General features: G+C 35.5%; 2 protein-coding genes across 2 annotated transcripts; both read left to right on the top strand.

Moving 5' to 3' along the window:
* The first annotated feature begins 59966 nt into the window (after window positions 1-59966).
* Window positions 59967-60821, top strand: LOC132544127 (splicing regulatory glutamine/lysine-rich protein 1-like). The gene has a single exon (XM_060207700.1). The coding sequence runs from the start codon at window positions 59967-59969 to the stop codon at window positions 60819-60821; it is 855 nt and encodes a 284-aa protein (XP_060063683.1).
* Window positions 60822-76047: 15226 nt separating this feature from the next.
* On the top strand, window positions 76048-131637 carry LOC132543969 (uncharacterized). Its single transcript, XM_060207529.1, has 16 exons — window positions 76048-76543; window positions 90251-90366; window positions 105274-105433; window positions 109138-109171; window positions 114975-115119; window positions 117422-118198; window positions 122699-122863; window positions 123028-123113; window positions 123286-123386; window positions 124659-124729; window positions 125262-125369; window positions 125982-126052; window positions 126262-126382; window positions 126875-127039; window positions 127236-127323; window positions 127607-131637. The coding sequence occupies exons 1-16, from the start codon at window positions 76060-76062 to the stop codon at window positions 131635-131637; spliced, it is 6723 nt and encodes a 2240-aa protein (XP_060063512.1). The 5' UTR covers window positions 76048-76059.
* The last annotated feature ends 12542 nt before the right edge of the window (window positions 131638-144179 follow it).

Genomic DNA, 144179 nt, shown 5'->3' with positions numbered 1-144179 from the left:
ACAAGAGGTCACTCAACACTTGCACCTCGCTTGGTGACACCTTGCTATTGGTTTTAAGAGTTGAGCGTTTGTCCCGTTCAGAAAAGTTTATGATTCTCTTTGAAACTGCTACATGTCGATCTCAGCTCAACGTTCATCTTTAAAAGAGCCGCTGTAAGGTGTAACTGCGTGGGGTGTATTGCTACAATGTTCAGGCCATAACAATTTGAATTATTTAATTTACCTGTCAACAAATGATACACAACTTCTATTGTGTCTGATCTTAGAAAGAACAAGGTATGAATTTTAATTTTGTGGAGTTTACTACCAGGAGGGAAAAATTAAGTTGTCGTGGTTTTGAAATTGAGAAATAGTCTTTTTAAAGTCATTACAGTACACGGTGTACAATAGGGTGTACTTATTAGCTTAACAAAAGTCTAGAGCATAAAAAACCCTATATCAATTAAAGATAAAACAAGACTGTGTTAACCTTCAGATCTCTATAGTAATTGGATAGAATTGACAAGCTTCTCTTGAATCTCGGCTTACGTTACGACAGGGTGATAAATGTGATGTTACGACGATGTTTACAATATGTTGTCATCCTTTCACCAGGATTGTCATCAGCCTGTTATTTAAACACCTGAAAAGTAATCGGTTTTGACAGATATAGGCAGATTACCGAAAAACTAGAAGATAATCTGTTTAAATACTGTATAGATGAAAATTTTACACCTATTTATCTCCCCTGAATCGACCACCCTTTGGATTTAATGTTATTAGACTAGTATGTAGTAACTTTTCTCAATAAATAATGAAAATTAAATCTTTATTCGTTCTAACTTGTAAGTCACACCTCAAATATACAGATAAACAGAAGTATTTTGATTTATTATTAATATTTATGTATCGGAATGTTTGCTGGTAGAACCCAGTGAGTGTTTGTGTTCAGTCAAATGTAACGAGATCGCACAAGGTGTTCTTCTGTTTCTGACGCGAGTTGCACCCCAATATCACACACCGGATCTTAGCTAAGCACTAATGGTGTCAAACCAGGACCTTTTCTCCCACTCAAACAAAATCACTTAAGAGGATGGGTCAGGTTTTCTGCAATAACATAACATGATTCTGATGCACCGAATAGCACATATAATGTTTCACAAACTCTGGGTAATGTCAGCCCGACAAAACGCCTGTTCACAGTGTCTTGTTACGTGTCAGGTTCTATATACACTTTTCAACATATTATTTGTATTAACAGATGTGTCGTTTTATTTGAAAACAATATATAAATGACAATTTTGGTACAAAATTGGGATTTTGACCTTGAATAAATGTGTGCGTTGAAAGATGGGGGGAGGGGGGTTGCATATTCAAACTGATCTGTACACGCCAATTCTTCCCATTGTAAAATTGATATATTGCTCATATAAAAGTATCATCTAGTACAGTTTTTACATCCAGAAGCACCTGTAACCCATACAGTATATTAACACAGAAACAGTTAACTGAAATATTTACATATTTACCGGCGGACATATTCTAAACACATCAATGAATGTGAAGCACTGTGTCGGTCATGAATGGCATTTCAAGATGAACGATACTTGAGATCATAGCTATTGTGAAGATTTGACCAATGTGTAAGTAGGTCAGTGTGTCTGTAATGTGGTGAAGGTAGATAATGACGGAGGTCACTGTGTCTGTAATGTAACGAAGGTAAGCAGACGTGTAGCTTTCTCTTACTGATAGGAGTGAGTGATGTAGTGACGGGTAGGAGTAGGTGGGCGGAGTCCAGCAACTTTACAGAAACGCATGTCTAGGTAGATAGGCGGAAGTCCGTCTAGAGTTGTGTGGATTAGCCTGGGAGAACGATGTTTAAAGCCAACTTCTGACTTCTTGTTTGATTTGTGTAGTGGTTTCTTAGTATTGTTACAGCATCTTCGGACATTGAAAAACTGCTTTTTGTTACGATTGTTGGTTACTAGTTCTGGATAACAACACAAGTGAACATCATATTGTAATACAAGTTGGTGCAGTATGACCAAATGAGAAATCAAACTGCATCAGTCAAACCGTGTCGTCATTCTAGAATTCATCAGTAATGCATTGAGTCTAGGAGGCGACTGAAGAAAGTCAACTTTGATCTAAAGAAATACCAAAATCTAGAGGGGAAAGTACACTAGCTCTGTGATTCAATATAGGTCTCACTAAGTTGTGTGATAAGTGTAAATTGTAAAAATTTCCATCATCTCTAAACAGCTTTTCGCCTTAAGGTATATGTATGTGACGGTGGCTTTGATTCTCATTGGGTTGCGTTCATAACATCCACGACTTCGTTTCTAGAAAACGACATATAAATTTATAACACAGTTTTATGAGATATGTCTTTCTCAGATTTTCTGTTCAGAAGAAGATGAAGAAGCAATAGAAATTGTTGACAGTTTGGTACACAACATATATTCGCTGAAAATAAAAGAAAATATTTATTAACTACTAATTCAAACAAACCAGAAAATAGCAGACAAGACGTATTGTGTAAAATGAATATTTTATTTAAAAAGAAGCTTGATCTGAGGAAACATATGCTATTCCTGAATTTTCCAATTGTTTGGCATTTTGAAATCCGTGCATACCATGGGTGCGTCTCTATCACTTCTTGTTGAAATCAAGACGTGTGGTTTGGCATTTTCATCCACCAGGATCGGTCGACCTACCAACGCTAAAGGACCTTCTGCCCGTTTAAATCAACGCCAACACCTTAGAGAACAGCATCCCAAAACAGTATTATCGCAACCAACAAAAACAGTGATTCTGCTGGTATGCCATATTTCTTGGTCAGTGACGCTACCGTCTATTGGACTAAGTCATGAACGGCGTTCATCAGACACGCGGACTCTTCGCCGAGACCTACTATTCCCTGTCTTGCTTGTATAATCCTCAAGTCAACAGAACACGTCTTACTGCCGGAGGGCAAAGATGCTTATTGTTAAAATGTCGGTTGACGGTACGCCGGCTTTCGTGAACACTGACGTTCCACTGTCCTTTGAGATGTTAGCAGTGATGAATGGGGCTTCAATTCAGATGCTGCATTAACCACGAAATAATAGAATGGCTGACATTTAAACGTGCAACCACTTGCCTGCATGTCGTTCCCTTGAAATTTTCAAGAAGATTGCCATCTTCCAGCATTTGTCAATTTTCGACGTGCCATTTTAAGGACATTATGAGAACGTGCATGATTTACCAGTAATACACGTGCAAACGTTGTTTTAGTTGGAAAAGAAACTTCAGGTTTGTTAGAGTACGGGGTATCCAAGTGAGGAGTATCGCTTGGTGACATATGACACCAAACACAAAATGAAACACTGCAAGATATATTTTTTACAAAAGAAAGTATCAGTTTTGATAAAAATGTTCACGCTGAGACTGATGGTCCCTAACTAATTGCAAGGTATATATACGACAAACTTTTGCAGGCTAGCATACCTAGTGCATTGGTATGTGATATGATGTTTGCTCGCATAATTTGATAACGATCATAAGTGATATAACAAGTTCATTCATTGGTAAAAATAAAGCAACAATTCAGTTTCTTTGATCATCTAGAAAGAGGTCCTTTAAAGGATTTTGCAAATTGAATTTTTACAAAGCAGTTCTTTAATAGTCTTAGTCTTGCGGTAAAATGATGTCAGAACTGTTGGAAAAAAATTACACGTTGGACATGACCAATACTTTCGTCCTGAGATCATTCTCCCGTTTTTTACAGACCTAGACGATTTGTTTGTTAGATACCATTTGAAATAAGAAATGAGCGCTGTTACTACTGACAATACACACTATGATTAACTGATACTTGATAGCAACCGGAACGTGGCTATCTGATCAGACTAATTAGTGGCTGTGATAATTAAAATGATTCATTAATGAGACAGATTTTTGTTAATGTTTGAGGTTATTGAATGGCAGATGCGTCAGCGAAACGATATTTTTAAATCCAATTAGTATTTCAAAATATGTACATACGAACGTTCTCCTAAAAAATAGCTTCCGGTATAACGGAAAGTGTCTTTGATGATTTGGTTTTTGAAGACTGTTTTAATTATGGTTTTCTTATGTTATTTGACGATTGCTTCAATAAACTCATATTGCTATTTAGCGATTAAATTGAAATTTGAAATTATTTACTTAGTTTTGTCAAGATGATATCTGTTGCAATAATGTTATCACCAATTCATGATTTGAGCGATATTTTAAGATGCAAGTGTTGGGTAGGTTATATATGAATAGTGTTTGTCTATCGATAACATCAAATTACTCAAGACAAGAAAAGGATTTACATTAAAAACATGGCAATAAGTCCATTTATTTAACTCGTTTTGTTAGTAAAGAATATTTTCATCTTTATCAAGAAGGAATTGCTTATTTGTTTAATATCCTAAATTAGAATATATTAGTTCACATATTAAATATATGTGACACTTTTTATATTTGTTACTATGTCATTAAATACACGAAACATCACAAACACATATAAAGTACAATAAGTCCATCCAAGGTCTGGATATGTACAAGGTCATGAGTTGTAATTAATGTGACACACCTTACCTATGAATGTAAAAACTATATATATATGAATATATTTTCCGTGTATATCTTTTTAACATAGAACTGATAGAAGTAGTATCATGTTACACGTTTGCGTCAATGAATACATTTGCGGTTGTCAGATGTACAATCCAAAATCATATCCTTTACAAAACTGGCCAGTTAGTGTGATTTAAAAATGTAACCCTCAATGATAATTATGATATATGCATAATATTTTCCTTCTCCTGATAGGTTTTGTCAAAACAATTATGTTTGGTTTATTTCGCGGTGACTTGTACTTGTCTTGTCCTAGGTGACCCCTGGTCTAGTATTACTCATGGTCTCTTTTTTGTTGTTTATTCTTTCTAACCTTAATAAGTATTTGAGTACTGGATACATCGGTTTTTGTTGTTGTGGTGTGACGAAAACAGACGCAATTTATCATTGAAATACATATTAATTTTGTGATTAATTACAATACTATTACGGAATCTCCCGTATGACGGGTTATTATAGAACTGACCCCCTGACCACACAGGACAGATAATTTTACTTTCATGAATTAATATTAATATTTTGATAGAATGTGCGCATGCGTTTTTAAGAACGTATTGAAATCAACTGCTAAGGTATGTTGTATTTCTATGATATTGCGTTGATTTCCAGGGCATTATTAACATATATATCAGTGAGTGATTTGTTTCTTTGGGGATAAAAAGAGTTGTAAGAACTTGTTTGCATCTTGTTATCTTCCGGTTTGTACAAAAGACACATTGGTTAACAGAACAGTTCAATGCAAACCAAAAGCTTGATACAGTAGAGCCAAACAATGACGTAATCTGAATTATACAGCTGTTTTGTATTTCTAAGAATCGTCAGTGATGTTAAGAGCCTAAATTGTGGCAGCTTACGAGGCGACCGAATATTCTCCTTCTTTAGCTTAGGATATTTAGTTACATGTCCCTAATTACATTATTACTTATAAACTCCAGTTAATCTGTGAATATCCATACAATCTGACAACACATATTCCATTATATCTATTTTCCGAACACTACAGTTTATAATAATATTCAGGATTTTGTTGATAAATGCATGATGTCGACCCATTATTTATCTATTTAGAATTCAGGCTATGTGATGAGGTATTTTATATACTCTAGAGAAAGGGATATTATGTCCCTTTGACTCGTTGCTTTCGTTATCAGAAATAGAGTATGATGTACGATATTTGAGTGTGTTTAATATCTTTTGTGACTGAAGAAAGTATTTTAGATGTATTGGAAGAAATGGTCCCATCTGATGACATAGCTTCTTGGCTGTGCCTCTGTTGAATGTGGCGCATAATAATTGTTTCCTCTATTCTATTGTGATGTGTCTCCAGACATCAAGTTCTAAATAGGAAAGACCACTGTGACACGAATTTGTGACATCAAACGTATGGAAACATGCATTATCCCCAATGTACGGCTTAATGTTATCACGTAAACATGATGCAACCGACTGCATGGATCCTGGCCCTGGACAGGTTATTAGAACGGTTGTTCAAATTAATTCATGATGTTTCATGTTGTATTCAACATTTCATATTAAACTCTTGATGCGGGAGATTTCTTCACCAAGAATGGTGAACGAACTGTGGTACAAATGTGTGGTTGTGAACTATACAGAAGCCTATTTCGTGAAAATAAGTCCAACTTAAATAAGAAATATGGGGTTAAATAATGCCCCTCTCTATGGCTTAATGTCTCTATGTCGCTGTTGATTCGATGTCCGAGGGTTTGCACTCAGTATCCCGTCGGTTTTTCATTGTTGTTGTTAGAATAAATGTTGTTTGTTGTTGTAGACATATTCAAGATGTGTTTGTAAATATTGATATCGAATAAAAAAACTTCGGTGTAAAGCGAATTTGATAAACGATAGCAAACCCGCAGGAATTTCTCGAATAACAGCAAGAATCAGAAAATCGACAGTGAATGCAGAGACCTACTGCACATTACCTAGACTTTTCAGAAGGGAAAATCCCTCTATGACTCCTTTTAACTTTCCGTAGGACATACAGGTTCCGCTCATATATTTAACTGTATCGTTGCTTCCTGACATGATGATATGTTATTGCGTTAAACACGGTTGAGAAAGCAATGTTAAATGCACTAAATACTAATTATTTCTATATGAGCTTTGCATCCCCTTACTTATCTTGTTTATGTTGGTGAACTTTTTGAAATTTGTAACTCATCTAACATAATCTGTTAGGTTGGGTTTTTCAACTTTGTCTGTAGTTAGATCCGCTATTTGGATATTGCTCATCAATCTTTCCATTTTTTGTGTTTTGTTGTTTAGTCTGCCTAGCTTCGTTTTTTCAACAAAGAATGATAATTAGGACTAGTGTTTTTTTATGGAAAGGGCACTCACGTATGTATCTAGTCTTAATCATTGGTAATTTAAACCATTGCTGGAGATTGCTTAGCCCTGATATACACCATAAATTACCGGATATTTCTGCTGTTCCAATTACCGGGTGGTTCCGCTGTTCCTGTTAAAGGCAAATACAGACTATCTTGCTATGAAAAAAATAATAAAAACTTACTTCATGCAGTTATTTTTTTTTAAATACACAAAAAAAGTATTTAGCATGTTTTTGTCATTTTTGCATTATATATTTCCATGTGTGGTAAATTGTAGATCATTTCCGGTTTACTGATAAGACAATTTATGATTTTGAAAGTGGTGTCCATTACTTAAAGAGCCATTATAAATCAATCTGGCCGTGAACTTCATCACGGTATCAACAGAACAGAGCATAGAGGGTTCGCAATGCATTCTCGGCAATTAGGTAATGTTACGGCAATTTTCTGATTGATAAATCATGGGCGAAGAATACCCTTTAAACTCAACATTCATAATCCGAATTGTATTGTCCGAAAATATAGCAATTACTATCTCCCTGAGCTAGGAACCAGGGATCCTTAACTGATCCCCGTTTAAAACAAGTAGTACCGTTCTAATTGAGCACAATTCTCGCAATGTCTCGGGCATAATTATTTTTCACCGATTTCCTTTCATGTTTATATATGTTCTTTCCTTTTCACCGATTTCGCCGATATGATTGACAGTTGATCTTGACCTTTCACTGCTAGTTCATTTGTATCTGTATTGTACGAAAGTACAACCGAACCCTGTTAAGTGGAGGTCACTGTTCACTTTGCGTGGTGCATATTCTCCTGGATCTCAAAGTAAGTAAGTGACAGTAATATAAATCATTCTTCAATGGCGCAAGTGTGATTTAACATACAGAACTATTACATTATGTATCGCATCGTTCCTTTTCATCTGTATAGAATGGACAATGATTTTCTTATATTCTATATGTTCAAATTATGCCGCCATACTATTGTCTATTGACGTAATTTCTCGAGAACATCTAAATGTAATTAAGAATGAATTTTAGAAAAAAAATGAAGTTTTTGTAGATTTCAAGGCCTTATCTGTTCTTGGTAAAAAAGAGTGAATTCACGATTTTTCCGGAAATTCGGATGTCCAGAAAAATCTGATCTCTTGATAATATGTTGTGCCTTTCCACATAATCGATAAAGAGATAAAAAATAACCAAAAAGATAAAAGTAATACAGGTAGCTTGGTAGACCAATAGCCCAATTATTTACATCGTACCTACACCAATATAAGGACCTTCATTGGTAAATATGGAACACAAATAAGGACCAAGCTGTTCGACATACAAATTAAGTAATTTGCTTAAATAGTGCTTAGTAATAAGTCTTGACAGGCGGCATACAATCAATTTTAGGGGCATTGGCGTCTTTTACGTTTGTTAAACCGTTCACAGTACTATCTCTATATATTTGATACTGTTTCACCTTGTTAGGGTCTGGCTGTATCATGTGAAAACTTTCAGATTGAATATATAATCTTTCCATTAACAAACTTCTTATAGATGATAAGACGTTTAATGTTAAGTTTTCCTGTATTCCACATGTCAGAAACATGAAACACTAAATCGACAAGAGATTGAACATTAACGTTAAAATGAGACGAAACACAGAAGTTTACATATAATTCATCAAACCCGTGGATCCCACAGTTATCACTCTATTAAGAGCGCAATAACTGTAAACACAGGGCAATTGCTATGACACTCCTTTGCAATAAATCAGGAGTTCCTTTTGGATATTGAAGTCCGTCAGAACATGATTAAATTGTTTTACTCTGTGAATTACGACCAGTATACATTAGATGTCAATAAATTTTAAATTATCATGTGGTGAGTTGTATCCCATACGTCAAATACCTTAGATTGATAATGACATATGCCTATCGTTCTAAACTTAATGATATCCTTACTCATTCAAAAAATGTAGCATTAACCTTTCCTAGTTTAGTAAGCGGCGATTTACGCATGAAAGTCCCAAAATATCTAAAAATCTGGTCAATTATTTGGAACGAGAATTTCAGTATGCATTCTAAAAGCTGTCTTGTCCTTCCAGGACTTTTCATTGATGCTACGGGCCTAACTTTTGAAGTGTAGGAGGCGACTGAGAAATATAAAAACATTATCGAAAGAAATGTCAAAATCCAGAGAGAGACGTTCATTAGTCTTAATAATAGTTTCCGCAATTTTTATTATTCTGAAGAATTTCAAGCACATGTGTATACTCTGAACCGTGCCGGATTCGAATGAATTTAACATGGCATTCTGGTTACGAAAACCTCGATGGAGCAGAAGACACTTTTTGAACACCTGGTGTTACTTTCCTTTTTTTGAAAGTCTGTGTGCATATATCTCTTTCGGTCGTAATTTGCCCCAGATTCACCTGATTTACGTTTGGAATTAAGATCCTGTTTTCATGTCGCCATTTCCTAAATCATTTTTATATTGATTATCGCTGACCATGAATTTGAAATGTTCATTTACAAGACATATTTTGACAAACGCACACAAACACACTTAAAGAAAACTGTTTCTTTATGCCATCTATCTACCAAAAGCATTTAGCAGTTCTCGCCAAACTAAAACCTCTGAGTTTCAGTTTCTAAATTTCCAATCCAAATTTCGTCAGTTGGTTGTTGATTCTTAATGTTATACCATGAATTTAGAACTTGGTCGAGATCAGGTATCAATTTCAGTAATTAAATTACAGAAGAAGAATAAATATAACAGCGATTGAAACCAACGATATACAACAGACAATTAAAAAATGCTCTTGAATATTCATCATACGATAATCCTCGTTTTTAAATATTTAATAGTTTCGATCTGGTTATTGTTTATCTATCTATTTAAATGATATAATTTACAGCATACATGTACTCAGGTTTTATTTAAACAAACGTGGGAACATTTTTTCCTATACTTTAATTAAACCCATACATGTATCACTTTTGTGTACGTGCTGCACGTGATAAGTACGTCGTACTCTAACAGCGTTCACAAGCACTATATAAACACGTCACTGAAGTAAAGGAGTCGTTGGAATTAAAATTCCAATACAAATGTCAACTTCAAAATTTCGAAATTAGGACCAAATTACCATGATTCGCTCTGACATTAAATTCCGTGATGTTTTATTGTTGTCGGCGATGGAAAAGCAATCTATTTCAAGAACTGTCGGCTCCATGTGCTTTAAAGGTAATCTGAGGTGATCTAAACATTATCGGGATCCTGTCCTGTTCCGTTATCGCGATTAGTTTCCAACATTATTGTGTGTCCCTGTAGTAAACAGGCTTTATTGGGCTTTTTGTAGTGAAGAGTTCTTAATCCTGTCGTCATTTTTGTCAAAAATCACGTTTTCGTCGTTGCGGAGAATTTAGACATTTACTTCAGTCAAAACCCTGTAACAAGTGGGGTATTGATAGGCTTTGATATGTCTGTAGCGGGATATCACTGTATTATTGAATAATTCTATGATTCTAGCATTGTAAAAACGAAATACTCAATTCCTACGTTTAAAACTTAATATGACAGCAATGCAGAAAAAACATTTCGGTTGTGTTTTGATTGTTTAGTAGAAAAAGTGATTTGAAATTGAGATAGCACGTTGGTCTTGATAAATCTATAACGGGTATGTGTATTTGTCAGTGATTAATTCATTGGTCACAGGATGATTATAGACACCCAAGGACACTAAGTGAGATGGATATACGAAAAAGGTCTTTTACAACGTTTGTTTCCATGACATTTAAGTGATAACCTTTGCATATAAGAAGATTAAACAAATCAGTCCTTGCCATCACTTCTGACATTGCTTGAAACCCTTTTGTGGACACAGTTCTTCATTCAAAGATGGATCTATTATCCCGCACGTACGTAATTCGACATTTGTGACAGTATGTTAATGACCGATTGACCTGGTCACTTTTTCATTTCTTCTCAATCATTCCTAGGATATGACATGGTCCTATTTGAAATTTTCTATCGCTAAATGAAACAAAAATAAATTCAGCCATGATCAAAATCTTGTTCACACAATCAACACAATCCGTTCAATGCTTAGGTAAAGTTTGTGTCATCACCCTTGATGTCCGGAGAGTTCAGGACCACAATGACCGATCAATATCGCTTTGTACCCTTTAGCGTATTTGCGTTAAACGTATAGCAAGTAACTTACACTGAACAATATATTTAAACATCTGCATGTCCATTGTTGGGTCTATTTAACAAACTTACGTCGTATTCAGTGTTGTACATAGAAGTCGGTCTAGTTAATCTGTCAGCTATTGGTCAATTTAATTTTTTCAGTGAATTATGACATCGTCGCTGAAATTCGATTGAAGGTATGTATATTAATACATTTGCAATTGTCCAGTTTGTTTAAGTTCCAGACCTTCGTTTTCGATGTGGCCGCAGGGAGATTTTTCATTTAAAGTGACCTTTTCAGAATGACTACTGGCTAGTAAAGGTATTCATATTTGTAAATATTTTGATAACAAATTATGCGATTTGTATTGTATATGTACAATTATAATTCGTCACTGAAGGGTTTTAGCTTGTGTGCCGACACTTGTGAATTCGTTTACGTGTTGCGTATAATACAGAAAAGCGCTCGCCGTCATTTGTAAGGTGACAGGCGCCAATCCGCAGAGACTTATTTCAGCACTTTCGCGTTTCCACAGAGTTGTGCTTTAAGAACTCTTATCACCAAATACACTTTTATGGATTTTAAACTATCACGTTGGTAACCATGGCATCGTGATAATCTGGGAAAACTCCGTTCGAAGTAATGACTGACGTTAAACGTGCAGGAGCAATATGAGTCGTTGACGTGAATTATCGTTAAAAAAATCGGTATGGATTTAGATGTGTTTGAACCAGTTATATCGGAGCTCTTGTCTCTCAAACTGTTTGATAAGGAGAGGAAAGTTGGAGGTAAGTTTATCACTACAATTGTGATCGCTGATCTCACATGTATGAGCTGCTTGATGAGGAATGTATTATACGTATTCTGTTTTGCTATATTATATATATATATATATATAGAACATCACACTTAAGATCATTTAAAACAATCAATCTCATCTCAAATGGAGAATGCAGTCACATGGTGCAGTAGGCTTTTCTGCATTGATGTGCTATTCCAATATTTGATTGAATGTAGTTTTGGCAATTCGCTCGCCGACATTCGTTGAAATCAACACGTAGTTTACGGGTATTAATTAAAATCGTGAAATTTCAAAAATCAGGAAATCATTAATATTGATAAGCATCAACTTAGAAATATGTTTTTATGTTGCATTTATCACGGAGAACATTTCCTAGCGTATTCCTACAATGAAATACGTCATTATGATGACTTAGTTGGCACTCTGTTTGTTCATGTACATACATATGCTGCTGGTATCATGTGATAAATTGAGATATACCACAATTCGGATACCATATCCTGATCCTTCACTTACACGTGTTACCAACACAAAGTAATCGATAACAAGATATCCTAATTCTCCTCATTTGAGTAATCTTATCGCAATATAAAATAAAATTTCTTACTATTTTTACGGTGTGTGTCTTGGCCTGACGTGTGTGTTTTATGGACTCCAGTTATAAATTACTACCTGTGACGTCAGTTCTTTAAGTAGACCTGTCGGTCTCTTTGGATGTAAATCAAGGTTTAAGGCATATCACCTTCTACTACCTTGATTACATAGAACTCTCATTGAGAAGTGAGTAATTTTAAGAAGATAATATTGTGATAAACTAACTTTGTCACCAGCCATTCATACTGAGGTAAACCCCGTACAATCCACTCTATGTATAGCTGACAGAAGAAACCTTTCACCGTTAGTTCTGATTGAGTCGCTTAATTCTATTACGTAATATTGACTGTATGTTACTTTCCTTAATAGTGCTAATCTGTTAATTCACAATGGTAATTCTTTAATCAGTCTTCATTATAAACGTATGTTGTAGTATTGCATCGAAACTTATCACAGACTCTTACTGGATTGTAACCGGTTCAATACGGTTTTAAATGTTTTCTTTGTGATGTTAAATTAAAATGCATGGTATTTGCATTCTTTATTCGTGCGGTATTATATATATATATATATTCTGAAGTAGCTACTTTGATGTTGAAGGTATATCTTTTACTGATCAATCATAGAAAAGAATTGCAACATCCTAGATTGTTTACTATCTTTACTACGAAAGCCTAGAAAGGTCAAATTTCGAATGGAAAAAAAAATAAAATCGCGTTATTACGCGAATAAAAGCGTAATAACATCTTTCAAATGTCGTAATAACGCGAAAAATGTCGTAATAACGCGGGAAATGTCGTAATAACGCGAAAAATGTCATAATAACGCGGGAAATGTCGTAATAACGCGGAAAATGTCGTAATAACGCGGAAAATGTCGTAATAACGCGACTTTATTCGCATAATTACGACTTTAAATTAAATTAGTGTTTGGTCGCTCCCTTTTTATTTCAATTTTTTTTTTGACGTTTATAAAATGCTTATGCAAACTTTAAAATAGTATGATTAACAGGAATTGCACAATTTTAAACAAATATTTAAATATCATAATGCTTTTTATCAGTTATGAAATGAACATCTAACCATTTCGTCCGTTTACTATCAACTTCTGACCAATAGTCATGAAATTTAACTACTTACTTTTTCCTCGTGTTGGTGATTGATACGAACTGTCCTTCAATCTCGAAAGAGGATACAAGTATATGTGTCAGAAAGGGAGCGGAAATCTTGACTTGTCTCGCGTTATCACATATAATATCTCGAAGTTAGTAAGTGGGGTTTTGAGAACAGTATACAGAAGTACTTAACATACAAGATGGTTTGAAGGGTTGATAAGAAGATCACCTTTACACAGGTAAAGTGTTTGTCGCAGTACTGTTTGGCGTGTTAAACGTGGTCAATCCGGCTTACATTGTATTTCAACGAGATCTTTGGCACACAATTTCGAATATTCACATAGATCAGTAATCTATCGAAGAAGCCCTGAAATGCTTATGTCCCTTTCCCTACTTGAAAATGACAAAAGTGCAAGAATCAGATGTTAAAAGTGTACTATCAAAATTCTAAAATGTTACCATGAGAGTGTGCATTGTAAGGTATACGTTACTGAAGCTGTGCGATCACGTAGACCAGTACCTATAAAAGAATTATATCATGCATGTGATTTTTCATGTTCATTATGCCAGAGATCCGAAGCTTTCTTAAAGGATTCGCAACGTCATGCGCATGTAGATTAACTTGATTTGGAATGAAAATATTATCACGTGATCATAGTATAATAATGTTCTAATATCAGTGCAAAATCTAAATACACAGGAAAATTATTTAATCTAAAAAAATAGATAAGAATGTTTTACAAAGAACTCTGTTGATGGGACAATCTCGAACAAGATTTTATATTTCATCCAAGATCTGCAGGAAGCAAAGTTGAAGTCACATTCAACAGCTTATCAATTTATGTACGTCTATTTAAAACTGGTGTCAGCTTATACGTAATACCGTTGATCGTGTTGCAATGAATGATATATGACCTCTTGTGATTGTACATGCACTTATTACAAAAATTCATATCGTTGAAAAAGTTGATCCACCGTGATCCATCAGTCAGTCATTTATTTTTGTAGATTATTTAAACCTGGATCTACTTTAGATTAGAACGCTGTGTGACAGTTTGTCTCTACATCTTGATTTTCTCGATTTACACTCACAAGAATATCTACGGGGATACCTTACATCTAAGCGGTATGATGAACATGACGACTTCACCTTACAGTGGTCATCGGAATAATAGACATAAAGTTGATATTACGATGAAGGGAAGGGGCGAAATTTTGTACAGAAATGACGGATTAAATATCTGCTGTTTGGTGGTCACGTTGTCTGCCTCTTAAATAATTTACAACCAACCTGAATTGATAGATATTGCTGTAAAAGCCAACCATGACTGCGATGGTTTCTAAAGACAAAAGTAGATGTATCATAAGCTTTAACTGCTGTTAATATCTCGTGCCTCACATCACGGGAATATACATCTATGTCACACACTTTGGTGTGAAATATACTAGAATATATCAATATATTCAATAGCCTAGTTCATCTAAATACTTACTTCACAATAAAGCAGTTTGTTCAAATAGTCGAGACAGAAGACGACAACATCATTAGAGTGCTCTTTAAACACAAAACATGATAGAACGGCTTCTTTTCAAAAGCAATATATAGTAAAGGTTTCACATAAAAAAGTGAAAATGTTTCTTATTATTTTGCTTTATCATCTCAAGTGAGTTTTCAGATCTATTTAACAGCCTGAGTATACCCCCCGTTTCGTTAAAGTTTGTGGGATTACCATGATTTCTATTAAGATTGTTTGCATAGGATTCTAATTAGACTGGCTACTACGAGCTTCATATAACAGCTGTGTTAGCCTCTTCAATCAGATACCAATCTTAAGTACTGATCTTTACCTAATGAACCGTTTGTATAATGTAGATTTCAATATTTGATATGTCGGATTTTCTTTCGTTTTGTCTGTTGTAACGCAAATAGAAAACAGTATTATAACGTAACGTGATAATTGAATATTTGCTTTCACCATTTAAGTTTCAAACTAGGCTTTAAAGGTTGGACTTGAATCTTGTCTCAATGTCGTAAGGTTTCGCCTGCAGGGTACTTGTGATAGACAGAAACGAACTTGGGTAACTTATACCCGGTAACTGGGTATAAGGAATAAGAAAGATTCATGTTCTTTAGTGCGACAAAGAGATTAACAATATTTATTTACTAATTATTCAAGATAAATAACATAGAGCCAGCCTATCGTTGTCGAGATTAGTTTTGATGCGATAAAAGGCAGGGTATACCAGTTTTCTATAGTATTTCGTCTGCAGTCACCATAACTCTTCACGTTCCTTATCTCCTCTTGCTCTCCGTGGAGATTGTGGCTCGCCATAGGTGTTCTCTTATACAATTTATCATCGAATTCTGTCTTCTTGTTCTCAAGAGTTTGACGCAAACTTGCTCTTAACTGCCCGGATGTTGGGACCTATTTGGCACCAGTTGAACAATATGTAAAGGGGTCACAACCTCCTTTTGGGAACAGTTCCATGTCCATGATGTGTGTGTTTATTTTTGGAGAACAACTATTGTGATATCCGCGTTGGTGAGTAGGACATTTATACATACATTTTGTGTACAGGTGATATATTTGACAGTCCCCTGTACGACACAGGTATCACAAACATCACACCATGATTAAACACTGTATACGGCGAGAATCAGTGAAAGATCTCGAGGTTCTTTTGTCATTAAGGAAGACTCCAGTCCTGTATTATTTCCAATGAAATCGAAAATGTGTGTTTTCTCTTTCAGTTCATATACTCTGTATCAATTCCATTTATTTGGCGTAACTTTGCTTAATTTTTGGTCCACTTATATTGTAAATAAATTTTAAAAAACATACAATATATTTATTCCTACGAAGTGTTTATATCATAGAAGTCCCTCATGACACTACCAGTCATCTTTGTAATTTTGAAATAGATATTAACGAATGAGTAAACATTAAACCAGACCAAAAAGAAGAATGGAGTTTTTCATTGACTTCGGTTGGAATATTGCTTTCTCTCACACCACGAGTAGTCCAGTGGTTATGTGTTCGGACTGAAGACTTGGACAATTTGTTTATGATTGCTCATTAAAAGGTTTCTACAACATACCAGAAATATCGTGTTAAATTATACCGAACAAAAAATAATGCTGTCTTTGTCTGAATTCCTGCTTTCAGTACATATTTCTTTACTTTGTGGAAAACGTTGTTTGTTTTCTATTACAGTAGGTGAGTGTTATTCAACTTCTAAAATCAATTTATCATTTCAGCTGTTTTATTATTATAAAAGATATACCACAAATGGTATAACATTTCCGCATGTTGTGATTGGCTGACAGAATTGACTTAGACCGAGAGGTCGCTTCACGCATTCACGGAAATCAAAACGCGCAAAAAGTAGGTCTCAACAATTTGGAATTTTTGATAGTTTGATTTTTATTTGGATTCATCCTCTTTTTTACTTTGAAGGTAACTAACCAATTTAACTCTAGTTATGATATGTGATTTTCTGAAATTGTCAGAAATGCATATTGATTAGCAGTGTTTGAATGAAGGTCCTATCATTAAGCCCTAACTCTTGACGTTAACAAAACACACACGAATAAAGAACAGATCATTCAAATTCGAAATAGTTTTTATAGTATTAGAAACAAGCCACTCAAATGGTTGTGATATATATTTAGTTTGTTATTTCTCAAAAGATACGAAAGTGTTTGGGTACCTTTTGAAAGTGCAAGAAGTGCAACATACAACAACCACTCTTTGTGTAATCGCTTTATCAGCAACAGATCGAATTCTAGGCGTCACAGTGACAGAAACATACCTGTGGATTACCGGAGGTTACTGCCTAATATTTTAACGCCAGTATCAGTCATACTAACCAAACTTGTACACACATTGTCTTCACACACAAGGATTATTTAAGTAAATATATCATAACCACATTAGGATATGAAATAGATACAGGTGTTTTCACTGACTTGGAGATGAAACGCTTTGGTTACGCAATACGACTTTGTGAGATTAACATTGCTTTGGAGATAGATTGCGTCTAATCCCTGTCTCGGGTTTATGTACATCCACATCGTTCTCTGTCGGTGCTGTAGTATTATGGCAGATATCACATGCACGTCTCCGAACTGAGTATCTGTCTGTTATTTTGGTGTGTAGGCATACTTTAGCAAAAACATAAATTATGCTAAATATGTAATATTACGGACATATTTAACGCAGATGGATTTCAATATTCTCAAAATAGTGTTGGTCCTGCGGTGCAGTTCATTTTCCATTGTAACCCTGAGATCTATATCGTTTATAGATATTTTGATCATTCATTGGGGGGTTGTGTGGTGATCTTTCTATATCTATCATATGTTTGTATGTATCAAGTGGATATTATTTCAACTTTATCATGATAATTTAACAGTTTCCTGTTGTTTAATGTCTTGACAGTACTAATATGAGACCAGGCTTGTAAATAGATAACTCACAACTTATATATGTATGTAACTAATAAAATAGCTGTAGCACATAGAGAATATATTTATAAATGGTGTTAAGATTTACACTGTGGTCCAGAGAAAAAAGCTAAAACATCCGGAAATACACTAACCTCGTCCCATCCATAATTATCTTTTTATGCGATTTCGGTTTCAACTTTTATGTTACGTGTTTTCCCAAATGATATGTTTCCTGTTTCCCTATCCTGACCCCGGATGAAACAAAAACTAATATGGAAATCAGAAAAATCTTCACTTGTGTTACCTGCTTCCGACTTGTGCGAAAAGTACATAGCCCTTTTCAATTAAATCTAACGATTGCCGCATGCCTTCGGTAAATACCGATGACAAAAGGTCACGTGCATTCCGTTGTACATATATTTATTATTTACACACATAAACGTGTTTAAACTACTCCTGCACGAGTCATGATGACAACCCGTCTCCAACCAGGAAAATAAATAATAATACCATTTGACGATAATTGGGTCTATTTTTAACATCAGATAAAAAATAAATAAATTTAATCAAATTGATTTGGTCATTTATCCAACGAGCAAATATAAATATGATTACATTTGATATAATTGGATCGATCATTGTCAGTAGATTACTTATAGATTTTAATGCTAGACCAATTACCGTAATTGGTGTCGAGGTATTTTTGTTTTTATGTGGGGCGGTCCCTCCCGTAGTGTACGGTGTTAGGAGTAGAGACTATAATATCTACAAATTCAGTACCTTGGACCGCCTTTCTGAATGTCACAACGATCAATTAACAATCATATACAATAAAAATCAAACAGCCGGGTTCATTGAAAGATTTCTGAATGAAGGGATGACAAATAAAAATCTCGATAATATCACACACTTGTATTCAGTTCCATAAACGTCATGAATATCAAATTTGTCAGGTTTTGTAATGTTTATTGGAGTCGGTCGATGATTTGGGGTGATATGAAACACTGCCTTTACAAACAGTTAACACTATCAATGAAATATATACGCAAACGTTTAACCCAGGCCTGATATTGAGTAAGATAGTTCGAGAAAGAAACATATATGTCTAGATCCATATCTCTCAAGCCCTAGCATTGGCTCACCGGGGGCTGCGTCGGTTACTAATTATAATTCCAAGCATTGATCACTTCTTCTTACAAATCTTAAAATGATGAAATGGATTACTGTTTTCTAAAGGGTTGCTTTGTTACATTTCTGACGAATATACTTTTTGAATATCCTCAAATCGTTTGACATATCATGATTTTCTGTTTTAAGCAAATTACACTAATATTTGTTAACGTTTATTATTTTATCAAGTTGACTGGGCTAAGGTGTAGGGTTTGGTGCAAAGGTGAAACACTTTGAAATAAAGACTATAACAATCGGGTCTGTGACGGTCGCAGGTTCTCTCTCGAAATACTACTATCCCATGGCTATCGGCAGAGATACAATAGTTCTAGGGGAGGTCCTCATACCTCAAACAATCGGAGGTAGAACCAGAGGACCTGGGGTATAGATCTCATGTTGGTTCTTTTTTTTTTTTTGCACATTTGCGCCATTCTCCATTTATGACCTCCCTTGCGAATTCCTTGGTACTATAACTTCTACCAGTCTAAGATTTCACGGCCGGTGAATCTCACACTTGACATGAGATAAAGCTACATTATGTATTTGATTTACTTCTAAAGTAGCATAGCACCAATTACGTGAAACAGTTAATATAAAGCATAATAAAAAATTATGTTTCCGGAATTACCCAGTTACTTATTTACATTCTCAAAATCGCTGCATTTCAATAACACAAACTTCAGTCGTCACTGACTAGTCCTTGTACAAAAAAGCTGCATAATTTGTTATCTAATTCATTTGTGCGTCTTTTTACCATCCTTCAAGTGAATGCATTCGTTTGATGCTAGTGCCCCGCTTAGTGCTCTACTCGATATAATTGATATTTGGTTTAAATTGTTATTTGTTAGACATGTTTCAACACATTTTTTTCAATCGCAATAAACACTCGATATCGCAGTTAAATCAAAATAATAAAACGCTGTTAAAGATTTATAAACCCAACCTAGCACATTATTTAGTCTAATGATTGCTTTGTCACCAAACCAGGGGGTACCGACATGACAAGTATATCAAACACAGCTTATTTATTAATTACACCGACAAACATGTTGACAATCGACACTTGTGATAAACCTCAAGTCTTACGATGGTACGCGTGTAAAGATGTGTTATCTTTAGCTTTGTCGTCCACTTAAATGGATCAGCGACTTCCATTGGCGGTCAGTAATCCCACATCCGGATGTTTCTATATTTAGATAGTATTTTGAACCCTGAGGATCCCTGTTATGTAGGGTATAGAATGAATACAGGTTTGTGACGTCAAATGGTTATAAGACCAAAGTGTTTATGTTATATAATGTATGGTCGGAGTACAGATGACGTAGATTTATGGGTTAAACTGTAGTGTTTAGTGTTGATATTTTTCTCACGGTCAAATGACAAAAAAGTGAGTAAAGAAATAGCTTACTAACATATATCAAACATGTACTTATGTACTTAAAGTATAAACAAGACAAACTTTTGTTTAGGCTGCAGCAGAAAGGTATATTAAATGAAGTAGAGGATGGAAATCGAGAAATAAGTGAAGAGAAATATAGATGTATGCAAATGCATTGAAATGGCAATGTTGATAAGCTATATATTTAGTATGTATCGACCTTGACATTTACAGGCGAGTAAAATGATATTAATTATGATCAATAATTTGGAATGGAGGTGAGCTAATTTTCGCATCAGTATTTGATTAAACATCTCATAAAACCATGATGGGCCGAGATCCAACAGTGAGACACATTTGATTAAGAAATAGGGTACTATACTTCTTAAACTCAGTCATCAGACATTGCTTACATTCTCTCCAATAGCAATAGCAAACTTGAATTGTATTACTAATCACTGACGTTGTTTTCCAAGTCTTCGTCATCTTATGTCAGACTGCTTACCACCATCTTGCATGACAATGTCCTTAATTAGCAAAACAGTCGTCATGCTCACTTCCATTGACGCTATTAAACACGTTGGATCTAGCAATATCGACGTGTGTGATGCTCGTATACTTATCACGTGACTGCATCCCTGATCAATCAAATTCCGATAATTATAATTTTACTTGAAAATTATGATGTCGTCGTTGAGACATAAATCGACAGAGAGAAGTATTTGTGTAAATCCTTCTACTTTGTTCACGCCGTTGCTTTTAAGAGGAACATGATGACAGTATCACTGCCGTGTTATAATTATTTGAATGATGCATTTGCCTTAAATTGTCACAAATCAGGAAATGATCTCCTTAAATGTATGTCTACTATATCATACCTCTTGGTATCCCCCCTTGTTCGTGGTTGTCGTCATTATGTCTTCTGTTTTACTTGGTTATCTGTTTGTTTTCAAGCGTTGAAAAGTCGACTTTCTGGGATAATTTTGTCATTACAATGTATTTGTGTATTTCCTGGGGTCGGTTTCCCATTTTGTATTATTTCGAATGCAGATTACAATGCTGTTTGTTGTGGTGGTGTCCACGGGGAATTGAACGCATATCCGGAATATCTCGAATGCAGACTACAATGTTGTTTGTTTTAGTGGTGTTTATGGGGAAAAGAACGTATATTTAATTTGTCACAGCGATATATCGGACACAATCAGAAAATAGATAAAAATATAAACAACACCTGTTGAGTGCTGAAAGAATGTGAAGACTTCTCTTATCACTTATCCAACACAGAACATGTCCTTACTGATAAAACAATGCTAAAAATCTACCGTTTAAACGGATTCTAAGTTCACTAGATAAGATCCCAGGAGATAACATACTACCTTGTGTAAGGATTTTCACAAATATGCATAATTGTAAACCACAAATACAGCAGTTGAGGTCTCGTGTAATCGGATGGCCTGTGGAGATTATGATGTCGATTTCAGATAACGCCCTAATCAAAGAAAACAACAACATGTGTTTTGGCTCAACACGTGTTGTGTAATTGGTGATGAGTATCTCGAGACTGTGGCCCCAGGCCAACACTGAGCAGCCATGCAAATTAACTGCGTATTATCATAAAGCGTCGATAACTCAAAATCATAATGCTAAACGTCATATAATATTGCTGTAACACCATAAAACGTGCTGTGTAAGTCTCGTGTAGTAATTGTGCATTATTGTTACAGATGATCAAAGTGAAAGACTGAGAAATGAAATAGTCAAAGTTATTACACGATTACCTCCCTTTAATTTAGAGCTCTCTAAATGTAAGTTTGCATATCATATTCTCATATAAGTTCCCAATTATTTTTATTTATTTTATGGAATCCGTCTCCCTTACTTTCAAATTGTAGCTAACGATAAACAAATGAAATAAATGATAAAAGAAATCCGTCTCCTGAAATATGAGATGTTTTGATTTTTCTCATTTTGTTTAAGCACGTAAAGGCAATGCATTTGTACTGTTTCAATATTTGTGGATCGCGATAGACGGGGCGTGTGCACTTTGCTGAACCCCTTGTTGTAGAACGCCCGGCTCGAGACTTGACACCGTTTTTATCACATCAGCTAATACGATTTTGATATTCAGTTTCATTATACAAACACGTGGTTATATTATCATGAAAATATGATCGATAAATGTATATGGAATGATTAAAATGATCGAGCGCTGTATAACTGCAATATTTATATAAAACCCGATAAAACACACATAACTATTTCCGATAGACATAGCGCAATGTTATTAGAATATTTATGGATTACGTAACAAGTACAATCTGATCTGTTTTCACCAAAATATCTATAAACAACGAGTATTGTTACAACATGTATCGTACGGATTCTGCCACGTATTGCATGATTAGGGTTACTAAATGCATAATCTTGCCCTTTTTATGGGTACGGAGGTATTTGGTATCCCAACGCATCGTAACATGACTTACATATCAAGTTCCCATACAACCGATCTGCATGTCGATAGGTGCCTACTGTATACTTTTTTTTTTTTTTTTTTTGTACACCAATGAAAATTTTGTCTTCAGTGCCACGTTTGTTTGCCGTCTTAAAATATTTATAAGTATTTAAAAAAAGTTCAAATTTTGTCAGTTGCTAGTCTATATAGCCCTTCAGGAGTCCAATGCTATGAAAAGAAAATACCAACTTGTCAACATAATCATAATACAAACTCAAAGTTAATAACACTATGGCAAAATATCATCAAAATATCGGCTTACGCAAAGACTCATGAAAAATGTAGCAGAAGAATAAGAACAGGTGTTCCGGAAGGTGCGTCATCTGCTTCATCGGAAGCACGTGACATGTACATCTTGTTCGTTCTGAAAATTATTAATTTAATATGCATTCTTCTTCTTAGTATTTTCTTCTGCTTCCACGTTCCGTCATAAAGTTTTCTGACACTTTTCTCCAAAGCTCTATGTTGCACCTTCCTCCAGAGAAATAATCCTGCACTGTTGATCAAAATATAGATATTGTGAAAAATAGCTACAGTTAATATTTGTTTTTATAGTTTTTGGTTAAAAAAAAAGAATTCCTTCAACTAATATATATCATTTTTTTCAATTCCGGTTTTGTAGTAGTTGTATTTGCAATTACTGTTTACTTTAAATGGCTAACAATCTGGTTTTCTCGGAAGCGAAGAACGTCATATATATTGGCCTTTGCATATTGTACATAAAGATACCCAGCGAAGTAACCAAATAATCCTTTGTATGTTAGCACAAGTAAATCTGTCCTCAATAACCCAGTCGCTATCGCAGAAAAAAAACACGCTTATATAATGAACTATCTTGTTCGCACGATGCTCACCTCATTGAACTTGATTAAACAGATGTATATAGATGAAGTCGGCTGTTCATGAATTAATTAGAAAGATCAGTTGTTAATTGTAACGTTCATCCGCTTCCAGCTAAAAACAGACACACTCCGACCACAGTGATAGTCAACGTCTTACATATCAACTCACGCTGCACGTATTCAACTCTCTGTCAATATTATGTAATTATCACAAATGCAGTGTAATTTAATTATTTCTTCGGTGAGTTTCCATGTTGTAATTTGCCTGTTAAGTCTTTCTTACCTGCCTGTGACAGGAAAATGTAGAATCAGACCCAGGTGTCCGGGCTTTGTCATTCAGTATACGATTTTTTTATGCCATGTTACACATCATGCAAGTGTCGTTCAAAACATGTGTGTTATTTATCAGAACGGTGCAAAACCACCCAGGTATTTAATGCACAATTTAGACCCACAGATGTGTAATCAAAAGGTCAGGGTTCAAAGATAACACCATTTGTAGCTGTCTTGTCCTTTTCTCATTGCCAATTCTACAGTAAATGACTAGGAAAACGGTTCCTATATCTGGTCGTGGATCTAGGTGCACATTTCCTCAACTGCATACTTTTCTTTGTTTGGAAATATTTTAAAGAAATAAATCAGAGGTGATCTTGCGCTGCTAGACATTATCTACCCCGTCAGCTGGTGGGTTCAGATAATTAATAGCCTCTGTATCATCGTAGATTACACTATTTACAGCTGATCTCTAGCCACAATTGATCTTTTTTTTATGTTTGCATTGGAATAAGATATTAATTATCCAGCAACCAAAATAAGTCATTTCCTCTCTCGTTGAAAACAGCAAACTTACAAAAGGTGAAGGCAAGTGCATTTATATGAAAGGTGTGTAAACATATGTAACCAGTTTCGGTCACTAAGTGTTGAAAATTGATAGTAAAGAAAATCGTATGTATTTCGTACATGAGATTTTCTCTGAAATCTTTAGTGAATAGAAAACAAATTGACTAATGTTACTTGTTTATACTTGGTTAAAATAGGACACTGTGCATTATTCGGAATTGTTCACTCAATCGAGAAATACGACACTGGTCGGAGGGTGTGGAGCTATTGTTTAACTCTCGCATCAAATCATTCATTCTTCCAAAACAACCCGTCCGTAATGTATAGTCATGCTAGAAATGGAAAAAGGTCAAAGGTCAAGCAGTGTCCAATTCTTGCGTAACCCACAAAATCATCGCTAACATTCACTGTAAACAAAAGAAATAAGGACGGACATTGATATTTCAATATGACGTGACCTAATGAATAAGACTCACCTTAAAATACCGGAAAAGAAAGAAACAGGATCCCGGGAAATGTTGAGATTGAGGAAAAGGTATGAAAGTTTATCACAAGGTCACTATCAGGATTATTGAAATAGTTTGAGGTCGGTCAGGTAAAAAAAAAATCGATAAAAAAAAATCGACTTAGGCGTTTATTCAGCATTACAGTTACCAAAATCCATATTATAAATTAGATGTACATGTTTCTTATAATTTTAAATCTCACAGAAATATGTTTATTATAAATCATATATAGATGTCAGTCCGACCCTGGTCAGAGTCGGCAAATTCATTGAATCTTACTTCAGTCAAGATAGAATATCATAGAATTGTTGAAATCATCATTTACTAATGATATAAAAAGTTAGCTTTTTCAGATATCTCTTACTTTGACATATGATGTATCAATATCCAGCATCCATCTTTGTTAATGAAAGGAAGAATATTGTATGTAAATATGTTACTTTGTTTAGTTATCAGCTGATATATTGTTACTTTTACAAAGTTGTGGATAACGTTTCAGGTTTTATCACATAGTTTTATCACATATATTTGGTAGCGAGGGTTTTCAGCACGAGATATATTGGATTGAATCCTGGTTCCCGTACTTTGTCTGACAAGTCCCGCCAGAGATCGTGTGATGTTGGCATGTAATCAAGTGTATCGACCCATGCACAAATAATCCATGGAGTTTTGTTAACGTTACGGATGTTTTTCTCTTCATCTTAAAAAGATTGTTTTGAAATGAAGTGTCAGTATTACTTGGGTGATTTCTTCATGAAAGATTAGTTCTGTGCATCACCGTAATAACTTGATTTTAAACTCAGTGTAATGTATTTCAACACACCAGCAAAAGCACATCCCTGCGTACACAATGAAAACAATGATAATAAAAATAAAAACGAGCAATAGAGTTTCTACCCAATTTACAAACAGTTCATTAACTGTGATAAACAGCGATACTGCTGTGTTCTTATAGCGGTTCCTTATAAGCGTTAAACGCACGCCAATCTGTGAAACTGATGGACAAATTTCCGCGCTCTACGTGGTCAATATTTCGCGCCAATTAATCTCCAATGGCCGTCAGTACTTCTGATTTCCTTCTTGCGTTATCAGCATTTTCTCCTGCGACCCAGCGACCTTGACATTTCATGGCATGTCATGTCTGTAAGCTGCCGTCATAACAAACCAGAAATAGCGGAAAACCACTTGAATTTTTTTATATGATCGGTTTTGCTCTATCACCTAAGCAACGGAGATGGAGAGTACATGAACGTTCCTAATTTACAATAGTGGACACGTGATATGAGTCTGGAAGTGCTGAGCAAATAACAGGATTAAAAAAATATCTTTATTGTATACCCTCAAAATTGTTTGATTGAACTATCAGTATATAGTAACACGTCAATCAAGACGTTAGCTGAGGTGTAAAAACTGTGGCTAGTGATTGATGGCCTAAACTTAATTAGCGAGCACCATGTGGTAAGATTATGTATTAAGCCACGCGGGTGGTGTTAGTCGGCAGTATAAGGTTCATCCTGGGAGGCGAGGTCTTGTTCGTCCACATACACTCAAAGTCTAGACCAAATAAATTAACATTTCCAAATCGCTTAATAGAGCAATACACCATTCTTGAGAGAAAACATTTGTTTTGCATAATTGAGTACTCCGTTACCGGTATCTTATTGGAAAATTTAGGGAAGATATAGTTTACACTGTTACGTTACCAGGATGTGTATTGCCAATCTATGATTGTGGCTATGTTTTGTGATGTCAGCTGGTATTGGGTAATAATTTACTTAAATTGAATTTGAAATTTCTTTCAATTTCAATAAATAAGATCATGTTTCACAAGAACATGAACCAGTCAACAAACAACTTGGTCTTTGCAAGGATACACTTTCCTCTTAATGGCGAAATGCATAGTTAATGGCGACCACGAACAAGATTCAAATTAAAACTCACTTTTTAGTTAGAGAGCGCAGTCAGGATGTCGGAGGATATATGTTTATTAGGATCAATGGCAGTCATTTATTGGTTCACTTCTACATTTCGTTGTGTATGTTACTTTAACTCGTAATCACAAAACATTTACATTTGTATTATGTTCTCTAAAAAGAGATAATTTCCAGACATGTCTATATGGTTTTTCTATTTATACTTTTAAAGCATGACGTTTATACAAATATGGTCTGGCTACCAAATAACATGGGGACTATGATTTGTTGAATTGTGGATGTCTTCAATGAAGTGCAAGTCGCTTATTCTTCCGGAACACCTGATCTAATTCTCATTGTTCTTTCTCGGGAATTTCCGTCGGTCCATATTTTGCCCTAATTTTATTGAATTTGAGCGTGGATTATGCTTGTGTTGACATGTTGGTATTTTCTTAATGTTGTTAATCACACGTTTAACACTTTAATGCAAAGTGTAAAACAACATATCCTTCTATCAACCGTCCCACTTCTGCGTTGATATGTAATGCATGAGATCTTGGTACGTGACCAGGTCACGTTGCGGAAGATAAATGCCTGTCGGTATACCGATTTCGGTTCCTTATATGATATAGCACAAATTTATCTTTTCTAGTCATTTTCCAAAGAAAATATTCTCTTTAAAAAAATTATCAATTCAAGAACTCAGTTGTGAAGGACATAAAAGACATTATATTGTCAGACTGTTAAACAATTATTATTTTCGTCATTTTTTTAGTCATTCTTTAGAACTGTTAAATTTTGTAAAATCATTATGGATCTTAAAGATTCAGTGAATTTCCAATCGTTGTTTACGTTCGCGCAATTACATCATGTATGTTGGCTCACTGATACCGTCACGTTAATTCTCAGTAGGTGGACTGTCACCTATTGTTATTAATCTATTGTCACCAATTAACTTCTGATATAAATGGGTATTGTGATGCACCGAACGTGTTTAATTTAATTACTTCTTTACAAACGCGTGTTCCTTGTTTTCAGGTGAGCAACCCCCGTGTTTGGGTTATTTTTATTTCTTTTTAATTTCTTTGATATGCGAATAAACGAAAACGAAAGAATTATTGCAATTAAATACTTAAAAGTTTTGACAAGTTTTCTTTAGGTTTTAATTTGTTCACTCATATTATGAGAAAATTGCGATTTGATGTAAACAAGATGAAACACATGATAAAGCTGTATCTGTCGTCATTCCTGTCTATTTGATCAAATACTCACGATACTTATAGAAAAAATATCGCTAATTAAATACAAATCTACAACTGAATAATAAATGTATTGAATCTAAGCTATGACTTATTACAGGCAATGTGTTATTTATGGCAGAAAGTGATAAAGGTATTAACCCATAACCGTTTACAAGTCATTATCCCTTCTTTACACTGACAATGTAGGCATGAAGACCTCGATTGTTGTGACGTTGTTAGTCCGTGTATATTGACGATCACTTGTCAATGTGAACAATAGTGATTGTTTTTTTGTTTACCTCCACGATTGATAGGTGTTTGTGTATTTGTGTACCTGTAGACCCTATCTTACCTGTAGGAGTGTACAGTATAATTACGTACACCTATACGTAACATTTAAGTACACACGTGGTACATACCTGATATTTACATATCTTAAGTGTTGTGTTGATCCATTTTAACGTTGATTGACCATAATGCATTGTCATAGACTGACCACTCGATAGCCCTTGGCCGTTTTTAGAGTGGTCTTTCTTTGCTGGACACCAGTGTAACACACAAGCCGTGCCTCATTCAGAGGTCACTGTTATACATTTCTTTATACAAAGCTCTTGTCTATTCAAAAGGTGTCAAATTCGGACACAATTACAAACACTTATTCGTACTCGAATTAATTCATAATATTTCAGCTATTTTACATTAAGTAAACGTTTCTTACAAATGTAACACATATTAATTTTGATTTGCTATTGTGTGATTCATGTTTAACATAAAAACAGCTATATATATATTTAATTTTATACAGAGTAACAATTGATGATTGTACAACGAAACATAGATATCTATTACATATTCAAACCTCTTATTATTCATGCGCGCGTTTGTCACAAAAAAAGTCTACTCACTGACAATGGACAATCCAAGCTTATTGTATTTGAACTCAAACATGACTTTAGTTGAATGTTCAGACTTTCATAAAATGTGTTATCGCAATAAGTGTGTAGTTATTGTATATGTTTGAGAATTGCTTGTTCATTCTTTGTTTTTATGACTTATATCGGTTAGAAGATGTAATGGTGTGATACTGTCCGTTCATAGGACGTTCACCTTAACTTAGCTCCTAGCCGAAGTAACATCAAACACTCAGTTGAAATTTCCCGATTTGTTTATAAATGGTGACCTGCGGAAACCTGTTCGAGTGTGCGCCTTATTTAAATATATAGATACTAACGATGAGTTGAATTCATAATGAATGACTATATCTGACCAGGTCAAAAGCTAGGTCCACATTATTTTTCTTCTATAAAATCTGGCAATAGTATTCTGGCTTTTGTATCGATTTACACAATAATGCTTCATTGTACATCCGTTTCATCAATGTTGTATGTTATTTCACTGAATGATTTCAATTCTATTGGTTTCGTAATATCTGTCTTATTCGCGAGGGTTTACTTTCGAGAATTACAATCCGCACGGATAATACAAACTATACAGTATATTAATGACGATGCGTGTCCGTACGTTTGATTTGTTTGATACCGAAGTTGAGTAATTTATTATTTTTATCATTTTTATTATTATTTTGTTTGTTTGAGTTTTTATTTATTTATTTATTTTTTTTTTGCGTTTCTTGGGATTTATTAACTTGTCAAAATCGTTGGCTGCATCATTCTGTGCAGTAGAGTGTTGTCTAAGGTAATGGAAGGCGGCTTGACGCTTACTCTTCCGAAACACCTGGTCTTATTCTCCTTGCAATTTTTAGGAGTCTCCGCGTATATCTTCCTTTTGTTCATATTTGCTCCGGTTTTATAGAATTTGGAGAATGATTTTGTTGACATTAAGGTATTTTCTTGTTTTTTTTTCTCCATGCTTTAAGTTTTGTAATCTTTGAAGTTGTTATTAATGTTATCTACGAGTGAAAAAACGATAAATCAAAAACATGTTATGTTGAAGAGAATGTGCCGTCACACGTCACCTGTCCTCATAGATATTCAATGATTACGTACAAATCTACGTAAATAGGTCCTCATTAACTTAATATTTATGCAATTGGAATAGAATAATTATTAAAAATGAAAGACTTAGTGTCAGCTTCAATGTTCACTTGCCATCAAGTGTCGGGGTCGGAATGTCAACAACAACGTTTTCTCGAACTCGCGTAATGTTTTCTATGAGCATATATTGTCACCTTCACTATCAACGCAATAAAAATTTATAATAACAAAAGGATACGCGTTTAAGAGTAGCGCTCTAGGCTATTGTGTACAACATCTTCCAAACCACGAATATGTAACTACATTACCCTCCAGGACGTCTTGCCAAATACCTAACGTGTTATGCATCATTGTCTGGGCTTTAATTGGTATTCATTGTGGCTGTAATTAGTCCCCCGTCTCTGTAGAGCTGTAGTTTAAGTGTAAATTGTACAGGATATGTTGTGTGTTAAAATGACATCCCTGTCATTGTTTTCTGACATTCATACGTTAAACCAATCAAAAAATTTTAAAAATACTTATATTATCAAATGTGGCACAATCCATTAAATACATTTAAAATAACACGTCGCACATGTTAATTATGAATGTACAATTTCTACTAAATGGATACCATGACTGTCCGCCTGAAAACAAAGACATACGCTCGCGGGGAATTATCACCATGTAAGGAAATGCAATCAGAATTTATATATTTCTTACCAGTAAATGTATTTCGTGGGTTTTATCAGCCTAGGGCCAGTGACCATTTTCGGCGTATTATTATATACAAACTACAGAAAGACATTATTAATGCTAAAATATTGGAAACATGCTTTCAAATTTAAACAAAACATTGAAATTGTAAAATACATTCGTAAGATTAAACAAAGATAATATATTGTCATTATCTCGTTCATGATGAACCCAAGATATTTCGGAATATTTTCTGGTTGGTAATTTAAGTACACTAGAAGTTCTTGTAACACAAACAGTAGCATATTTGCGAGAGACGTTTCAAAGACCACAGGACACCTTTGTCAGTCAGACAAATGACCAGTGTGAAGTGCTCTAGCACTGATATACGTAATGTACGAGATGGTAAGGAATCGATCATTTTTTTTCAACTGTACTATAATCGCTTTCTCGTGTTAACATTCTAATGTTTAACAATGTTGTGTATTTCCCGACTCGTAAAATTTGTCGGTAGGCTATGATATACATACATGTATACAATACATGACTAACGTTAATAAATTCACTACTTGAACATTTTTCATGCATTTAATTTTGTTTATAATTCGCTGCGTTTAAATACCCAGTTTGTGCATATACACAAACACATATTTTTTAACCAAACGCGGCACACTGGAAATTGTCGCTTTTAATGTTATAAAATTTTCAATGATCTGAATATTTAAGTTTATGTCTAAATAGAAGAAAGGATTGTTGTATTCGATGCTTTTATACAAACATATATATATGTGTGTGAGATTAGATTACTTTTAATTGCATGTGAATTTTTTTTCTTTTTCTTTTTGTTTTGCGAGCCTATCGGTAAGATATTACAACCTCGAAACAAATTTCATAAAGTATCATATGAAATGCATTTTTTTCTTTATTCTTTATTACTCAGAAATTTACATTTTTGGTTATATTTAACGTTGAGATATAGAGGACAAAATCAATCAGAGACAACCATTTTGTCGCGCCTTTTTCAACTAATGGCGTAACGTCATTGTCCACGTTATGATATCACAATCAATGCAGACTGGTGCTGCCGTTAAAAACACTACTGAGAATATCCTACCTTTAACAAACGCAGATATATTACACGGGCTTATTCACTGGATGACCGGTTGGTTCAGTGATGCATCAAATCATACAGTGAAATATTTCTAAACTCGCCAGTTTTATCTAAGTTATTTTCCATTCTGACAAATATATTAGTTATGTGTTTTGTTTTCTTTACTTGAAGACAATTATGTAATCAGGAATGCTCCTTAAATCGGTCAAATGATTTAATCCAAAAGATATCCGGTTTAGGGCGAATCCACAAAATTGCAATGTCTTGCGAGCATTAGCGATTGAAAAATTGGACGAAAGAAATGAAAGAAAATCGTATGGAGAATTGAGCACAAAAGAAACAGTTCTATGACGTAAAATGTGTTTGAGAGCAAATATTTGGTGCCATTAGATACTTCACTACGTCATGTTTGCTCATGCCTCTGAAGTTTTAAATGACAGTAACGGTGTAAACATATTAGACGCCTTAACTTTGCATATAGGTTGTGTGGCAAGAAGCTCCAGATAGTAAGCCATTTTGTGTTTATACGAGGAAACATCCCGACCAAGTAATTGTATAGTGTCCATGCAAATAAAAGGTGATCTCGTTTAGCTATACCGTCTCTTTAAAGTCAGTTTTACTCGTAATACCACAAAAGATATTGACATAACAGACCAACTCCAATTAATGATTTCCCGTACTTTAGAAAACGCACCGACTCACAGCCGAGTAGCGATATCGCCCATGAGATACTGAAATATTTGATCTTTTGAAATGTTAAGATTATTGAAGAGATATTTCTGCCGTTGTTTTTGCAAGTTGGAACTTTCGTCTGAATCTTCACACAAGAGACGTTGGCTTTGATGACAGGTCCCTGTTGAGAACATCGCAAACATAATGATATAAATTTGTCGTTAGAAATTCTTTTTACAGCAGTTGTACTACTGAATACTATGTTCTGTCAGGCATATTTGACCAATTGGTGTAATGAGTTTAGTCGGTAAAATGGACAACACTGGACAAAAGTATTTAATTGCCATAATCATACCATTAAAATAACGACCATTCTGAATTCTTGGCTGACAGGACACAGGACGTAAATTGCATTAATTATCCAAGTTAAGTGAGATACCATAGAAACCATTTTTTATTCTTTAGATATCGTTCATTGTTTGATGGACAAACAAATTACTTTAAAAATTGCATTAGACAAGATACCTTAGGTTATCTGACAATCAAGGTACCTCTGAATGACCTCGAATTTATCTGACAAGATAACTTAATTTGTTGGTATAATTGACTAAAACGATACAAAGCATCATAAACATGATAATTAGATGCAATAGTTTTTAACCCTGGCATGTCTATGCCCTCAACTATGTGAACTAATTAGACCTCTGAAAAGGTAATTAGCCATTTTCTGACCCACCATTTAACAACGAGGATAACATATTGTAGTGCTGACATATGTTTGAGATCATCTTGTCGATTGTACAAGTATAATCCATCACTTTAATACCACTAACCAATACCCAAACTGGTCGAGTTGAGCGATTCAGGACACCGTAGGTACCGCTCAAGAGGATAACATCGCCTTGTCAAGAACCATTCAGCGTATGAGACATTTAACGCTACTGAAATCGATCAATTAATCGATAAGTGTAATTGACTTCGATCACGGATGATTTTTACTGACAGCTGTCTACCTGTGCTTATACCTGTAGATAGCACAACACGTTCCCTTTGTTTAAACAAGGTTAAGTAGATTAATGTTCCATAAGTTTCCAAGTAAATTAATTCTATTTTCAGATACTTATTACAAAGTAAGGGCGTCAACAGAATGAAGTAACCATGTCGGTTTAATTTTTCTCAATAATATGCTAATAAGGTTGCGTGTTGAATCTTGATCAGGCATATAATTGGGTTTACTTGTGAGCTAATACTGATCACTGATCACTGATCACACATTCTGGGACTTTACAGTGTATCTGTACGCGGCAGGCAAAAATGTAAAGAGGACCAATTATAAGTGTCTTCAGGAAGCGTTTTAAACGGTAGGTGTATTTTCTTAACCTGTTTATCTGTCCCACTTACATATATTTACATCATTTAAATATACATCATATATAATTCAAATATACATCATATATCACTCAAATGTACATTATTGTATCATGTAAATAAATGTATATCACTGAATAAACATCGTTTTAATACAGGCATTTAACTATCACATCAAGTGAGTCAAAATGCATAAATACAAATATATCATCTACATATTCGCCTTTGAATTTACGAATATCCATGTTCTTAATCATATACAAACATTTTGATAGGAAGTATGCTTGATACAGATTGATAGATATATCGCTTATCGTGTTGATTTACGCTTTGCTTTGGATCTTTTCGATTGGCTCTCGTTCTACTTTTGTTGCAACAAAACTCACTTCCTTGGTACATGCATATGATGTTGATAATGAATATATGTTCTCTTCCTTTACTTTGTAATTATGATATTGTATTTTGACACTGGTATATTCTAACATTATTATGGTCTTGTCACTGCTTCCGTGCCTATTCCTTTGAAGACTGAAGCCATTATAGAAACGACTGAATCAACTATTTTGTTGTAGCTCAGTATCTCTCTTGACTTTCCGAAGCTTATCCTAGCCATTATAAGTCATTCTGCGAAGTCATGCGAATCCGTGTATTACGATTCCCTGTGTTAGTTATTTTCAACAAAACTATACTGAAATCATTGCTGACGTCTAGAATAGACAGATATATTAATAACAATGTTTCCTAAGACAATGGCCTCTTCTAGATATCCTCCTCAAAAGACTATCTAATCGTTTTACGTATACTTCCAATACGAGTTGTAAGTTTATATTTTGCTTTGGTTTATAGATATTTTGTGATATTTTAAATGCATCGTCCAGATGTACTATTGGAATACATATACATATAAAAGTTCCTGAATATCATCATTGCTATTATTGTCAATATAAAGAAGATGAAACACGCTGCAGTTGATGTGCTTCAAATGATAATTCCAATATATTTATAATTAATGTAAATTAAAACGTCATTATACATCGTTTATCAGACGACATGCCCATATTTATCATTATGATAGACATATTTGTTATCTTACATCTACATATTATTGTGTAAACACATTCAAAATATCACTACGTCCCATTGCCAAGGATAGTGTTTGATACATATACAATGACCAACCGGTTCAAGACTGTGAATATAACCAGACGTTTATTTTGCTGTCGAACAACAGTCTAATGACCCACTTCAATGAAATATTTTGTGTCTTCGCCGACAAGGTATTGAAATATTTAAAGCTGCATAAATGATCATAAGAATGTTCCATTAATTATGTATTCAGAGTGTCATGTTTGTAAATGCAAGAGACCATAATTACATCAAATGTGACGGAATTGTATTTTTGAGTGTATCAGACACGCCGATCGTATACATAGTTTCATTTAACACTATACTGTTTGTTACAGCCAAGAATATGCTGAAATAGCTCAGCCTCTGGTGAAAAATCACTCTGCCTGTCGTTTCTTTGTCCTGTGAAATTTTACATAGCAATTCTATTTAATGTTATCTTCAAATTGTCTTCATACCGGTCTTTCAATCGCGTGTTATTTTTGTTATATCAACTTATCAAAGTTCATATTAAACACTTAACATGTCACTCGCGGATTTTTTTAAAGACATTTATTTCTGTCATTTTTTTTTTAAATTTTGGTTCTGACATTTCTTACATTTCTAGTGATGATATCGATGGTTGCGATCTCGCGAGATTTGCTGTAAACAGACACAGGAGTGACATAAGCAATGTGTTTGTGTAGTAACAGCTAGTGTGAAAAGTCCATCACCCAGATAATGTAACCGTTTCCGATGTAACCTGGCGCGTTTGCAACTTCTATATCAGAAAGCTACTATTTATAAAAATGTTACAAATTTTTCATGCGAGTTTTAATGTATTGTGATTTAATGTAACTGTTGCATTAAAAAACTGCCATCGCAAAAGAATGTTATATACTGAAACTATTTTTGTAATTATTTATGTATAAATCATTTCAACAGTAATACACTCTCGGCACAGATTGGCTCACGATCAACACACCAAGACATAGCACATCACAAGGTACAAGATAAGTACACCTGATAAGCCTACGTCATCAGAACCCGTTAATAGGGGCAGACCAAACAAATTGGACATAGGTTTGATATTCAAATAACTATTTTAAGGCCATATATCTGTGAGTGTGTCCAGTTATCAATATCCGGATGAAAGGAAATCGCCTCGATGTTTATTTTAGGTGTATCTGAGGTCATGGTTAGTTCGACGCTTTACTGAAATTGATTTTGCGCTTATCCTTGGAGAGTAGATAAATTGGTGTAAAATTGAGAAAGTGGTCACCGCATTTAACTGAAAAGTCAAGCCAAGGCACCTCAGCTTTAGAAACAGCGATCTTGAAGTATCGATATATCTAAGGTGTTCTCTCAGCGGGAGTCAAACTGTTTGAACAAAGTTTGACCTTTGATTTTTTCTGACATAATCAAGCGAGGCCCTTACGGCTGAAGGTCTTACCGATTCTACTTAATTTGGCGGAGTAGTACAGGGGGCGTGTCACACTGTCATGTCATCAAAGGCAATCACTCTCAGCTCGAGTATTCTGTGCAGGTAAGGAGCCCCAAATGTCCCCATTTCTTCTGTATAAGAGTGATAAAACAGAAGAAAATGCTACTATGAACAAGGTAGCTTTGTTTTCAGTATAACGTGTGGGATTCACATATCCGCTATAAGTAACGGGTAAGCAACCCCTACATAGTCGTTTTGTCATGAACTCACAAACCTGGACCCCCAATGGACCACTGGTAGGACGTTCTGTGGCCTCGTATTTAAGTTCCTTCAACAGGATTTTAAGTTTAAGAATATGTCAACAAGGATGCACGCTTGGTTCTTACAGTCTATCTCAGACACAAAGGATAACCTTGACCAGTCTTGAGGTTTCCAGGATTTGTAACTGAAGGCCCCCATGATGACAGGATCTCGTCACTCGACTTTTGACCTTCGTCAACAAGGCTATGATGATGAAGGTTTCTGCGGTACTAAACACCAACCAGGACTGTAAAGAAACATGGATGCATCATAACCTTCGTTGGTTTTGATTTAATAAAGCTACTAATAGTTATACCAGAGTTTCCGCCCTGTTTAATGGAGATTTATTTCCCTTTTTCTTGACTGTACGTTACAAAGAATTTTTAAAATGTTGTGATTTGAACGCTTAAGTAGTTTTTTTTAACACACGAAGTGCTTCACATTACAAGCTTCATTCATTGTAGCATGTAATATTTAAACAGATTGTATCATTTACACCATTTAACTTTTACACAATCAGCATTTTTGATATGTATCAGAAAGATACCCTTTGAAGTATGCTCACATACTGCAACTCAACCAATGGTTTATTCTGTGGTTTGCTAGGTTTTATTACACTAAGTTGGACAAATAAAGTCTTAACTTACGTCACCCGTAGTTATAACACTCAATGGTCGAATACTATGGTCTCCCGATATCAAGGAAAATCAATTTATACACAAAATCTTTGATTCTACAAAGTAAACATCACAATGTATAAGAGTTTTACCGAGCAGATAGACAAAGTTACAGGAAACACTCGCTCAGAACAGTACATATGTTTATGAGGTATGGAGATGGGTGTGTTGATATACTAAACAATCTATAGATCAGGTAATATGCTTTATTATTCCATCTTATGTTTCATATATATCTATTGTTATAACAAAATGGTGTGACAGGTTATACTGATATAAATAGCATGACATGTCACACTAATATATTTACTGTTATTACAAACAAGTATGACATGTCACATTGATATATCTACTGTTATTATAAGCTGTTATGACATGTCACATTGATATATCAACTGTTACTATAAGTGAATATGACATGTCACACTGATAAATCTACTGTTATTACAAATATGCAAGATGTAACTGATTCATACAGATAATACTTAGAAATCTTCCCGGCATAGTGTATTTTTTTACTTCAATCTAACAACCATGGCCTTAGTTGTAAATTTCATTTTATGAACTTTCCATTTCTGAATAGCAACATACCTACATCCCCAAATTATGGTGTTTATACTTATTCAATATTCAAGGCCTTTTTGCCAATACCGTGATTTCGTGCAAGACGACAAATAACATATGGTTTGAAGAATTGCAGGTTGTTTTGTTAAAGTTTTATGGTCGCCATAGTGATCTCATTGAGGAATATTCTTTTTCTTTGTACGATATGAAGCTTGACAGGTTTGATCCTGGTTAGTTTGCGTGTTTGTTACTACACTGTTTTCTGAAAATGCAACATTACTAACTTGGATAGACCAATATTGATATGGCGGGTGAGGTTGATGAAGCAGAAGACGCTTACTCTTCCTGGTCTTATTATCCTGGTCTTATTGACTACTATCAAATAGGTTTACTAATTACTCATAAATATGACACTCTATCGCATTCTTCCTTGGTGCATTTAGGAAGTTTTATGAAACATGATGAGCAAAACATGAACAGTTCTAAAACATAAAACAGGACACTAATGCATGACTAACAAAATGCTTGAAGGCCGCGGAAACAAACTCATCATCTCGTATTTCTGTCAGAAACACTACCTATTGTAACCAATTATGTCTTTTATATACAAAAGTTGCTAGCTACCTGATCATTTGTTTCCCTTTCCTAATTTAGAGTTTAAATAGTGCTTCATCATCTTCAATGTGCAATGTAAATTTAACAATGATACAAAAACAGGAAACAAAACGCGCAGGTAAAACGTTGGTTAGTAAATCGGTCGTCCCAACATTTTAAACTCCATAACATCATTGTGCGTTAAACATCCCGATCGGAGTTGTTTGTGCCAAGAAGACATACACGCGAATTGTTTACAGTTCCTATAAATAGTACTTTTTTGATGATATTGTTAGTAATGTGTCTGTAAATTCTGAAGGTTACCAATAAAGACTATATGAATGTTTATGAACTTATAGAACTTGAATCTATCGTGCAGAACACGGAACATTGTCGTCTACAACACCCTCTGGAGACGTACATTACCAGTCAGTCTGTTCACGTTATAGTTGCTTTCAGTTTCGTCTAGACTACGGCAGATAAAACGCTATCCCTTTTATATAATTTCAACTATTGAATTTCCTCTCACTTTCAGGATATCGACTTCTGAACATGTTTTTATCAATGTCGGTTACTAAATATCACATTTAATATGATATTGTGACAACTTCTATGTGTGGCGATTTTTGCTAGCCTGAATCTAAGCTCTACCTTTTCTATCCGAAAAAGGCCAGCATTTTACAAATATCTTCTGGTGCTGTTTGGACTAATTTCATGTGTCTTCGATATAATTTATATTTCATGCCCTGACACAACCAGAAGTGTAATACAACAAGATAACAGACAGTTATTATCAGTGTGCGAGTCGAAAATTCTATAGATATTTACGATTGCGTCGTAACTGTGTAAGCAGTGCTGTGGTACCTGATTAATAGCGTACAGACGAAGTTGTGTTCGCATGCCGCTAACGTAAAAGGGCAGTCAGACAACGAAGACTTGAGATCAATTCAATCAAATGTACCTATCCTGAAGTTAATTCAATAATACACTCATTGCATTAATGACTACTTTTCTCCTGTGTTATCGTCTCAACAGCGTGTTTCTTTGATGTTTAAGTTGAGTTTACATTTGTTTGGACTCTTAAGGTAATGCTGAAATTGATTTGTATATCACAAATAAATTTGCTGTTTGTGATTGTTTAGTGTTATGCAATATGTGCTGGATATATGGTGCTCAAATTCAGTGATATTAACTCTATACCTCGGTCTTACATTTCCCTTTTCAAGCCTTCTGAGATAAGATACTGGAGTGACACAAATAAAACAGGCTTAATGTACTAGTGTATATTTTGACTAGAGGTCGGGAGTCATCGATATTGTTGTCGATTTAACAAACTCGCGACACCCGTTAAAATTTTCCATTGTTTCGCTCTCAATAAAATTTCCATATTCATGGACTAATGGACTAGGAAATATCTCAGTCAACATGCATTGATAGTAAGAATTTGAATTTAACATTTAAGGTATATCTAAAATGTATAGGTGTTTGTGATATTTCCATCCGAGGAAGGCATACTTTTTAATGAAGATTTCAATAAATGTCTGTCATTAAGCTTATGAGGAATCCAATAAATACTAAATGTTATCTGATGCCAGTCTATGTGAAATTAAAAATGCATTTCTATAAAATTACATTGCAAAACGTAAATATATCAAATTAGCTACATCATGGTAAATATGACATCATAGGAACAAAATTGAACTGGTGAGTTTACCTGCATTCTGTCTCTGAATGTCACAACAAAACCAAAACAAAATATCTAGTTATTTTTCCCTGACATGGTTAAAAACAAACGCTTTGTACCTCTGATTTTCGTTGTTCTTTCACCTTTTTAATCATTATAATGCAGATATGTTTTTTTCGTGGTTAGTGTTATCGTTTGTATCTACCTATGTATATAATACATATACTATCTCGTTGTTCTGTACACATTGCGTACCAACTTCAAAAAACAATACAAGAATTTTCCCATTGGTGTTATTAGATCTCAGTCTAAAGGCACATTCTTCATATATACTCACCGAATTGGAAGCTAAAGACCTGACAAATTCTTTCTCATATGCCAATTAAGTCGCTCTATGTCTAAAACGTAGCCAACAGGGAGTACTTCGCGACATACGTTGGTGATTTCGATTTTCAATTTGTATGGCTTTGTTTTGCTCATGGCTCAGCGCCATGCTTGCACATTGTCCAAAAGATACATAAATACTCATGACAGATATCGCAAAAAATGGCTTACAAATAGTAATATCTATAATAGTTATTTTTTCTTAATATACGTGAATTTGAATGAAATTTGATTTTTAAAAATATGATGATGTGTTTGACGTGATGACCGAGAGCGATTGTATTGTTGAAAATGGATCTTATCTAGTGTATGTGTGTGTATGTAACTGATGGCATTTTATTTGTCTAGGTTATAACTGACACATACCTCATACACTTAATATGATTGCCACGCGATGAGCATTTCTAAGCAAGTGCAGGAGTTTATCTGATTTTGAAATATACCTATTATTACTGAACCATCAAGATTGAAGTCTAATCGATTTGGAAATATCAACTAAGTGCACTTTGTAGAAAAATACATCGTTGTATACATCCACTTTAAACCATATCTTTAGTATTTTTCAGTATATTAAAATGAATCACAACAGTATCGCAGAGTAATCTAAAATTATTTTGTGGGATTAATCTCAAAATGCCAACAAGTACATCATATCGATTTAAATGGAATATTTTGGGAGTCGTTTCATATCAAAACGTTAGAAGGTCATTTGGCATATAAATTGAGTACTCATTGACCACACGTCACGCCCATGTCACCACCAATGTCCACCCAGGTTGTTCGTCATGTGACCCGGGGAGCATGTGTAGTACATATGTTATTTGAATGTTAAGCGATATGTCCACCACGTGTGAAATATTATTGATTTACTGGCAATCAAAAACATAACTATAAATTCATAACAGGGGTGAGCGTTTGACTTGTTGCTGGAACTTCTCCAGGTTGTACCGGCGAGGGTAGGTGACTGTATAGAGAGGTCATTATCGTGACGCGCCAAAGTGAGGCTAAAACAAATATGTGTTTTGTGTGTGACTTCCTGTGTGCCTTTATGAACAGCCAGCAGGCAAACAGGTCTTAAATAAGCTTTCTATAGAACTTCCTAGTATAACATTACATAAGCGAAGAAGTAATTATGATTACAGAAATGTAATTGTATTTTCGTTAATAAAGACAGTGGAAACATTAGAGAACATCATGTGTTGACACTAGGGTACATTATATACTTATGCGTTGACACCGTAATATATGTTTTCTTTCTTTGTTGACGTTGACGCTGTGGTATACTGTATCCTAGTCTGTTGACGCTGTGGTATACTGTGTCGTAGTCCGTTGACGCTGTGGTATACTGTGTCCTTGTCTGTTGACGCTGTGGTATACTGTGTCCTTGTCTGTTGACGCTGTGGTATACTGTGTCCTTGTCTGTTGACGCTGTGGTATACTGTGTCCTTGTCTGTTGACGCTGTGGTATACTGTGTCCTTGTCTGTTGACGCTGTGGTATATTGTGTCCTAGTCTGTTGACGCTGTGGTATACCATATCCTTGTCTGTTGACGCTGTGGTATACTGTATCCTTGTCTGTTGACGCTGTGGTATACTGTGTCCTAGTATGTTGACGCTGTGGTATACTGTGTCCTTGTCTGTTGACACTGTTGTATACTGTATCCTAGTCTGTTGACGCTGTGGTACACTGTATCCTAGTCTGTTGACGCTGTGGTATATTGTGTCTGGTGACGCTGTGGTATATTGTGTCTGGTGACGCTGTGGTATATTGTCTGGTGACGCTGTGGTATATTGTGTCTGTTGACGCTGTGGTATATTGTGTCTGGTGACGCTCTGGTATATCGTGCCCTTCTGTGTTGGTAAAAATGTCAATGTGAGGTGACATTACATTACATATTTGACGCTGTAGTAAATTCTCACTTTGTGGACAATAAGGTATTGCTGTGGTACCTTCTACCACTGGATGTTGGTGGTGTGGTATATTCTATCATTGTATGTTGGTGGTATGGTACATTCTACCACTAGATATTGGTGGTGTTAGGTATTATAACATTGTATGTTAGCACTGCGATATATTCTGTCCTCATATGTTGGCAATGTGGAATATCTTGTACTTGTGTGTTGATGCTGTGGTCTATTGATGTTGTAGTGGGTGCTTTCTAGATGAGTTTAATTTCAGATATCGTTACCTTCAAAAGGGATACGTTGATACTGATTAAAATCCAAGTCACAAAAAAGCATCTTACTTGTGATCGTAACAATCAACCTCGTATATGAATTTTGATGGATCATAAAACAGATAAAATCTGAAACGTACGAAATGAGATTGATATTTATAAGTAATTCTTACCTGGGTCGACAGTACTGTAGAGCGGGGTGTATCCCATGCATTGTTCCATTAAAATTCATAAATTTTTATTTATTCCATGCATGTACTTCACAAACCAAAGTGAGTTGAGTGTTATCAGAGAAAAACTTAAGCTACTTGATCCATTTTATCAACAAAACGTGCCACGTTTGCTTACATAAGGTCATAGATTTAGAAAAATAATGTTCTCTATTGAACACCTGTTCGTATATATGGAGAGTTGGGTAGTAAATTTCTCACTAAGGAATACACCTCGGATTCGGGGGTGATTTCTGATGATATGCTGTTTGTCTACTGTTTTATTAGACCATTGTGTTTTGGACAAACGCGCCGAGTGGTTGAATTATGGAACTGCTTGGATTGACCTATCAGCAGGGTTAGACTTTTCATTTGTGGATATGACAAAATTAAAGGGTTACAAGTTGTGAGTGTAGCGGGAAGTCACACCTATCTAGAGGGATGGACTATTCTGTTGGTTAAATTTTATACATTATGCATGTCATTTTTTCCTTATAGTTTTTAATATTTATTGTTATCTAAATTTCAATTTGTGTCTCCAAGAGTGAATTTTTAATATCTTAATGTGATAATTATTTACAATTACCGGGAAGAAGGAACAAAAACACAAAGTTTTTATATAGTATAGAGTGTAATGTGTCTATCGATAATGTGTTATCATAATGCTGAGTTGTGTGCAAAGCTTGAACATTTTCCATAGATATAGCGAAAAAGGTTTTACAAACGTTAAAATTTGTTGTTTTTTTTATATATATTCTCTAACAAACACGTCATATTCAGATATATATATATAAGCGTCCAATTTTTACACATCGGAGTGTTAGAGATACACACTTCCAAAATCTAACAGTACAAACGACATGTGATACGGATTCAATGTAGCATTTGATACCCGTTACTTTGTGTCGTTGTCTGTGTTATGAAGTATCTTTATATGTTGATGACACGTCCATTTTGATGTCATTTGTTCCGGCATGTCTTTGAACAATGGGTGTGGTTTATGTTGGAACCTTTGGCCGGGAGCTGTTTTAAACGCTTCGACTGTCTTCCAATATCCTGGGCCCCGCTTCGTCTCAGATCGTCAAAGGGGTATTGTGGTATATATCGTACATATAATAATTTTGGCTCGCATATGCAGAAATAAAATTCAGTGTAAGAGATTTTAGATTCTGTGTAATATAGGATTTACTTTTTTGATGATTTTGACGTTTGGTGCCAACGAAACTATCAAATGCTGGTCACTGGAATTCAATACCGGTTTGATTGGAGTTAAATCTGGACTAAGTTCCACCTGTAGTTGAAGCCCTAGACCGTAAGTCTGTTATTTATGCTATCAATTAGTGTTAGAATTTCTTATCTGCACAAGGGGAAACGTTAGAGGACAATCTGATTTGAACGATATACGAACGAAAACAGATTGTACAATATATTGTGGCTGAATTTGTTTACACCAGTCTATAAAAGGTAGTTTAATGATATCGTTATTGATTGGGTCTGATATAATTATTGTGATTTAAAAACCTAAATCAATTTGGCAGAGTCATTACACGATATCAATTAATATGACGTAAAGATGCTAATCAACCTATTGTGTTTTGGTATCCTTTGTAAACGGTTTTGAAAATGCATTAGTTTATAGGTCTTGGTTTACAAATCGGTTCTGTTTATTAATTACAAACGTAATTACAATATACAAAAGGTATGTGTACTGATTACTTAATACAGTATATATTTTAGATGAGAAGATGTTTTGTGAACAAACTGGTAGTCGTTATTTACAGGTTTTTTATTTTATGTGTAAGAATATTTCAAGAAATATTGACATGTATACAATACTTATATCTACAATATATATCGGATTTTTGTTGTGTAACTTTATGAAATTGTTCTTGGGCTAGCTAAAATAAAAACAATCGCGACAAGTTTCATAAATCATCTATGCGACTGAACGCATTTTATATTCTGTTTATCACATAATCGATTTTTGTCCAAGCAAATATGGTTGAAAACTGATAGTTTTGCTTCAAACTTGAAGTTATGCCCGCTCTATATCAATAGTCTACATTGTTACGTCACAATGCCATTTATGAATGTGTGACGTCATTTGATTATCTAAGGTGATGTCACAATAAGCTTCAGTATATATGTGTAATACGTAGATGTATTACATGGATATATTCACCGGATAGCAAGGCCATCGTAATTATTTAACATATAAACGTGAGTTGTACATGATTGATATGATATTTAAAATATTTTGTCCCGATTTTTTTTTTTTAAATTTGAATAGACGATACAAAGCAAAGTTATACACAGTCTGCGTCGTAGAAACTACATATACCAATAAACTAGATAGTGTTAATGGGTTATGTAATAAACGTATCCTGCACAGATAGTACAAATGCACCAGTCAGTCAATCTCAAGAAACCTTTGCGAGACCGTCATGTAATATATCTATTTGGACAGTTAGATGGTTTATTCATTCTTTAAATGCCCATTTAATAATTACTTTTGCTGCAAACTGCAAACAAGAGTCTACTTTCTGACATGCTTTCCCCTCAGAGTAAACAGAATATATGAAATATGAAAACCTATCCTTGAATCGCATGACTCCTGCTTGCAAGTCTGTCACTCTAATCTGTCGGTCGTAAATTAACCCGTTAAATGCACCAAACAATGCACACAACGGAAAGGTCAGTGGTGCAGTTCTCTGGTGCAGATACTACCGCCAAGGCTTTGTTGGCGTGCAGGAACCGTGACGTCATCAGAAGGGAGGCGAAATGAACCACGTCATTGCCATCGATAACATCGTATAGAAAGACATCTATTCGATATCGACAACGCTTGCTCCTAAAGCGAGGTATTGTTACAGAACTCTGTGTGTGGCGTAGTCTTTTGGTCATCTATAGAAGACTTGAGAATTCTTATTAGTGAAATTCGTTCCTTACACAATCTTTTGTTCTTATTCCTCCAATAATTGGATTTATTTTTGCTATACTACGTCCTTATCAGCGCCCTCTCTTTTTAACTTATAGCGAAGATTGAAGTAATCAAGGACAGTCACCTCTTCTAACTATCAGGATCAGTTCTTCCCGGGTCCTTTCCCGTGTTATAACAGGTATATTGTTTTGAATTCGATTCCCAGAAGGGCGTTAGCGCCCTAGAGTCAATGATCCTCCGCACAATAGAAACGTGTGTAATCGGGCGCAGGTTATTTAACGCTAACAAAACGCGGTCCCGAGCAAAACTGATACATCGCGAAATTAGCGTGAAAATCGTCTAATTCTGGCTTTATTCTAATTCAAACTTCAATTTCAAACTGTTCTTTACGAAACAATCGGGTTTTAATATTAATTAAATGTACCATTCTCCCATCAAACAAAGTTCAAGTGTATATCTCGACAATGTGAGGGAAACAAGCCGCGGACATTGACGTTACTTTGATTCTTGTCTCTGATAACAATTGGCTAGCTTTATTTTTACCCGTGTATACTCGACCCTGATCCTCAGATTAATTGCGCGCGTGTGTGTAGGAAAGCCGTGAAGCACATCTGAAGTCAACACCATCATGGAGACAGATATTACTAGGCCTAGGTAGCGTTCTTCTTCAAACTTTTCTTTGACTGTGTGAGTGAGTCTTAGACTTCAGTTACAAACGTATTCAGTAACAACCTAAGGCAATTTCTCGATTAGGTAAGTATACTCACTGTTATAATTTAATACCTGAGATAAGATACTTTTTATATAACAACCACGTAAGAAATTTAATTAAATAAACAAACGTTCAAAAGAATCGTGAAGTGTTGATAACATAGCAGGCACGAAAGCTAATGGCAGATTAATTCAGTCTGTTTGTTTTTTTAACAATTATAATAAAAAATACTAGGACGTAATTCTTCATTAAGTTTATATTAAAACCCATAAATATATTTGATTAAGGATTTCAGTACATGTCTGCGATGTTTATTTTTCAAAAAAAAAACACATTCTGAAGGCAGGGCACGTGTCCTTTTGCTTTTAAATTGAAATATTTTCAGTACGAAGTGTACATATTTATTTTTTCATTTTAAAAATTTTCTTATGTTGTATTGCGTCAGATTGACGTGTAATCAATATGTATCTTAATTTATGTGATTAATTAATGCGTTGCTTTGGCATTACAAGAATTGTCCATTACAACACCATCTACAACTACTAGCAAATAACGATTGATCCAGTAATCATACGTACTCTTTCGGTGTGATTTAATTTCTAATGTGACAATTCAAATTAATTTTAAGAAAACAAACACATTTCGTCACCTTGAATATTTGAGAGCCTCGCAACTACCCATATGACAAGGATTGTTTACCTCTTACGTAACGACAATGATTTGGTGATATTTTTCAGCGTGACAGGTTCCCATGGTAACTGTCCCCTGACTAGGGGGTGGTCTGTCACCTGTAGGGGACCTACGTCACTATTATCATTGAGTTATTACCCAAGATTACACGGCTATGGACCCCTATGACCCCTTAACCACGCCTACTTTTGATTTTCACACGTTAACTCGCTGCAAGAGTAAATCGAGAACACCCCGCGATCGACAGCGGAACAAGTTTGCACAAAAAACCGGCAACATTAGACAAATATCAAAGGGAAAAAATCAAGTTGTGTTGCTTTATCGAAATCAGTAACACACTAGACAATGGCGTCTGATGTGAACCGGACTGTAGTATCGTCGATTGAATAATAATTTCGTTACTATTCACTTTTCTCTTACTGCGCAGCTGCTTTTTGTGTAATCATGTACGTGTTACAAAATAGGCCACCATGTCTGAACGAATTCTCATTTGTTGAAATATCAATTCTCTATCAAATATACAGTTGACGTTATATAGCATTTCTAATAGAATTTTTTGTCTCTAGCATTCACGTACTTAACTATTTACTCAAATCTATTAGTCATACCCCCCGGTTTTGCATTATGTAACATGAAATAATAATTGAAACATTCAAGAAACAACCCTTTCCTTCTTTGCTTAATTTTTAATGTTATCATCCCACATCTTCAAAATATGACTTCGTCATTAGTAATACTGTTTTTGATTGGCTGGTAACTACCCTATGCAATCATATGTTGTTTTTTTATAAAATGCGGTGTGTTTAACGTTGACAGGATTACAGTTTTCAATCTGAATTATTTTAAAACATTCTTAGTTTTTTTTCGTGTTATATCCATAACAGCAAATAAGTAATTAAAGCGCACTTAAATGACTGCACAGGCTGGTCAGGTGGCACAGTGGTTAACGCACTCGTTAAAGTTGCCTAGCTTATTCTCGGAGATTACCAATTTCTTTTCCTAGGATGGTGTTACATACTATCTGGGGAAATATATATTTATTGTATCTATTCGCGTAAGTTACAGCTAAGGATCATACACGGCGCCGGAAAGAGATATTACCTTATAATTAAACTTGTGCTGGTAGCCAAAAGATACACAACACATCATAATTCCTGAAACTGCAAGTTTATGAAAATGTATTTCATGGTGTTTGGACTATAAGATGAAATGGCAATGGAATATTTGATTGTCTTTGACCGAACAACAAATGACGTCATTTGAAATCAAGCAGTTAAAGCAACGTGTTTTCCATTGTTTAATTGTCTGTATATTTGCATTTCAATTAAACAAAAGATGCTTCATATAGATTGCTTATTTGTGGTTTAACACAACTTTCAGAATAAATTACTCTTTTAATTCATAATAGGGTCGACAGCTCAAGTTGATAAGTTATTACTCATTCCTAATTCGTTTATATCGTGGTTGTCTTCATGTGGCCCAAGCTGTTGTGGGGACGTTAAACGCTGTAAAAAGTGGCGGCAACTAGAACCAGTGTGTCATTTTTTCTATAAACCTAAATGTGACTTTAAACTGTTGAGCTGTAAGGTTTGAGTGGAACGTGATACTGAAATACGAACCAGACGAGCGTAGGAAAGGACACATTGCGGTTAAATTCTTTGTACGGATGACATGTAAGAGACATATGTAAGACGACACTAGGACATATGTATTGAGATGTCAGCATCTCACAGATCACGATTTATGACTTGGTTTTGATAACGTTTATAGTTATCCCGCTTATCTATACAGCTTTTCATTCCATTTGTGAGCACGGATAAGAGTACTGGATAAGTAAACTTCGTCAATGAGTACTACACTATTAAAAGTTTCGCTTATAATTTACTGGAGACGTCACCAAACGAACTACTATAAACTGGGTGATCACGTGACACAGCACTACCAACCGAATTACGTCACAGTTGATCGTATAAACGTGTTTGTACCTACCTCCACAAGACATGTTCAGATCTAATTTGTGTTTATAAGATTGAATAATATCCATCTGAATCATTCCTGTTCATTCAATATTTTAATGTAAACAGTGCACAATATGTTATGGTGGGACGTGGGTCTATTATCAGAAATCTGAGTAACTAGACTGTGTGAAAGGTGATGCTCTTTTGTGAAGTACAATTAAATACAGTTAATTATTTAAATACCTCTGTATCGATGACAATAGAAATGCATTTATAAAAAAAAACATTAACGAGTTTCTCATTAAATAGATGTTTGTATCAAGTATATTGCCTGAATATCACAATTGCTGACATATTTTTTGTAATTCTGAATAACATTACAAAAACAGGCACAGCATATCCGGAATAGTTGTCGAGGCTCGGGATCATTAATTAGTGTTGACTTTATAGCTACGTATGTCAACACACAACCCTGAAACATTTTAAAAATTTTGATGAACTCTATAACAACTCCTCAGAAATATGTGCAATGTCAATAGAAAATAACTGGTATTATTTAAGATTTAAGATTCTAAGTATTATGCTTTCTAAAACCAACAGAATTGGTGTGGTTTTTTTAAAATTACATCATAGTGTATACCTGATAAGACATGATAGTGTATGTATTGTCACAGATCTGACAAACTTTGGATAAATTTATTTATGATACAGAAAATTATTAAGCTGGTCATTTAAAGCACTTGACCTAAGTCAATGTAACATTATTCATTATGGTAAATGACTTGTAGATCCTCGTCACTTCATTCTGTACATAGAAACAGTTGTTGTCTAATTTGTCAAAGGACCCCGTCCTAACTAAACCGTGACCCTGATTCAGGGTTGGCTTTATTTGTGAATTGTAGATTTTTAGATAAAAGATGAAAATCTAGGATTTTTTTAACAATGTGACGGAACCCATCTGGTTTTCTCCATCGTGATTCAGCGAAGCTTCGTCACGCCGTTAGATGTAGTGGTCTCTGTGTCCCCCATACTTGACTGATTAAAGTGTTCAGATAGTAAATCTTCACCCTCACACGATGTATTCAACACAACGCTCATCATTGTTACGTTTCGTTTGTTGACTGCAATACAATTCCGTTAAATTTAGTACCTGTCTTCTTTACGCCACGAATTAAAGAGCTCCGGGTCTTGTTTGTGATTATTTGAAGGCTCGTCCGGCCGGTGGCCATCTTAGCAGGCCGTAAATTCAATTGGATTTTATGCGCCTTGAGCCCCGTGACTAATTCTGACAAGGGGTAGACTTGATTTTGTCGTGTATCTGACCACCTGTGAGACAAAAAAGAAACTGTGGAGTAATTAGCAATACGAGGTTTACGATACATGTGCATATATATGTCCATTTATTTGCAAACTCTTTCCTACCTGTAGTAAATATGTTATAGACGAAATAGTGGTTAATTAAGACTCATAGATCACTGTATGTAAAGTGTTAATTGTATGGAGGCGTATATCTGTTGTTAATGTGATCGAGCACATCGCTTAAATAGTAAACGTGTGTTTTGCATTTCAGCTACATAGCTATGGTATATGTTGGGTTAAAACTGAAAAAACACCCTCGTTTTGTGAGTTAAAATAAGAACAAACGTACCATGTAGTTTACAGACAAAATATGTCTAAAGTGCCCTTATGTATGTTTGTACTTCTAAGTCATTTGTACATATGCGTCATGGTCAAACAACACAAAAAAACAACACTTATCAGGTAAATCTATATCTAATATGGAGTGTTTCTTAAGTTACATAATACTTTCTGTCAATTCACTGCTCGCGTGTGTTCACACTGCTAAAAGTACTCGGCACTCTAAACCTGGTCGCTGGGGCAGGTAAAAGTTATCAACAACTGCAGTTTTGGTATTTCCAATTGATCCCACCTGCAAATTGTGTTTATAGAATAATCGAGATCGAAACATGTTTAAATATAACAATGCACGCATTGCATGTTACTTTTCTAAAAACCTGTCGAAAATCTATTGTACACAATATATTTATTGAGCAAATTATGTCGTAAATATATATGCAAGACTATAAATAACTGCTACTGTCAGAGTTATATACAAATATTCCGTGATCAATTTGCCAACTAGAGTAATTTAAATGGAAATATTCGTAATGGTATTTCAATTGAAATGAAAAGAGTAAACATGTGATGAATTGTTTAGCCAAATGACCCTAACAGGTGCACAAGGCACGCGCTACGATACAAAATGTCTGAAGGTAATCTGTACTCTTCCTACTACAAAGAATTAAAAAAAAAACATTGCATGAAAAATATTCCCTTTTCTTTACAAGTCTACACTCTTTCTTCTCCACTGTCCTTTTAATGTTTCTTAACTTACATGATTATTGTCAAAAGCTATACTGTACCTAAAGAGTCTCAAAGCAAGCGCACGTTTCCTATTAAACCCTTCGGAATTTCCTTTTTGTTTAAATTATGATATCCCGCTTTTAATTCAAGATACCACAAGTGTGTTACAAGCGATAACTTCATTGTTTATGTGATCAAATGAAGGCATCTTTGTCTAGTTCTATAATCTTACAATGTCCGACCTAATTGTTTTACCGTTAACATGGCACCGTATTTCTGCGATAGCACAAAGCCTCGTCATATCACCGATATAATATCGGTAAATCTTACGTATTCAGACGTCTACAGTTTCATAACCTTTTGTAATATGTACTTTTAGAAACTCCAATTATTTCAAACGACGGAGAAAAAAAATCATAATTTTGACAGGTAGTTTGCGAAGTTCAAAGTTTAATTCATATTTTTGACTTTGAATTATATCATATTTCTAACGATTTTTTTTCTATATCTGTTTTGTATAGGACATAAAACACTCGTAGACCTGCGTGTTATAATTACTGCAATCACAACCGATTTTCCGTATCTATTTACAAACGGTTCTTTTAACGTATGCCGATCTCGTAATGGACTGATATATTAACTGTAAAATATTATTACTAGCAACCACATTACAACCTGTTTACTTTATGAAGACATTCTAGAGAGAGACAACTTCCGGTAAGCAAGTGCAGTGAAGCCAATCCCTAGAATCATAAATCCATGCCCTGCACGCTTTAAGTTTGCATTTTTTGTGATAGATTTTGAATTCATTTTGAATTTTAAAAAATCAGTACTATGACCAACGAAGTATACGCAGTGATGATAGAACAGATTACGGAATAAAAGGTCATATCTAGGTCCGTTAAAATGACGTAAAAAATCACAAACATATGTTAGTGAAATGGATATTACAACAATAAGTTATTAACTCTAGTTCACATGTTTAGGGGGTAATACTTGGCTGTGGCTTGGCTTTGTTTTGATTTCTTTTTGCACATCACTCAAAGAAATGGACTTGAAATGACCTTCGACATCAGTAATGGAGATAGGTCTGAGTAGATAAAACTTTCTAATTGTCATATATATCATCCGAAATTTTTATGGTTAGGTACACTCCTACACGTTTGTGACTTTGTTTTGTTTATTGAGTGACAGAGATTGGGCGATAGTTGCTGATGAATGGACTAACTTCTGAATACATCGGTTGAGAAACTTTTGGAATGTACCCATTCATAAAACCACGAGACTCCAATATGTCGTGCAAATATTCGCGATTGATAGACCCTGTTGACTTAACTGATTCATTTAAGTCTACCAATAAACGGAGCGTCGAGAAATATTTAAACCACACCGGAAGTTAATTTCACGATTCATTAACTTCCGGTGAGCCCCGTAATACCTTTCAAAACTATAAAAATTATACTCTGATAATAAGTTTATAATGTCTGGTGTTTGACATAGATACTCACATAATGACTCGTACATAATAGTATTGCATTCATAAATTGACGAATAACCAGGGGTAGGGTGTCAAAGTTATTTCAAACCAAATGAATACCGTTTATTTAGTCTCAGCGATGAACTTACATTAGCATGCTCGATTACAACTCGGCAAAATCTAAAGGAATCTGAGTAATATAGTGTTAGTATAGATTGGTGTGCAAACCTGACATGCATATCCAAAGACAGACTGTTCTGAGGGTTGAGGTATGATACTTACCTTAATTTAGACAATGATTCCGTTGATAATTAAATAGTATTAAGAACCATGCTAAGTGTCCTACCGAATATTGAGAGGCTGAAAACAGTAGCAGGTGTTTAATTTCGCATGAAGAAAAGCATTCGAATCAGATTAACTAAAAGGCCATTTTAAGTGGTTTATTTCATTTATAATTCCTCACATGCTTTCATTTTATAGGAAAACATGTGGCGATCAGTCATTTACGACTGTGAATTTACACCCTTCAGGGTACAGTGAAACAGGTATCGAAATCGGAAATCTGTGGCACACCAGACAACTGGACTGGTCAAACTGCCGGGACATTATTACAGTGACTATAAAATACATTTGTTTCCGGAGAAAAGGGAATATTTTATTTATAATGGGTCATTTTGATCGACAGGCGACAGTCCATTAAGTTCACAGATAAAATAATATCAGGATATCGCAGAGCATTGACATTCACAGAAGTCTACCCCCATATAAATTTTGTTTAAACGGCAATGTCAAATGAAGTGATATTATTTTCATTTAATAACCTTTATCATATTGTGTTCATCATCTTTTCTTATAACATATATTTGGACTCGGCATGAAGAACAAAGTACGTGAATCGTTAATGGTTGAATCTTGATGGCCACGGAGCCATCGCTTGTGCTCAAGAGAGTCACTTTCTATGACGTCACGGCTGAAGAATCAGTCCCTAAACTCAAGTATAAAGATCAAATGTAAATATATTATTACCTTAGTATTAACAGGAATGGATGTTTTATGGTCTGTATATGATCAGAGTCATGATGCATGTCGTTTTATGTGTTTTTTACATCTGTGGTACAATGGACCCGGGGTGGTATAATTTCTTGGGTGCCACACTACTGGGGCGGTAGTTTTAGTTTTTTTTTCTCCATTACGATCCATGTACCCCGTACGTGAAATAGGACCCCCAAACTTCTCGTTACTTGTGATTTATTCTGGAAAAAGATTTTGTGGATCAAAGCGTTTATATTTCTCAAACACGATAGCTAAAAGACATGCTGCGAAATTGTTGTGAGTTCTTAAAATGTCAGTGTCCTTGGCGTGAAGTATATAGTTTACTAGTCTGCTACTCTGAAATCATATCATATTATATGTAATAAGTTTTAATTATTCAACAAAACACTAAATAAATATATAGATATTATTTACATTTATTACACATAATCAATGATTTTCAGTGTTTTCTAAAGCATTCTACGACATGCACTTTGCTCATCTTTGGAACTTGTCAAGTCTAAAGCGAAGGCGTAGAGCTACCATCTTATTGGTTCCAGTTATGAAATGCTTTGAAAATATTATGCTTCAAAACAGTTCCTTTGGCCTGGTGTCAAAAAGAGCAAATTCTACATGGTTCTTCATCTTAATCTATAACAAAATTTTAGATAGTTATCAAGAAAAACACCTGTCTCCTATATTCACTATCAATGAACTTTCGCTGATCCCTTCATTCCTTCCTTAGAAAGGTAAACTTTGCTCACGAAGGGCCATCGAGTAGTACAATTAAATTAAAATTTAAAAGAAAACAATTCTAAAACTGTAGTATTTAATGAAATACTTAATAGGAATATAAAAAAGGAAAAACATTCTTCTAAAAATGACTTGCACACATTGCAAGCAAATTTAGAAAATGGCATACTTTCAATTACGTGGCAATTGCAGTCTTGTGAACAATTTGCATAAGAAATGTCTTATCTTTAGATTCTCCTGTGGTGAGGATTCTCTCTTAACTTCACAGCTGCTTTTCAGTGTAAATTCAAGGCAGTTAAGAAACCTTAACAAAGATGAGAGCCGATTGTTGTGTGACGATAAACAACAAACTTGCATTATTTCCTTGTTCGTCAATACGCCCGATACATCATGCATTTGCTTTTTATACCTGATCAAGTCGTATGACGGCATAAACTTTGCTTCACCTCAACTGTTCGTCCATGTGTATCCCGGGGGTAGTCCATCATGTATCTATGTTCATTAACCATTAAAGCCTGGGGATGATAACTGTATCTCAATTATACGGCGCCATTCCAGCAATACTAACGCCTTCCGACCGCCGTTGTCCGACTGTCTGATGGCACTCGTGCCCCCTTTTACTATCTACATTCCTGGGTGAGTTAATTGTCAATATGAATATATATTGCTGTAGGAAGTATCTCCACGTTAGGTGCATTGAACCAGCTATGCATTTCAAGATTTAAATCTAAATTGTGCACAATGTAAGTTATCGTTTTTGTGCTGTCAAATGTGGATGATGATAGCGTTAATCTTTTTTCGATTTTATGACCAAGACACTTATATATATAAGCTTATATTGTTATTGGGGCGTTGTCCCGTCTGTCTTGTTAATACAACAAACTATGTGCTGCTGTCTGCCATCTCTGTTGAGGTTTTGATCAAACGCAAATATTAGACAGCATTATCGTAAACAACAGGTGAGCTTATCTGCTGGTCAGCGCTACATCTGTCGTTAAAATACGGCGTAAACATTTAAATTAAAACCACGGTACAAGATCGCCATCCACTGTCGTTAAATGTTTCATTATAATTTGTCACCAAATAACGTTTTCAAAAGTTATTTATCAGCCAGTAATGCTTTTCCGTGTAACATGTCAGCCAGCAACGTTTTCCAGCATTTTTTGTCAATAGACGTGTCAGCAAAAACTATATAAGTAGAGGGATGGTAAAGGGGTAGTAATATACAAGTGATTTGTACAAGAAAAGTATATTTCTCCACCTACAGTCCCATCAATACACATCATATTTACTTTAAGTGTGCCGGAAGATACCGCCGACGTAGACATAAGTGAGTGAGTTGGTGACGGCCATAAAACGATGATTCTTATGGTCATTTAAGTGCCGCTGATCGTACAGATGGTCACTGCGACTGCTGTGTTAAGGCTAGATCTATGTATGACCAACTGAACACCATATGAACATTTGGTTTTAACTAAGTGGCCGATCCAGTACGAAAAGTACATTATGTACATTGTATCAAGGATGTTCACTATCCATGAGACAGTTGCAATTGGGACTTCATTTGTTTGGAGTGACACCATCGTCACTGTTGTGATTGTGTTGTCACGGTCAGTATCATTTCAGACGGCACCTACACGATTGTCGTGGATGTGGTGTGTCTAGGTCTTTGTCAAGGTTCACGCCTTTGTTGTTGTGGCTGTTCTGAGTCTTGCTCAGTAACTGGGGTTAAACCATCGTCGACATTTATGACGTCACTGTTGTTGTTTATCGATGTTCATATCTGAATTTGCAATTTAGTTTTCAAAAATACTGAATTCTTTACATCTAGTCTGAGGACACCTAGTCGTTGAATATGAGAATTCCAAACTTTTCTCTTTTTTATATTTATCTGAGATTGACTCCAGTTTTCCGTAATTAAAGTAAGGAAGTAGGAATCACATGTCTTCTGCATGTTTGTTTCATACCTATATCACATGTCTATCACGACAGGTGCGTTAGATAAAATCCACTTACTTTCATTATCCATTACTTTCTATCAAAACAGCCAAGGTATATGAATACATGTGTGTTTTCCAGTCATCGCTGCATATGATACCTGTACGATAGAAAGTGTATCAATGTTTTTAAGTAAGACAACTCACTTAGGGAGACACCAGTGACATTATCTGTATTTAATTCACGTTGTTGCGTGTTATAGTCTGAATTAATGTAAAATGAAGTTTGACATATTCACGATCTGTAACAAACATGACATCTGATCATACCGTACAGTTGTTATAAACTCCGCTGCTTAATTAAATACCTGAATCCATTTTTTACCATGATTTTAGGTTTACAAGTAATTAATTTTTGTAACAATTGATGACATACTTAGTAATCTGCCCTCCTCAGTGGCATTCCAGTTCATGATAATTAAAGACAAACTCTAAGCTAAGACTGCATCATATTGTCAAGGAGATTTGTGGAGGCCCCATAGCCAAAGAAACGAGATCATAAACTGACATTAAATACTACATGCATAGATAATATATAAACTATATTCAAACCTGGAACCGAAAGTCGGAATTTCCGCAACCAGGTGATTTGGAAGGCTACAAATACTTCCTAAATGTCTTACATGTACAGGACCGTTTGTAAAGTCGATTGAGGTATGTAGGCTACATAATGTCATTTACCTTACAGAAGGTATAACAGCAACTTTCAGTCAGACTCCAATGTACGATATTAAGGAAAATCCGTATTTGTAATGCTGCATCACGAAGTGAAACATGACCTTACCAGAACACCGTCCCAGTATGTAAACTACATGTAACTTACCCGTACCATCATATCAACATAATACACAGATAGATATATATATATTATGTAATACTACATATGTTAAGGCGTGGTGGAGAAATTTAACATCAGTCATGTTTACAAGGAAGCGCATCCAAAGCATGTAAAACGAGGGTTTCATATCTGCTGATTCTGGGCAGATAAAACGCTACATTGAAAAAGATATCATCTACAAGGATGGGCGATTTAAGGAATGAACAGTGTCTATCTATCTTAGCATCTTAAATGTACTTAATGACAGTAATTTAACGACCAATAAACTGGACCTGTACAATATGACCTCGACGTGAACTTTCTCAGCATTCGGACAAACATGCAAATAATCCCTATATACCTGTGTAACAATCATACCACGAAACAGATATGCGGAGATTTCAATTAAACCATGCTGTAGGCATTATTCAAATCATCAACATGGCAGTGCATGACCCTTGTGACGTCAGAAAGGTCAAAATGAATAGATATGATACATGTATCACAAACCACCAAATACCAGACAAACTGGATCAGTCAGGCGTAGCCAATGAAATTTATTTTTACTCTATAGTCCAATCACTGGTGTTGTCTTACGTATAGTTTATTCTGCACCCAGTATACCGGGCAAAGCTAGAGGAAGGTATGACATCCTCACATAACTATATCTAGAAGTACGGCTTAAATTTGTAGTATGGATGCGAGGGGTGGGGAAGGAGGGGTGGGGGAGAAGGAAGTTAAACGTAAGGAAATCTATTATACCAAACACACCATGGAAATCAAAATACTGCCATTCAAAACCGGTTCAGGTCTGCTGACGCTGAATCTCGTTCACATTTCGCTGTGTCACGAGAGGTGGGTTTGTCCCCGTTTCGAAGTTTCACCAACCGGAGTACAAAGTAAACCTGACAAGCGAGACGACCACTGTGTAGGTTCTTGTCACCTACCGACGGTCTCCCAAACACTTGCGGGAATTAGCATTAATATGCATGACTTATATGATTCGTGATCGATATAATTTTTATGTAAATTTGCAGCATTAGAATTTTATCAGCATTTCCATATTGACTTTTTATGTGCGCTAGATCAGGCGTGTCTACGAGCAGTGTCCGTTCCATTCAAGCCAGTTATTAAGGGTATTGCCTTCACACATCACCAACCCTCTCCAAATTCCCAAAACAGTTTACATTGAGCTGTTTTGATAAATTGCTGTTTCCTCTTTTTACAAAGTTTTTTTTTTCAATTTGAATATTTCCATTGTTGTCTAAATTTTCTAACATCAGTATCAATGTCCTTGTAGTGCAGTGCTTGGCGCCTGAATGGCGCATGATAGAGCGATTTTAGGGATCGCAAGAGAGCCTTGATCCAGTTCCTTCGGTTGTCAAAGGAGTCCCGCTGTTTAAGCACTGTCGTTTGATACCCTACCAACACCATCAGAGCAATGATTGCCACATCGGCAAGTAACATATCTTTATACGTAATGAATATGTTCGCGAGGCTCACCACGAGAGAAGCCACGGATGAGGGATATAAGATACAGAAAGTGTACAGGGATGGTGGGAAAAAGTACAATAAACGCTAAAGGAGTGGAAGGATTTATGAAACAGCTGTAAAGAAGAAAAAAGACGGAGAAGAAATGAGTAATGTGGTGAAGATAGGAGTGAGGACACGGAGGAATAGAAAGGGAAACGAGTGATTAGGGAGAAGAGATATGGTGGAGAAATAGGAAGAAGAAAAGAGTGATGAAACGGAGAAGTAGGAAGAAGAAAAGAGTGATGAAACGGAGAAGTAGGAAGAAGAAAAGAGTGATGAAACGGAGAAGTAGGAAGAAGAAAAGAGCGATGAAACGGAGAAGTAGGAAGAAGAAAAGAGCGATGAAACGGAGAAATAGGAAGAAGAAAAGAGTGATGAAACGGAGAAGTAGGAAGAAGAAAAGAGTGATGAAACGGAGAAATAGGAAGAAGAAAAGAGTGATGAAACGGAGAAATGGGAAGAAGAAAAGGGCGATGAAACGGAGAAATAGGAAGAAGAAAAGAGTGATGAAACGGAGAAATAGGAAGAAGAAAAGAGTGATGAAACGGAGAAATGGGAAGAAGAAAAGGGTGATGAAACGGAGAAATAGGAAGAAGAAAAGAGTGATGAAACGGAGAAATAGGAAGAAGAAAAGAGTGATGAAACGGAGAAATAGGAAGAAGAAAAGAGCGATGAAACGGAGAAATAGGAAGAAGAAAAGAGCGATGAAACGGAGAAATAGGAAGAAGAAAAGAGCGATGAAACGGAGAAATAGGAAGAAGAAAAGAGCGATGAAACGGAGAAATAGGAAGAAGAAAAGAGTGATGAAACGGAGAAATAGGAAGAAGAAAAGAGTGATGAAACGGAGAAATGGGAAGAAGAAAAGAGTGATGAAACGGAGAAATAGGAAGAAGAAAAGAGTGATGAAACGGAGAAATAGGAAGAAGAAAAGAGTGATGAAACGGAGAAATAGGAAGAAGAAAAGAGCGATGAAACGGAGAAATAGAAAGAAGAAAAGGGAGGTGTTAGAGCACTTAGGAGCTCGAGGGAAAATATTTTGGTATGGTGGATACTTGGTGGCATAAGATGAAGTTAATATCAATCAATCACTTGGGAACACATACTGACCAGTGATTCACCATCGCGATATTGATTGGTTGACAGCATCTTGGTATATAAGTCCAATACTGTCCATGATTTATCCAATGTGACATTAACAAAACCCAAGCAGTATTTTTTTTTCTTTCTTGCCAAACTTAACTTTGTATAACCTTTCCTACCGAACGCTTCACAGATTTTCCTTACTCCAGCAACGTTTTCGCTTGGTCAGATTTGCTTTTCATTGCTGTGATAGTCAGTATGAAGAGCTGAGGTCGGGCCGATCTCCTCTTGGTACGATAGTTCTAATATCTCCTCAGGCGTAAGAAATGATCTGTCTGTACCCCAACCATCACCACACATAGACCAACAGCGCACATCTGTTGTTACCCTCACCCTGACCGTCACCCTCACCCTCACCCCAGATAGAATGAACACCTGATTTCAGTCTATTCTAGTCTGTACCCTCGCCCTCACCCTCATCCCGCACGTACGAACACCAACCCTCGGAGTAGTGGAATATCATGTAAAAAAAGGGCACTGTTAGACATTTGCTTGCAAGGTTCTGTTAGTCTTGACCATAGCAAGACAGTTCAATATTTAAATGTATATTTAATAATGGATGTTTTTTTTCTACAGGCTGACTTCTCTCTTGAACAAAAAGCATACGAGAATAGTAGATATCATTAAACGTCGTATTATCACCAGCTAAGATGGGGAGAATGATTCAGTTAAGGATCTCATTTAGGTAAAAAATATACTGATACAATGGTTTGTATTCCAATGATATACACGTTGAATATTGGATCAAATCAAATTGTGATCTTTGCTCCATACAAAGAGAATATATATATATATATGGAACTAGATAAAGTTATTGGTGTATGACAATGAATGTGGCGGACTGAGATTGCCTGCCGGTAGAAACACCTAGCTAAGAAAATAAAGCATCCTTTGATCGATTACATGCGAAATATAGATGTATTTAATTTAGTCGTCTGATGTCCCTAGTTAGAAAGCTACAGTACGACATTTAAGTAGACTGACAGTAAACCTACTGGTGCAGTGGTAACACATTCGCCTTTCACCAAGTCGTTCGGAGTTCGATTCTCAGAACGGACGTTAAAGGTAGGGTATCGCCTGTCCGACCACGTGGGATTTCCCTGAGTACCGCGGTTTCTTTTTACGGTAAGTACCCTCGCGCGCCAACATGAGTGATTAGTATAAGTAGTATACTAGTGTAAATTGATTCGCAATTGCTGTGAAGGTTTGTATCTTTAAGGGAAACCAAAGCAGCCATGTTATAGTCATCAAATGAAAAGATACATTGATACAGTAGTAAGACCAAACATGTGACAATGTCGCACGTGCGGTTCCCTCTGTATTAGCTATTTACCTGACCTAACTTCTTAAAAAAACTGTACTCATTACTCAAGTCTTCAAAGACTTCACCGATTTAGATTCGTTTCTTGCCTGACAATGTGTTGTTTTCTGATACCTGGTGGTAATAATAGGATAAACTGAGACTGATTAAGCCATGTGATGCTCTGTATAATGAACTCTTGTCTAAATTATTAAATATGACGTCATATATAGTTAAATACGGAATCATCTGTTGGCCTTATGATGGCCGTCTTCAGTAGTCTCCATTTAATTCTTTCTTTTGCTATAATTTTGCTCTATTTCTGTTGAATTTGAATCTGGATGATGATTCTTCTGATAAGCTGATATTTTCTTGTTGCTTGTATGAATGACGTATTTGCACTCTCACATTATAAATGTATGATTTTCAGTGTACCTCACCATTCCTTACTACGCGCTAACGACTCCCTGAACATTCATTTGGCTACGTAATAGGATTTTTGTCGATTTCTCGCCTTATTTATTGACATCGCCTATTCTTTTACTTATCTTCTATTTCTCCTACTTATCTGTCTCACTGATCTATCTACGTATTCCATATCTATTTATACTTTACCTACATTGTACATACCGATCTTAATTGTTTTTTTAAGTAGAAATATACTCATATCTCGAGAACAATAGAGAACCGACCTGGAAGTTACTTTGTATTGTGGAGGGTCCGTATTGGAAGGCAAAAAATGCATAGCTTTTTAATCAAACTTTTTTTTATTGACGAAGTGCAAGATGGGTTCTGAATGTTAAAAAACTGATATGTCGGTAATGTCCTTCCATCAGACCAATTTTTCAGTACAACTATGACGGAGAAGACATTTTTTAGCGAAAAGGTATATTAATTTCAATTCTGGTTTCTTAATTGTAGTACCTTTTTATGGGGGGAGTAGGGTGTGTTTTCTGTCAGCAATCTTTAAGAGTTTTTCTATCGATGAGCCCATTTCTAGCCTAAAGTAACAATGCCCATCACGTTTGTGAAGCCTTATATTAACGGCAACAATTACTTACAATGCTAGAAACGATATTCAACACTATAGCTGGTCGTGGACTGCTGCGCACTGTTGTACTTTTCTACAAACGATTACTTCAAATTAGGTCTTAATTTTATGAAAATATATTCATGAGTGACATTTTTATACTTACAATCTGTTTAAACTCTTACGCAAGTAACGATCTGCGTCATCAGACACAGAAAACTGTGTTCAGATATACGTGTATATCTGTTTTATCAACCTCACTGATCAAATATGTGATATTATGCACGTAATAGCAATTAAATAGATACGATACTATTCGTGTAGTGTGTTGTAAGACTGTAAGACTATATTCTTAATGCACGGGCTTAGATACAAATTCTTAAGTAATGTTAAAATGCATATTGCCATTATGCTAAAACTTTGAAAATAAGTAAATCTGAAGCTATATTGAAGAATCGGCTTCATCGAATTGGATTACAAGAACGTGCCACCGTTTTCACTCCTATAAAACTGTTTTCACTCTATGCGTCCTCTAATGTGATATACCACTGTCTGGAACGCTATACATAATAAATGTCACGTCTTCCCGCAACTTCATGTGACGGTTATTATGACCGTAACGTAGTCATCCTAACCATCCGTTGAGGTGTGACGCTCGTGGGTCAAATATCTCATTAATATCTGTCCATCATAACTGATATTTATACATAACGCCCTTGTCCACCTTTTTGCTCCGTATCTTTGAGTTTACGAAGGCAGTATATGATGGCCCACACAAAGGTAAAAAGGTAGCAACTTATTCAAAAGCTCAAAACAAGATGGTCCATTGACTTCGAAATCATGTGGCAAGATTATGTGTTTTACATTGAAACAATCCTAATCCATTTCTGATATTCTGTAAACAAGCAGAAACCCAGACGCCCTATCTTTTCTAGGTTGGATGTTGTTTTGATGGCTTATAGATAAAACAGTTGAACATATGCAAGACATTCATTTTCAAATATCATTGAGAAAAGTCGAGTTCTCGGATTAAACAGCTTCATCGAATTTATATGTCCGCCGCTATTTCAAAGTTAAGATTTACCACGTATCCGTGGTTTCTTTTGGTACATACGTCAAACCTGGTATGCTAAAACCCATCCTATCGAAACTGACTACATTATGTGTCTAGTAAGAACATAGCGCGGATCAGAAGATCTGTGAATGTTTAAGTCGTCATCAGACTTTAATCAATTTTCCTCTATGCGACTGTACTTGGCAGAACAATACCTGCATTCCAGCGTGTTGGCACTCATTCTGTATATGGTCACGCAAGAATCTCTCACTACACGCTGAAATCGTGAGCCTGTTATGTAACTATTTCGACTTAATCAACAGATGCATGCAATATCTCATTCTATCTTTTTATCTGTGTTCTATTCACGTAAAATTCTATTCTATGGTGTTCAGAACATCGCATATAACATACAGCAAAGCTCAAGGGAAATTAATATATTTACAAGGCTCTTCAATACTCAAGTCCCTTATTGTTTGAAACAATTTTGATTTTTTTGCAATTTTATCGCATGAAAAAAATTAGACGCAACAAATACATGCAGTTTCAATGTTCCGCATTAAGTGTTTATATCGTTCCGTATTCTGACTTACCAGAAATATCCATGTCACACAGTCTCAAAAGTACATTGCACATCCATCACCTTCTAAGCTGTGTAACGCAGTACGAAGGCGAGACTGAATGAGGATGTTGTGTATACCGTCACCAAGACTACGAATACTCTGCTACATAAATACTGTGATTGGAATCACTTCACTAAATGGGTTGAATTTTATCATAAATACTTGTCATTCGAAAATAATTCAGTATTTATGATATTCTCATATTAACTACTTCGATTTAGTTTCATTTTCTATAAGATTGTAAAGCGTATATACAGATAGAAATATTCCCTAGAGGGATAATAGCACGCTTCGCTGCAGATGGGACAGTATACACAAATACATTATGTACTTAGTAAATATTGGAAGAATTATTACTTCGAGATAGACACTTTACACGTGAGTTAACATTACCTACCTACTTTTAAAATTCGACGTCGGCCAACATCTGATTTAAAGGTTAAGTCATGGAGACTGTTTTTAGAAAATACTAAGTATTTCTGCTTTGTCATAACACAACTTTGAAGTGTGTTGATACGTGGGAATATTTTTGTCGTGTTTACCGATATCCAGAGCACGTTGGAATATTTTTTTTTAAAGCAACCCGTCCTTTGATTTTAATATAGTGTACAGTAATTTTCCCATCTTTAATGTATCTGGAAAATTGCATGTGCCGTAAGTTACAAATATATACACTTTTTCACGTAAATAAAGCATTCAGCAACGCTTCAAGCCATACTCAAGATTGTTGCGTTGATGATAGACCAATAATTGTCACTGTAAATGTTTGTATAACGTGTGTCGATAGCCCCGAGTTGATTTTTTTTCACTCTTTCTACATTGGTAGACATTCAATTATTTACCTTATACACTCCCTGCGAAAGACTGCAATAAGATTAATCAATTCCTGGAACCTGATCAACTGTACGGTTTGTTAAGATTGCAAATTCTATACAAAATATAAGGCAGGGGCTTTTTAACCATCGCATGTATCTGAATTATCCACATCTTCTCTCTACGTTCTCAGATTTTCTCTCTCTCTTGTCATTGTGATTAGGTTTCGCACGTGTGTTACGTAATTGTGCTTCCGGTTGAGGCGTCGATTAGATCAATGTCTAGATCCACTAATTCCTCGATACATTTCGCGCCAAGAGGCATTAACTTGCCGTGGTGTTCAATTGTGCAGATAGCATACATGTAATCTGTTTTGTGTAGATAACAGCTTTCTCGCTTTTCTTTTAATCGGGATTTACAGTTGCTAGATATCGAATTCGTAGACGGCAACAACACACAGCGCGAAATTAGATGTAAACTGTAGACATTAACGGTGAAACACAAACGTATTTACATAGTTATATTTAAATGTATATATATTTATTTATATATTACACTATGCAATGAATACATAGTCAGTACTTATTGAATACAGTCTTTGTATTTGCAAAGTATTTACAGTCTACGCACCTTATAAGCAAACAATTCGACCATTCTCTGGGAGTCCTGATTTCAACGGGGGAAAATGTTGCTCTCCTCCACAATCACAAACACATACCACCACTACCACACCATGTCTTTAAAACTTGAATCCGCAATTCGTTAAAATATTTTATGTGCAATGTAAAGTATTTACTAGCCAGGGTAATGTCACCTATCATTATAACATCAATATACTGTAAGGTATATTGTTTCATCCATGCACGTGCAATACCTTTTAATACCATCTATATATAGATAATATTGATTCGACTATTCTTTATCGAGCCTACAGAATGTTTTGATAAAACTTATATCTAGCCCCTGGTTTATAAGAATTACACGTGTCCTTGAAACTGATGATTTACACCACTGCTATATATATTGTGGCACGCGGGGTATTAAATAACAATAAAAAGTAGCTGCAGAGCTCTGATAATGTGAACACAGCAGTTTTCGCACACTTAAAATTTATAGGTGAAAACTCGTCTGTTTAGAGAAGACTGAGGCTGTTTAAGCTCACTGAAAATAGCACAGGTTTGGAAATATGATAAGTGAAGGTAATCCGGGCGAAAAATTGAAAATAATGGCATCATGTCAAAGTGTCTAGCAAAACAAACAAAATATACAGGATTGTAACAAAAAAATGAAAAACTACCAACTGCTTGAGTGTAAGAAAATAATAAATGTTACAGTTGACACCTGTATATACAGGGACCACGTGCTAGAAACAGATACCTCCCCCTGATATTCAACAACTGTCGTGCTGCTCTTTTGGCCTATAGGAAGAAACCGAAAAAAACTTTTACACAGAAAATGATAGAAATTTTTAATAGTCAGTAATTTAGACTCAAATTCTTCAACGTAAAATTCATGAAATTCCTTTTTAAAATGTCTACCTTTTTGTAAGTCGATATGCAACAAAAATTTAGGGAACCTCAAAAAATGCAGCTGAACGGACACGAAGGGGTTAAAGTTTTTTTTTTTTTTTTTTTGAAACCCAATGGTTCAAATTTTGTTGATTCTAAATAGAAAGTAGAAAGCCTTAAGTTATTGAAGACATAAAACACTTGAAATGTCACTTATGGGAAGTGAACTAAACGCACAGGTTGCTAAACAGACCCCTGTAGCATACAGCTGATAGGACAGTTAATCATAAATCTCATTATACATACATAAGAAATGTTCTTCCTTCTGTCAAATCATGCGCACGCTAGATCATTTTGTCCTGTATATATGTCGTATGTTTGAAGTTGCCGGTCAAGTATATGATAATACACTGTGACCTTGAGGCAGTCCTGCCTTTCTTCCAAGGTCAAAGAGTGACTGCTCCGGGGTAGTTAACATACTCTATAATGTTTTATCTTCTGCAGAGTTTAATGTTTTATAAAAAAAAATAAGTGCCGAGATCTGTCGATATCACTTCTGTTTCGTATTTGTTGATTTTTAATTCGCACATCATAAATAAAAAATGTCACAAGCTGTTCTTCACAATTATCGCTCCCTATGTAAAGCGTCTAGTTACCTGTATGTTTTACCTGCCTTCAAACTTGCCCTTTTATGTCTGTCTGCAGGTGAATATTCACCTGACAAATTGTCTCCGATTTAAAACAGATATCAAAGTTTTTACAAGCATGTTCTGTCACGCATTTTATGTGCCTCTGTTCCAGTAACACTTTTAAAGAGCTCTTCTAGTCATCATCTGTACCACTCGGCAACCATGTACGTATGTGTGTGTACGCGAGTGTGCATATGAAGTCATAATACGTTTGTTACAAAAAAAATGGATAGTCATTGATTATGACAAATATTTAAATTAAGCAGCATCTTGGAATATTTACATCGTTCTTTTAAACATATTTACAGACACACTCAATTTCTAATTTTCTAATAGTTTATAATATATACAGCAGGACAACCGCCAGATCAGTTGTTTGTCAAGTGTGTATAAGCGTTTATTGCTGTAATGCATTACATCGCAGCTGATATATAGAACTAACTGGTTAGAAATGTGCATTGCACTGAATGATACACAAATGCATTCCACTTCAATTTAGTTAATAAGTTCAAGATACAGCATGTAAATATTCTCTTCTTGATTCTTTCATGAGGTCATGACCTCTGCGATGCACATTTGGTTCCTGGCTGATCATGGGTATGCATATTAATGAGTTGTGGTTCTCGAGTTAATGAAAGTGTCACCACGCCTAGAATCACACGGATGCATCATACAGTCCGTCGCGAGTGTAGTAGGCTTACCTGTTCAGGTAGCATATGACGCAGACCATTTTCTCCTTCATTATCTTAACGAGGAAAACTCCATATATCACTTCTGTTTTTAACTTGCAAATGACATTGTCATTCCGATACAGACAAGTCCTGTTAAATGTTTACCAGCACTATATAAAATGTTTTACACAAAAGGAATGTTTAAATATGCATGTGCCTTAACACGTTACTTCAACATGATGTCATTTTCGCTTTTTAAATTATTCGGTTCTTTCGTCTAGAAATTATGGTAAGGTAAAAATTCAAATCATAAATGCGCGCTAAGTAATACTGGTTTCATCAGTATAAAATTATACAACTACAACAATTATCTTAAACAATTGAATAAATTGAAACCGTGATTTTATGTACCGACGTTAAAAGCTGATAGACAAATGGCTATTTGCTAATAGACAGTCGTATGATTTATGTTCAGAAATAGGGAAGATAAAGTAAACATTTGTAGTTTTCCCTTCTAAAAGAAGTTTACTTTTCTCAGAACGAAAGAGACAGACAGATAGTTCAAGAATAAGTTCTCTTCTGTCTATTTAATGTCCCGAGAAGATCGTGAACACCACCTGTTTTAGAGTGTATTCTCTAGAACGAACCAAAGAAACAAGGAGAAAAAAAAAACAAGATCTGTATCGATGATATCGTGTCACACAAAAGACATGGATACATTTCATAAAAAATTAAATTGGCAATCAATTGATTAAATCATTTTGTCATATCGCAAAAAATGTAATATGTATCATGTTTCTAAACACCTGCTAGCCGTATGATAACAAAAACAAGGACTAGCTGATGACAAACCTACACGTGTTTAACAATAGATTTACGTAATTTAATATACAGACTATGTAACGGCTAGTAAGACTTGTGTAACAGTACAGTTACGATAGCACGTGTACTCTTATCATTTACGGCTCTCAGAACCGTGTCCACATGTCCAGTTTGTCAGCATTTGTCGTATTTGTCGATGTTGTTCAGTCTCTGACCTATCATTCTGTTCGTTACATGTAGCAGTTGTCCTGGAGAGTTTTGTTGTTCTGTGTGTGATATGTTGTCAAGCTTGTCATCTGTTGTACTGCACATGATCAGTTGTCTAGTTTGTCATATGTTCTGTATGTGATCTGTTGTAAAAGTTTGTCAGCTTTTGTCCTGTATGTGATCGTTAGTCCAGTTTGTCAGCTGTATCCATGTGGTGACATACTTTCCTGTTTGTCAGCTGTATCCCTGTGGTGATTTACTTTCCTGTTTGTCAGCTGTGTCCCTATGTGTCTTACTTTCCTGTTTGCCATCTGTGACATTGTGAGTGACCTATTTTTTTCTATTTGTCACATTTTACCCTCCATCAAACGTATTGTTTAGTATCATCACTTTTTGCCTTGTAATTTGACTGATATTCCATTTTCATGTGTTCTCTGTCAATATTTCAAAATAACAGACCGCCTCGATTTGTTATTTTACCTATTATTGTTAACGATATTTAACGACATTCCGAAAATATAGACAGCTACGCATCTTCAATATGATACAACCCGTGCTAAGTACAAGATAACTCGAACTAAAGAACATAAACAGGGGGCAACAGTCACAACCCTAATTAAACAATTAACAAAATTTATTTCTGACTAACTGTTCAGTTCTAAAACAGTTCGGCCATGACTTTGTTTAAACTTTCCTCGGACAAAGGGCAAGACATTGAACCTGGTACAAACCCGTAACATGGACAATTACACCTATTGTTACAATGACGTGTGCTTGTCTCCTGGGTGTTTATTGTGTACTAAACACTGTTCATCTGCCCGTCAAAGACAGCACAATGTCACCTTATTAAAGTTGACTTCTCCGCCAAATGAAATACACCCTGCAGGGTGTCATCGGACAGTGACTTCGGGGTCTCTAGGTTCATCTTGATACTTAGTGGTACGGACCTTTTGTGGTTGTGATTTTTTGTAAGGCTTGTACAGTGTACCTTGTTCGCCTTTTTTTCAGAGAAAGAAAAGTCAGAACTCTGTAAACAATTTTCGCTTTCAATTGAAGTTACCAACGTGTTTCCTAGAGTATCCATTTCCATCTCATTATTTCTGTTTTGACGTTCCTAAAACTGATAAGTGAAAAACCTGGTACGAGGAGAGGTGTTAAGACTGATATGTCCGAATACTTCAAACAAAAATAATGTGTAGAAAATGTACTTCATCCATCAAAATGGCGGGTATATATTCTCACTTAAGAGTACAAGTAATAGTTATGTGCTTATAGATATAAATACATGTAGAAAAACAAATAAGATAAAATTAGTAGCAGTATTTTCTTTCTATTTCAAATCACATAACGGTTGTTTACAAAACGTTTTAACACGGAATCTGTAAAATATTTTCAAATGTTTGAATCAATATTTCACCTTCATTGGTTTGAAAAAATTTCCTATAAAATTATCGATCTCTTCTCGTAGATTTTTACTCTGAGTAAACCGGATTTATGTATTTGTTCACATTTTGCTATGTCTGAGTATTTTTGATTCACAGAGATAGTCCAAACTGTGGTTTATTCCGTCTATTAACCTAGCGCAAACCTTGAATGATGCATAAAGCTTTTATCCCAACCATATACCTGCCTCTCCGACCTAGGTCGCTATAAGATCGAACGGATTGGATTAAATACTTTCTATATGTCAAGATAAGACATCGAAATTTCACTCCCGACCCATATCGCCCTCCGTCTACGTGACCCGTCTCGTGCTATTCTGAGCGTGTTTCAGACACGTAAATTTGACATTGAAGAGTTCCAAAGCATGCCTATGAAACTGATAGCTGGCCATACGTATATCCGAATTCGATGAGCCGATAAATTGTTTCCAAATTCCTCAAAAATGTTTTCCTTGTTCTTAAGTATTAAAGCGAGTTTATCAACGTTCTGTTAACGGGGTATTAAAATATATATGCACAGAAATTAAGCGCCGTGTAATTTACACAAATTAATGCAATACTTTAAATAGTTTGGTATTATTGTCATAAAGAAAAATAACATGGGCACAAGCAAACCGCAAATGCCTGTTTATTGATCTTTTATTTAGGGAGTGCTTTTTGCATTATAACTACCGGGTCTATTTCAGCGACAATCTAACAATTACTGTAATGTGTACCTATTACTTACATGCATATGGAGTTAGTGACCTAGAAAGTTTTTTTGCAGATTCCAGGTTTACACGGGATTAACATTCCTGCGTAAGCTGGTTAAAATTAACATTATAACAAGATTTAATTGAAGCCGTTTTTACGGTAGAACCAGTAATCCGGAATTACACAGGAAGATATCAGTATCACAAGGTGCTGTTTTTATTCCATTACACTTAACCAGATTAAGACCTAACAGCCTCTACCAGATAGCGACTGGTAATATCAAAGATAATTTAAAGGTGGATCAAAATAGGATTTACCTAACATCTATACCTTATATATTGAGAAAAAATTGAATATGGCATGCATACAAAAGAAATGGCAAGTGTACATGGCATACGGGTGCAACGTGTTTTGTACTTATTCGTTTCAAGGCAAGCACGAAAGGTTTGATACCACTCTTACCGACATTTTTTCACGTTCGCTGACAGTGAAAAATTTAAGAACCATTTGTAAAAATAATTCACCAGGTCTTGCTAATTTACGCTGTTTTTATAATGTGGACTAAATGTATGGTGCTATATTGGTATAATTAATCCAGACATGCACATCATTATGAACAATATACCTGCTATAATGTGCTCCAAGATAAAGTCATATATCTTTAAATTGTGCAAGCGAAAAGACATGTTGTGTCACTTTTATATTCAAGGAAGAAAAATGACATAATTTCTTTGTCGTAAAGAATTCCTGACATTATAAACTTGGTAATTCGGCCAGTGCGATAATCGGCCATTCCCGCAAGGCACTGTGGGAAGTGAGAAACCATTTTCTGAGAGGACGCGTTTACTGCGTAACAAATCTACCCAAGAAGACGTGGTCTCTACGCCGTGATCTTCACCTTCACAAGTGACAAAATTACGTGGTATGACATATGCAAGGTCATGTAAGTCAATGTTGATATTTCCAGAAAGAAACCGTTAACCGCTACACGTCAGAAAAATATAGGTAAATCTGTTTGTAATTACTACACTACTGACAAACTGTATATTTATTTAAGCAAGCATTGAATCATGTTGTTTTGTCATTTATAGGTGTTATAAATGATAGATAGTTATAGGCAAAGACGACTTGTATAGCGTGCTCCTATACTGTTTGTTTTTTCGAGATATTTGCAAAGAAGAATGAAAAAAGATATGTTTTCCGTTTCCGACAGTCTTCTCAAGGAATAGCGACTGTTATATTGCACCGCCAACGTCTCGTTGACAGCAATAATGACATCATAGAAACCACGCTACGATAATGACGTCATAGAAACCACGCGACGATAATGACGTCATAAAAGACACGCGATGTTAATGACGTCATAAAAGACACGCGACGTTAATGACGTCATAAAAGACACGTGACGATACCGTACAACTTATGCATATGCATGACATTTGGTCTTAGAATTTGAAAAAATGGAATCAAAATTAAGAGCATGGTGTGATAGTAGCGCCAGAAAACACGAACACTTTTTGAAATGATCATCACACGGTTAAAATACCACTAACTATGATACTACCAGGTCGGTGTAGTTTTTAGTAAGAATCAGATTTTAAGACTGACTATCTACCTGGCTCAACCAATTTACAATATCTATCACGTGTCAGTATTCCCGTTTATATTATTCAACTGAAAGTATTTGATGTCACGAATTTTCTTCTTTATACAAAAAAAAAGTGTGTATGTCAGAGGTACATGATTGTAACCTTTTGTGGTGACTGGATTCAAAATATCCACTACCCTAAATGTAGGACCATAAAATGGTGCTTACTTTCCCCACTGCATGATCATAAGTTTCGACCAAATTTTGATCGTCGTTTTCTCTCTTTCCTAAACTTGCCTTTGTCACTCCTACCGATATTGTAACAACATGGAAGTTAGCGCTTGGAATATTTTTTTCTGTTATGCCAAATTAGAGTTGGATTAAATATCAGGAAATTTTATTTTAAAAAAAAGACGAAAATATCAATAACTACTCCAAACCTTAAGTGGAAAGAAATGAGAATATCTAGGGTAACTGTAAAATGATTTATTAGTTTTAGGTTACCGAACGAACGCGCTGGCATAGTAATATTTGCTTTGATCAAAGTATTACACCGCGGTTTCAAAATGACAAAACAACACTATTCACAATTTTCTCTAATCTTTTCTATTTCCATTAAAGTTTTCTAACAGAGTTTAAAAAAAATACAAGAACGCTCAATATTATTATCATTTAAAAAAAGAAATGAAAAGAAAGAGAAAGAAAGAGAAAGAAAGAGAAAGAAAGAAAGACGAAATAGTATCATATTTTAATTGATATCGCACTATTTTGTTACCAAGACCCCGAAATTGGACTGGTTTAAACATACATGCAAAAAAACCGGTGTGATATTGTGGGCGTAGTAATACAATGACACAAGGCAGGTGAATTTATGAGAATTACGGTAGATGCACTAATATGTGATATATACATTACTACGGTACGAGAGTCAGACGTCATCTATCATCCTACGTCACGCCTTGCCTAACTGCTTGTTGTAGCGTTGACTAATTTGTCGCCGACAACTTTACACATCGATCACGGGCCAATCACACACTGTTAAATAGGTAGGACAATCATCCTACCTTACCTTACAATACTCTGTCTGTATACAGTCAGGCAAACTTCATAAAGGCTTTCATTATTGTAAGGTTTTGTAAAAACGTAAAAAGTCATTCTTATTTTGAATGTATAATGTCACTGGCTGTCCGGCTTACTGTAAAAGATATCGGTGATTGATTAAAGTGATTTCAATTATTGATCCTTGTAATTTAATCAAAAATTCTAATTCGTCCTTTGATGTAAATAGGACCAGCGTATGCGAATGCGACCTCGGTGTTGTGTACAAAAGACCTCGGAGAATGTATCTTGACGTCAAACTTGATTTAGTGTTACAAGGAATAGTCAGATGGGGAATTTCGGAAATGGATAGAAACAAATTATTCTTTAAAATCGCCCTGTAAACTTTCTTTATACATCTCAATGTCACAGAACATTGAACAAATTACTATTGGATAACCAGGTACAATTATGATAAAGCGCGAGGTGGCGTAGTGGCTAGCGTACTCGTCATTTACCTAGACGGTCGGGGTTTGATTCCCAGAATGAATGTGAAAAGATATAGGATCATCCCAGTTCGACATCACGAGTTTTCCTTAAACGCTCCGGTTTCGTCACACAAACCACAGTGCGTTTTAACACGGCAACATAAACGGACAAAGCGATATGATATAGTTCAAGATTGATATAAAGTAAACAAAACCAAAAGTTACTAGGTACTATCAAATTTGTCACCTTATACAGGATGTAGACATCGTTACTTAGCAATTTTCTTTATGATATACAATATAGACTAAATGTATAACGTTTTATCCGTACGGACATACCCCGGATACTGTGATAACAAGTGGTGTCTTTTAGCATAAGATTGATGACCTTGAAATACCATTGTAAGAGAGAAACGGGTTACAAACCACAGATAGTGCTTATGTCATACAGATCTGTGTGTATTTAACAAATATTGCATGTTTTATATTGTATATAAGTGGTTGTGTATTTCATTTTGTTTGAAAACCAGCTGGTGATCTGTATATCATATATCACCATATTGAAATGATATGCTCTGGTTGTCACGACAACAAAGAAAACGATCAGTCGTGCCCATCATTGCTCAAGCTCGTAGCGACAAGTATCGTTTGTTGTGGTTGAAAAATGTGAAAATATGAAATATCATAACTTCCCTCAGATTGTGTATAGATTTAAGATAAAGCTAAGTCACTACGGTATCAGATATTCAGTAAGAAAATGATATCCCAAACGATATAGAAAAAAATATCTCTTTGAATGTTTTACAATGTTTAACATGTACTACCACAGGATCACGAATGACAAGTGTTTTAAATACTGCTGGGCTGTACCTATCATATGTCAAACATTTAAAAACAGGACCCATCACTTATGAAAAATGCATATTTATCTCCAAATCAGATATTGATAGCTTTTACAGTAGCCCATCGGAAATATTTATCATTTCAGTAAATCCAAGTATTTTTTTTCTTAAATATGTCATGAATGATATTTTCAAATCCATGGTATACATCGAATGTTGTACTAATTGTCCAAAATACTCCTTAAATTGTCCACAGTTCAACCACTAAAAACAACACTGTCCATATATCACAATTCAGTAATGAACTAACGAGTTTTTCCGTGTTTTCCAGAAGCGCCTGTTAACCTTCCAGTCATGGAAGAGTCCGTCTCGGATAGCGAAGTGGACTTTTTCAATACGAAATCCGAGTATAAGGCTAATCTGCCGAAGAGAGGTACGAAACGTTGGGCCTACGCTGTTAGGCGAGCGTCGATTGGTTGGTCACCTCTGCATAGCCCAGGCACAGATAGTACGAGTGATCACAGTGGAGAGACTGCCATCCAACCAGAACGGGTGGTAGAGCTTTTACGTTCTCCTTCAGTTCAAACATACACAACACTCAAACGGAAGCTTCTAAAAGCTAAGTCGAATCCGGAATGGATTCTTCGATTTCTGCATAGCGATGGATTGGAATTATTGTTCGAAAGTTTGGAACAAATTTCTAGACAAAAGCCAAGTAGTTTTCTGGATGCCGTGCTTCAAGTTGGTTGTGTTGAGTGCGTGAAAACCGTTATGGATAGCTCCCTTGGTTTGGATTACATTGTGGAAAATAAGGATTTTACACCTAAATTCGCAGCAGGTATGTATTTCTTATTTATATGTCTTCCATATTTTGTCTTATGGGAGAGTTGTCATCATTTTATAAAGCCATATCAGTGATAAAATTGAACAGGTGAGACGTTCGTGACCGCGTAGCTGATGTTCGCTGTTCATACAAACTGTTAAAGGGTCTCTAAATAGACAGCGCTCACCTGTACAGCTAAAGGTATCGCTTACCTAGACACATTAATAGGCATACAGTTTACCTGTGGTATAACTTCACCTGCTATAGGTATAGAGAGCAATGGCTCCACACTACAGTCTTTCGCTTTATTTCTCACTTGCTCAAGCCATAAATGAAATTAACTGCCCACCCAGTATAAATGAATTAAAGACATAATCTGCCCATTGTTTATCTTTAGTACTTTAGTTTCAGGTTCTAACCCTTGTTATGATTTAAGCTTCTTTAATGTTTCAATGTAAACGATAGCATTAATAAGTCACTCTATCATGGTTCATACCCAACTCATTCATTTGCTTTCGAATTCCTTGGGTGAATTCATTTTTTTTAGTTTTAAGTTACAATTTAATCGGAATTTATTTTTCTAATTATTGATCATTCTAATGAAGTACGAAGTTACGAACAACATTTCCCATTTTTTTTTTTTAGAAAATGTCTCATACAGAATTTGTTTTAATTTCGCAGTTATTTAGAGTCTCGCAGCATACATCTGACAAATGTGTCTATCCTTTTGCTAACCAACGAAAAGTACAAGACTGACGTAAAAATTGAAAAGTGATAATTAGATACTGTCAATTTTCAGCTCTCTAATATCGTAAACAGGTGGTGCAGTAACAGTTATAAACACTACAAGTCGGCAGTATGTGCTGCAGTTTAAGATAAATCAATATAAATAAGATTTTCTGGTTCTCAGACAACAGCCAACAAATATTCGCTGTAGATAGTTTGGGCTGTGTTGGATCGAATCTCGGATTCAGAGGCTGCCTAGTTGACCTTTTTTGACCCGACATGACGTTCTAACCTTTCCAAGTCTCCCGTGTCTGCCTCTGTTCTCGTACAAGTCCACGGTAACTCGATCACTATGGATTTTATCATTATGATGCAGTACGTGCTTTGACAGTATGTGTACATATATCCTTGTTCATTTCATTATTATTATTTTCCCCTAAATGCCTTCAGTATTAGGTGACTTTTCAAAAAGATATAAAATTACCGAAACGAAAGTTCAGAAAATGTCTGCAGAAAGTATTAGAGATCAAAGTCACTAAAAACTAGTACGGACATATCAAAACCTGTTTCAATCGTTCTAATTAGGATCTAAAAAGCACTCTTCACGAGGTAACGTTTCCGAAGCTTACTGTAAAAATGTTTATTTATTTTAAATTGAGACAGTTATGGAATATACGTCATACTGGTCAGTAATGTTTTGATGTCTGACTATTATGACACGTGAACACACTGACCAGACATGGTCATTCTCCATGAAGGACAATTACAGGCCACTCTACGTCACAGGCCCAGTTTCGTTGTTGTCAGTAATAGGAGCAGATGAAAGGTGTTTGGCGGTCCTACTTGTGCTAGGTTGAAATGATCCGTTCATTTTGAATAAAACATCAGTGGGCTTTAGGAAAGATACGTAGGATGATGTCTCCTTCGCACTTCATTTGAAAGGGAAGACGGTTAGGTCGACACCGTAACTAGGTCATCCGTATTCACAGAAGGACGAGTGTCATCCCTGGTTGAGCATGTTCAGGTGATGATAATTGGCAAGTTCACTGCATTCTGCTTACCGGGTATAGAGACGTACCTCGTGACAGTATACAAATCTCGAACAGGTTGTGTCAGGTTCTGTCCTATCAAATTACGGAACACATGGTGGTAATTTGGCAGAATATAATGTAACTTTACCGGTTGTATTCGTGTATCATATTCAAGTAATTTTTTATTTGACAAAAGTACAAGAAAATAGTTCATACATATATCTTAATGTGGGTTGTTTTGTCAACTAAAGGCGGATGACTACTTGTATAAAGATTTGCACAATAAGGACTACAATAAAGACAGTTTTGATGGGCTTTGTTATGTAAGGTTTAAAAGAAAAAAAATGTAGTAAGTCTGATTGGAAAAGCTTTCGCCATCAGGACCATTCAAATAAATAATACGGAAGGTTTTGATTTACCTTAGTAAATGTAAGCCAACAGAAGAATTTGGTCAAGCCCTTTTGCAACTGGCTTCCAGCCAGACTAGAGATTGTGCTGTGGTCACTTCTATTAATGGGCTATAGTGGACACAGCAAAACTAAGCACCGAAATACCTTGATTGCCATGTTTGTACTTATCAACCAACGGCCTTCGTCAATCTTCATGATAGACCAATAATCTGTATGCTTTTGGTTCAACTCAGCTAAACTTGACACAGTTAAACTAAAACAACGCATCTGTTATAAATATTGTGAATAACTGCATTCAAAAGTGAAAAAAAAAACTTTGGTCGTATTCAATAAGCTATTGCTATTAGAGTATGGAAATATTCAATTAAAAAAATATTTTAAATGCAAATGAAAATTTAGATAGAATTACCTTATTAAGCTAACGATGCAGTGTTTCTTTGGCTAAATGAAGGTTTGTATAGTGATAGTACAGGACTATAGATAAAGGACTTCAGTAAAAGTGAGACTTTTCCTATACCAATCCCCTCAGTGATACCTATTGTACACAGTCGTCTTCAAATGGTTGGTCATAGATCATTTAGACTTAAATGTAATAGAACTTCTCTTTAGTGTTGGCTATCCGGGATCTACCTTCATCCCCTGATATTGCCGCCCCTGTGTAATTATGCTTTTAAAAGTCCTATTAAGCAATAAAGATGCTATTTATATTGACTTAGGAAGGCGAGGAATTCTGTTGGAAAATATTTTGATTGTAGCTAAAATGTTGGAACACACATGAATTTTAAAAGAGTATCTATTTGTAGAGGGTTTTACGTAGCGTTGACAAGAGCTTCTGTCTCCCTTCAACAAAATACGTAATTATATATTCTTGTTTAAATCTCCCCCTGAAAATCATCAAGGTTATAATATGTTAAAGAATATATAGATGTTTGACCGTTGTATACTACAGGTTAGAATAGATTGCGCTGCGAAAGCCACCACCCACCCGTAACGTATACTCCGTAATTGCTTGTTTTACGAGCTTTTTGTCTTTTCTGGCCCATAAATTCAAAGTTCACACGAGATCATCTGCAGGTTATTTAGGTCAAATATGCACGTCTTTGTGTCATAGTGCGGAGTATTGATCTGTACGGGACTGTTAAACAGTACCAATTCCCAATTACTACGGGAATGTCTTTCCCTCCCTTAAAACCTTTAAAAGTTTCATGTTTCGTTTATTTATTGTTTATCTAAAGATGTTGATTTATTTACTGAAACTCGTACAGTTGTGCTTTAGCATTTTGGGGAAGACATATTTCTTCATGGAAAAACCTTTCTTCCGTCTTTTCGTCAGCCTATCAATCATGTCAGACTCATAAAAATGCCAAACCGACTTGTGATATTATGTGATTACTCACAATCGATGTTTTATTTTATGTTTGTTTATTCTATTCATTCATCCATATAATTTCTTTTTACGTAAAAAAATACGTCAATAAGAAAAAAAAATGCATGGATTTGAACGTATTCGCCTACTCCGCTAACGTGCCATCCACACGCAATGGATGTAAATCAGGCCGTTGACATATTTTATGTTTCGGGAAGTGTCAGCCACGTGCCGTTAAGTCAGTAGTCGTTTGTTCCTCTATTACAGAATTCTGGGTAATCTGTCCCCGAGCTTCACACCTCCACACCTTTTACTGACAGGGAGAAATAACTGCCGATATGTTTATCTGTACCCTACTAATGAGACATGTTTAAAAGTTTAGCACCGTGACTTCTACGGACAATCGTATAGATTGTTAAAGTACTTTTAGAGTTGACCAAGAAAACAGCCTCCGGACAATCCTTTTCTGCTAGTCATTTTTGAAAGATGCAAAGTCATGACGCGCCACTGGACTTCACTGTCCGTACACGTGGTCAATGGCCAAAGCTCTACAGGTAGTGATATAATTATGGAGAGAAATTGCAGAGTACCTGCAAGCAGTCTGTTTGTATTGTGGACATCAATGATAACTCCTCTGTCGATGTTATCTTCGTTGTGGCGATCAGACAGTGCTTGTGGTCATCTCATTACCAATCATTACTAAGCTGCTTGACCAGTACCGCTGTGAAATGAGATACACATCTGGTTCGCGTATGCCATTAAAACATCGTTCTCCACTAATGTATTTACCTGTCAAAACAATTATCAGTCCTGCTTTTTTATTGGGCTGGATATCCTTCTCTTGGGACCTACCTCAGTACTGATGCGAACCACAGGGACGTGAAAATATGAATAAGGTAATTGATCTTTACCGGATATTGATAAAACACCGTCATCAAATATCTGATGTTACGATTTGAACTTCGGGAGAAACCTGCACAAATTCACAGGACCTTGCGTTCCCTACCAAACACATTTTATTAACTGTCTTTGCAACTTTTCAATAAAATAACAAATCGACAGACCTGCATTCTTAATTTGTTTTTTCCATTTGTGGTTCTTTTACGTACAGTGATATGACCATGTATTTCAGTAAATGAGCAGTGCAAGATGTGTGGAAATGAGTAGAAAAGTATGAAGATTATAATCGTCTTCGTTTCTGATATTTACATATCACATACCATATCATATCTCAAGATCTGATTTCCTGTTTGTTCTTTATCGAGATCTGGAAATATTGCTTCCGTTTCGATAGTAAGGCCACGCTCTCCTTTTGAGTAGTGTCTGTTTTGTACATAATACTAAGCTTATCGTATTCACACATCACACGTGGTCAGCTTTAAGTCAACTCTACCATACACATCTATAAAACCTGCAGTCAAGTTAAGTTTTTAAGGAGAAATTTTATATGAGACTTTGCCCCCCCCCCCCCCTCCCTCCCCCTTCCTTTTAGCCGTTGAGCGATATATGTGGAACATTGAAAGAGTAACAATTGTCGGGATGAAAAAGTATTGATATAAACGGCGGTAGACATATCGATCTAGTGATCGAACGGAATACTGACAGTACTGATGAATGTGTCAGTTTGATTCACGTAGAAGTAATGCGCCCCCTTCCTGTATATAATCCTATTATTCCTACAATGTTGTCTGTACATCCAGTCTGGTTGGTGTAGGGTGTCCGTAATCCGTGAGTCTGGTCCATTTCATAGTACATTTCATTTCCTCAGCGGTCAGGTATTGCTGACAAATTGTCTTAAAATCAACTATCGCGATCAAAGCAAATTTTTTGAATGGTCAATAGAGAACTCCCACCGAGAACGGATCATTCTGTGTCTCTTACACATCACAATGGTCAAACTGGACATTTAGAGTAACCATAGAACCAATCGTTCTATCGCTCGCAACAATCAACCTGTTCCTTACAACTGACCATTGCACCGGGCTAAACTCTCTGAACAGAACACTAGCGGTCAACCGCTATTCTATGAGCGGTCGAACTCCGTCAGTTACGAGGGAGGTAAAGCTTCACATTCGTGAGAGGTTTTAGAATAATGGCGTGGTTTTGAAATATCATTGATACTTGTTGATAAATAATGTAATTGATCAACTCTAGTATCCACTGTGATCGTTTCCGTTTATGGTCAATTGGTCACCTTTTCATCTACTGACTATGCATCGCATACGAAACACGAGATGTCTTGCTCGTCTCTACTGAATGTATGATTCGGATAAAACCACACGAGAGAAAGGACCACAAGTGAACACCAAAAATGGCCAAAGACAGCACAAGTGTCTGTAATCTTGACCAGGTGTGCAGAAACTTGATACCTTTAATTACTATTTTACTGGACGGCCTGGTGAGGGTCTTGCTATTGTGGCAAATGGACACCCACTTCTTTTCTGACGATCAATACGGTTTAAATTGACTGGACACCCACTCTCCGGCCATCAAACTGCACCCGGTTAGCGGGAGTGGGATGCACAATGACAGAGTACATACGACCTCTTGCCATTATAATTCAATAAAATGGCGGGTCCGTCGTCTCTTGTTTCTCGTTTTATACATAGGAATGCTGCTAAATGTTCTGTCTCGCTCGGACGCATTCATGAACTCCATAAATGTCTCAGATTAATTCTCCACATCGATCTTTCTCGTAATAAAAATGGCTCGGGGTGCTATATGTCCCGCCAGCGGTGCCAACAACTGGTTCGTTTGTTTGTCGTAATTATTGTTTACATAGACAGTACCGGACTACGGCCGAATTCACTGTTATATATAGTATATACTTATATATTCAATCTTTGATCTTATGTGTAGAATCAAGGTAAAACAGAGATCACCAAATTCGCTGATCAAGCGACTAGCGTCTAAAAAATCACTGAGGAGCTTTGAGGCGGTATGGAGTAACGCGCACAGTTGTGTTGAGAGTTGTGTGTAAATAACCACTCCGCTATTCATTACCACGTTAACTACATATGTAAGGTATTTACTTTGTAAACACAGTGTCCACGTAGAAAATATACGACTTTATAAAACTGTATTGAAAATTTCAAAGTCAAATACTAGAAGACATAGTTTGGCTTTTTAATCAACCTTACCTGTATTTTTTATGCAAGAAATGCCTATGTATTTCTATCTTGTGTATCGGTCTCACGGGGCAGTATTAAGGTATAGAATTATGATATGCCGGGTTCCTTCTCCAATCTAAAGTGTTTGGATAAGTTTGTTTACATGTAATCTAGCTACACTAGGATGTGGTGGACAACATTTGATTCCAAACACTAGGAACACAGTCTTTGTTAGCGATTATTAAAGACTCTGATAGACCCATTGATCTCGTAATTATACCATTGGAAATCCAAATATTGTCATAAACCTAAAGAAATTCAGAAATTGCAACTCGGAAATGTACCGAATGCACTCGGCAAGTATCTCCTTACTTGTGTAGCACTCGCTGAAGATCAGAAGATTTTAAATGTTTGCCTCATATAATGATTAAGAAACGAGACAGAATGAATTTTTAAACTAATTCAAGAAAATTTTACCACATTACTTAGAACATATCATGGGTAAAGTTTTCTCCGAAACATTTCATTTTATTGCTGGTCGTGCGATAAGCCATTGTCATGTCCGTCATGTATGAAAATGGAATGTCACGTGACATCAAAATGGAAGTCTCGGGACATTTCAGGGCACAGTCATGTGATGAATGTTTTTCTTACCGTGTAATGTCACAGGACTGGCGATCAGAAACAGACGAGAGAACATCTAAATGTGACATAGAAACAAACCAGTATGTCTTCTATTGTTTACAAGGGAAAGTGAATGTACGGTGTATACAATCTGTATACTATGGACCTTTGGGCGATATATTTACAAATGTAACATGTATTTTGTAGACCTCCCCTTGTCTTAATGTGTTCATGTGGGCCTTACAGCAACACGTACAAGTCTCTTGATAAATCTATTATTGGATGTCGGAGGTCGCTACCTTTTATCTTCTTGCTTTGTGACAATAATGGACGTTGAGCTTAGTATGCTTCAAGCTATCCATCACACGGTATATACCCAGTCAGGCCTCAGCTCCTCTCCTTACATACAGAACAGCAAATGAAACATACAGGAAATGGGTTTGTTTTTTTATCGCAGGATACCACAAACAACAAATAAAGAGAGAAAGTATTTATTCTTTCATCTCAATTCACATCCTCTATCACCCATATCTTTCATCGCACAAAAACATTTCTATAATTTCCTCAGCTAATTTTCCTATAATTTTCATACATCATCATTATACCACCGACAAATAAATCTTTGGTAGTTATAGAAATGTGTCAATATTACCGTCATACTTGATACGGCACAGGTACGAAGGCTGGCGAGGAGAATACTTCGCAAATTAGAAAGTGGGCTGGTTGACGATTAGAGTTGTAATCATAATACTGTGATCTCTCGAGGACAGTCTAAAAGTGTTTTTTTTATTATTATTTGTAATTAATCAACGGATGTCCTACGATATAAAATTATCAGTCATTAATTCTCCATAATCTTGACATTTTCTTTCCGAAAGAAGATGTTAAGATAAAATTGATGGTTTGCAGAAAAGATTAGGTGTTCCCCAAGGCGCCGTTTTGTGAGTACGACTGTCACATACCATCTGGTCGTGCATAATGCATTATTCACACAATATACACTAGCTGTAGGACGTCGTTTATATAAAATAAGTCATTATTCATCCACATGAAAAAATTGTACTTGTCACTTTTGATTTGTCTTTTAAAGACATCTCAGGTTTAGGTTTTCTTAAAATCTGTCCATCTTACCTGATAGGTATCAATGAGGCCACGTGACCTGCCGTATTCTGTCAGTTACCTGTCATAGTACCCAAAACTTTTGTAATGTATTAGATTATCACTTAAAGTCGTACGTAGCCGTGAAGACTTTATAACATGTATCGCTTTCATCTGGTCCTCGTTATCAGCTAGCTAAAACATAAGTCAATACTCGCATGATTAAGTCCCGAGACAACCAGACTGTCACTGTCGATAAAGGACATGTTTAACATAAATACACATCTTTCTTCTCATACTATATCGGTTATCTGTGTCAGGAATACGCTTCATAGAAAGGAACTTCACTCAGATGTTTGCCGTGAAAGGATAGAACGCACATGACTTATATGCAAACTTTATCTTTATGTAACTGTTCCATTGTTAAAACAGATGTAAGAGATCGGAAAGCATTGTTGGCATTGGCTGTCCCTGTGGGTGTCCCGATGTAGTTATTGATATGGACGGTTACCTAAGTGAATTTTTGGATCCCTGTACCAACAAACCTCGGGAAAGAGGAATTCTATGAGACATTTCTATGAGGACATTTTGTCTCGTTCCATCCACTTCTATTACATATGTAACTTGATATGTATAAACATGATTAAGGCTGATTAATTTTATAACAGAACATGGTAACCATGGCAATGTTACGGCTGTATGCCCTTGTCGTAACCCTGCTGAAAATGTCACGTGTAATGATTAAAGTAAACATAAACATATCGAATAAGATATGACAAAATTGTAATGATTTGCCTGTGATTTACGAAAAAACCATTTAGGACCATTAAATGGCTGTGCATGGACTAGGTTCATGATTCAGTAAAATCTATCAACAACTATCACTATTTCATACCGTTTACATACGCCGGTGACTTGACCTTCACTGTCCATACCTTATGTACTTTAACAGTCCCTTATACCGTAGACGTGACCTCTAGACCATGTCCTGATTTTTTAACTTTCATAATTTGGATGAGAGAGCATGACAAGGCAAGTTAATGTTGTTTTGATTAGGTAGGATTTTTGTCTACATGGGTTATGATGTGAGTTGCTGGTATCAACGACCGGTGACACATGTCGCTATCCTGTATCGATGCTTAGCCGAAGTTTATCACTTCAACAATATTAGAAACTGATGAGTAAGCGATGCGCAGCCTCCCTTTATCTCGGCAAGAGAAATAACAGAGAGAAGAACGATACCTCCTCCTTGTAACGGCAAAAGAAACATCTTGAGGACGGTAGTTGCTTAGGCTCCTCCTGTCTACTCTAAGCTGACTGGAACAACCTTAGTATTCCCTTCTTCCATTGGTCTTGCCTTGAAGAAGGTACTTAGCCTTGGCTTTTCCCTCTACAATAAGAGAACAGCTGACTATAAGGTATTTAACACTGCACTCTCGGGTACGTAGCATTATCCGTCCACAGCTGACGGAGGGTATGTGCAGTAGCATGTCCTTCCCATCCTAATACAATAGGAGAAACAGCTGCCTGGAAGGTACGTAGCCCTGGCCTCTCCCGGTTAAACAGCTGAGTGGTAGGTGTGTAGCCTGGTCGTCTGCCAGGTATCATTTGGTAAGATATCCATCTTTACAACAGCCCACCATGCGTCTCTACTATACATATATACTCGAGTCATGAAAGTCAAGTATTTAATTTAGTTTGTAAATATGATTTTTTATGTGACATCAATCTAAGTAAATTTGTCAGATTAAAGGTTTTCGTATAGAATGCTTTTAAGGCTAGTAGAAGGGATCGGATGCTTTATTACTGAGATACGAACACACAAATTCCAACATCGTGTCAACTGTACTGTGATTCAGCATTTGTTATAGGTCTGAAGCTGTTATTTTAGCTGGGTGTGTTATGGTTAGAGTGCTGGGCTCCAGGGGGAAAGCTGGACCATCTAGGTACCCACATTAGTGATAAGAGAATGACTGTTGTGTCACTTGTGTGACTCATATTTACCTGACCAACTGAACTGAACATGTTTACATTTAGATATAAATTTTCCCTTTTTCCTACATGTTCTCAGAGGACATTTTAATTTTTTTTATAAATGATCTGACACCAGGAAAATGTTGGAAGAAAATATCATCAAATTCTCTCGACTCAAAATATCTTCAACTTCCGAACAGTTTACCGCTATCAATATTGTTGAAGAACAAGTGTTGTGTTTTATTCGGTTTATGCAACAGCGTATTTTAGCTGCGTGTTAATGGGAACACCCTATTTAGATGTAAACGACACCTTCTTTCTACCTGGGAGATCAGAAACTCTCAGTTGAATGTTTACAGGGGATAAAGGAAAGTGGATACTTGTGTATGGGTTAAACAGACCACGCACGGTAAAATTACACAGTGATGTCTGGTCGTGTTGAATATGATATTATGTCAATTGACATACAAAACCACGCTCACAAAGTTCATTCACAATTTTATTGCTTGGGTGTGTACTACTTTTTGTTTCATTCAAAAGTTTGACGGACTGGTTTTTTAATCACAAAATTGCCGAATATACAAAACTATAATGGATTCCCTCTTATGTCAATAAACGGTGCACGCAATATTGGATATCACTATATATTTGATCATTTCAGCTCGAATGCAAATTGGTGACAACCATAAGCTTTCCTTACCGACTGTGGTGTAAAGGCAACACAATTTGTTTCTCTGTACTGTTTAATTTGAACTCCCTCCCATTCGCACAAGGAAGGTAATGTTCTGATTGGAAAGATATACATGTTCAAGTCTATCGATAATATACAAGCGTGTATGTAAACATCATCTGAATCACACGAACGCTTAGCCGCACGTTTCATTACATATTGTTTCAGCTCAATAAATCTAGGAAATCACTTTTCTGTAGTTTTGTTTTTCTTTTAAATTTTCCAATGAAGAGTATTAAGTATTTGAATATTAAAGGGATCAGTAATTTTCATGGAAATGGTGGCGTCAATACATTCTTATTGATCATATGTATTCGTTGAACAAATGTTCATATTGGTTGCATTTGTTTGGGATGATATGGTAGAAAATATTGATTTTAAGAAGACTCAGAATTGAATATGTCGCATCTGTTTGCTAATCTTGGTGTTCCACAAGACGTAAAACTAGAATTATCACCTAAAACCTTACGATTGAACCAAATGAATATCTTTTAATAATATTGTTTTTTAAAATTTCATAATCAATCAAATGTTTTAATGACTAAAGAGTTACAAAGGATTTTTATTATTCCATTTTACGCGTTTAGTGACATGCCGAGAAAAAAATTCCTTGTACCTAGTCATTACCACAAGTGTGTGAGTATCACCGCAATGGATTCGTCCATGAATAGATAATGTTACTGCTTTCCCCATACCTTGTACGGATCCTTCTACAGCAGTATATACCGTCCTGTAACCGACAGACATGGTAGTCAATTGGTTCCAGTGCCATAATTAACTTCGTACTTGTACCCGAGACTGTGAAACTGGTGTATTGGAGTCGAATAAGATTCCTTATCTAGATTGCTAGGTTGATAGACTCATTTACTCTTAATATATGTGTATTGTCGAACTTGACACACAGCGACAGAAGAGGGGACTTTTTTGTTATTTATTTAAATAGATATTTTAACATGTAACATTACCTGTACAAATTAATGGTACCTAATTTATTTTCTTTGTCAATCAAAAAGTCATTATTGAGAACTACACCATACAAAACACTAAACCTATATAATTTATATTCGAATTTATTATAAACCTGAATGAAAATCTCTTAAGAGGACACGAAACACGAATTCTTTTATATCCCAGGTCTGGTGCATTTTAACTGCATTAAAGGATAAAGTATAGCGCTTGTTTAGTGTTCGATCAGCTTAATGGCTGCCGTTTTTGCTTCGTTTTCAGTCCTATTCTTTTGTCCGTTTGGAGTCACATTCTTCTATAGCTTGGCTGTCGTGCATAGTGTGCATAATTCGATGAACTGGCAATGTTGTTGTTGGAGTGACGAATACTTTGTTATACCTGGCAGGTTTACGTGTAAATGATTTGTCAACAAACACAAGATAGCTAAGCATGTCAGAATAACGACCATCTTTCACACTTTTGAACAAGGACAACTTTCCCCGTAGATATATTTTCTTATAGCGATGACTCAACATCACTGTTACATAAACCATCCATCTTACTCGTTTGCTTCACAAATGCCGCCTACCTGATCTTTCACTATACATTTCCGTCCTTTTTCCCCTCATGTGCTCACGGGCAACGAGGAATACTGAAGTAGCAGACGACAGCTATCAATTATTGCCATTCATGTTTCAATTAGTGCTATATCGGTGAAAATGTTACACATTTGTCACATTTAAACAACGATGGTAGTTGGGGTACGAAATGGTTGCTGTGTTATCTATGAAGTTATATGGCGTCCAATTGAGATTTTATTCTTATAAAATAGTCTACCTTCCTCTGGAGTCATTGGTAACATGCTTTCTAGGTAAATCTCGATACGACACACACTTAAACAGACTTTGATTTAGACCATAATAATAAAATCCGACGATAGGACACTTGCAATAACTTTATCACTATGATTGTTTCTAAGGCACAGATAATACCATTTACCATAAAAAGCTACTGAACTGTAAATAATTATTCAATGAACTTTTTATAAAGATTTAAAATATATAGATTGGCAGATAGAGTTTACATTCTGAAATTCGTTCATAGATGTAAGGGTTGATACTCGGGGGTAGACCTGCAGGAGACATGGGACTTGATGTGTGCATGATTGTTACTATTTAAACACAACCTGGTAAATGCACACACATCGCCAATTACAGCGTAAATAAATAAATCTCATCTGATTGGGTTTTGATTTCACACGCGTCACCGATTTTGAAGTCACTTTAGTACGCATCAACGAATTTCATGTCACTCCTATTACCTGTATACCCACATTTACTTCTGATCAGAAATTGTAATGGTGTTATTGAGGATGGAACTGACGGGTAGGTAACTGATATACTGTTACACCATACTACAGAACACGTGATATATAGATCTAATCCAAATACTTATCAATCATTTCTATCGCATCAAATAAATGAATTATTATTTAAACCTGTGAATGTGACGATGTTTGTCAAAAGGAACAAAGTTTGATTTTGGAGACATAAGCAACATTTAGGGAGGAGTTCCTGAACGTTTTTTTCACATTTCTGTATCAAAGATTGCAGAAGAAGTGAAAAATGAAGAATATATTTGCTATATTTTCAGATCGCTAATGACGTCATTTAACTTAACGTTAATGTTCTTTGTATTTGTTTTGTAGCTTTGGACACTGACAATGTGACGGTAAAGAAACAGGTATTCGAACTCCTGTCCGCACTCTGTGTGTACTCCAAAGATGGGTACACACGGGCGCTGGAGGCGCTGGACAAGTATAAGGTAAGTTTCCAAAATAGGTCACTGCTAGCCACTTTTCATGCTTTAGATTAACAACGAGGAACAACAGAATGGAGCATAACTTAAACACATAACCCCAACGATGTTTCCTTCTATTCGTCTCAATAATACTTAATTTACAGACGGAATGATAATTCTACTTATTTTTAGAGATAACTTATAACAAGACTTGAGCTACCACTGAATTATTTAGCATTTAGTATTTAATATAGGTTTGGTTATGGAATAATGGAACTGCATCCAGCTCTGAGCGTATCGTCGCAACATAATGTACTATTATTACTAAACTAATTGTTTGTTCGCGAAATGAACTAGTGGTAGCTTAGCAGGTCTTAACGATACTATGGATACTATGATCTAGTTATGTTATTGTACTTAAAAGTCCCACAATCGCATCCACACCCAGTGAACTGAATGACTGCAAATCTCAAACGAATGGAGGACAGCCATTGAAATCATACATAATTCGTAAAAATTGGGAATAACATTAGATTGTCCGTTGTATTGTTATAACACACAGATTCAGCCTAATACACAAACTAAATAGCTGGGTCGTCTTTGTCACATGAAAAAGCACAAATAAAACCGGGATTACACGATACTGTTCCAAGTCACTTTGTCCTCACAAAAGGATGACTAAACTTGATCCTTAACTCGGTCTAAGGTCGACCGCTTACAACATTCACTTTAGGCCGCTTACAACGTTGAGAAATGGTTTGTGGGATTATGTGTATCTTTTTCTACCCCAGCGTTATCTGTTTTAGTAGGTCAATGTGATATTAGCATTTTGTAAATTCGAAAGACCAACAGAAAACTTTGATTTATGTAAAGAGTTTAGTGGAGGATAAACTTTCATCAACTGTTAAAAGGTTGAAGAAATATGACTTGAGCGACAGAAAATGGTTGTTATTGTTTAGTATAAAGATCGCAGGACCAATACATCGACTGCCCGACTGGCTTTGAAGTACGATAAAAAAACCTTATTATTGATATCAACGATCAAAACAGCAACAGACCAGCGTGTACTTGTTCGATGTCGTGGTCATATGCTAGTTTACTTAGGGTATGTGTTGGAAACAAAATATTGTAACTAATCGTCACAAAGAGACAGGTGAACATCGAGACCGCATCATTAACTTAATGATTTAACTCTTATGTGAGTTTGATTCATGTGACATTTAAATCCATATCATGACGTGTATGTTGTAAATTTTAAAATCATCATATTAGTTCTGGGTTCTCCCAATTCCTCTAACATGGGTGTCAATATTGACATTCACGATACGCTACACTTCTGTGTATTTTCCCACCCTTCTGATTAGCTGGCTAATCCTGTCATTGGCGGTCTAACGCCCCGACACCTTGACAGATAGGGACTTACACGTGTATGATCACGTAGGGCACCATTTACATACAGGAAGACTTACGTGTTACACACTCTGAACATCCTATATCGTTACTGTAAAAATCCCAAATTGCATTTCGCGGAAATTTATTATTTTTTTAATAATTTGTTCTTTGAATTGGAAAATGCTTGTTTATTTCATTTGAATTTCCTAACGGAATTGTAATCATTGTGAATTAATATTCTTTGAATTCTGATACATGTATGTTTAATTCTAACATGACGGATACTGAAATCCGGAAGAGATAATAGGGTTGTATATTGGCACTTTTCTATCTACCACAACTTTACTTTATGCATTTCTTATCAATGAAATGGGATTGTATCACCATCAGTTCTGAGCTAGATTGAGCTCTGCAGAATCATTTCGTTGTCCACGTTTTGGTGGTCTGATCGGATACTGGCCACCTGATCACGGAGGTCCACCCAGTGATTCCTGCATATCTAAACACACTCCGGTGTGGTATCTGTAAATTTAAGTCTTTAGCGTCAATGAGAATATTTAAATGTCGATGTTTTCTATTCGACGACAGACGATAACATGTAACATTACACGTCTGTGGTCAGAAGCAGCAAAGTTAACTTAAACTATCGGAGGTCGCCACGACACAAAGGATCCGAGTTAAGATGACTTAGATTATCCAAAATACAAACATCTTGTCGACTTCATTCCAAAATCTGATGTACTTGATTAAACTTCGACAAACTCCGTTGTCCGTCTTTTGGATCATAGGTCAGTGTATTCCGTATAACAAAAGTCGAGATGTGCCGATAAACGATAAAGACCGAGATGTTCTGATAGTAAATCCCTCGAGATGTCGATGCACATGATGATTTTCTTTCATATAACTTCTCGCACGTAGGTCTAAAATCCTGATACTAACCACACAGAGACTGAAAATTGGACAATTCTCAAAGCTTTTAATAGATATTTTACAGCGGTGTTGTGAACCTCTCTCTTGTTAAAGGATGTTGTGATAGTACCATTTCCGTTAAAAGATTTTAGATTGCAATCCTTAATAAACCTTTGATCCATTTGCAAAAAAAAATGGTGTTGATTAAATCAGCAAGAGGCTTTCAGGCTTTTTTGTGGTCACGTTAACAGTTTTGTGTATGATTTTACTTAATACGTATGACTTAAACTTTTCATCTAGGGAAATGCCAAAAAATGAAAGATCGTCATTGATTTTAGCAAATATTCGAATATGTATATGTCCTACAAATGAGGACCTGTACCTACGTCATAGCCAAAGTGTGTGTTGGTTGTCGCCATCAACACCATGGCCTCTCGTAAGTAGGACTAGGAATCAGGGTACACATTGAGTCAGAAACTGTGAAACTATCACAATTCATGTTTTACTGGAGTGTTTACAGTTGTTAAAATTTTCTCCATACTTAAACACTGATGTCCAATAGAGTTTTAGTGTTTGTTCAAAGTTTGTGGGACCTATTGAACCGTTAACCTGGACAAAAATAACTGGTCGCTTTCAGTGACACTTTGACTGGGGTGGTGTTAAGCCCCCACACAGCCTGACCTTAGTTCTAGTTAGTTCGATGTGGAAGTTGGCTAGCTTTTCAGGTATATCCTATGGTTTAGATGACTGAAATACCAAAATAGTGCAAAACGGTACTTGATTCCTTTCGCTAGATTAGTTCTGAATACAGATACCAATATATGCTTATGCTTAATGTTTAAATGTTAACATATACATCAATAGTTGATGTTTCTAATTAAATGATATTTTATGATTGAAAACACATCAAACGTTTATTAATCTATAGATACATCTGAGTCTTTTCATGGCGCTTAAACAAACCGGCAGATGTCCCCTGTGGGTGCCTAACTCTAAACAGTTCATGTGGGTGTAGCAGGAATGGTTTACCTGTTTTAATTAGTGGCACCGCATTTTTACGGTTACCACCACTCTGGCCCAGGACCTCCTTTGTGAGAAATATCATTACGGAAGTTACTATCACTTTATCCAATTCAAAAGGGCAAGCACCTTGTGACAATGGCCAGCTCACCTACTTGTAACACCCACAATACTACCAAAGCGACGGTTATATGACCGTTCGATCTCGTGTAATGGCTTCATTTTACCTCCGACAAGTTCAAAGGAGGCAGACAGACAAGAAAACCTTTATACAATATTCTGCTTGTGATGAATCCTTTCATTTGCTGGAAGTTATCTTTTTATTCTTCTTCATTCAGAGCTGCCATTATACTGCACTTCCCGGAACTAATGCGATGCATTATATTACGATCAAAGATATCTGAACGGTGAAACGCAATTGGAATCCGTCTATTTAGTATCTAATTAATATTTTATTACATGTTATTCTTAATCAAAGACTATAGCAAGGGACAGGTTATCCATTTTAACTTCATATCTGTGGCAGTTGCAAACGTAAAAAACATTATGGAGACGTATGGTTTCATGAATTTATTTTCCAATAGCTAATGTATTTTCAGACCGACTTTAAATGAGATGATAATGGCAACAGCAACGCAGAGGAAAACTCTAGTAAAGATTTTCTTCTGTATCATCGTATTGTAATTATGTAATTATAGACATTTTCCCAATGACTTGAATTGGACAGAAAGCACAAAATAGGGTAACATACCAGAATTAAATCCTTTTTACTCCCTTTGGTCAAGCATCAAAGTGTTTAAGGAAATATCTTTATTGTTTTAACATACATTCGATGCTTATAATGTGTTCCGAACATCTTTCAATAACCTTTTATTCATATTGTAAAACATTGCAGAAAAGGGTTGTGTAAGTCCTTATTTAAAAAACTTTTGAAGCGGTTATAATGTCAATGACTTTAGTTACTTGTCAGATTGCGGGACGTCACCTGGTCAGGTTTTAGCTACTGGGGACTGTCGCACAATGGCGGTGTTGGGGGACAATACAGAGAGACATAGCACGGAGCCATGGTTCTGGAGCGATAAATCATTCCATTGACACCTTCAGTAGGAATATCCTAACAGATATGATTCATAAGTACACACGTGCATATTTCAAAGTCAGATCTGTTAGCTAGATTAGAAGGAAAGACACAATGGTCTAATATAAAGCCCTTGGGTAAAGATGCATACATTCTGTGTTGGTGATAACACCTTATATACACGGACAAGCTAGTCTTGTTTCCCCTACATGATGTTATATAGATGTAAGTAGTTGTAAGTGTATGTCCAGTAATGAAATAATTATCTTCGGCATCCATACAGCACAACACTAATGAGTTCTTGAGTTATGTTGTCCCCTCACGATACGAAACTAGTGGAGCTAGTTTCAGTAGCCTTTACAAGGCACAAACACTAACAACGTTATAATTTTTTTTACCCCAAAACAGTACGAATTCAATAGTTAGTTCTCGTGGCCTCAATAGTATTCGAAATGAACATAGCTGATACCCATGGCATCCACACGAGTATTTCCGGCCACGTACGAATTACACGGAATCAGTCATTACAGCTCACAGAGCGACGATAAATCTTGTTTAAAAAGTCAAAATATTCAAATACGTGGTCTTAAATAAAAACGTTAGAAACCATGAATCACATTTTTTTAGCAAAATCAAGAAAAAGATCTTGTGAGCATTTTATCTTATAAATGATAAAGTGTTAATTTTTACAAAAGCTGTGAATTTATACGAGAAATATCATGTGTTGTTATCATGGATAATGACAACTTTCTCCTGGTATCGCTCAATTGATTGTAGTACTAAGTCTATATACGGGTAGTTTCACTCACGCCATCATACAGACAATCCCTCTAATGAAAACAAACTTAAAACTATCCGCTATATCATTACAGTTACGTGACTAAATTGACGATTATAAAATAGAAACGATATAGTTAACATCTGCCCTTTAAAAGCCGGTTTTGTAATATATGTCAACCCCGAGAAATAGGTGAACATCCTACAGCAGGGACGTACATGATGGCATGTAGCGCTTAGGTCTGGACGTCACGTGACTTTCATTTCTCACCACAGGATTCATGATGAGATGTTTTAGCATAAACTATCGTGGACTATTCACTATTACTGTGGTTTCTTAAGCCTTTTCATTCACAGCACAATATTGAATGTGCGAACGTACAGCTACATGAGCTGTTTTGTTGGCCCTGACGTTTTTTTCTAGTTTTATTATGTAATTACACATCCAGACATCAAAGAATCTGTACGAGACACCAGGCACGCTAGATGGCGCATTATTTTTTTTTAAAAAATTACTTTGATTCTATGAAAATGCCGCATATAATTTTTATCTGAATTACTTCGAGTCTATGAAACATCTGCATTTTGCAAAAATTTAAGTTATTGTTTTATTTGATAAGTATACACAGGGCAACTACAGCCTTGAGCGTTCATCAAAATTGGTCTTCCCGCCTTGTTTATTCATGCAGATCGTCATTTGTTGTGTCAATATTGCGCAATCCTGATACCGTGTACCGTCAGTTTGAAAACAACTGTAATGGTGTCCATTGTCATCCCAGATCTTATCATGTCGGTGACCATAATGATCATCATATGGTCGGTACGATATGGACGACTTAAAAGGGACTGACGTAAGACGTTTCGTCACCAGTTCGAATAACAAGTATTGGCAGGTGTTGTTTTTGACAATTTCTCCAACACACGTATCATTATGCTTATCGTGGCGGGATCAAATCCATATCATTAGGCTGACAGATCCAACGCTCTGATCCAGCGGTCACACCTCGCTGGTTCCATTTGCTGAGTGAAAACGGAAAATTATAGTTTATAGCTTTCTGGTATCCAAAGTAATCAATATCAAAGGAAACTATTTCGCATTAAGCCCAGTTACACATGTAATTCACTTTATTTAACTCCCACTTACTATTTACTCGACCTTATAATTGAATTGCTTAATTCCAATAACGCTCTCTTCATAAACACCTGCAAATCTAACACAATCTAAAACAAAGTGCTTGAATATTAGAAAAGAAAAAAAAAGAAGAAAAACATGTTTTTGCATTCTAGCTTTTTTTCATATTATTTGTTTATTTAGAGTCACTGTGGCGTGAACAATCGTCACGATTTATATTCAGGCATCAGGTCGTATGTTGTAAATTCTACAGTTGATTTGACACATAATTTGATCTTGATTATCACACTTAAAAGTGTTAAACTTTCAAAGCCACGTTAAACTTTTCCTCTTTTACCCCAAAAAACCCTTTTGAATATGCAGTTAACGATTGGCCGATTAAAAAGACCTCCAAAGATTTTAACGCGGATATGCCTTGCATGCAATTTTACCAATCTTAAATATCGTGCAGCTTTTGTGCCGAATCTAACTTGCAATCAGTAAGATATCCCCCTCTTTGTCAACAGTGCGATATTGAAACCTATCCATTTTTTTTTTGTTGAAGAACGCGTTCAGCTCCACTCTTACACAATACGAACATATATCTGATAATATTGTGTACATTTTACACTGTTTTGTTTTGTCGAGATCTGTCAAACATCTCTGCTTTGTATAACACCATATAGCTACCATACAGGGACAAATATTCGCTTCAGAACATATTATACACTTGAATAGATTTTTTATACTTTCAAGATCATATACATACGAAAAGCCTGTGTATATTTTGTTCGTGTCTCATGTTTGATGTTTCGCTAAATGGATTAGTTACCAAAAGAAAATGACATATAGGTATCACTTGTGACCATGAATTATGTAGTCTACACAAGTTTGCTACCGTCAAAGCTTTAACATGCAGATGAATAGTTATTTTCAGAGATGTGATACAATTTATTATTTCAAACAGGGACTTGATATTTTATATCCCATATGTCGCGCCATCAAAAATTCACTGGAGCATTAGATTAGTCAAAACACTGGCGTAACTAATTAATAAAAACACGAAAAGAAACCTCTTAACTTCTAACTTGATTTTCTTTTTTGAATATTAATTATAATTAACTATTCACGATGTAAGTTTCCTGTTACATGAGCTGACATACGGGAGTATGACATGTGGAGACTAGGTTGACATTTGTAGTGGCCGTTGTTAGTTCTCCTATGACAAGTCGACACGCACACTGCAGTGTTTATGTAGTTTTGTCCATATTACAGCTGCTTTCATGATAATTAAGACAGTAAGATTTTAATGACGTGATTCACGACACTGTGCACATGTGTTTAATTTGTTTGGAATGTGTGCAAATTTCCCTTGCAAGTGAACGGGACAGAATATCTGGTTATCGAGTCAAAACCAGATCAATCTCTTCATTTCTGATGCCAACGTTCTGTTCTTCGCTACAACGTCCAAAAAAGGTCAAGAGAATTTTCTCTAGAATGACTTGATGTTTTGCAATACTGTTATATTGGGTGCTGTCGTGGATCTATCGGAATTCCTTGCGCATTTCCGTCCATCTGATGAGATATGATGTATTTAAAAGTTTATTCATAACTAGATTTGGTTTATTTCGTTATTTCAATCATTGTTTTTCTATTTATAGTCATTTTTGGAAAAAAAGATCATAATTGCAACCATTCAAAACACATCAAACCACACTTTTGAGTAATGCAATACACAAGGTATCACGGAATCTGTTCCTACTGGTGTGTTAAAATCATTTAGAGGATGTAAGGCCCGTTTATCGTTTTGATACTTAGTAGTCTCACGTATATCTACCGGCTGTGTAAGACCCAGTGACATCAGCCAAGAATGTGATTTTACCGTACATGTAACAGATAGGACCACAAACCCAGAAAAAATGTTTTGTATGGGATGTTGACATCATCTTAATACAACCAAGTAAGATGCGATATGTAGTTTCGTGGGATTTCTAAGATTGTTCAGATGACATCACGGCATCTAAACATTTGTACAAAGATACAAATTGAAAAGAATAAAATGAGAAACTATCAGATTAAAATGATAAAACACGAGACATATTTACCGATGTGTCATACCGACATCAAGGGTGTGACCATTTCTTCTTTTAAAGTCGGATTTATCAAGAAATGGACGCCACGAGTCTGTCTTTATACCAATGCTTCAAGAAAGACTTGGCGAGAGTATTTGATTGGTTTCAATTCCAGATGATAAGCAATATAAAGAGATACGAAATTGAAACTGCAAACGAGAGACTTGTGTCAACACTGTTCTGTTGTAATCGTGAACAGGTATCGCCGTATCTGACAAATCTGTCAGGATATACAACGACAGTTTTGATTGGTCAACAATAGGCCCGCTCTGTACGGCGTTTCGTGTATTCGAGTTTAAGTGTATTTTCCAAGGTGGTCATTATATGGTTATCCCGTGGATTATATAGGTTGTATTCATCTCATATACTTAAATCTATCCTAGTTTCTTCAAACCTTTTGTTATATTGTCAGCTTACGACTGTATTAGTGAAGATATCGTCTTTCAAAGATTTTGGGGTCGCGTTGTGTCTTGGATAGTTGATGAGTGGATTGTTAGATTTTGTCGCTGTGTATATAGAAATATAACTAATTAGGTCAATAGTAATACCTTGTAATAAGTCTTAATATTTGAACCCTATTTGCAACTATCATAGACTATTAACAATCAAAATCACTTCCTTACGGTGAACCGCTTCACAGAAACTTTGGCATTTCAAGTCGTTTTGAATCTTACTATTGAGTAAATAAGGAGTAAATTTCATATCATTGTCAATTTTACAACAATTGCAATTTCCTTCTGATAGCCACTTATGCGTGCATCTACTTCCTTTAAAACACAACTTCATGAGATATATTAAAAGGTGATAAAACGGTAGCATTATAGGTACCGAAATATGCGTGCACATGGTTTTTTCCACATGTGAAAAGTAACTATTTGCTTTACCCGTGAGAAACGTTTCCATACGGTAGGCGTGGCTGTTTCCTTCTCGAAATACAGAGAGGGGCGTAGTTTAGTTATTACCACGTGGATACCTGTAATCTATCTCAATTATGTAAAAGAAAGCCTCAATCCAATTTCAACATGTGTTTGTATGTTATTTTCGAAGCCAGATTCCTTTAATTATGCCTGCGTTCTGGGAAATGCAACTAAATTAGCGTCATGTCTTATTTGTGTTTATCGTGCGGAAAATAAGCAATGACACATGAATACGTTTAGTGCCATGTGTAAATTGCAGAATTCATTGGATATGTACGTGCGTCAGCTAAAGGGGAAACATTTTTCGTATTATTAATTCATTAATTACCTTTATATCAGCCTGGGAATTTCGCTACCCCGCCCTAAAAGCGTAGCCCTCTCTTCAATACCGTGTTTCAGAATTACATAAAACTTTTTTCTGTAATTTTTAATTGTCACTGATGCATATGAATGTTGATCTCGGTGTATAAACAGATGATTTATATATGCATACTTGTAGCGCTGTATAGAACTTTTTAATCGGTCTGTCGTGATGGATAATGATAAAGCACTTTGGCGGAAGCAATCCAAAAAGTTGAACAAAGATTTCTAAAGAAATTTGACAGACACCCTAACTTGCTTGAAAGATTACAACACCCTTTCCCGTCGTCATGTCGTCTACGATGTAGTGACGTGTTGGGAATAAAGTATCAATGTATTTTAAATATAGTAAACCAATACCGAAGCGTAGTAACATATAAATGTTATAAATATGTTTTTGAAAATTTGCATTTTTTTCACCAGACGTCGTTGCAAAGTCATTAGGAGCGACAAAAGAAATCTACAATATTTATTTCTAAATGCATTTTTACTGAATTCATTGTAAATGAATTCTACATTTTATCGAGAGAACTATGAAAACCTGACCCTTTACTTGGAAGGTAGTTAAAGTGCGCGAAGTCCGCGAAGTGATATAAACTTCGGTATATTACTGGGTATGACGTCACGCTTAAATCGTGTGGCCGTTGTTGTTCTGAACCGATTCCGAGAGACCTTGTACATTCGTAACCCCTTTGACAGGAAGTCATTGCATCATATGATATACAGGAAATAAACAAGTAATGTGTTTAGGAAGGGAATTCTGTATTAGTCAGCTTGAAGAGGCTGTGAGAGACAAGGAAGTCCCAAGGTAGCATAGAAAACAAATTATCGTGACGTGTTGTAAACTGTTCCTGTTTTCGCCTGGCATTGTAAACCAATAATCGCTGGAAATACCAACCGTAACATGTGCTGGTTGACATCGAAATCAATTTTTAAACAAATTAGATTATGGACCTAGGGTTTCCCGAATGTTATGCAAGTCTTCTAAACTTTCTTCCGTTCGATTAAGAACATTTTATCTGAAACCCTTTTTGTCTTCACTGCCCTCACTTCTATACACTAGAGTCTGGACGTCTGCAACAAAAGACGTAATCTCTCAGTTTCTGCTTTCCTCTTTTAAAATTGAAAGATGTGAAAGCTGGTAAATGGACTTACACCACACCTTTTCTCTAAATGATGACGAGTGCTCTTTATTTCATCTTTCCCCTAAACAATAAATGTAGCCATTGACCTTTCAGATGACGCCATGCTCGGGAAATAAACACTTTAATTGTGGTTTGGTGTAAGATGCTATTCTGTGGACGCGTATTGATGTATGTCGCGGGTCATTCGAACTTTATAACATGTAGTATGTCATGCTAAACATGGACTTTAAATATCAATGCTACGGGAGCGAGTCGGAGCCTAACATTGGCTACTTCTGCCTATCCTCCTGAAGGATATTATATAGTGTTTTCAGTTACAATCAGAATAAAAACGTTACTTTGATATGTCATTAAAAATTTCCTATTTGTGTCGAGTAATGTAACAAACCTACACAGAACAACTCGGAGCCAGTTGGTACTAGTCTACACAGGTAATTAATGAAATCTTGCCACTCCTATATTTTTCTGACAAAAACAGATTTTTTTTCTGATTATTGTAGTAATATATATCGGGAACGACATCAGTGTTTTTATTAACATATCTAAGGACTTTAAAGGAAACCAGAGATGACATGGAAGATGACATCCAATGATAATTTACAAGGTCTTTTCGTGTGGGAGAGTTGTTACATTTCGTTTCATTAGCGATTTCAATAAACGTATCGATAACGAAATGCGGTATTTTAAGCACTTCATTTTCTTTTATTGGCTGTTTTTAGATCAAACTTATGTAATTGATTGATCCTAATCTCTCTTCAATATTTGAAAAGCTATTCAGTTTTGTCTGTTATCACGATTTTTTGTAGAACTTCCTTTACTAAAATTTCCATAAATTTTCCACATTCCTCCCCAATTGTCTGGAACACGGTTTCTTAAATTTCGTCCATTTTTTTCAGGAAGATTGTACATACACATATATCAATAAAAAATTTTTTTAATTCAATTTGAAACTAAATTAATTAATACATCACGTCATTAAGATTAACAATTTGTGATTTTTAGTGATATACTGATAATTTATGTTCACACAGTTTGGTCTCTAGGACACTTTTAAATGTGATTTAGGTATTCCAAGATGACGTCATTGATTTGAAATCTTTTCAGAAGTATTGCCATGTCATGATAATTTACGAGAGGCTTATAAAATACCTGGGAAAACTCAGGATCTCTCGTTTGACTGTCTCGGATTTCAACTGCCTATTTGTGGAAGTGATCCTCCACTATGTTTATGGTCTTTTGGTATTGAAGACACAATTACTGGGTTAGAAATCATGTAAATATGGAGTAATAGTCACAGAACGTAGATTATAAAAAAAAAGCACACGCCCTCTCTTCTATTGCAAAGGAAAAAAAAGATCACTACAGGATTTAAATCCATTGGTTCTAACGAACTAACCAATAGTGCTCTCAATAGAGAAAATTGGTGCACTTGAAACGAAAATATGTATAAAGTGTATCATATCCTTATTTAAGGAACTCGTTGCACCCTCCACACATGCCCAACATAACCTTGGTGATTATATTACAAAGTTTGAGGTCTATTTAAATGGTCGTTCTAAGGCGATCTAGTCAATTATCATGTTGTATAACTGGTTTTGGAATGAAAGTTTTTGGAAATTTCGCAAAATCATATGATAATGATTCAACATGACTTGCAGCTTTAATTTAAGGTTGTTTGTCAAATGCCTGGTTATTTGAGAACAGGCAGAACCTGTTCTTACGTTCTTCTGTTCTGGTATTCTGTTATTATACATGTAAACATCAGTACGAACCGACATAAAAACAATTATTCTAATTTGAAAAGTTTGGTGACTAGTGTTTTTAAAATGATGATTGTCCACAGTACTGTATTTCTAATTACTATTGCTGTTTTACAAAGTCACACACAAAACATGACGGACACGAGGAAACTCTGTAATGTTCCTGTTTCTTACCGGAAACATATAGGACTTCTATATCGGAGATTTGAACCTAGTTAATTTATAATCTTGAAAGGGACATTAAAACATTTAAGGCGACGAGGAAGTTTACCGGTATAAATATATATATATATATACTGAATTTCTATATATAGTCTTTGAATCTTTGAAATTGAATTAAAATGTTACCAAATATCGTAACGTAATTTTTTTCAAAATCAGACAGTTGAAATACACTAATATCCATAAGCAATTAATAGTTACTGATTAACTGAGGGTATTAAGTATAAGGTAATAAACATGCCGTCTTAAGCGTTATGTCCAGTTTCTCAACCATAAGCTAAAAGTTACTTTTTTTTTATAAATACAGAAAATAAAAACCGATGGAAATAATATTTATACTTTGACGGATGCTTAAGTGATCTAAGGGATACAGCGGTCAAAGTTTTTTGTTGTTTGTGTAATAAAGATAATTCTTCAATAAATCTTGTTCATTGAAACTTTATAATAGTGTCTAGTAGTTGAGTATAGAATTACATGTGATCTGATTCCTTCAGTTCCTTATCTTCTATTTACATTTGTATATGTATTGGTCAAGTTGTCAAAAGACTATCAAACGTGTATGATAAATTACATTCATAAATAGGATAAATATTTGTCAGTCAGTGATATATGGATAATACGTCTAGAGTAAATATATCGAACGATGGGTTACAATGAATCTCCGACTTATCTCTGTTACAATGCCAGGAGGAATAATTTAATTAAACAGACTAACGTATCAGGTTCGGAACAGATATTAACGTATCCATTCTGAGTGGTTTTTATGAATACCATTCTGATATTTAGGTCACTTAATTAAATATTGTAAGACAATACACCGGCCGGTCAAGCGAACGTTGATCTCCAAATTTCGAATGTTTTACCGGCAGTTGTGCGCCACTGTCTAAAATTGACGAATGTATTGTTTATGAACAATAAAGTCACTGTTAGTCCCAGACAGAGGACATCTGATACTGGCGACCAGAGTTGCATGGCTGGAACCTGGAACCGTTACAGAGGTCAGCCTCACTCGCAGAGTGGAAACTCGCCAACATCGCTGTAGATCTTGACATGCATTTGGTTACATATTGTTTGTCCTTTTAAGCAACAGATGATCTGTTTTTTATTATGTAAACCGATCCGGTTTATTTCTCATTCAATTGTATAGAATATATGACAGCCAATATGCTCTAAAAGGCATAAGTATACAATATTCTGATCTTCGACATGCGATAAACTCGTACGTCAGTATATAATATGCATCTTTTTTATATAATCATTACTGGTACGTGATCAATGTTTTAAAAATGAAACGAACAAGGATCCTGTCAACTGAAATAAGTCGTGTCTTATGGATTGCTAACAACAAAAAAACATTAAAAACATTCCAATTCCATCTTCCTCACCCCATATCTATATAATACACATAAACATATTTTGGTGTTGCTTTTTAATCTGTTTTCAACACTTTTACTGAATCTAGCATCTTTAAGAATTTGTACAATGACTTTGAATTATTCAATCAATACTGTATGATCGTTTACACTCTACCTTTAAGTGTGTGCTGTGCTATTCTTTCTGTAAAATATCATTGTTCGCAAACACAAACGACAGGTGCCAATGAGTCAGACGTTAGCCTGGTCCGATAGTGATGTAAAACAATACAGAATCTTATGAGAACAAATCTACAATAGTAGAAACTAGAAAGCATGAAATTGAAGGAAAGAAAACGCCTATTTAGAACTGTAGTAAGTATTTTACTCGGGATAAAATTAGAATTTTTCGGAGGAACATGTACTTCTGTGTTCGCCTGATTACACAATGATCTTATTTAGGCCCAGACAGTTTACAACCTACAATACACCCTGTATTCTGTAACCTAAACTCACATAACGTCCTCTTGTTTGTCTCCAATAATTTGTTTCAGGTAAAAACATACAACAATCATTGCACTCTTAATTTTCAAAAGGTATTGTACTTTAAAATTAGGGGGGAAATCCTTAAGAATAAGACGAGACGACTATGTGATTGGCTTTTATTATCAATCAAATGATACTTAATTAAATTAAACGAATTAATTAATGAAGTTCTAGAATTATCATTGATTATTTTTATGTTGTGTCTTCCAGGTAGCGAAAAAGCAGAAATACCGTTTCTCTATGCTCCTTGACGAACTGAAGTCGACAGAGAGTGTTGAGTATAAGACGATTCTTTTGGAGTTTATCAACTGTATCATAATATACACCCAAAAGATAGAGGACCGAATACGCATTCGAAATGAATTCTTTGGTAAGTATTCAGACCAAATCAAAGAATAAACAATACTTGAACGTTCCCTCTAACCTCATATTCCTGGTGTGCTAGCGTGTAAAAGGAAGATAATTTATAACTTACCTTCCACAAGTGCTTTATCTAGACTTAAGATGGCGTTGTAAATATTTAGAGATTCTCATGGTTTCAGTCTCATGTCTATTCGTCAATTTCGATATCCCTTTGATTGCTCTTGTTTATTGTTCAATGTCCAGCTGTTCTTTCATCTGTTACAATTATCATTTTGCTGTTTCCAGTTGATAACAACAATGCAGCAAAGTGTTCTATACGTCTGCATGCTTACATTGTGATATTTTTTAATTCTCTTATTTTGTAAGTTGATATTATTTTCTAGTGTTATCTTGTATTTTTAGGCTATTTCATAATAGATAACTTTCAACATAGTTCATATAGGTTATTAACTTATAGGTATATATGATACTGGTGTGTGTATGCACTGGGCTTATTATTTGTATTCAGTATTTCCCTGAGATCTAAGTTGATCCATTATCTTGAAGCCAATCCAATTCAAATGTGTTAATCCTAAACACAACACAGGATACAACAAAATAAATTATTTCTAAATTTTTTGTGAAATCAAAACATATAAAATCAAAGTTTGTTTTGATTTAGTAAAGTTACTGAAGTTTTATCAATAGTAAGGTGAAATCCCACATTTGCTAATGTGTGAATTATGTTGAACGAAAGACTTTAAATAAACTTGGGAGTGTGATACAAAATCAGAGTGTTAAACTATCGAGACGCGATTACTCGGGGCTATAAAGGACAGGCGATACAAAGCATCCATTTTAATCTCTTTTCTGAATAAAAATGCAAAATGTTTCGTACATGCTATTGGCTAAACAGGTTAATCCATCTTTTCAATAAGAAGGAGCTACTGAAATTGAAGGAATGATGGGATGGGATTTTTCTATATATTTGAATTTAAATTCCATTTAATCCCGTAAAAGTAGGTAGGATTTTCAGTGATATTTTCATTTCCTCGCCCCCGGACACATGTATCATCTCCCACAAAGAATTATGTACACAGGCTGTACGGGAAGGACGTCAAGACTATAACCTAATTTTAGTTTAATGGGAGCACGGAAAGTAGAACCAAGGTCATAATAAAATGCCTATACGTAACACGTCTTGCCTACTTTAGATTTGAAGACCTCCTTTTAAACAAATTTGATGTACTTCTCGGCCAGTGAATCAGCGAAAGATTTTACGGCCTTATATACACAATAGGACCATGAGCAAGCATTATGCTTGTGGTCAGTAGTACAGTGACCACAAACTGGACAATTGCTGAATAAATACCGTTCATATTAAACCTACACCGCACCACATGTGTCTTGTTCGTTCCTAAGCTTAATATCAGCACGGTACACTCTCAGTTGCAACATTAGGACAGTAATGTTAATTTCAGCACGGTGCTCTCTGAGTTACAAATAATGTTTCCGGTCCGATCGGGAAGCATACCAGTGTAAAAATATCTAGTCTACTTTCTATCAGTATCAAAGCGATAAGCGTGCAGGAACTTGTCGGATGTTACAATATTGCTATGTTAAACATATTACAGACGGCCAGAGGCAACCTTTACAAGAGTGTCGCACTTTACAATAATATACTACTATCACGGTCCTTATCTAGAAACTTAAGTTGTTAACCGCAACTCTTCTTCTTGCAACATATTGAATCTTGTTTTTAGATAGGTTCTTAATATTCTATATGCTAATATATTCATTGATGAAACGAGTTGAAACAAATTTCGAAATGAAAAGAAATAAATATGGAAATTTCATCAAAATGTTTTTGTGACTAGTATCAGTTGTAGGTATACAACTGTATAACTGCAGCATGTAGAACTGAAAGTAAAGTACATTCATCCATTTCAAAATTATGAGTCTTCCGAGTAGACGCCCTTTTTTATTCAAATTAAATAGTCATATCTTACATGAAATGAAAATCACTTCATACAGGCAAGTTGTTACATATCCAGTTGAAACGTTTGTACGCATTACAAAACACGGTTTTATTACCGATATGACAACCCTACACAGAACCTTTAAACCACAGAAAAACGTTAAATGTCACGTGAGAGAAAAAAAAACCTCAATATCATGGGAAAATCTGCCATTACTGATGAGTCTTTTTTTTAACAGAATTCATAAATTGTAAAAATAAACAATTTCTTAAAAATTTGAATAGTTTTTATTCATATATGTTTTTCATAGAAATATTACATACAAACAGAAAATAACGTGATGACAGGTGTGATTTTGACGTAAGTAGAGCGTGTGGCCGCCCTAATAGTTCCTTCTTAGGCACAAAATACCTGCAGCTGGTTATCCGGATTGTGGTTTAGATAATCACTCTGTCATAGTTCTATCAGATATTTTTGTTACATCGACAGATTGTTTATGGGCACGACGATTACTGTGTCTGATGATAATGCGAATGACCTAGTACAGATGTTTGTTAAAATGTATACTTGTACTTTCTTAATGTGTCGCATTCAATATTTCAAAAGTTCGAGTGTCTATATATGCCCATGTGTGGCGCTAACAAGTGGGAGAAGGGGTGTTTAAGACTGATGTACTGATTTGCGAGCTCCCAACGTTACTCTATTGATACTTCGAAACCTTTTATAGTATCACCAAAATCTAAAACCACGACAATATCACTTGCTAAATATTTCGACACTGCAATTAAGAATAGTTTAACAATATCACAAGTTAACTCTTCCCTATATAGAATATTTAAATACATGCAGCACCCAGATCTAACTCCTTCATTAGACATTCCTTATCATCAAACTTTTACCAGACACTAAGATATTCGTTTCTTGTCAATCATGTTTGACGTTTCATAATAACTTGACTTCTTTTCCCCATCTTCTTTGTCAATAAAGACAATACGTATTGTTGAAAAAATCAACAAAGAAAATACGTCATGCAAACGGAATCTTAAATTAGTTTTTCTCCGTTATTTTTTTTTTTTTTTTTATGTATTTCCCAAATTTACTTAGGAGAAAAAAATATTCATTTCGTTTCCTTGTAATTTTTCAAGTACTATTTTATAGATGCAGTTTCCTGCAACCATTCTGAATGACGTAGCTGGTACACATCTAGTGCTTGTTCACTAATATTTGTAGTCGATGAAATGTCCACGTTACTTTCTGTATGGAATGTTATTTACTTTGAATTTGTAAATATGTTCAGTTTTGATAACTTTTGGTAATTACGCAACAAATTCTTTCGATATGACTGTATGACCTCCACTCCTCCAAAAGGATTTTGGTTTCACCGATATTGTTTTACATCTAACCACACTGTATCAAGAAATGTTAGCCTTGTTTTCGTGTTAGCTAGGCATTGTGTGTTAACGTCATAGGTGTGACTGCAAGCTTAAAGCATTGACACAAAAAATTGAAAACATTTTTGGTTACGATCCAAAACACATGCCGATTTATGATTTGCATTCCTCGTATGAATGAATTAATAGGTACTCGATATAAGTCTGATCACTATACTCGTATGAAGAGACTGTGTGGTCTCATCGTTTTTCACACTTAAGATATTTTTTGCCATCTCTAATCTTTTTGTTCGTGTTGATTACACACATAATATACATTATAATGGTGTTTCTAATCTTACTTTCTTTGCTTTCGTTCCCAGGTCTAAAATTGCAGGAAGTCATCAATCAGTTACGGTAAGTTAATGAGTAATATACCTAGTTTTATACAACACTGAGTCTTGGGACTTTAAATACATATAATAGTCCACCTATTTCCCGGTAGAACGCACTCTGTGTCAGTCAGTTGTGCTGAGATGTATGTTCATGAGCATGGGCAAATGTACTTCATTTTGAATGGTCGTCGAAACTCCGTTTTCATTTCTCATTTTGATTTTTTGTCAAACGTTTATTTTAATTGAGATCAAGTTGTTGACATCTGTTGTGTCCCATGTCACATTAATTCTGCTTGGTGCACATCTCCTCCAACCAGTGTTATGAATCTCTCTAAAGATATTACCGCTGTTATTGTAGGCTATAGGGCTTTTAACATCATGTAGAGATGATCGGAACTTTTTTCTTAAATGAAAAATGAGTTTCCGTGATCAATATCCCATATATTTCATTGTTATTCTATAATTAATTCTTTCTTGCACAGTCAGTATATGAACGACATGTTCTCAATGTCAAGATCATCCATCATGCCACATAGTTATCTATTAGCGTATGATACATTGATAATTATTCACGATGTTCATTTCATTGTCATGATATCACATCCCGTGTCCTGGAACAGCGCCTCATGACAGCACTAAACATACATTTCACGGTTTTTGACGATCTGACTTACATACCACGTGATCATGTTCTGAGAATATTAAACAAAGAACTTACATGTGTATAAAGAAAAGCAGACAAAAAATCGATAGGAAATAATTTATCAATTCGTTTCCACATTTGTTTCTTTTCTTTCGCAGTATAAAATATTCCGTCCCTAGTTACTTAATTCTTTCAATGTCACCTTGTCTAGTCAAATGACCTTCATCTCCATGACCATTGATGTCTAAGATATATTCAACATTCCTATTATATTGTGACGCTTAAAATAAAAAGGAAATAATAACTTTATAACTAATCGGGTTTAATTTACCCATGATATTATAATACATATTTTAAAACCAGTCCTAAACTTAAAGTCATTTCAAACATGATGTTAAAGAACTATTTGACATATTTGAAGCGAACGGTAAGTTTAATACAAACATTAACCCACGGAACTGGATTATCCATACCTAAACATTCGGATTCGCTAAAACATGGATGTGTAATTGATATATGGGGTGTATAAAGACAAGAGGGCTTGGAAGGATTAAGTTCTTAATGTCCCGCCATCTTTGTTTGGTTTCGGACAAATCTTTCTGATAAAGCAGGAGGTTCCATCACGAGGTGAATCTTAAGTACAAAACAAAGAGCGGTCGTGTCCGAAACAAATCCGGAAAAAACTATTGTAATATCGACCTGCGGTAAAAGATAAAAAAAATAAATGTAGGTTTGAAAGGACTTCTTCTTAATATGACAAACTGGTGAAGATGAAGTGTTCGTGAAAGTAGACTTCAAAATTAGCCTTATTCTAAACGACAGTGGCAGTTTTGGCACACTTCTGTGGCTACATCTTGTGTCTTCGTAGGCGTCATAGAATTATTCCACTAAGGAATTCGGCAAATTCTTTGAGAGTAGATAAAACTACAACTTTTGTTTGATATGAACCCATGAAAATGATAGTGTATATTGTTTTACGCTTTCGAGAGCAGTAAGTCATCTGTCGCCTAGTTATTCAGTTTACTCTCGTTGCATACAGACCCCGTCATGTTTGTATGAGAACATAATCTCCAGGTAAGGGTTATTCGCTTTGTCGATTAGCAATAACCGATAACACAGCCACATAAATGGTCAACACATTTTCCATGTAGGGGGGCTTGTAGTGTTTAAGTGCCCGGTCAAAATATTTGTCTTAAGGGGACTTGACGACGACAATTGCCCCACCCTCAATGGTCACTTCGGGGTGACTGAAGTTGCCATAAACAGTACAGTGGATGCGTGATAGATTATACTGTAGCCATCCTGTCACCGTTACGAGTGTACTTCCGGTGTTGCAGTGTCAGAAGTCGGAACGATTTACGACATCCTGCTGGCTACGAATGACTCTTAACATACAGAGGATTGTTTCAGTATCTTTTAAAAAAAAGTCAAGTTGTTTTACCAACATTGAAGGCATCGATTTTATGATTCAAGGACATCTTGTCGTATGAAATCCATTTTTCTTTCGCTTGTTTCTGTCTCTTCAATGTCAAAATGGCATATGTCCTCGCTCTGGTCGTAAACTTGAAAGACCCTAACAGACTCCTGCTACAGTTCATAACGTATTCAAGGCGAGAGATTTATATGGTATGTTTATTTCTCAAATGTCTTTGGCTTTGGCAAACAAAATAAGGCTAACATGACAAAATAGTATTAAATCAATACGTTAATATAGCGAGATATCACCAGACAGCAGTATCATTACCGCATGATTCAATCCACTCATGCTTCATCACTGCATGACATTGGGACCCTCCGACTCAAAGGATTTACATATATGGACCTTTAATCAAAACTACCTCAAAGAGAAAACACAAATGTCAAATGGTGTTAGGTTTGGTATGTGATTCATAACCAAATGTCCTGAGGGAGCACGCGACTTTTTATTTTACCTCCATAAGCTATTTCCCAAGGGACATCAAATACGTAGCAGAAAACGCTATGAAAATTTATGAACTGGTGATAGTGTTTAGGGATACTGATTGGGAAGGAGATGTTGATCAACTCCCTATTCCATCAAACGAATTAACAGTTACATGACGTATACAATTGTAAAACAATAAAAGTACAAAAAAGTTGTTGGTTTTTTCGGGTTTTAAGGATGAACTTAAAGCTATCCTGTTAAATTCCTCGCGGCACATCACCTTGTAAAGCATTTATCGTGACAGCAACATTCTTTGGTTTCATTTACGCATTCTTGAATTTTAAGTAGGCCATCAACATCGTTCCTAAATCTGCAGGTTGACTGTCGCGCAGCTCGTCTGTACTATATGAACTAGGTCTGCATTCAAGATCTAAAAAACATTCAGTTCTAAAAGGATTTATTTAAAAGGTGTGAAGTAACTCTTTGTACTTGTAGATGGGAGCACTCGCACGTGAATCATACATACATACATCATACATGCATTTTTCAATTATAAAAAAAAATAAAGAAAGACTTTAAGTAAGTTGAAAACCACAGCCAGAAAAAAAAATTGTTTGGCCTGGAATTTAAAACTCACCTTGTGAGTCAGATTTTGAACTTTTCACAAATGAAATAACCACTGTTTGTTGAATTGTATGAAATGTGATCTACAATGGCCTCTTTGACGATCAATAATCCCCTTTCCCTTTGCTTCTTGAATTATGACTTTAAAAATTACGGCTCATACTTGTAGCACAGACATTAATCATTGTAGTTTTGAACTCTGAGCATGTCTGGGATATATCAAAGATTTGACAATGATTCTGGTAGAACATAAAAAGCACACGGCTGGATGTGCGAATCCCGCCTTGTCGACTACTGTGTAAGTATATGGGTGTAATTATATATAAATAGGGTAAATTCAGTCGCTTAGCACTTGATAAAGTCATCGTTATATGGATAAGTGTTCTTTGTAGATTTTCGTGAGTATATCCTAGGCTTAGCTAATAGAAATAAATTACGATTTTTTTTTCAATAGGTAAATTGACCTACGTAGCGCTTTTCATATGCAATCACATGGTTTCATATTCGAACAGATTTAAATATTTGACATTTATGGTAGTGTAACTTCATGCTTCTAACTACCATTCATATGTATGCAATGACAGTTCATAATGTTGATCCTTATTCAAGTTTGCATGAGTGCAAGGTGTCACGTGTATGTCACATGATCTTAAACCGTTCGACTGTTTTGTGAGTTTTTAATTTGTCTAACGATCTGCATATGCAAATTAGATTCTGATGTTCTAGAATATACCAATCAAAGTTTAAAGTTGTCGAGGAAATTACTTAGCCCGAAAATAGTTCTACGTTTCAATATTTGACACACAGACATGTCAATATTCTAACATAGGCGAAGCAATCCGACATAGGATTTTATATATGCTGTGCATGTATAATATACATTGATTATCAGTAATGAAAATGTATTATAAGTAATGATTAGCATGCTATATTCTTAGTCATAAACATTCTTTCGACACGGCTACGTCAAGACTGTCACTCCGTCCTGGGTGAATAACACATGAAATATTAACAGCGATGTCATCTAACCTCGAAAAGCGATTTCTCGCTGAAACGTCGTTTAATCATTGAATTATTTATCTGAATGTTGCTTTCCTTACACACTGCTGTTAGAAATTGATAAATTATAAGTTCTGTGTGAAGCATAGAGCATACGAGTTCATGCAAAAATTACATTAATGCGTCTCATATATATTTTTCATAATAGGAATTTTTTTTACATATATTTAGAATTAAGACAATCGTAATATTTATTGAAGAAAATGTGAATAAAGAAGAAAGATACTTAGTACAAACAGTTTACCCAGTTCAACTGGCTCTGAAAGAAACCATTTATATCAATATTTGAATTACAAATACAACATCAATACCGACAAACATCTCCTGTTCATCCATAGCAGTTATATACATACGAACAGACTTTTTCAACCATGGTCTCGATTAACTTTCTATAGGTGAAACTGCAGAAAACAAATTCACCTTTTCAAAACTAATCTGTCTTTTATTTCAATACAAAGAAACTGAAATACGATATCTCTGGAAGATTGTATTAGTACGATATTTAAATGGACACGGATACGGTTATCAGGATACACACATCATAATATTTACCTACTCTAACTACAGTTGTTATGATGATCCTCTCAGCTTGCCATCAAGGCGCGTATCCCAATCTTATAAATATCCGGATTTTCCGAGACAGTACTCCCCTGATCGGACATATCGTAATAAATTACTCCGATCTACCAAGTTAGAAATTAATTCGATATCTAATTCTTTCAGGTACGTCATCGTTCCTAATCCATTTATTTTGTGTATAAGTTCTGTCGTGATGACGATCGATATTTATTTACGGAATCATATGTCATATAAATTGAGTTAAATCACTATTCAATGAATGTAGAAAACTTATAAATATAATATTTAGGTATGATTTTTGTTCATTTTTAGGTCTTGGTACAGGAATCAATTACGTGTATAAAATACAAAAAAAAAATCAAATTCAGTTCTATCATTTTACGATGTGATTTCTAGTTCTGGGGCGTGGGATCGAAACGTATTGCGAAATAGAGCCCTCTTTCTTCCTACCTGATTAACCTATAATACGCCATATTATCCCAAGGTCACCCCTGCTGACCACAGTGACTAGACAGTCCAGTCCAGACAGCATTGATTGTATGTTGTATAACCACACCATTGTTGACAAACTAAGCCGGATTCCTTATTTTTTTTCGGTTGTATACCTCTACTCACGACCAATTATCTATAGATCTAAAACCGATTCGGATACCAAGTTGAAACGCTTTGATAAACAAATGAGAGTTTAAATTTCCAGTTGTCGCTTGTTTGTTTGTTTATTTATTAAATAACTGAAACTAGGTCCGGACTTCATTTTATTAATAATATGATTAAAGGTTAGAGGGCCGATATAATTGCAGTTGGTGTTATTTGCAGATCGACATAGAGAATCGTCTGTCAAATACCAAGAATTTAGTCGTCAGCCATTATATCTGTCCCACTATATAATAAACTAAATTCGATTGAATAGGCTTAAATCTAAATTAATGACTATGTTTAATGACGGATCAGTTGAAGACACAATAGCATGTTATTTCTATCAAATATTGATGTACCGCTTTTTTGTGTATTTTACAGCCGACAAGAAGACCTTGACCCAAACGTCAACGTACAGTTGGATGTTTTCGTAGAACACAAGGCTAATGACGATGAACAGCTTCCTGGCGCTAAGGGTGTGGACCTAAACTGCTCCCTCGATGTCTTCCATACAATTTTTAAAACGGTAAGTATGTCTGCACCCAAGCAAATCTAATTCTATTTCTGAGGAAAATTTACCCTCGATTGTCCTGTAAACACTGGGTAAAGTCATTTTTCATGTTGACTTAAAAGAAAAGGGTGGATAGAAAAATACGCTTTTTCTGTTTATCTTGTAATCTGTTTTGTGTTGTTCACCTGATTGCTTTGGGATTTTCGTATTTTTTCTGTCCGCCCTCTCGTTATGTATATGTTAGAAAATATTTTGATGTACATTTAAATAGCAACGGTTTGTTGAAATCAATAGCAATTAGTATAGCAAGTATTCCTACGATACGTAACTGCAGTGCGCGTGGGCTATAAAGTTACCATGACAACTATATAGTGATAACTATCTTTGGAATAATAATCACCGAATAGTTTTAAGTTTAGTGCAGTTGACAAATACATTATCACGATTTTATCTTATGTGATGTAATTCAGGCTTGAAATAATTCAGTTCATGGAGAATATCGGTGTAGGTAAAGCTGGGATAATTTTAATTACTTCCTTGTGTAAAATAACACGGTGATAGAGATACTTTACAGAAAACAAATAAAAACACAAACAACAAGGCTGCTATCTCGTGTGTAAGAACGCTGTAGAAAAGCCGAAAATTAGCTGATAAGATGAAAAGAAATAAGTTATAAACCGGGATCCAATGTTGCGGTTAGCATGTTGTTACACCAAAAGAAGCGATATGTCTCCAATTGAACGATGTATGCCCCCGTGCGTGCGTGATGTGCATGTAGATTTACCTTGATTATCTCGGGTTTGTCACATCAGGAATCACCATCTTAATGTGTGTTGGTTAATTTCTTTTCAATGCCACTCACACGCACCTCTCACATTACATGCATATTACATGTTAAGTTATCTTCCGTGGGTGATGCTATGCTCACAGGGCATTTAAGTACATATATAGATTCAGGATTTCACAAAAAATCGTTATGGTACATAACTCCGGATGTAAATTTGATTGAGGAATAAGTATGTAGCATGTTTGTAATATCTAGATTTTTCCGCTCGAAATGCAACAAATTTACTTGAAATAATCACCGGACATACTAGCCAGGTATTAGTTACACTGTGTAATATGGCTTTAAGCCATTACTTGTACACGAACTCGACATCAAATCTTTTGTCTTAAATTTAGCTACCAGCATCATCCCTGTTCTACCTGGAGTGTCCAGGGGGTCTTCACGTATGAATGCCCGGTGTGTTCTAGTTGTAAAGTGACCATAACTATGTCTTATTGGACTAATAACGACGTGTGTTTGATGATAGACTTACTTTTGATGTTTTTGTTGACGAACCGATCCCTACATATATTATTATACGCGAAAGTCCTAGCTGTCCTTCGCGCTGAGTAGCGATTACACTAGTATAGGTAATGGCCTTTAGTTCTAAGCTACCTTTAATACGACACTAAACTCTTCTAGCATGTGTACTACGTCAGGCGCATTATAGAACCCCAATATACAATAACATTATTGACCAAACAACAGCAAAGTGATTGCTTTGAAAACAAGAAACAAAGACTTAACGCTGTACGGTGTGTTTTGATTACCTAGCTTTTATTTGGACGAAATTAGTCAATGCAAATAGATTTGGAGGTTGGCCGGTTACATAGTCGTGTTAATCCTACTTCCTGACTAGTGAATGTAGGTGTTGTTGTCGATGGTCATTTAGCAATCAGTAACGTTGACAGAGCGGCAACACTTCCAACTGTCAAACTTGGACGTTAACCTGTTACAATGACAGCGCTGCGCGTGAAGGTAGGGTAACAGTTACAGTGCTGGTCGTCTTCCGTGTCACATCAATCAGATATGTGTAGATGTCAATTCCATTTAATCGCTAGGAGCGTTTGATGGCTGTCTGTTGTAACACAAACATTATTGATACATATTTTAATTGTTCTGATATTTTCTGTCTCGTTTTTATTATTATCATGATGGATGAGTTTTTATTTACAATGTTTACATGAAATACTTTCAATTAAATATTTCAATGACACGTGGATATAATTTAATGTCTCATAGAAAGTAATATCATAGTGATATCATTTTAACTAAATATAATGTGCTTTCGTAAACCCATTGCCAGCGTACGGGAAAATCATAGTCATATTTACCATCAAACAGTTGACGATCGTCCTAAATATATATTGGTCTATGATTTATTTAATGTACATGGAGTATATTTAAGCTTAGAATAATTCTTTAACTTTCCGGGAAAGAATAATTTTGGTCATTTTTCAAGTGAATTGACAGTATTGCTTTTTGTTACAGGTGGACGATACTCCACAGGAGATCCACTTCCTCACGTGCTTACAACATATGCTAAAAATAGACCCAAACGATGCCAACTGTGACATAATTTGGCAGACCGTAGAAAAACTAGTATGTAGAGCTACGCTTGTGGAATCTGAGGCAGACGCACAAAAACTGTTGCGACAACGGGAACGGTCGACGGACGGCTTACAATGTCCTAACTGTAAAGCACATGAACGTGTGACGTCACCACGGCGAGGGAATAGTTCTAGTTCTATCGCTCTTCCTGGCTTGACAGACAGTAATGAATCCCCAAAAACTGTGCCTGCACCTCCCCCGCCTGCACCACCTCCACCACCTCCCCCGGTACCAGGAGGGGCACCACCACCGCCTCCCCCTCCACCACCTGGTATAGGTGGTGCACCGCCACCCCCGCCTCCAATGCCAGGGATGCCTGCGGTCCCTGGTGCTCCCCCTCCCCCACCATCTTTCAACATGAAGGGGCCTAATGCCCGCAACGGTGTCACCATTAAACTACCTCAGCAAAACGTACCGAAACCTAAAACAAAAATGCGTTCTCTACAGTGGCAGAAAATACCAACAAACAAGGTGCTTTCGGGGAAACCAAATATCTGGTCGACAGCCGGACGTCGTTTTAATGGATATGTTAGTAATATGGATTTTGAAGCGATCGAGGAACTTTTTAGCGTTCCCACGCCGCAAACGCCAGTTCCTTCAACCAACCAAAACGGTTCATCAGGAACCTTGGAACGGAAGAAAAAGGAATCAACAGAGGTGAGATTCAGTTTTGTTTTCAAACGTGTATTTGAGTGATAAATTATTGGCGATGAACTCGGATAATAAGAGTTATATACTTCAAAGCGCATGCGTATTTATCACAGAGCGTATCACACGGAAAAATCTATTTTGGCGAGATAAATGAAAGGTAGAAGGTAATGTTTGATTCTCAGATAAGGTGCTTTATTTTAAATCTTCTGCTTGGCTTACCTGTATATTCAAATTTATCCTGAAAGTTGCGTATAATAGGGAAATAGTGTGCGGCCGTCAGTCACACTGACTGAGTGATTCAGCACTTCCTCTCACCTTAGATCTAGTCTGTCCAGAGGTGAGTCAATACACTAACTCACGGCTACATTGAGAACAAAGACGATTAGGGATAACCTTTAAAAGTATCTGTTGTCCAATCTTTTTGCGCGAGCACCCACGATAGTGTCAGTTGGTCTTACCATAACCCATGCTGGTGTCTGCGTGGACAACGAGATCTATAGTCATACTAACGGCTCATAAACAAGACGAGTCATATACATTTTGTATCGACTGAAAATGTCAAATTTCACATTTGAAATACAAAGAAAATGTCATTGAACACAGAAGATATCCTTGACAATATAAAGAGTAGGTGACTGTCTCAGATACGACCTCGCCAAAAAGACAAGTACTTTTATTTAGAAACATCACGGACGAGCAATATGGCAGTTAGGCAAGTATTATATCTGCATAGAAGACTCTTGATTAAACGTCTATAAGACTACAGATTATATCAAAGACATTTTTATAAAAAGACAATTCATTCCATTACACATACGAGATTGTAACTATCTATTTTCTTTAGATGGCGAAGAATCGTTACACGGCCTGATTACAAACATATTCTCATTCCCTTGAATGTTAGGAGTCGTGCATACAAATCTATATTATCTGATAACATCAATTAATGAAAAGTGTCGACTGGTTTAGTTTCGTATGTAGTACAGACCTACACGACGAGTTAATGTGATTTTTAAAAAAGCCGGGTAACTTTGGAGTCATCAGGGAGAAGGCTCGCCGTGGTAACTAGTTAGAGTAACATAATTCAGAAGTACTGAACTGGAAGTACTGCCGTTATAATGCAGAGTAAATGCAGTGACACATTAACACTGGAGAAGAGATTTTATCAGAAAAGGATATTAATGCAAAAAAGTCGATATATCTTGTCTAGATTTTTAGAGGACATCACGATCCACAGAAGACCAAATTAAAACGTAATGTACTCGGTGCAGTGCTTTAATGGTAATAATTCTTAACACTATCTCTTAACATTTTAACACTGTACTTTATGCATTCTGCATCACGCTAGAATCCAGGCTTTTTACCTTGTATCAACTATTCCGCTTGATGTGTCCTGGGTAGCTGTGGGCATTTATAACACTATATTACATATGATTAGGGTTAAGGATTGGTAACCTCAGATACATAGATAGTGTGTACGTAAGAAATACATAGCCCTGGGGCTTAAATACGAGCATGGTTTGTGTCACCTTATCTGTCGCCCCAACAAAGGCTTACTTGTCAAGCATAAATTCGGGATGGACCACATCGGTTTAAAATAACATATCTGAAATAGTTTTTCCTCTTCAGTAGATCGTTTGAATTTCCTCTAGTCTACTTCTTAGGTATTCAACGTTTTTACCTCTCTGTATCTACCATTCACGGATGTAATGCTATTTACTTTTTCGCAAAGCTCAGCATTACGTTAAAAACGCACCAAAGATATGATTAAATGTTTTCACAGACACACGTTGATGTTCCGGAATTGAACAATCTGTTCCTTTAGTAGCCTATCCTGTTTTAATGAAATGCAGACATTTTCAATATATCACAAATTACTCCACGCATCATGATAATAAATGGACATACAAATTCATAATACGCACTCGACTGAAAAGGTTTGCTCACAAGTACCTCCTATTTACGCCTACATTACTAAACAGTTGATGTTTGAGGCGTACATTTGTCCGTATAGCCTTAAGGCTGATGTATACGATGTTGAAAAAACCCATAAAAACAAATATGTTCCATACTGATTGTTGTTTTAACTGTAACATTTTTTGAAATGTTTATATTTGTTAAACAAAACATTAATGTCACACAGCCACGCTATACTATCAAGTCTAATTCAAATGGTGACTGAAAAACAACCATGAAATGTAAGTCCTAATGTAAGGGAGTTTTTTTGTTTATATTATTTTCATAATGACTTGTTTTAAACTCTGGTATAGCCATGTGAAGCAAAGTTGAATTGCCATATAAATCATAAATACATCCCAACCAGGATTGTGTAAAGCATACCTAGTGGTATAAAATATGATAAGGGAAAAACAATTATCTGAAAATGCATTCGTTCTTTTTCATAACCTACCCCAGTCAAACCGTGGGTAGAATATAGCCGGATTGTATTTCCTTTGTTGGTGCATTTGCACGTATTATCGTTCTGACGTAGAAGCGACACTATGATCTACTCCTTATTTAAGATTTAATCAAGAATATTCTAAATGCCTGTTCCAACAGATAAAATGATAAAATGTCCATATTGTAAACCTCTTATAGAAAGACTCGATATCATAATACAGGTCCTTCTCCTTGTTTGCCGCACATAAACGTCGACAGAATTGGCGGTAAAAAATAAATGATCTCGTTGATTGGAACTTTAGGTCTTAAATACACAAATGTCCTTATCGGTTAAACGTTCAATTTATCTTAATAACTACCCAACATCTACCAATGATGTTTTGTGTGTCCGTCCTGCGATATTACAATAAGAAATTTAACGGATTTGGCTTAAGCCTAGGTAAGACGTTACAAAGTACAGAGACTAGATAGGACGGGTTGAGCACTGCAGGAGGTCTTCAGTGTAGTCAGCTAGCGTTACAAGCACAGATACTATTCAATAGCATTTAAACGTCTTCTGTTCTGCAAAATCAATCGTTTAGATATGTTCAGAAGATCGCAGTTAAACAAAACACTAATATGACACTTAGATATGGAGAATATACGTGTATATATCTAGACACGATTACCTGAATTACGATACACATAAAACCAAAATATGTGAGTTTATTTTTCTGTTACTTAATGTTACAGCATTTCATTTAGTCCTACCTTGGATCCTTTGTTACATTTAAAAATGTGTGTACAGGTGTTTTCCGAGAACTGTTGATAAGAAAATTGGGGTAACATACTGAGGAATATGACAGTCTTAGCATTTAGATGCCAATATGCAAACTTCATGCTGGGTGCTGATATAATTGGTCTTTGTAAATGACATGTTTGTGATGATAGCAACACCAGGGATTAAGCCATGGTCTTGAAGTCGGTGTTGCATTTAAACGTAGAGACAAAACTATTTCAAGAGGAACACAAACCAGTTCATACATCACAATCTCACTGAAGTGCCATTCACACAGCTGAGGCGATGATTAGACAAATTTCTATTTCATATACATCATACTTATGTATAATTTCAGAACCTTTCGTTTAAAAAGTTTCTTTATACACGAAATTGTAATATTGTGACATTACCTTGATACATTCTAACGTGACAGTAACCAAACTACAAGCTTTCAGGCCATAGGTTGGAGGTTACCGTTAAGGATTGACAATAGTGATCGAATTGTACAGTAAGGTTGTAATTTACGGATGAGTAATCAAGACAACGATGAATATCTGTATAGTTCCGGTCAACCTGCCGCTATGTCATAGTCCATCCTGCGGGGTCTTCCTTGGGTCAAACTTACTGTCCTCCTCGCTCCAGTATACTACTAGAATGCGAGTAGATTGACGTAAAATTTAGATAGAATCTTACTTGATTTCAATTTAACTCGAGAACAACATATAATCAAAGATCGTTCAGGCAAGGGTTTTCATCTGATAGGGATTTCTGAACAAACGAGTCTTTTCAGATGAACAACATTAAAGTATAAGGTCAATTGCTTAGAGAAATATGTGAGGTCGCTCTGAACGTGTCGATTGTGGACAGGTCGTGGAAATCAAATTAGAAATGTACATATCAGATAAGGCGTCTTTGACCTATATAATAAATGGTGTGAGGTAAACGACTTTTAATTATATTGTCATGCGAATGAATGACACTGCCACTTGCTTGGCGATCTTTCCTCGCCTTATCTCCACCTGTGTTGTTTTCTTTGGTCACCCTCATACAAAAATGACGCACTGTAAATCCAACATATCCAAATGTATCGGATGATATCGATATTATGGTCTTTTGTCCTTGTGATAGGCACATGTCGTATATAGTGTCATTTTTTTCAAAATACTTGGTATATATTTACTCCAAAACAAGAATGCTGTACATGTATTTACCTATCACTGCGTTGAATCACAGTTCACTGACATCATACTAATTCCATTCCACTTACAGCATATTTTGAGTCTTTGAATTAATTACGACTCTTTATTGAATCCTTCAAATGTTATGTATTAACTAATTTCTTACAGATCAATCTACTTGATGGCAAAAGAAGTTTGAATGTGAACATCTTCCTAAGGCAGTTTCGCATGCCAAATGATCAGATTGTCCAGCTATTGCGAGACGGAGTCAGTGAGAGGTTTGAATCAGAGCGTCTCAAAGGCTTGCTCAGGATTTTGCCAGATCCAGATGAAGTAAGTTAGTAGTTAAAGGAAAACAAAAATGAAATTAATGTAAATGGGTATTTTTATATGTGAATATACATATATGACATAACTACACAGTTCAAGGTTATTTGCAGATTAAATAAAATCAAAGCGAAATTATGCATTAACAATTTGATTGCTTTTCGTTACAGATTGAAAGACTTCAGAATTTCGATGGTGACAAAGAGAGACTCGGAAGTGCTGAAAAGTTCTTTTTGTGTCTCCTTGGGCTTCCACAGTAAGTAATTCATCTCTCCTCCTCAATCAAAAGTCCAAGAAAAATACATTATAGTGCTTATAATTATGTCTAACCCTGAGATGTTATTATCTGCCTAAAAAGTTAACAGGAATTCGAACATGGTAAAAGATTTTTTTTTTCAACTGTGTAATAGCTACTTGCTTTGTTTCAGGTATAAACTAAGAATAGAAGGAATGCTGGTGAAGGAGGAATTTAAGGCCAACATGGATTACATTAAACCGCATGTGGAAGCCGTGATTGAAACCGCCAATGGTGAGTTATATTAAAAATAATACTAATAATTGGCACTGCATTAAGGCTTGATATGGTATCTGTATCTTGAATAAATAAAAAAGAGATTCCATTGTTTTGAATTGTTCTATAAATATGGCAAGGTTTATTGCATTCCAGTGTTTCAAATCGACATTTATGTAAGATCTTCAGAGAGGTAGGGAATATCTTTACCAAAAATGTGTTTTTATACTTATAGCGAAACCATTCTGTCGTCGATATTTAATCTTTATTCGTAAGTTTAACGACCTGAATAGTTTTACTTTAATGTTAACCGTTACAAATCATGCCCTCTTTGAAACGGGTACATAGCTCTAAAAATAGGAACATTGGTTAAATATTTTCATAACACTCAAAGGGTATTTTTACAGATTGTTTGTTTTGGAGATAAACCCTATCGATTCCGTTTCATTGTTTGATAAATCTGATATTGTCAGAGTCGACTATGATAGGCTACTGAAATGAAGTACCAATAAACAAAATCTATATAAAGTATGGTTCGGTAACTGTTTTTGCGAAGTACAATTTTCATGTTTTCATTAAAAAGGTCATGATTGTTGTAACAAAAATTATTCATAAATAAAAGCGTAACAACTATCATGATGAATGATTTATTTCACTTTCACCTGTAAAACATATTTCATTATATTTATGGATACAAAGTAATAATAATAACAGCGTGGATGTTTCCGTGGGTGTATTATTACACTGAGTGATCTATCGTTTTTGACCAATCCCAAAATATCAATTAAATAAGCCTGTTATTCGATATACTCTAAATGATATGGTGACTTGAACCTAATTGATCAAGTAGGATACAAACGTTTATAATTAAACAAGTGTCATAGGTATACTAGGAAAAAGCAAAATTACTAACACTGGTATTGAAAAAGCACCCTCTGTAATCAAACATATAAATTGGTGTCGTGTGAAAAGAGATCTATTTGATGCAGAAGAGAGTCTCAATGAAGAATCCTAAGATGAATATATTGGGTACATACATGTTTAATTTCATGACCTCATCCTAAGTTTCTGTCAGTGTCATAAAGACCAGCGTATGCTCTTACATATAATGTTATTAGATATCCAGGTGTCAATGTGGGGTATAGTTTAAAACCAAATAGACTAGAAAGTAATGGAGTTAAATGATACTTCCTGTGTTTCCTTTGTCTTTTTAGACTGTGAGCTACCTGTCAACGGATAAAACATGCCTTGGTCTATTACTTTAAGTCATTTCTATATCTTTTCTTACAGAAATAAAGTCAAACGATGATCTGCAAGAGCTGTTCTACTTGGTGCTAATAGCAGGAAATTACTTGAATGGGGTAAGTCATTGAAGTGTGTTCTCGCCGGGATAAGTTTCTTTTTTTTTCATTTATAAATGGACAGATTATGATTATTAACATGTGCAATGATATTCACATAGATCTTTTTGAAGTTTATTTTTGCGTGGAATCGTTATAGCGGAAAGTATCATTCAGCGTATACTATTAAAGGGCTAATTACGCCCTACTAACAGGCCATTTTCTAATTATTTAAACGCTGTGATTAACACAATGAAAAGTAATGCTTACAAGTTGATATTCTGTTAATGTCATGCAAGAGATATATATATAGCTATTGAGAATAGCGGAACTGTGTGATTGTGTATACTTTCATCATATGAAGAGTATACCGATAGACATGTGTACCTATCCTATGCTACAAGTAGTTTTATAATGCCTGATTAAGTGATGGTGGAAAGGGGAGGGTGGAAATAAGAACTTACTATCACCGTACAATCACATTCGATATGGTTGTAAACTGATTTGGTGTTAAAAAGCGATACACCGTTTTATATCTGATTTGTTGTTTCAGGGAAACTATGCTGGTGACGCCGCTGGTTTTAAGCTTTCTTCTCTTATAAAACTGACAGAAACAAGAGCTAACAAACCTAGAATGAATCTTCTTCATTTCGTCATAATGGTGAGCATTTGTATATGTCTAATTTGACGTCTCTTTTGTTTTCGAATATTATGTACAAAATACAATTACAATACAAATAATTCATTTTAAACCAATGTAAATTAAGGATTTACTCGATCAGCAAGTTAAATTTTTGTAAGATTATCAACTGTAACCTGTTTAATACGCGTAACCGATTGAACCTACAATTATTCAGCAGTTTTTTTTTAAACTGTTACGAGGTCAGAAGGAGGCGTGACCAATAAAATGGCCTTTGTTATGGTCACTTTTGTGGCCAAGACATGTTAGTCCTTGAACGATAGCCATTGAAATATTTGATGTAGGGTTCTACCGATATCAACCTCTATTTCACGTCAAAATTATGGGGAAGGATTTTTATAAATATGTTTTGCCAAATAAGATATTATAATAACGGTGCAAAACTGATATTATTACAATCGATACAGATTTAGGGAACTTGGCTTAAACATTTTATGGCTTAAGATGGATAATCTTATATAAAGATAGCACTTTCTTTGAACTGCGTTATATTGAATTAGCAAATGACATCACTATTCACTAGTTCGTAATGAACTCGGTTTAAAAAACTGTGTTTTTTCATATCCTTAACAGCAAGCCGAAGATAAGAATCCCGAACTCCTTGCCTTCCCGGAAAAATTGAAGTATCTTAAAGATGCCACACAGTAAGTTTAAGCAGTGTAAATTAGTTTGAAGGCATATATAAGACTAATTTAAGATATGAATTTCGTATAATCAGCGATGCATAATTCATATATAAATATCTATGGATATCTTTTGTTACGGTTTACGACTTGTTATATGCTGATAATGTCTAGCAATATTTGAATGTGTATTATTGGATGATTATTCATATCGTAATTCTGTTCTCTAGGGCACCACTAGAAAGCTTAGGATCTGACATTAGTAACCTTGCCGCGAGGGTAAATGTCATTTCTAAGGAACTTGAAACAGTGGGTGCTGATTTCAAGGCACAAATGGCGGGATTTCTAGCGGTAGGTATTTCTGAACAACAGCCATATCATTCCCACACAATTCCTCTAGGTCACTGATTATAAAGCTTTGGTAGGTATATACTTACCGGTTTTGGGGTTGACTATGAAAACCCGCAATTTACATATATATTCTAATGAATGAAATTAATGTTGCATCTGATATCAAACATTTTCACAATTGTTGAGATTAATAGATTAATATTGATTTTGCAAACATTCGTTTTGGACCTCATGCTCTAAAGTTTCGTAGAATAAGTAATATCAGTCTCAGTTTTCTTAATTATCCGGCATATACTGTATAGATAATTAATTTACCTATTTGAGTCTTTGAAATAAATCTTAAAAGGCAAGGTCATTGGAATTTTGTTTTAATCAACATTTATTTGTAATGATTTTTTGATATTGTTATAATACAAACGATTTTAAATTCTTGTTCCATATACAGAATCAAAAAGTATATTGAGTGTTAATGAATTAATTTATCGATTGCAGGACGCTGAAAAAGATATAAGAGAATTACAAGCTGATTTGAAAGATATGGAAAGTCTTCGTCTGGAAATAGCTGATTTCTTCTGTGAAGATAGAAATTCGTTCCGATTAGACGAATGCTTCAAAGTGCTTCACACGTTCAGTGAACGATTCAAAAAATCGATAATGGTAAGAACAATTGTGGTTACATAAAACACATTTGTGAAATAATTGGAACATTACACAATGTTATATTGTATGAAAGATAAAAAAAAACTAAATCATTACAATTTTTAATCAATAATGTTTTAAGAGCGGTTAAAGGAAAGAAAATTGTATGTGCAGCTCTAAAGAAACAGTCAACAAATACGATTTATTTTTACAGGAAAATGAACAACGAAAGAAACAAGAGAAAAAGGTGGAAGCCAAACGAAACCAGCAAATGAAAGAGAACGTGAAGAAAGAAACAACAGGTAAATAATAGAAACATTAACCTTAAAATATAGTTTTTCTTCCGATTTATTTCTTTCATTAAGTAACTTCTGAAATTTCGAGCTGTTGGTCATCACCTACATATAGTAATACGATGTTCAGGTATTCAGGTGGTCAAATATTTTGCCATATTAAGTTTGAGATATATTTGATATGTATTTTGATACGAAAATTTTTTTTATGAAATATGGTACAATCTAACTTAATGCAAAGAGATATCTGGAATCGTTCGGAAATGTGATAGTTGGTTTCTTTTTAATACAGCGGAAGACATGAAGTCGCCGGATGAGATGGTCATGGAGAGAGGCGAAGGCGACCAACAAGAGGGTTCCATTGTAGATATGTTATTAGCAGATGTTCGACGAGGATTCACCGGTCGTAGACTAGGGGACAATAACTTCTCTGTGAAAAAAGTGCAGAAAATCAACTTGAATGGTACCAATAACAACGGCCATGATGATTCAGAGTCCAAAAAGAACAAGGACAATTTCCAAAGGGGTGGATACGGTCGAAGGAGTATTCGAAAGAAGACTGTCAATCCTGCCCCTGACGACAGTGCAGATTCTGAAAGTACATGCAGTAGTCTTGACGACGGAAATGACATCAATTCCAATAAAATAATGAAAGGAACGGATGACAACCTTTTCGATATCCTCATGACTGCTGAAACTAAACCCTCGGAATCCAAATTCGAGCGCTACGGCAGTTTACGTAGAAAAAGAAATGAGCGCCAACAGAACAAAACTCTCGATGTTTTTGGTGATCGTGAACGAGCGCAGTCGCCATCAGTCGACACATTAAAGCAAGAGGATAGTGTCCCGCGGAGATCAAGAACACCAACGTCGGTTGGTAATATCAGACCAAAATCCAATGAAATTGAGGATGACACTCCTAAAAGACCCGTCCGACGGGTCCAAAGTATGGTGGAAAAGTCATCTGTAGAAAAGGCGATTGCTGATCACGAATCTAAAGAGATTAGTGAAAACTCTGTAGCCGATAGATTAAAACGGCGATTAGCTGGTCGACGTGATACTAAATCACCAGACCCAACGTCCACTCGTCCCATTACACCTGTGGGAGATAAACCTTCAGCAACAGATACTGACACAGCTGACGCAAAAGCATCTCCTCGTTGGAGAAGTGGTATTGATACGACACCTCGAGGTCTTCAGACCATCGATGAAAAAGGAAGGTTAGAAATACCTGAAACAAAAGTATCGCCAGACACAAATGACAGAACAGTTACGAATTCCCTAGAGCAAAGTCGTGATAGAATGTACCGAAGAATTAGTGAAAAAGACATTGATCCATCTCAAATAAAAGACATTCTTGAAAATGCTAAACATAAAGAGGAAAATAACAATGGCGAGGAGCCCCATGTCTCCATTTCTTTAAAGAAAAAGATTGGCCGACGCTGGAAAAGTGATCTTGGGAAAACGGACATTGACCAAGTTCTTAAACAAATAGAGGATAATGAGAAACGAAAAGAGCCGATTGAAAGTGAGCAAATTGAACCCGATAGTAAACCTAATCAGTCAGGTGAATCGGAAGCATTAAAACAGCGTAGAACCAAGAGGAAACTCCGGTCTCATCTGTCAATGGAAGATGTCCACACTGCAATGCAATCATTCAAAGCTGAAGAAAAACCTCAATCAGCTACAGATGACAACATAACTACCACTGTGACTGCAACTATGCATCCAGTTCCAAAATCACCGGGTACTCCAAAAGGACGATCGCGTTCTGGTAGTGAAAGCGACAGTAAGTCACCCGATAAAGATAACAAATCACAGAAGGATAAAGATTCAAGCACGGTAAAGAAAGCGGCTAAACTTGCTGCAGCAATGCGATTTAGACTTAAACGTTTCGGTGACAAAGATAAAGGTCAGTCTAAAAATAGCAATGGCAGATGGAAAAGTGACGTGCAGCGTGACGAGGTTGATCAGGCTTTAAAAGAGGCTAAGAGCGGTATGAGTAGATCTAAGTCGTACGATGAATCTGTTGCGAGAAAAGCAGCAACTGAAAATGGAGAATTTTCTCTTGCTGACGGAAAAGAGTCTGACTACAATGAATCTGAACGGAGATCATCACTGCGAGGAAGTGTTGGACGTCTAAGTTCTGGTGATTCCCGGAGGAATTGTCTTTATATTCACACTAGTGACAGTGACAGCGAAGTACCGCCAGACGGCACGTCGTCACCCAAACGAGCATTAAGCTACAAAAGTGACAGTCCGAAGAGTTCTAGTCGGCTTTCGATCAAGTCTACCAGTACTTCCACAGAGACATTACGTTGTGATACACCATATAGTGATGCTGAAAGTTCTAGCACTGATCAGTTAGCTTCCTCAAAACGCTCATCTGTAAATAGTGACTTAAACTCATCAGAGCCAATTGCTCCGCCTCGTCGACGGCCGGCTAGCATGATAGAAAGAAACGAAATTGACAATGTAGTTGCGAGCAATTCTGAGTTGGAGGATAGTGATCAGTTACCACACACTCTTCTTTCAAGATGGAAAGAGAGACGCAACACATCGAGAAGACAGAGTCATTACGACAATGTGACTGACGAAGCACCGGGTTCTCCTCGAGCCAACCACGAGTCTCATTCCGCACGAACTCACAACGGTTTGACAATAAATCATAAGTCTGAAGGAAGTGGTGACTCTTTCCGTAACGATATTGGATCAAGGTGTAGTTACGCCAGCAGCAGTGACAGCGCTCGTGATGAAGGTTTCGAGACAATGTCAGGCACAGTTTCTCAAAGAACATCGATGAGCAGCACGTTGGAATCAGAATTGATGCCCAATTTCGGTCGCAAACCAGAACCATCTTCAAAGGTGTTAATTAGCGATAAAATAATTGAACCGGATAGTCTGATCCCACCGAAACAGGAAATAACTGTGGCGCGTGCACAAAAACAATCCGAATTAGCAGCACGAAAACAGCGAACGGAATCCTGGACTGAGGCTGTCGCTGCTACAAACCTGAAGGATTCGTCCTTGGACTCCTCCATTGAATACTCAGCAACTTCTCCGGATAGCGGTCACGGTACATCAAAAGAAGATGTTTGGAGTTCAAATCTGGATCTAGTTGCCTCACTGCGTGAAGGTTCACCAGCGAGCCCAATAACAACAAACCCCAAAGGTGCACCGATAGCGGTACCAGAAAATTCTGATATTTCCGGAAAGCAAAAACGTGTTCCGAGTTATATGAAAAGCACTGCTTCAAGTGGAACAAAATCTCAGAGAATGGCATCTTCATCTGTAACAGATAACAAACGGAGAAGTACCCCAGCAAGTCTCTCAACAAAGTCTGCCCAGAAGTCGTCAGTTAGAAATTCGAGAACAAACCTGAACAAATCTAAAACTACAGAATCAAATACAAGCATCGTGTCTTCAGTAAGTGGTGTGTCTGACATTCAATCGCCATCCACATCCAAATCCACGCCTACTAGGAAATCGTCTAGTACAAGCACCCGTGCCAGTACACCATTGTCTCGTTCAACGACACCTCATCCACCCTCATCCTCTTCTCGGTCAGCAACGCCGCATTCTGCCTCACGACCTGTCACACCTCTCGACCGCCCGACGACGCCTTCTCATACCCCCACCGGTTCTAAAGGATTATCAAGGACTCAATCACTACGAGTCACATCTACAACTCCTAAACCGAGTGTAGGAGTTTCGGCAGAGAAGAAGCGCTTATCATCGATTGGAACAAATTCAGAAAAATCGAAAGAGAAAAGCACAACTTCACGTCGGTCATTCATGTCTCCAACAGCATCGTCAGTCTCTAAATTGCGTGATGAAGGAGCTACATCTCCCGTGCCTCCCACCCCGCCCCCGCGAACAACGTCAGCCGCTACCCCTTCAACCAGCAGAACCACAAAACCGGTAGAAGCGAAACCCAAGACCAGGGCCCCAGCACCCCCGTCAAATTCATCACTCGATCCATCTCCTTTGAAGCGACACAACAGCATGCGCTTACCTGCAGCTAAGGCAGCTGCCGGTAGACTTACTCATAAAGAGTATCCTTTAAGTTCCAAAGAGGCTGCAGCCCAAACATCGGACAATAAATCCAAATCTTTTATGGGTAGATTAGGTGGAAACAAAGTGAAACCTGATTCAACTGGCTTGACCCCAAAGAAACTAGCAACTGTCGATGAACAGAGCAACGACGCTGGAGAAAAATCATCTTTCATGAAAAGAATAGTTAATAAGGCAAAAGTAACCAGTCCCAAGAAACCTACAGACACAAAGAAAATAGATTCGACAAAGAAAACATTGAAAAAATGATTTAATGGCGATGTATTTTGTGATGTAATGTGACGTCGTATTGGGATGCAGTGATGTTTTAACGTAAGACATTATGACGTCATTTTCGTAATGACGTATACTGGTGGTGACTGACCCCTGATGTGTGGGCCTGTGATATTCTAAGTGATACGTCTATTATTCTTGATATACTCCTATGTGCCAAATATTTCGGACAGCTATATACCGACTTGTGCCTAACATGCATCGGAGATAATTGTACCGTAATAATGTAATCTTTTTAAGTGCTATTGATGAACTGGACAGTCCTCACAATACCAGCAGGAACTTTTACTGGTGAAAAAAAAAGAATCTGTACCTATCTAGTCCTTGATAGTATTTAATAACGTATTTGAATATCTCCGGATATTTATCAATACGTACTAAAGTTACTGAACACTTAAAACAAACCCTCACTTTGTAGACAGCTAGCTGACATTATCCGCTTTCGGATATTCGAGTAGTTTAACTTTTTTTTTAAAGAATAGACATGTTATGGATTTAAACTATTAGATTATTTATTTTGTGTACTTGTATGGAGCTGGTCTCAAATTAGATGGATGACAAATGGTTAAGTTATCATTGTATTTTATTTTGAAACACACTGATGGCGTGGCTGGTTTAGTCTTTTATTTAAGAATTAAAAAACTACTTCTGATAAGAAGCATTTGATAGCACACCTTTGCATTGTAGATGACAAGGTATAGCCGGATATATGAGGGTTTGTTTTATTTGTAAGTTACCTATATAAAATTGGTCGTATGATACAGTGTTCATCTTTCACTAAAGTTTCATATTTGTCACGTTGATATGAACAGTTTTCGTAAGAATTTTCAAAATATGAAAAACGAAAAGTTATGTTCTTTATAAAAACAACCGATGATATTACTTACGCAACAATGCAAAGACAAACACAAAAGTGCATTTCAGTTTGACGGCCAGAATGTGATTATCTCTTATCAATGACCGTGTCGACCTAGTATCCGTATACGTAAAGGTTATATGATTTGTTTGCACATCATCAAGCTGGATTGCATTTCTGTCTGTTTATTCTTTTTATTGATTGTTAAAGAATGCTACTGCAGGGAAATTATTCATTAAACATTATATTAACATTTAAACATTACATTGTAGTGTTGAAGTTTCTTGGTAAAATAATATTGCATTGATCATAAAATATTTAAAACGTTTGATATAAACGCCCCGCCCATAAATCACAGTCTTCCTAATAAGTTATCATTCTTTGGACTAACTACATACATTTTTCTGTGTAAAATCTGTTATCATGTCAATATTTTCTAACATAATAATTTTTACTACTGTTTTTATCTCTCAATTCACACATTATAAGCTATTTCGTATAATCGTCAAATCATAACGGTTACATTTCATGATTCAGAATCATTTCATCTACATTTTAAGAAATATGTATTTCATATGACCTCAAGTTACCATTTCTACAAAATTGCTTAAAATTATATTCAGTGAACAACTGCAGACATCTCTTCCTTCGATTCTCAAAGAATATATGTTCATACATTCGTACAAACTTTGGGAAATAATCACCAATAATTATGCCATTTAGCATCGTTAAAAAAAGTGTTTAAAAAGATATTTTAAAAATGTCGCAATGTCCATAACTAAATAAAGTAATGACAAAAACATTCAAGTTATCAAACATTTTATTGAATCATAATATAACTGCGGAGACAAATAAATGTGTTTAAATCTTACTCTGCTCAAGAGAAGAGTATGTTTTCTTACATTTATAATAATATATCGCCCATACAAATATTTATCTCCGAAATGTATCAATTTAAACAATGTGTTATCATTGTGTATGTGTATACCATACAATAACTATATATACATACACCTTACATGATCATTTTAATGATGTTGAAATGTTTATTCATGTCTACATAGACTTGTTATGTGATGTTCATAAGGTTAATTACGTAAATTAAACCATGATATATACTTAATCTTGTCTTTGGTATTCTTTGTATATGCATATAAATGAATCACTATAGAAACTAAAGCCATGTTCTTTAAATTAAAAACCTGAAATTTATCATTGTCTATTTCTACACAATGGTCTGGATAAGGAGGATGAGCAATACTATTAAATCTCAAATTTCGCTAATTTGGACACATGGTCGAATTTTCTGCCATAAAAAGTGATGATAGATCCGCCTTGGCCATGGAACGTTGCAAAATAACTTATTGAAACAATGTAGATTAGTGTTTACAGAAGATATGACAGCAGATCATAGTGCAGATTATCAAGCATATAACTCAAGTATATAAGAGACATGGCTACCATTCCTAAAAATGTATGGATATGAAATAAGGTCCTGGTATAAATATAAGAGAATCTTGGCTCTTGGACATATGGTATATCCTCGATTAACATCAAGAAAAGCAACATGTGTATCTGCTGGAGAAGGGATTCCATCCTGACTATATATATATATATAGCTAGTTTGCTAAAAACAAAAGACAAATTAGTAAATTTCAATCCAGATATAGAAAATTCTTTCCTTTGAGAATAAGTTGATTTCAATTTTCGTGGCAAAATCCGTTTGACAGATAACTATTGTTGATGGTTATATTCTCCTCCAGAGTCACAATTGTGTCTGGACCGTCATAGGACTGAATCTATGAACTTGAGATCTCCGGGCAGGTGGTGTGTAGATATATTAATGTACAAAAACCTACAGAGGTAATATCAACAGTTAAACATCTACAAAATACCATGCATAGTGTCATGTGTCATGAAAGAGGGAAAATAACATTGAAACTATGTATGTGGCATTGAGATGACACAAATTAGAATGTATCTTCTACCTGTTGGAAAACAACAAGGCTGGTATGGATAGAAAACGAGAGCATTTTTAAATGTCTTCATTTATAGAGTAGAAATCGTTAGCGAAAAATTGCAAAATTACAACTGCTTCTCCACAAATTTTAAAACCTTACCGTTGCCTGTTTCATTATTCAGTGCTGGAGTTCATTTGGACATCAGCTATTTTGGAAATGGATTTACGTGTTCAAAGACGCTTATATGAGAGCAGAGCAGAGCAGCTGGCATGCAGATAATATGAAATAAGAGTAACAAGAACCGAATCTGCATAAATTAATTATATATAATATAAAAATATTATTTATCAACAAATTACAACCGTTGGCATTTGAACAACATAATAACTTCTTAGTGTGTTGTTTACTATGTTGAATAAATTTGACATTACTATGTAATGACGCTTGTTTGTCATCTGTAGATGTAAATGAGGTCTTGTCTTGACATTAAGATGTCCATGTCTACGTTAGTCGTCAATGAGACGACAGGGAGAAACACTTCAAACGTCAGACACATCACTACAAGATCAAAACAGCAAGGACATGTTGAAAGTGAATGACACACGGTTGACTTAAACCTATGCAACACTTGCACTTTAAAGTGTCAAAATGAGAAATTGAAAGCAACCTATAAAGCCATGTGACGAATCCCGCCTCTTCAAGTTGCAATATTGTATATTTATTTTCATCAGCTACAAATTAAAAAGCGATCTTGTGGCTTAGTGGGGGAGCAGAAGCCTCTGTAGGGATCTGTTTTTCGGTAAATAACATCATTCTAAACATATGTATTTCTTTAAACTAAATCCATGAGTCATTTCCCTTCAGGTGTGAAATTTACGAAACTGAGGCCACGACAGAAGCATTGACTGTATTGCACAGCAGTGGAGATAGATAAAGCTACGTTCATCAAGTGTTTCGTATGAATAGAAAAGAGTTGTCACCGTCCTAGATAGAAATCCACATGACATCTCCATCGAGGAAAAGTAGACCTTAGTCTTGAAACACCTCTGATGTACAAAGTGACGCTAATATGTGAAGATTATTTTTCATTTCAGTTTTCCTTTAATACAATTTAATACAAGCCATCTGATATACGTAGGCATTACATTTATCTTGAATTTATATTCTATGGATTACATAAAACGGCATAAAATGGTGTAGACTTGTTGCTCAGTATATCTTAATATTTCTATTCCAAGTTAAATTTTAATGTTTAACATAGGTTGATTGCAGGAGGGTTTCATTAAACTAAAATTTTACAGAAGACCCACAAGTGAATAACACGTTTTCATGCAAATATTGAATTAGATATAATAGAGTCAAATAATGAATTAACCTGCATCATACAAATGTTTTGTCTTTCTAGGTCTACAAAATACCCACAAGTAAAGACCACCTTTCAATACAAATTAACGATTAGATACAATGGAGCCAAATAATGAATTAACCTATACATCACTGCTGTTTCGTCCTAATTTTGTGTGTCCGAAAATTGGGTAGTGACCTAGACCCTCATATTCAATAAGTTATGCAATAAAACAAAACATTTGAAAATCAAATCAAAAATATTAAACTCAACATTGATAACTGGATTTCATTGTATACATAACCTTGAATAAAAAAACGCCAGATAACAAAACACAAAACAAAATAACAAGAAGGCAAGTATTTATAGTGTGTAAGTTCTAGTTAATCAGTTATGGTATCATTGTCCTGCAGATTCACATTTTTTGATAAAAGATGACCATATATCTGAAACTTTTGCTGGATTTTTGACAAAGAACATTATTTGTGTCTGAGTTTCGTATTTTTGGTGAAAGAAAAGTCTTACTCTGGTGATAGAATCCTATTGAAGACCCTCTGAAAGAAATATTATAAAAGTGTAATGGTTCTGTTTATTTTTTTCTGAAATGATGAAGACCGTCTCTTGCAGCGTAAATAAGGATATCTCTTTTATAAAACCCTGAATATTGAGGTTATTTGTAAGACTAAATGCACAGATCGACCAGCTAATGATGTCATGCAAGCATTTTCATGTCATGTCAAATTACAGGTAAAATTTAAGACACTGACGATACCTTCTGCATATATGTATTGATGCATCAGGTGGCAAATAAGTTACTTTTAATACATGTAAAATGATGAGTAAGACTTAATTATAAAGTCCTAAGGAGGCCTAGTTTACGTCAATCTCTCTGCTGCGTCTTCTCAAAGGCATTGACACAGTAAACTCCACACATCAGTGGTTATATCATTTCTGAAAGAAACATCAAAACTCACAATTTCTACTCACGTGCACATAAAATGCATATTTAATATGAACTTCAATTCAATTATAAACCATGTATGGAACAAATCCAAAGTTTGAAATTTGCAAGTCATTTCTAAACATGAAGCTGTATACAACATACAATTCAAAAGAGGATTACAAAGCGTCTGTATATAATCTCTCAGCTGGTATATTCTTCATTCTATTTTGTTATTACAAGAGATAAAGATCGCTTTATACATGTTTTGAACATTAATATTTCAAGTTTTTAGTTTTTTGTTTGTTTTTTTTTTCAAATATTTCCAAACTTTATCATACTGCTGATAATTTGGTTTAAAATACTTGTTTACGTATTTTGTAATATGATGATATACGAGATGTTATCAGGGAACTTGAATCTGAATGTCAGGCATTATATATATATACAAAGCTGGGATAAATAGGTCATTATTTCGTTAGTATTATCGGTTAATTAATTAATACGACCTCTAGCGATACATTTGTCATCTTCTCAGATCACGTGACAGTAATTGACAAGTGTCCGTCTAATGCCTACTAAATACCGCCATGGTGAGCTCATTAAGGATGCCATCTGAATAACTTGTTAGGTATGTTGGTGTTGAATGTTTCCATTGAACCAAACGTCACTTTTTATGACTTGAAGATAATAAAGGAACAATGATGAATACAAACCATTTATGTTATTATATAATATATGTAAATATTATGTGTATTATGTTGTAAAAATAATAGATGACTGTATTGTTGTATTCTATACTGGTGGTATACACTACTGGTGAACTATTAGTCATCGAGGTCTGCCCTAGCCTGCATGCCATGCTTTAATTCATTCGAATTGTGGCACGGTTCAGAATTTACACATGTACTTGACGTTCTCTCGAAATTATTACATGTATGAAAATCACGAAATCTAGTTAATAATACAGCTAGTACACCTCCCCAACTAGATTTTGACTTTTCTTTTGATCACTTAGGTTTTGTCACAGTCGCCTTCTACGATGCAAACGTTAATCCCTTGGCATTACTGACGAGTCCTAGAAGGACGAAACAGCTGTATGATGGAGCATTACTGACGACTCCTAGAAGGACGAAACAGCTGTATGATGGAGCATTACTGACGACTCCTAGAAGGACGAAACAGCTGTATGATGGAGCATTACTGACGACTCCTAGAAGGACGAAACAGCTGTATGATGGAGCATTACTGACGACTCCTAGAAGGACGAAACAGCTGTATGATGCAGTTTCATACCCTAAATTTGTATTAAATATGTTATCTTCCTGTATGTCTTTTGTACAATATCGATGCTTTGAAAAATCATTGGAATCCATGACAGTTTTGTCGAATTGATGAGCGATTTATAAATAACTTAAGTGACAGGCAAACTTCGTTTAGAATTATTCGTGTTATCGTGGTCATGATGCCCTTATTTATTATTATAGCGCTACTTACAATATAAGAGGATAAATCCAAGTATTATATCTAATGATTTGATGTATGATATACAAATGTCTGAGTGATCAATTACATATGCTTAGAAAGATTTGTAAGGTGTATAATTAAACATGTCAGCATTGCAGAACTCGGTATGACTAGTTTCAAATTACAGCTAATATTGATGAAGAATAATTATGACAAAAGGAATGATATGATCTATCCGTATCTTGAGAGGGCCTTACATAATGTCTATATCAGCACAGCTAGTATGGTATAATGCAACCTGTTATACGAGATCAGACAAGATTATATTGCAGTGTATCATTACAGGAAGTGGAAATATTAGAATGAATTAATTAGCAATAAAATTTAAATTTTATTTTAGTATTTTACGTAAGTGATAAATTCAGTTTTCGTGGAGATTTTTCAAATATTCCACTTAGAAATTTGATCATGGGTATTTTAGTATCATAGAGTTAAGACCTACAGTGCGTTTAGGTTGATGTATTAAATATGTGAGTCATACCTTAAATAGTGATATACCATCATTCGCATACACAGATGTTCATCTAACCACGGAGGAGGATTTCTTTAATACCTGTCTATCTAAATTCACTTTCATACAGCTAATACGTGGGTTGGAAACTAAACGCTGGTATCTATTGGGTCGGACAAAGGTGATAACTCTCACAGCGTCTTTAGACAGTGTCGTCAAAAGATCGGACCCTCGTGGGGGAGAGCCATATGTATAGGATCATAACATAGCTGGAGAATTGTTTTGCATATATTAATGTCACTTTACGGATGGATTTAGATGTATTTGGAATCCCACAGGCACACCAATTTTTATGTATATGTTATATGATACAGAGTTGGTGATATAGTGAAATATCCCCACCTGGCAGGTTTAATTAACAGGTGTATATATGGAAAACTATTACATATCATAACAACTGTAAATGAAGCTAGTTATAATGAATGCACATTACACAGATCTGGGACACATACAATGTACATTATTCATGTTACTACTGTAAACTTATTTCCAATGGTTCGAATTTTCGTGGATTTACTAATTCCTGGAGGTCATAAACAGAACAATGATTTTTAATGTATATTTTTTTCACATATTTCATGTAAAATGGTAACGAATATAAGATTCTGTTTATAACAATACTTTAAAACATTCGAGGAAATCGCAATATATTAGGCAACTTTGAAATTCAAATTGGTGATATTTTAGTCAATTTCTCTTTCGTCAGAATGAATGACGCATTGCAGTTATGTTGTAACAATCAAAGTAATGACAATCCTGAGCCACCAACAGCTTCCTGGTTGCGTGCTATCATACTGCTATCAAGATATCTATTTGAGAAATAGGATACTTAACTCGACCTTTAACAGTGTCCAAATGAAGTGCCATTCTAGCCAACAAAGTATCGATAAAGTCAACCAAGTGATAGGATACGACAGACCCATGACACATGGTACTAATTTCAAACATCAGAGATCCTTAAGCAGAGAATGGTGACCTTTGTTGACCTTCATTTCAGGGGGATGAATTAAAGTCAGACATGTTTCAGCGTAAACGTATTCTGTATACGATACCATAATTGACAGATGTGCATAATCCTATTAACACGTCACAAGATATTACACACAAAACTAAAATTGTGCTATTTATAGGACGGTGCACCCGCTGACCAAATAATCAGATGTAAGATATTCAACCCTTATTGATGTGTTAACAAATATAATCACTTATTTTAAAGCTAATATCTTTAATATGACATCAATGAGAAAAGCATAAGACTGAACCGAGAAAGACCCCAAATAAAACGTTGTCTACAACAGATGTCATAAACATATATCACAAACAGAGACACTACTGAGTAAAAGAAATATTTTTGTATAAAAGATGTATTATTTCGGTCGTTATAAATAAATACGGCAGTCACGCTTTTAAGTTTACAACAGGAACATGGCTGAGTGATTAATTAATTAGGACCAAGAAAGCACGTGAAAGAAATCCGGTAATATATATCTCAATGTAATTAACAAGATAATTAAATAATTTGTAGATATGACTTGTTCTGTAGTTATAATCGTTATATAACATCAATGTAATTGGGGATATTCAAGAAATGAGTCACCAGACTGCCTACCGATTTCAATCAATCAACACTTAAAATCCAATTCTGGTAAAATGTTTTATAACCAAACTTCCTAGAGAATAGCGTGAATAATGAATTTCATATTTCTGTTTTATGTAGGTGTTTTAGCATTCTCCTGGTCTGTTTTGTCTAGATTCCTGACATCCTCCTGGTCTGTTTTGTGGAGATTCCTGACATCCTCCTGATCTGTTTTTGCTTCGTCGTAGTTCTTATTGTTATTTACTTTGAATCTGTGGATGTTCCTCTTTTGCTTTCTAAATTTTCCAATGGACTATTTAGTCACTGAATAATATTGAAATCAACCATGTACAAAACAATATGGTCAAGAGTTTGTAATATGATAAAAATGAATCTCAATTCCAATTATAAATGTTCTCTTTAAGACTGTTTGCCTACTAGGGTCGTTTTAGATAAGAAACATCGTGTTTCAAAACACGACTGGGTATAATTTAGGTGGTCATTTGTTACAGAATACCGCTGGTCATCTACAAAGGCACCAGTCAGGGGCCAATGCTTTTATAACAAATAACACAGAATCCATTTATTCAGATGGTATAAACATGCAGTGAATTGGATAAACATAATTCTGTATTCATGTTCAGCGTTATTGGTGTTGATTTCATATCTGAAGTAATTATATGCCTCACTTATTAAATAGATTCGACACTTAACCTCCAATGGCCCTATACATGTAAACATCGCTTCATACACAGTGTACCTACAAATACTTTGAAAGGTCTTTCGACCTCCCCGGCCAATAATTCCACATTCTAGCATCTTCCAGCTTCATTAAATTTGACCTGCATTTGACCCTATCAAACGCTTCGGAGATCTCGGTGACAGGATCGAGCCACGTTCATCGTGTAATGGAAGCAAGCTTTTTCATGAACAAGAATGTTTTAATTTCATATCAGAGTAGCTGTACACAACGACCCGTACGGAGGACTTTTCTAATTTAGCGAATTGTAATCACAACACATGCGTTAGCCAGATTGTTATTTTTCTTCTTCAGAGGAACGATAATTTCGGAGACCACCTGACAAGATTCTTCGACAACATTTTTCCTGTCTGTATTTACAATTATTTCATTAACAAAGGCGACTGTTGTTTCGATTGTTGGCATGAAGCGATATTTACGTTTTTTATACCAGACAAACACGAACATGTATACTAGAGACACATGTTTCTGTACAAAATACTGTAAAGATTCAAACGTAATGGTGACCATAGTTTGTAATTTGTCTTGAAACCATCGTCGTTGCATGTGGTTTATATATATATGCGTCCGGTTATCGTCAGTAGTGCTAAAAGGCCTTGATTTGCTGTTGTGACAAAAATATATAGGGCGTGGTGGGCAGAGAATGTCTATGGTCTACTCTTACCAAAATGAGTTCATATCTTTATTCTAGTTTTTTCTTCTGATGTGGCTCCATTCATGTTGTCCTTGTGTTGTTTTGTTTAGTTTTGATGTCCATCAGTTACACAGGTTGCTCTGTCTTCAACATTTGAGTTACCAAAATTCCAGATGTTTTGTATTTTTCGTTTAGTTTTGGTGTATTATAGTTACTATTGTTGCTCTGCCTTTAGTTTTGATCTCCTTTAGTTCCTGTGTTTTTTCCTTTAATGATCTTCAGTTAATTTTGTCTTCCCTGTATTTTCGATGTTGCTTGATTTCTTCAGTTGTCTTTTTTCTTTTCTTTGAGTTCCTATTTTGTCAGCATGTTAATGCATTGATATATATGCCGTAACTTACTTGACTGTCCCACGGAACCACAAGTCTGTTTATTTCAACTGTAAGTGAGTTAGTAGGTGCGTGCTATCCGTCATTAGTACAAATGTCTTTAGACTAGACGTCAGAATGTCCCGCCATTCCAATGCCACCACATCTACTTGTATTTATAGTGTAAGCAGCCTTGAATTGCTTTACTGATCAACCTTCAACGTCACAATCGTTTATCAATAATCAAATATCGATCTAAAATCAATATATCACCTGTGCTGACCCGGCGACCTCGCCATCAGTAGGATTGAGAGTACGAGCTTGTGTCCTGCCTGGGTTCGTTCCCCGGTGACTCGCATGTTGATTTCATACGACCTATTAACGCAAGATTTCGTGAAAAGATATATTTAAATCGTATATGAAATATAAAACCGTTAAATCTACAGGTGTGAACAGGACGATTACGTTTATTTCCTAAAAAGGTCAGATACAGATCGAAGGTCACAGGTCAGAAGTCGGCGATCAGTCATCAACTGAGTGTCTTCTACAGTGTGTGGTAGCTGCCGAACTAGGGGCTTGTTAATATTCATGATATAATACAGTTCGCTTTAAATTTAATTTAATTCTATTTCATGTTTGGAACCCCTTTTAGTACTTAAATATCAACTTTCTGAATAACATAACGTTGGATGTCAATTCCTTGTGCACGTGTTGATATTGGGGAATTGGTATTCAGAAACACATGATTCACTTGGAAAATGTGCGTTGCACATAGAACCATCGATATGTAATGATTTGAAAGTACAACATAATTATAAATGGCAATGTTTCTCCTGCTAAAACCCCGTATTAAGTGCCAACAGACTTTAGAATGTCGAAGTGTACATTTGTAAAGTCGTTATTCCAGATGAGAAACTCGAGTAATCCTTTAATAGTAGTCCTACTCTTGTGACAGATAGTGACATCAATCAGGGTAGTTCCTAAGTCACTGACATTGTCGTGATTTATTGGGTTGGGAACGGCGAATGTCTTCACAGCATTTTGAGTAACACGATAGTATGTGTTTTTGGCGTTATATGTGGAGAAGTTTCCATGTCAATTTTCTTGTTGATTTTTCACACGAAATTTGATCATTTCATGGTCAATTTCATGGCATTAGGTTCGATAAACACTCCACTTAAGTTTAAGTCATGGTCCAACGAACACGTGACTTGTCAAAATTGACATAATCACAATAACATGTGTGTTGAAATTCTCACATTTGTAAGCATGTAATTCAGAAAATACAAAAAGTAGAAAACACCAAACAACTCCTCTTTGTTACTGAACACAGAATGTTGCATATCATCAATTTTTATCTTTCAGTATGATATATGCATTAAAGCATTTTCTGTTTATTTGAAGAGCGCGTGGTCTTATTTGTATTTGTTACATTATAGTCCTAATGAAAGCCATGATAGAGACTGTATTGTTAATAATAGTTATCTATAACGGATATGATGCTATCTGCATCGTGATCATAGTTCTAAGTAGCTACAAATCGATGTTTATTCATGGATACGTACGCATCATCCACTGTCCTAGCTATCCTGTTACAATTTGTTTGTTTGTTCTGATGGAATTGAGAAAACCTGTAAGTACGAGGGGGAGTGCAATAAATGTCACCTTAACTTTCGAGATATTCTGATACTCGACACATTAGACCCGCCCATGTGTAGTGTGAAAAAGGCCTGGAATGCAGATCGTATTGTTGTACTGTATAACATTATACATAAATCATTTCCTGCAATGCATGCTTTCATAGATAAAAACAATAATAACACAACGAAGTGTTTGTTTTGTTCACAATTTTAATTTTCTTGGAAAAACTGGGAAAGCTGATTTGTTTAAAATAAGATACACTTCAATATGACTCATATCAGTAAAAGAAATGTATGCAGAGCAGCTGAATACAATTCCAATAAAAATAGTATGATCTATTTCATCCTTCAACCGACCACAATCCGAAACAGGATGACATAACACGACTTGTTAGAGTGT

This window comes from Ylistrum balloti, unplaced genomic scaffold (genome assembly GCF_031769215.1).
Source record: "Ylistrum balloti isolate Yb309-2 unplaced genomic scaffold, AGI_CSIRO_Ybal_v1 Utg369586, whole genome shotgun sequence".
NCBI lineage: Eukaryota > Metazoa > Mollusca > Bivalvia > Pectinida > Pectinidae > Ylistrum > Ylistrum balloti.
This window is presented reverse-complemented; position numbering and strand designations above follow the sequence as displayed.

What these genes read in the sequence shown, in the direction of transcription:
- LOC132544127 (XM_060207700.1), top strand. Translation starts at nt 59,967, where the DNA reads ATGAAACGGAGAAGTAGGAAGAAGAAAAGAGTGATGAAACGGAGAAGT.
- LOC132543969 (XM_060207529.1), top strand. Translation starts at nt 76,060, where the DNA reads ATGGAAGAGTCCGTCTCGGATAGCGAAGTGGACTTTTTCAATACGAAA. An exon ending in TGTCTCCTTGGGCTTCCACA is followed by an intron (nt 123,114 to 123,285) that starts GTAAGTAATTCA and finishes GCTTTGTTTCAG; the next exon opens with GTATAAACTAAGAATAGAAG. An exon ending in CGTGATTGAAACCGCCAATG is followed by an intron (nt 123,387 to 124,658) that starts GTGAGTTATATT and finishes CTTTTCTTACAG; the next exon opens with AAATAAAGTCAAACGATGAT.